This window comes from Pogona vitticeps, chromosome 6, assembly GCF_051106095.1.
Source record: "Pogona vitticeps strain Pit_001003342236 chromosome 6, PviZW2.1, whole genome shotgun sequence".
Taxonomy (NCBI): Eukaryota; Metazoa; Chordata; class Lepidosauria; order Squamata; family Agamidae; genus Pogona; species Pogona vitticeps.
In genome coordinates this window covers 25,395,239-25,539,417 of record NC_135788.1, presented here as the reverse complement: position 1 = coordinate 25,539,417, position 144,179 = coordinate 25,395,239, and the positions used below count along the sequence as shown (strand labels likewise).

At 40.4% G+C, this 144,179-nt stretch overlaps 2 protein-coding genes and 1 long non-coding RNA gene across 5 annotated transcripts; 1 reads left to right on the top strand and 2 right to left on the bottom strand.

The window, feature by feature from the left end:
• Nucleotides 1-69,449: 69,449 nt before the first annotated feature.
• Nucleotides 69,450-81,127, top strand: BET1 (Bet1 golgi vesicular membrane trafficking protein). 2 transcript variants are annotated; one of them, XM_020785199.3, is made up of 4 exons: nucleotides 69,450-69,660; nucleotides 76,935-77,050; nucleotides 78,290-78,346; nucleotides 79,085-81,127. In XM_020785199.3, exons 1-4 carry the CDS (start codon nucleotides 69,642-69,644, stop codon nucleotides 79,238-79,240), a joined length of 348 nt encoding a protein of 115 aa, XP_020640858.1. In that variant the 5' UTR covers nucleotides 69,450-69,641; the 3' UTR covers nucleotides 79,241-81,127. The 2 variants fall into 2 exon arrangements, with proteins under 2 accessions (XP_020640858.1, XP_072859289.2); XM_073003188.2 differs by lacking the exon at nucleotides 69,450-69,660 and adding an exon at nucleotides 70,571-72,798.
• A 15,050-nt stretch (nucleotides 81,128-96,177) lies between these two features.
• Nucleotides 96,178-125,417, bottom strand: LOC140708126 (uncharacterized). The gene is made up of 3 exons (XR_012088280.2): nucleotides 124,559-125,417; nucleotides 97,351-97,460; nucleotides 96,178-97,031 (listed from the first exon to the last, which is right to left on the bottom strand). It is a non-coding gene; the product is annotated as an uncharacterized LOC140708126 (long non-coding RNA).
• A 7,136-nt stretch (nucleotides 125,418-132,553) lies between these two features.
• LOC110074727 (guanine nucleotide-binding protein G(I)/G(S)/G(O) subunit gamma-11) lies at nucleotides 132,554-141,562 on the bottom strand. Of its 2 annotated transcripts, none has more exons than XM_020785200.3 (3): nucleotides 140,410-141,562; nucleotides 139,841-139,938; nucleotides 132,554-133,104 (listed from the first exon to the last, which is right to left on the bottom strand). In XM_020785200.3, the coding sequence occupies exons 1-3, from the start codon at nucleotides 140,705-140,707 to the stop codon at nucleotides 132,979-132,981; spliced, it is 522 nt and encodes a 173-aa protein (XP_020640859.3). In that variant the 5' UTR covers nucleotides 140,708-141,562; the 3' UTR covers nucleotides 132,554-132,978. The 2 variants fall into 2 exon arrangements, with proteins under 2 accessions (XP_020640859.3, XP_020640860.2); XM_020785201.3 differs by having other exon boundaries at nucleotides 140,052-140,418.
• Nucleotides 141,563-144,179: the final 2,617 nt, after the last annotated feature.

The following is a 144,179-nucleotide window of genomic DNA, read 5'->3' as shown; positions in this document are numbered from 1 at the left end:
AAATTGCCGCTGTTTCTCTCTTTCCTCCATTCTTTCTCTCTCTAACCTTTCCTCCATTTCCCTCACCCTCAGTTCATGCTGTTGGGCTAGGAGTATTTTTCTAAGTTCTGGGTTCTGATCTCCTGTGCTGTCACCCTGCACTGAGCCAAATTCATCCTCAGAACCTTGGTCAATCTGGGGGTCTTTCACTTCACTCATGTCTGCCACTTGGCTTCGAGTCAAGGGCATAATCCCCCCTCAGAGCAGGCTGCTTTAAAAAGTCAAGCCTCAGAATAAAACGACCACTTTTTTTTCTTTTTGCCTCAGAACCAGCTCTCCCCAGAGATTGCTGCTGTTCTTCAGCACTAAATTTGCAACAGTATCGAGTCAGAGCCTACCCCCCTCTGCTGGGCCTCTCAGCTGGCAAGCTAGCTCGCTGTTGCTACGCAGTTTTGCCTCAGCGTTTTCCCGCCAAAACTAGGCTGCCTCAGAGCACCTTAATCTAAGTCTCCCCAGTTGGCACGTTCTTCTACTAGCGCACCTCCCCGTGAGGTACACCTAGAAGATTACCTACGCGCCTCAGACTGTCCCTGACTAGACCCCCCTTGCTCTGGGCACACTTGCCAAGGCTTTGCTGGATCGCTGGACAACTGGACCAGTCGTATCCCACACGCTGGACACCAATCAATGTGACAAACCCAGACCTACTGGGATATGTCACACAGTTACACTAAGCTGCCACCAACCATTCCCTTTAAGAAGTCACACAGACCAGGGATGGATTTTTAAACAATAAAAAGAATAAGGTTTATTTTAAATACACACAGGGAAAATAAACAATCAGGTGAATAGGATAAAGTAACGTGGCTTATTCTCACTCATGCAAGCATACAGTTTGGTTCACCCAGAACCCTTAACTTGAAGCACAGACCCTGAACCTATCAGTTCTGGCTAACCAACAGACACCTGAACCTATCAGGTTGGTACTCTGACACACAGAAGTACCCTGTCTGACACTCAGACTCCCACAACAGCTTCTTCTTCCCAGCTGCTGCTTCGTCACAACCCAGTGTCTCACAGTGTCTGTCTCAGCATCTCTCTCTCACCACACAGGCATCACATATTTATACAGTACAGCCCCTCCTCCTGATGTCCCGCCTTCCACTCCCCATAGGATGGAACTTTCCCTCCAAACCCATGACAGACAGGTAACATCAGTGCTGTTATGTAACAGCGTGTTGTTCATCCTGATTTCAAACAACCTGTTGTAGCTGCATCACTGGGAACAAGTGACACTGGAAACTTAAGGAGAGCTTCTTTTTTTTGCACAGAAGCTTTTACACAAGAGGGAAAATAATGGCTTACAGCACTGGAATAATTTATTACATATTGTGATTGAACAGAAGTTCTGTATGACCCAAAGGATAGACCACACACAGAACAATCATGACTTCTAATTTAAACCGATAAATATTTAGGTAAGTATGGTTTTCTATTCTCTCTCCCTGTTTCATGGATGAAGTCATAAGTATCTTTATGGTTGACCCTCTGGGAGAAAGGAGAACTTGCAGGTTTGTGATCAGGAAACACAAATGCCATTTCTGTAATGTACGTATGTCTGCCTCTAACAATTTGCTACAAATTCATTTTCCCTTTTTCCCCCAGCAGGACAAGATGATTCTTGTTCCTATCACATATCTGGTAGGGGGTCTAAATTAAAAAGAATGCAACAGTTCTCCAAAGGAAATTGCACAATACAAAAGCTCAAAATGTCTCATCAGCTAACATAATGTAATGGGAGATAATTGTGTCAGGGGCAATTTGCGTATCTGTTTCCCTTTGGCATAGATCTTCCCATTGTCCACTTTCAACACTGATTCAACGTGTATTTGGGTATGGTCCTCTTTTTCACTGAAGATTTATAGCATAAAGAAGCACGTTTTTTAAAAGGTGGTCTGTTGCCAAAAGATGAAAAAAACAAACCAAATAAAGCAGATGTAAACAAATATTTTCATTGTTTGTGGATTTTCTAACATTTTTCTGCACTGCTTATCAGCTAGTGCAGTGCTCCCCAACCTTAGGTTGCCAGCTGTTCTTGGACCATAACTCCCAGAAATCCTGGCCAACACAGCTAGTCGTGAAGGATTCTAGGGGGTTTTGTCCAAAAACATGTGGGGACCCAAGGTTGGGAACCACTGAAGTGGAATATACACCTGTATATTCACAGAGATAACCATGGTGGGAGGGCTTTCATGACAATCAGAATTTGCTGTCCTTCAGGCCCCACACCCTCCCTCAAGTAGGATGTGCCATTTCTATTAGCCATATTTGTCACAGATGATCCATTTGTGATTTTTTTTTTTGTCTTACTATGAGTGTTAGCTTTGGACACGGTGTGTTTCCCCTAATCTTCCTTTTCACCTGCTGACAAACAAGCCTCATTTATATACCACATCCCTTCAGCTTTTGTGCCTCCACTCATTTATGGCTGTCACATACAGCACTGATGGTACCTGTCTGTCATGGGTTTGGAGGGAAAGTTCCATCCTATGGGGAGTGGAAGGCGGGACATCAGGGGGGAGGAGCTGTACTGTATATATATTTGGGGGAAGTCCATCGTAGGGAGCTGATGTGGAGAAGTGGGGTTGGAGTCTGTGGGTCAGACTGTGGGTCAGACTGGGTACAACTGTTCGTCAGATAGTACATACCTGATAGGTTCAGGTTTCTATCTAGGTAGCTAGAACTGATAGGTTCAGAGTCTGTGCATTACCTTAAAGTGTTCCGTGGGAACCAATCTGTTGTATGTGTATGATTGGGACTATACCAAGTTCCAGTATCCTATTTACCTGGTCCTTTTATTTACCCTGTTTGTTGTTTCAATAAACCTTGTTCTTTTGTTTATTAAAATCCATTCCTGGTCTGGGTGACTTGATAGAGCGAATGGTTGGTGGCAGCATAACTACAGGGTGGGATACTCCAGTAGGTCTGGGGTTGCCACAATGGCATACATGATATATTTAACAACAGAATGCCTGCAAACATTTAAAAGTCCTTTTTGGGAAAGGTGAGCTTCACCCCCTCCCTATAGTGGAATCCAGGGTTGTTATTGGTTTTTTTTTTTTTTGTTTGTTTGTTCATGTATTTTTGATACAGTGATTGGCATGACATAAAACACAAAAGGTGGCGAACCACCGTTCAGCTTGGCTTTTACTCGTGTGTATCTGCAATGCAATTTGCATTTCAACCTGAGATGTTGAATTATTTATCCTCTTATGGTTAGCTAACCGGGTCACCCAGATGAGAATGGCAATGAGAAAATCTTTTATATTTCTGGATTCATTTTCATCTAATTGATGTGCATATTAGAGCTCCATTGTGCTAGAGAGACTGGATAAATTGAACTTTTAATTCTCTGGTTCCTTACTTTCTGTCATTTATGTTTTGTCATTTTAATCTGAACAGGTCTTTTGGCCACAATAAAGTTTCAAAGTCATTGCATTTTACTCAGTATAGCAGCACCCACATAAACTTTACCTGTGAGGGGTTTAAGGAATTAATTGATTAATGTCATCTGCCTTTAAGTCCAACCATATTTATTGTATATCATTTATTTCTTTTAGGAAAAGATACATAAGAAGCTCAGAATGTAAAATTCTTTTTACAGTAATGATACTCGCTGTAGATGAAAATACATATACATAAACCACTGAAGCAAATCTGTCTGGGAATATTTCTTGGCCGTAGGCTGCCTGTGTACAATCCACTGTACCTTTAAGAATGCAGCTGAAATGTCTCAAAATTCTATATCCTGGTTATAAGAAAAGAAACGGGAGGGTGAGTCCTTCACCAAAGCCAGGAAATAACCGGCCACTGCCCATGGTGGATGGGGAAACTCTGAAAAGAGCAGCCCAAAAATGTAACTTTTCTAGGACAGCTACATGTAAATACCTGTCCTTTGTCTCATGTTGTTGGGATGAAACAAGGGTCAGTATGATGTGAATTTTGGATAGCTGCATGGATAAACCACTAGAAGCTACATCACCATTGATACAGAAATGTTAATGGTGTGTTAATTGTTATAATCAAACATTAGTGAAGTTTCCCCAGGGAACTGGCAATGTTTATTTGCTAACTAATGTAAACTGATTGACCAATATGTACTTCTATTAGATAGTAGAAGATGTAATGCTAGTCTATGAAGAGCTTCAATGGGATTCAGCTCTTGGGTGGTTTTGTTTACTCTGCTACGTGCAGAACTATGTGTTTTTGGAAGTGCTGTCTGAAATATCTTTCCTCAGTGTATCAAGATCTCCATTTGGGCAATGAAAATGTCAAGATAACGTTTGGAGAAAGAGTTACAGTTTTCTTATTTCTTCCCAGTAAAGTATCAGGTCTGGTAGCACAAACAAAATTTCTTTCTTTACCATTGTTAAAGATGGACTTTTGTGCTTGCAATACCCTCTGAGTACTGGGCAATTCTGGGACTTAAACGTTTTTAGTTTAGGTGCAGTTAAGATGCTTACAAAAAATTATTTATATACAGTTGTGCCCCGCTTTATGATTGCCCCGTATAACAATGAATCCGCTTCACGACAATGTTTTGAATGGGGTTTTTCTGCTTTGCGATGATTGGTTCCCTGCTTCGGGAACCAATTTTTGCTTTACGACTATCAAAAACAGCTGATCGCCGGGTTTCAAAATAGCCATCGGCTGAATAAAATGCCCCCCTGCTGTGCTTAGGGACGGATTCCTCGCTGCACAGGCAGTGCAAATGGCTGCCCCATGGAGGATCTTCGCTGGACGGTGAGTTTTCAGTCCACTGGAACGCATTGAACGGGTTTCAGTGCATTTCAGTGGGCTTTTTAATTTCACTTTACGACGTTTTCGCTCTACAGCGATTTCGCTGGAACGAATTAATGTCATAAAGTGAGGCACCACTGTACCAAAAACAAAAGAATGTGCTATATTTCATATTAAATTGGGAGTTAAGGTTTGTGCCTTAACTTGCATGCACTATAAGTGTTAAACATGTTCTACAGTGAGTATTCTGCACCGCCTGTTATCTTGCTTGGAAGACAAGACTCACAGTCATAGGAGAAGTGGCATCTGATGACTTCCATTGAAGTCATGAAGCTCAGGCACAAGACCATTTTCAGGAAAAAGTGACAGCTTCTGCTTCTTTTACTAAGATAAGAGCAAACCACTGTGGGTGTTCATGGAGGGGAGGCAACCAAAACAGAACTTTGGCATCTATCTAGGAAGACACCCATATATTAGTTAATTTATAATAGATGCTCCCCCTTTTCCCATTGCTTCCAAGAGATGTGATAGAGTTGACTCTAAGAACAGAGTTGATGAGGATCCTGGTGATTCTAATTTTGTGTATGTTTTTGTTACAGTGCAAGTGGTTAAACTGTAGTACTGCAGCCAAAACTCTGGTCACGACCTGGGTTCAATTCCAAGTAGTTGGCTCAAGGTTCACTTAGCCTCCCGTCCTTCTGAGGTTGATAAACTGAGTGCCCAGCTTACGGCGGTGGGTGAGGGTGTCAATGTGTAGCCCACATAATTAAATTGTAAACCATCCAGAGAGTACTTTAAGCACTATGGGGTGGTATATAAGCAGCACACTGTTGTTGTTTTTTTACAGCAATACTCCGGTCCTCTTTTTTTTTTGTTAGGAAATTGGGTTTTTTAAAAGATGCTTTGAGCATCTAACAACTTGAGGAAGTGGGAAACTTTGTATAAAGACAAGATTAGCAAAAGACATGTCTCAAAGCAATCATTGGTTTACAAATTACATATTTCCTTGCTGGGGGAGGAATTGCTTTCTCCATATGTGATGCTTCAAAGTGACCAGCGGCTAGCAGCTGGTGCATTTCAACTTTAGAAGAGGTTGATAAATCCAGACAGATGCCTTTGAATGTCTAACAGCTGCCCTGTTATGCGATGCCCTTTTAAACTTTGGAACATGTCCTGTTCAATTTATTATTTGCTTGCCTTCACCATCCCCATTGACCAAAACCATCCAGCTATACAAAATGAAACACAGTTGTAGGCGTCTCAGCCTAGCTATTGTGCACTCATCTGGCAAATTGCTTAGGATGCTCCCTGAGGATTTGCCCCTTGAATCCATCAAATGATGTCTGTGCTGTTTGCCAACTTAAGATGACAACATCAAAGCTGCTACTAAAGAAGGCAATTTCTTGTACTGTAGGAGATCTTATTTCCAATGCACTAGGAGGAAACCATTAGCACTATTTCACAAACTAGATATTCATTAAACATCTCATAATAGTGGCAACATATTATTAACCACAGAAAAGAAGTTCTAGTCAAACTATATGTTATACATACTATGTCATCAAAAGCTGGAAGTCTATTAGTTTCTCAGACACCTAACTTGGACAGACTTCATGTCTGAGCAATCATACTTGCAGAGAAAGCCTACATCCAATGACAAATCACAAAACAAAGCAAGCTAATATGCAGATTACTGGAAATGATAAAAGCTCCAGCCATTATACCAGATGTTGATGGTGCTTAAGGAATGACAGGTTAGCCATCTGTAATTGTAATTCTTCAAGTGGACCTCTGTGATTCACATTATGGGTAATCCGAGCATGCACTGAGCCTCGTTGGAATATTCTAGAGCTTCTGCGGAAGCAAAAAGATACATTAGAACAGACCCCTCCCCCTGGTATATGTCCCTTAGCACCAAGGCTCTCCCTTCAGTTAGGTCAACCACCGTATAAAGCAAAGGGTGTGACAGTGGGGAGGCCAGGCTGGGACATGTGAATCACAGAGGTCCACTCAAAGAATTACAATTACAGATGGGTTACCTGTCATTAAGAGAAACGTCAAAGTGCTACAGAGGTAGCCATTGATTTAGATGTGGCATCAACTGTGTGTATAGTAGATAGCATCTGTTGTTTCACCACTGAAAGACCCTCTTGTTGAAAAGTTTGTGCTAAGTTCCTTTTATGTTCAGGGAGAGCATCAATAAAGGTAGACATATTGTCCCAGAGAAAACTTTGATAGGCGCCCATAGCTCCTTGATAGTCAACAACTCTCATGGTGAAGGCAGCAAAAGATTATAGCCATCTGCCCATGGAGTCAATGCGCCTGGGTGGTATTATTATATGTCTGTGTCAAGAGCAAGATTGTGAAACTTCAACAAATATGGAATTGGGAGCTGGTTGTTTCTGTAAAAAGACTGCGCCTGGGTCATGTACTCAAGAAAGGTTGTCTATGCATGTTGGCACCAAATGAGATGATGCTGGTTTGGTCCAAGAATGTCTAGCTGTGCTCAGGAGAGAAGGGAGCATGGAGATATGGACTGATGTGGCAGTATCTTTAGAGATGGGATCATAAAGATGATCTGCTGGTTCAGTAGTGGGTTTATGTATTTGTAGGTCGAGGAATTTGGCTATACAAATCATTAGTTGAGCATAGGTTTGAAAATTCTCTGCTGTTGACAGAGGGTCTCTGTCTGCCAGATCAGAATCTGGCAATGTTAAAAGTACTGATGGTGTTTGAAGTCTGGAACCATGATCAGATGGGTCAGCATCATGCCTTGAGTCAAGCGACTGTTGATCAATATCGACGTCGGGCAGCTTGTCCTCAAGATATTGGTGTTGACACTGAGCTGTCAATGTTGAAGGGGTGCTGATGGACAAAGACTGATATTGAGGGTCTTTGATCGGTATCAGCATCAAAGATGCATCCATGGACAACATTCAGTATCAAGGATCATCAATATTGAAAGGGTCGGTATCGAGGTGGTGTTGAAATGGAGGTTGCTGTTGGTGTCAAGACAGCTGTTGATGTGGTAAAGGTGTCGATAGACCACACTGTATTATGGTGGAATAGACAGACACCAGTGGTGCTGAATGGGATGAGCACTCGTGGTCCTCCGGATGGATAAGAAAATAGTAACTTGCCAATGTTGCAAATGTGCCAGGAGCTGAGGAGTATTGATCGGCTTGTTTGTTTCTCTTAGGTGCCAGCAGATAAGAGGTGCCATGTAGTACTGGGTGATCATGGTAATAAGATCGCTTTGACACCGAAGGCTCCCTAGCAGAGACAACCTACTGTGGCAGCACTGCCAGACCAGGAGGAGCAACTGACCTGGGCACCGATTGGGGCAAACAGCATCCTGGTGATGGTGATGAGCATTATCTCTTTCCACACAAGAAGGCAAGTGGACACTCTTAGTGGCTTGGTGCCTTTGTTGATGTGCCGGAGGCCAAGGTGGTAGGCCTACTGGGGCAATTTCTGGTTCCATTTCAGCACCACGGATGTCTGGCAAGGCAAATTATGAAAACTCATTTGGAGAGCTCAAGGATTGTTGCGGGCTATCAGGGGAAGCTGTGAGTCAATCAACATGCTGCTCCCATTCAGGAGACTGCGATGGTGACGGCTGATGACGTGGAAGTGCCTGAAAGAGAACTGATGCAGATGAGGTCCCCGGACTCCGGTCGTGGTGGAGCTGGGTTAATGGTTTTGGAAGACTTCAATTTTGAAGACTTAGCCTTCTTCAGAGGCGATGGTTCTAGTGCTGAGGAAGTGCCCATGCCCAGTTTTCTCTTAGAAGCTGTTTTCAATGTTGAGGGTTTCAACGTTGAATGTTTGGTTTTGTGCACTTGCGTAACCAGTGATGATTGGAATGAGATGGAGTAGCTGAAGGGTGCCATTTTGTCGCTTTAGAAACAGCTTTTTCCATGGCTTTAGTGTAGAACATGGATTTGCAGGAAGGTTGGGTCATGGGTTTAGCAGGTTGAAGAGATTGCTCCCGGAGCCGAAGCTTGAGTCTAGAGAGGCGACTGTGGAGAACTCAGTGTTTAAAGTTTTTGCAGTGAGGGCATGAGGAAGTTTGACGGGCCTCACCAAGGCAAAAAAGACATTTAGCGTGGCCGTCAGAGAGCGGGATCTTGTTATAGCAGACTATGCAGCGTTTAAACAGGCCTGAAGAGACCATGAACCAAGAACTGGTTTTGAAAAGAGGTTGGGGGGGGACGCTGCGGCCCATGTGGTAAAATCATGCACACATCTGCAGAGTTACTGGAGTGGTTACAGGGCTGCTACATCTTGCTTCTTAGGGTGGAATGAAGCAACTTAATGAAACCCACAATAACAAGGGGTAGAATTTGTTGCCAGGTTAGAGAACACATAATAATGGGCTCAAGTTACAGGAAGCCAGATTTCAGGTGAAGATCAGGAAAACCTTCTTAACTGTTAGAGCAGTAGGACAATGGAACTAATTATCTCAAGAGGTGGTGAGCGCTCCAAACACTGGAGGCATTCAAGACAAAACTGGACAACCATCTGTCAGATCTGTTTTGATTTGAATTCCAGTACAAAACAGGGGGCTGGACTCGATCATTCTATGATTCTATGATTTTAGGTGTATAAAAGAGTTTGCTAATAAAATCATCCATACCTATCCTAACTTGGACTCAACATCAAGAACAGGTCCTAACGATGTACTTCAAATATTTTTTCCAGTGTTGATGGATGTGTTTCAGTTTATTTTGTATGAGGATGTTCCATGGTAAGAAACAATTACTAGCATCTTAGATCTGTGACCATACTGGCTTAGAAGAGCAATAAGAGGAATGCTAGGTGAAGACAACTATAAATTCCCCCTTGAAACCATGCTCTGACCTCTCTACGTACATATGTACTAGTTAGATCTTGGTTGTTTGTTTGTTTGTTTGTTTGTTTGTTTGTTTGTTTGTTTGTTTGTTTGTTTGTTTGTTTGGTTGGTTGGTTGGTTGGTTGGTTGGTTGGTTGGTTGGTTGGTTGGTTGGTTGGTTGGTTGGTTGGTTAAACCTTTCATTAGTTCCACTACCTTTAATAATTATAGGCCATTAACAATTAACAAGCCCATTTTGTAAGAATATGTAACCAGCTTTTTACCTGAAAGGAAACCTTTCCTAACCAGAAAATAATACTCTACCCCCAAACCTAAACTACTCTCTGAACTTAATTTCTCAAAAAACAATAATGTTAATGTCGTATGCTAAAAAATATTTTCACAGGATATGGGCAGGAAGTAATTGCAATCTTAGAATAAAACTGGGGACCAAATTTTCAATGTTTATTTAAGAATCAAAGAGACATTAATTATATTTGTTTTAATAAGCTTTTGATGGAGTGCATGTTCTGAATGGATCCTCGATGAAACATTCAGTCACGTATATGATTTTATCTCTTATTATCGACATAGGAAAAGTAAATGCCAGGCTCTGTACAACTGCTAGTTATGTTGGCCTCTTGGAGATTGTTCATGAAAATCAACAAAAGAGTCTCTGCATGCATTAAGATGCATTTAGAAGTTACAAAGATAGCCTATGTAGAAAGGGAAAGCCTTAACTTAAAAAAGCACCCAGGAGCTACTCCTCTGAGAGCACACACATTAGCTTGCTTACTGATGGGTCTTCAGGGTTTAAGCACAGGATTCCTTTGAAATCTGATTTCACAAACCTGAAAAAAAAACTGCCATATCTCTGTAACAGTAAGATTATTTCAACTCTAATTATTTGCTATCTTCAACATCTGCTTCTGGCCTGCCAGCAGATCTGCACAGGAAGCCAGTATTTATAATCAAATGATCAACTGTGTTCCTGCTTTTAATGTGCTTTTACAATCAGATTTTTTTGCTACTTGAAGGAGCACTACTTCTAGATACAGGATCATCATCTTGCCTGGTTTTGCCCTGAGTTGAAGGGCTAACTGCCAGTTGTTCTGGAGCAAGGGACTGGCAGATTTGTCATGTTTATTTATTTGTTTATTTGTTTATTTGTTTATTTATTTATTTATTTATTTATTTATTTATTTATTTATTTATTTATTTATTTATTTATTTATTTATTTATTTGATTTATACCCCGCCCATCTGGTCTAAAATCTCACGTTCAAATCCATTCTCTGCCAGGTTTATGAACATTGTTTAAAGCAAATGTATACATATTTTGTGTGCGTTTTTCTGCAGATTCAGTAATCAATTCAAAATGACTAAAGAGTATGCACATCTGAGAAATCTACATAAGATATATTTTTTCACATTTAAAAAAAACTGTGCATGTTATGGAAGAAATGGATTTTTTCCTTTTGTGAAACATATTGCCAGTACAGAAATTTTAGACTTTCAACTGGGAACTGTTTCTGTTTCATTGCCCTCTTTAGGAGGTGCACATTAGGTAAATCTGAACAACTAGATGGAATGAATTTCAACTCAAATGTTCCTGAAATTTCTCTTAAAATCTGGCATTACAAATTATTAAGGAGACATGATTTTCTGACAGAAACGTAAGATACAGTTTCATTATCAAAGAGTTGCAACACCAAAGGTGTTGACATGTTAACAGAATGTTATTTTATTGGTTATCCCTTGCATTCAATGAAATTTATATCAGTGAAGTCATATTTTGGCTATAAAGGGGGTTATTAGTCAATTTGGATATGCAGACAATCAAGTATGTGGCTGTTAGAATGTGACTGCTAATATAAATGGGCACTAAATACTATCACCCATACTTAAGAAGGATGGAAACCAATTAACTTTGTGAGATACATCCATAATGCAAAGATAAGAGCTTTGCTTCTATGTCAGACAACAGTGTTTTAGTGCTTCTACTAAGCATTGCTTCTTTGTGACAGTCCAATTGTCCCTGCAGAAAGGCTGACAGAGAAAACCCTTTAGATACAGATGTGAGAAAAGAATTTCTTGATAGCTGCTCCCAGACTATGGAACTTCCTATCACAGGATGCTAGGCTGATTCCCTCATGCAGCCTCATGGATCTGTAGTCAGTGGAGTGGCAAATTCTTCTGGGTTTTCATTCCAATGTTACTAGAGCCATCCAGGGTGATAAACCCTATGCCCAACATGCGTTCAGCACAATGGATAGCTCCTTTAAAGTTTAGAATGATCTCTGGAGCAGATTCACTCAGCTAATGCCATCAGTATCTCCAGCTTTCATTACTAACAGATATTGAGAGTTTCAGGGTTTGATTCCTCATCTTCAGCCAAGTTTTGGGGATAAGGTTAATAGTACAAATGTCAGTCAAATTATTAATGGGACACTATTAGAAATCCTTCGGCAATTTAAAAATTGGTTTCATGATTAAAGGTTTCTTGGGCAATCAAACAAATAAATAATACATAGACTAAGCAGGGTAGACTAAGATATTTTGCTCCTGGAGGCAAATATCAAATTGCCCCTCAATCTGTGTACAGAAGCTACGGGACTAGCAGCTCAGTCTTAACTCAGCACTGGCCAAGAACAAGTTCCATGGCAGAAGGGGACAGCTAGGATGTCCTGGAGTCATAGCTGAGAGGCTGCCACAGTTCTCTTCAGCAACTGCCACCTGTGGTGATTGTCCCACTATGCCTAAGGGTAGGGCTGGCCCTAAAACAGAAGAGTTTTGATTTTTTAAAAAAACTTGAAAATTGTGCACCCAAATGTGCATGAAGCAATTACAGTGTAATTATTACTGTCAGTCCTTTCATACTAAAAATCTAACAGGCTTAAACCTGTTTACCTGGGAATAAATCTCAGGGAATATGACAGGCCTTCTTTTCAAGTAGATAACCATAGGACTGTACTGTAAGAGGCTTTTCCTGCTTTAAAATTTTCAGACACTCAGCTTTAACTGTCATGTTCTGCACAGCCTGCCTCTGCTAGACGGCTTTTTGACATAAGCTTCTATTAACTGAGATGCTAGCAGCTTGGGGCTGTTTTTATGAATGTTCCAGCATAACTAATTCCCCTAGTGGCATCTTATGCAAACAAATGAGGAAGCATCTTCTAATACACATGGAATAATAGGCAGAAAGGAATAAAGGCTTTATCTTATATGCGATAACCAGTTAGCTGACATTTAGGGATAAGCTGCCCATTGTGTCTTTTAAGAATGGCCAAATATCAATCACAGATGTGTAATCAGTATCATATTCAAAATGCTGAAAGAATTGAAACAAATAGTAGAATGAGGTGTGTGTCCAGTCTGGTGTAGTGGAGAGAGCACCAAACTCAGACTCTAGAGCACTGGTTCTTAACCTTGGGTTACTCAGGAGTATTGGACTGCAACTCCCAGAAGCCTTCACCACCAGCTGTCCTGACTGGGGTTTCTGGGAGTTGCAGTTCAAAAGCATCCGAGTAACAAAGGTTAAGAACCACTGCTCTAGAGAACAGGATCCAATTCCCCACTCAACCATGGAAACTCGCTGGGAGAGCAGAATGGGTAAAACAGTTCCTTAAAGACCATACTTATCTTGAAAACCCTGTCAGGGTCACTAGACATTGGTTTTGACTTGGCAGCACATCACAACAACACAGTGAGAATAGGTTTGCCAGGTCAGCAGCTCCCCATTTCCCATGACCTCAGGGCCAAAACAATGAGACCAAGGGTGGGTCCTCGTAATGTCACAAGAGAGGGTCAGGTAAGGGGTAGGAGTAAAGCAAGCACAACATGCATGCAAACACTCCTGAGCAAAGACGTTGTGCTCTGGAGCCAGATGGGAATAAATAAAAAGAATACCCGGGGTTCAATCCCACCGCATAATAAAACTCTACATTGCCATCCTCCTGTTCCATTTACCCAGCAATTTGTGTGCCTTTCTGGAGACCTGGGAAAATATAGCAATTCCTTAAAACTCTGACCTCCGTCCTGAGACTTGGGAAGCCCAGAAAAGAATATTCTGAATGGCTGTATTCAAGCATCTCTCCATATGCTAGGGTTGGAGACAGAGGTATGAAACCACTGAAATCAATGGTGGTAAGTTAGCATAAGCTGATTTCAAGGGGTTGTCTATGAAGTATAACAAAGCCTGGATCCACTGTAGAGCAATGGTTCCTAGCCTTCAGTTGCCAGAAATTCTTCAACTACAACTCCCAGAAATCCTGGTCAGCAGAGCTGGTGGTGAAGGCTTCTGGGAGTTTTAATCCAAGAACATGTGGGGACCCAAGGTTGGCAACTACTGCTCTAGAGTCTTGAACATTCCCTGGTATCCTTATGTAAGCAGCTAGACTCGTAACTTCTTCAATCCAAATCATAGTTTTCTGCTCTGGAATATTGGCAAGCAATGATTTGATTAGACTGTGTACAATGTCATGCCAGCAAGGTAAGTGAGAACAAGAAGAGAGAAGTCCTGGGGCTGCTAATCCTCCAAAGCAATAATTTTGGGAATGGTCGAAATGTAGCCTTTGTCTAAATCATTATGCTAATATGGTCAACAGTACGAGGCAGGTGGAATAATAAGTAGAACACATCAAATCAGAAAACGCAAACATGTGGGCAGGGAAATCATTGCAGCCGTCGTTCCAAGCACTTCTATAAAACACGTCTGCTTTTGGAATGTTAAGTAAATTGGGACAGGCATTGGATTCTAAATTTTGAACACCTCATATAAGTGGCTTGGATCACAGAGGAAGCAGAAAAATAATGATCTTAAATGGCCAAATGTTTTTAGAAGAGGAGAAGGAGAAATTTGTACAAAGACAATTTTTTGTAACATCTTAGTTTATGATTTACACCCTGAGCGGAAACAATGAGCTACCTGCAGAAGTAGACACCTGGTAGATTATTTTTAAACACACTGCAGATAATCAGGGTCTAGCAACTTCATTTAACTCTGGCAATTATTGTAACACATTGACATTCTATACTGTGATCAATCTCTGCAACAATGAAGCAAGGAAATTAAAGTCTAGTGCTATGTCAAGCACAGACTAGATAGCTATCAAGCTTAGGTAAAGTGATTTCACTTGAACTAAGACATCCAAGTACAGTCTCACATTAATTGCAGGGTCTCTTGAAAAGTTGTGTCATGAAGAGGCTTTAAGAAGATCACGTTTTACATAATATGCCTTCAAATGATTGATGTTGCTGTTTAATAAAATGTCCTAACACACACACCATATACGCTTAGGACCAATGAAATCTGTTCTGTGACAATTCTAGTATTCTCCAGAATTTCAGGGCATTTGGTCACGGGACGGAATTTAGTGAATGAGACCATGAAATACCTCAGGCCTGCCAGGTAGTGGATAGCAGTTGTTTAACCCGATCCCTGGAAAAGCCAATGGATTTAAGGCAGAGAAATATGGGCAGGAGGTCTGTGGAACCCTGAGGAACAGAATTGCTTCTGAACCCCACCTGCCACAGGGCAGCAGTAATATAGTGTCCAATCCTGGAAAACTGATCTGTATTACTCTGGTATTTATCATTAAGTTGCTATGAAGTCAAATACTGGTTACCAAAATCAAGAGTTGCCTAGGGCAGCGGTCCCCAACCTTGGGCCTCCAGATGTTCTTGGACTACAACTCCCAGAAGCCTTCACCACCACCTTTGCTGGCCAGGATTTCTGGGAGTTGAAGTCCAAGAACATCTGGAGGCCCAAGGTTGGGGACCACTGGCCTAGGGTATTTATAACTTGAATAGAGTACATGTTATGCTATAAATAAATATACTGTGCACACATTAAATGCCCCCCTTTTGTTTTGGGTGAAGGAAAAATAGGATCCAGTAAGCCACCAGACATATTTATTGCTAATTGTGTCTTGTTTTGCTGACTTTTTTACATATGAACTTTGCTGAAAGAAATAAACCTCTTCATGCAATTAGGAATAGGAAGGAAGGCACTTGAAAAATAATTGGCCAAATAATAAGTTTTACTGAAATCAGCAAAGACATACACAGGAGGTTAGACAATCAAGTCTCACTGATTTCAGTGACACTTAAATAAGCACATTTCTCTATAGGTTATAGCTATTCTTTCCCAGAGCTTGGATATTACTTGTGATATGTTATTGGTTTCTTGGAGTAATGTTTTTTTAAAAAGTTTATATAGCAACCAATATTGTTGTCACCATTTTTCAGTTTAATGCATATTACTCCTAAAATGTTAGTTTTGAGGGTTCATTCTGGGGGATATAGGGTTATTTTTGCATTTTTAAGGGGTATTTAATTTTTTTAAAGCAATAAAGTAACTTCAAAAAATGGTTTACCATCACATTGCTTTTTAAAATTTTGAACAGTAAGTAATGTTAAATTACTTGGAAAAAGTAATTGCCAATAAATAATGTGCTACTTAAAAAAAACCAATTTATTTCAAGCTCTGTTCAGTCCTTCAGGAACATATGCATTTATGCATTTATGTAGGATGGCCCAGTGTTCTGTACAAAAAAAGTCAAATCCAGTTTTAGAACAAAACAATAAGGAAGGAGAACAGCAAGGACCTTCTGGTTTTCTGGACTGAGTGTGCACATAGGCCACCTGATCCACAAGTCTTTTCAGTGTGGCGGTCTTCTCAGTCCTGTCCTACACATAATGTATCTATGCCTGCAGAGGGAAAAGATGACATGCAACTATCTTTTCTGGTTCTGCCTCTGCCATTCTGTTAGCTGAAGGTACAATGACTTGAAGTAATAATTTTACAAACAAGACATGTGCTCCACCACTAAGCTGTTGACCCACTATCTAGATAAAGTGACACACAGGAAATGAATAGGTCAAATGTCATGGATAAAGATGTCTACTGAGAGGTTTTAACACCTGGGAAACCAAGATCAATTAGCATTCATGCGTTTCTTCCCTACAAAGGAGAATGAAAAGTTCCAGCACGTATTGAGATGTTCAATTGCTCCTATAATGAAAAAATAATCAAAGCTGCAACACCTGTTCCAGAACTGTGTGACACTAGTTTATTGGTATCATTTAAGGGATCAGATTTAGATTTAATGAAGAGCACCTCAATGCCCTTTATGACAGAGGGCAATCTTCTCTTTGAAGATCCCCTAAACCAACGGAGCAAGGAAGCCATGACTAAATTACTTTTTATTTCAATGAATCTAATCTACATATGACTAAATCTAGATCCAACTGATTGAACTTAATGTGGTTTCACACTTTTTGCACAATGGGATAAACACAGCTATATATTAATTTTCAGGCCACTACATGCCATATTACAACCACAAGTCAATGGGCAGTTATGGACTGAAGATGTCTTCGCTCCAGGTCTTCCATAGTTATCATCTGGGCATGCCAACACCTTGCTGGAATGGCGACTTTTGCAAATATATATAAGGACTCAACATTAAGGACTCAACATTAAGTCCCAAAGCAAGACAATCAGGATTCAAAACATTAGTTTATTATGTTTTGAATCCTGATTGCCTTGGTTTGGCACTTAATGTTGAGTCCTTAAACCACAATAGCAAAAACCTTGCCTTGCAGCTTGATTTCAGAAGTACAGGTTGGTTTTTTGCTATTTAATTTTATTTGTCTTACAAATGCCATAAAAGCAAGTTCAGTTAGACTTGACTTAAAAGATGGTCTTGTGGTTTTGCCCTGTGGTTTTTGGAAAGCATTTGCTGTATGGGGAGCCAAACAACTACAGTAGTTTCCAAAGAATATTATGGAAAGAACCGTTTGGTATAAACCTGCATTTCCAATAATGGTCTGAGTTGAGAAATCTGGATTTCATAGGGAGAACTGGTCACAACTTCTGCTGAATTTCAGCAGTTTATGCCTTCTGGGAAGTGAATGGCTTATGGCTTATGGCAGGGAAAGTGGAGGTTGATGACAGAAGTGTTAATTTGGCATTAAAAAGATGCTGGCTAGCTCTTGTGTATATACTTATCCCATAATTTAAAAATAGGCACTACTTCTCTTTTTCCAAACATTTGTAAGATCAAATTGTGGTTGAGTTACCAAAAAAAAAAAAAAGGAAACACACATAAAGAAATGTAGTTCTTATGCCTTATATAACTCACTGCTGGCTGAGTCACTGATTAATGAATGTTTGATCCCTAAAGGAAAGGAAATTACGGTAAATTCCTTTCTCCATTTCTAGCTCTGGAAATAGATATAAAAATAGATCCAAACATCTTCAAACCTTTACAAAGTTATTAATTCTAGATCCTTTGTTGTGGGTGATTGGAAAGGACAACTCCTCTAAACTTCCTTACAGCAGTCAATAGTAAGAGAACATCTTGAGCTTGTCCTTTCTCCTTGCTGATTACTTTTAACTTTTGCGACTGGCAGGATTAAATCATCTTATTTTCTTTTGGGAGAAGTGATAAAAAAAAAGAAGTGGAATACTAATAACTATGGCTGAAGGCAGACCTGTCATTCAAATTGCAGCACCACATTGATTATTTAGTAATTGATCACCAGGAACAATAACTCCTAGGGATGTGGTAAAAGTTCAGAGCTTAACTCCCAAACTATATGACAAGTATCAGTGAATAAGAAATGGAAGGGCAATTATGTAGGTGTCCCCTCACACCCATTTTTGTAGGCTCCTTGTTGAATGCCTGGTCTTCCCCTGGTTTTGAGATTGTTTGTACAACCAACCACCTGCTAGAGCAGTGGTGCCCAACCTTGGGCCTCCAGATGTTCTTGGACTACAACTCCCAGAAGCCTTCACCACTACTTCTGCTGGCCAGGATTTCTGGGAGTTGAAGTCCAAGAATATCTGGAAGCCCAAGGTTGGGGACCATTGTGCTAGAGCAATGTTTACTCAACTGCACTCCCAGCCCTATTTTCTGCTTAGGATGTTGGTCTATATGTTTGTGGGACCAGCATCTGGTTTGCTGCAAATCTGGTCTGGTGTGTTAAAATTCTCAGAAGGCTCAACTAACTGCTTGAAGTAACCAAGGAGACATGAAGTAGCAGGTATAAAGAGTAAAGAAGGTATTTTCTCTGATTTACAGGGCAGGAACAGCCACTACACAAATAAAAATAGTATTGATTAATTTGACAGTTCCAGCTTCTGTAAAAGCACACAGTATCCAACATACTTAGAATCAGTTAACTTTTTTAGACATAGAAATACAGTTTAAGAGTGCATACTCACTGCAAATATGAAAGATATTATTCTTACAAAATCAATCTTATTTTGATACATCTGGCCAGAAAGATGACACATCATATGGCACAGGAAAGTTAGTAAATTAATCAATTAGTTTGTTGTATTCCTTTGTCAACACTTAGCTTAAAAAATACCTAATTTCTTTCTCAACAGATGTAATAGTTTCCAATACTCGTAAAACATCAATTTTTGCCAAATCAAGTGTATTGTTAAATATAAACAGATGTGAGCAAATGAGGCTAGGTTAGCCTATTGGTTGAACTGCACAGGACAATATAAGAGTTAATTCCACCAAATTGTAACATTGATACGAAACAACAGGTTGAAAACAATACAAGTCAGGAAAACAATATTGTCTAAAACAAGGGTGGGTAAACTTTGACTCTGTAGAGGGTTTTGGTCCATGACTTACATTAGTCCTCGTGGCCAAAGAGGTGTTATTGGTAGAGATGGGCATGAATCTAGGTTCAGAGGTTCATGCTCTCTCTTTGGCTGGATCCCCGCTCACCAGCCAACATGCGCTCCTCTCCTCCTCCTCTTTGGCTGTTTGACCATTCTCTGGTGGGAGCATGGGCTTCTCTGCCCTGCCTCCTTGACCGATTGCCCATTCAAACAAGGGAGCAGGACAGGCAAACCCATGCTCCTACTGAGGTCTGGTCGAACAGCCAAAGAGGAGAAGGAGAGAAATGCATGTCAGCTGGTGAGTGGGTCATTGACAGGGGAAGCAGAGAAAGGGAATGTGTGGCACTTGTGGTGCCATCCATACAAACTGGCATGAACATCAGAACTGAGGTATATTTCCTAAATGAAAAAGGATATTAATAAAAATCATGTGCCATCAACTCAATTCTGACTTATGGCAACTCTTTTCAGTTACAAATAAAGGACAAAACACTGGGGCACATTAAAGACTATTATATTTCAGTGTGAATTTTCATGGTTTATCTCCAGATGTTATTGGATGTCATCTCTCATCAGCCTCTGCCAGCATGGACAATGGTGAAGGTTAGGTTAGGCATCCTTCAGTCTCGAAAGACTATGGTAACGTGCTCTGTATGGAGGACTTGGAACAGCGTCTAGTGTGGCTGAGGAGGCCAATTCGAGAATGACAATCTCTTCCACACTGAAGACAAATCCAATCTGTCCCCTGTCCAGCTCCCTGGTTTTGCTGCTTTTGTGACTTCCTCTTTGCCTCAGCCTACTGGGCAAGGGTCTCTTCAAATTGGGAGAGGCCATGATGCAATGCCTGCCTCCAGGCTGAACGCTCAGATATCAGGGTTTCCCATCTGTTGAGATCTTTTCCTAAGGCCTTCAGATCTCGCTTGCAGATATCCTTGTATCGCAGCTGTGGTCTCCCTCTGGGGCGATTTCCCTGCACTAATTCTCCATACAGGAGATCCTTTGGAATCCGACCATCAGCCATTCTCACAACGTGCCCAAGCCAACATAGACATCGCTGTTTCAGTAATGTGTTCATGCTGAAAATCCCTGGCAGGACAAAGTTCCAAACAGAGTAGTCGTAGAACGAGCTGGAATGGTGAAGGATGGTAGGCATTACAGCCCATAACATTAGGAAGGCCAAAGTCCTGTGATAATGCAATGTCCAAATTTCTTGAACTGGGTTTTGCATGGGCAGGAATTATTATGTCGTTCATACTCCAGTAGATGGCACTCAATGGAAGGAATCAGCACTCAGGATGCTGAACGCTTGTGTCTCCTTGAAAGGCATATGAATTTTGATGTGCCCAAAGGTCATTCAATTTCTGAAACATTTGGCTTTGTAAACTACTTGTGCCCTCTAGGTGATATAGCATGTGTTTGTCCCAACGGCATCCCATGATTTCATAACTATTTGAAACTAGACAGGGAGACCACAAGATCAGATAAACCACCTTTTAGCATTTCTATTTATAGTCTTCGTTTTGACTGGTGGGCAAAACTAGGCAGATGTCTTAGTTCCTCTTTGCTCAAAAGAGATCTTCTTTGACACACTGAGCATCTCCATCAGAAATATGAACATGCACCCCAAAAAAAAGCAGGATAGAAATAAGAATAGTAAATACATAAATATTTCACATTGATTAGTGGATAGAAAATAGGACCAAATGGGTACTCCGTCCCCTATGCCCATCAAGAGATTATCTGGGAAAGATCAGCACTTTCTGTAGGATCCTGTGTGCTCCACCACAGCTCACATTCATTTCAGTGGGGCTTATATAAAAGTGTTCTTCAAAGTTTTATTTCATAGAAACTTGATTGAATTGAATAAGAACCACAGCAGAATGATGCTTCCTATAATTTTCTGTTTAAACAGGGGTGAGGAACTCAAGGCCCTCTGATGTTGTACTCCAGCTCCCATTGGCCCCAGTGCCATAGGCAACGACCAAAGATAAGAGGGGTTCTGGTACTATACAGAGAGAGACAGGTCACTTATTCTTATTGTTATCTGAAAATAATTTGCAGTAGCCCAAGAGTGATGGGAGTACCATACTCCAGCATTGTACACTGATAGGGTGGCATATTCCCTTCTTCAGAGACCTTATGAATATTCACATCTATTAAAAATATGACTGATCAGTTCTAGAGAAATGATATCTTTTGAATTCCCTATGCCTAGACAACACATTTTTATACATCTCATCAAATGTATTTGCACACTTGACGGTGAACTGAGAATCCAGAAATTAAATCCAGAACCTGAAAGGCATTTAAAGGATTTAACAAGTTCTCTAGCAAGTAACACAACTTTTAAAATGAATAGTCTTAGGTGTATTATGCTCAGTACAATTAGATACCAGACTATGGTTCCATTCCCATAGTGGAAGGATTATAAAGCAAAAGCAAATGGTATAGAAACAAGAACTTCATTCTCTCTCTCTCTCTCTCTCTCTCTCTCTCTCTCTCTCTCTCTCTCTCTGTTTTCTTTGCTGGGGTAGTGGTGGCTGAATATTTTTAATATTTTCAGAATATTTCAGAACCTAACAGGGATCTCTAAGAAATGTTTTATTTCCATATAAAATCCAGACTATTTTATAATAAGGTGTGTATAATTTTTTCATTACATCAATCACAATGTATACTTTTTAAAAATCCAGTAATTGCCACAGGCAAAATCCATGGGAAATTTTAAGTAGTAATTTGCAACATTTATAATTCAAAGAAAAAAAAATTATGCCAAAGGAAATGATTGTCTAGAATTGCTATTTGCCTTACAAATGATATGTAAATTAAAAAAAATAATAGGGCATATTACATGAGGAAAAAAGAGAAAGAAGGAAAGAAAGATGGGGGAAAGAATAATAATTAATTCAAACTTCATGGCAACTGCTGGCAACTGAGAATCAAATGCTGGAGTCATTTCATATTGGGAAATTAGATGCAGAGCATCTGTTGCTCCCACTTGCCTAAGAAAATAACAATGCAGTCCTGTAGATGTCTACTCATATCAAAGTCATGTTACCTTCAATCATGTTTTCTCCTAAGTAAGTGTATACGGCAGGACAAGTTACAAATGTTACTTTTTTGGACTACGGATCCCATAATCCTCCAGACAGGATTGGCAAAAATGTTCCTTGTCCAACTGCTAAACAAGGATGGGGAACGGTTGTTGTGGGTTTTTCGGACTCTTTGGCCATGTTCTGAAGGTTGTTCTTCCTAACGATTCACCAGTCTCTGTGGCCGGCATCTTCAGAGGACAGCACTCTGTGCTCTGGTGTAGTTTGCTTGGGAGTTGGGTATTTATGGCTGTGAGATAGGCTTTTGTCCTTTTCAGGAGATGGGTGATTAGTGTGTCTTGTTGTGGGTGTATTGTTGTGATAAGGAGATTATTATTATGTTGTGATAAGGAGCACAGAGTGTTGTCCTCTAACGATGCCGGCCACGGAGACTGGCGAAACATTAGGAAGAACAACCATCAGAACACGGCCAAAGAGCCCGAAAAACCCACAACTATTCGATCCCGGCCGTGAAAGCCTTCGCAAATACCGTATTTTTCGCTCTATAAGACGCACCTTTCCATAAGACGCACCGATTTTTTAGGAGAAGAAAACAGGAAAATATAATCTGTTTTCTTCACTCCATAAGATGCACAGACTTTCCACCCCCCTGTTTTGTGGGAAAAAAGTGAGTCTTATGGTGCAAAAAATACAGTATATTGTGATATATTGTGATAAGGAGGATGGGGAGCCTCCAGCGAATAGGGCTGAAGTGGACCACCAGGGCTCCTCAAACATCTAGCCACCCTCTCATTATGTCACACTCACTCTTCCTCCATCATTGTGCCTCCCCAGCTTTTCTGCTGTTTCCCATAGATCAACTGAGCAATGCAAGGAGAATTATAAGGAAGAGGTGTTTTCCCTCTCCATACATGAAAATAGAACTCCAGGAGGTTGGGTAGTGGCAGAGGAATGGCAATATTGCATGTCCATGTTTCAAGAAAGTGACTTCCCATTGCTGTGCTGTGCGCTGAGAAGAGGAAGTCAGCTTTCTTAGCACATCCAAGGGATGCACCGTATTATTGGCTTACCATGTAGCAACTAAGAATGCATACAACTTCTGTTTAATCCACTGCTTAATTTAAAAAAAACCTTCAAAATTCAAGAATTTAACAGAGAAATCTCAACTGACAACTGACCAGCTCTCACACATCATAGCCCTAAGAACTGAGAAAAGGAGATACAGAGGGGGAGACAGGAGCTGTCAAAATAGAGAACACACACAAAATGGGGAGACAAGCACAATCAAGATAGAGGTGAAGGGGAATGTCAACTAACCCTTTCTCTCCCACAACAAGACTTCCAAATTAATTCCAGTTACTTTCCAAAGGCCAAAATCAAAACACAGCACCCTAAATGTAGTTTATTTAGGTGAGGTAAAATATGAGCTGACAGATGTCTTTCACCTCTTGGCAGAGGAGCTATGCAAAACATTGGTTGAACCATCATTTACTGTTAGAGGAGATGAAAATTGAGAAAAGGAAAAGATCAGGAGATGTTTGGGACACACACACACACACAGAGGCAAAAGGTAGTAGAGAAAGAAAAGCAGTAAGGAAAAATGGAGATGGAGTTAGAGATAATGAGGGAGACAGCTACAGAATATTTCTTTGTTTTTGCATTGGCCATTCCTACTGTGTGCATGTGGCCCCACAAGATTACCCACAAAGGGATTTGACCCTTGGGGTGAAAAAGTTCTTCACTCTGAGTCCTACCATATAGGGCCTAGAATTCCACCCTGAAATCAGCATTACAGTTGGCTTTCCTCCCTGGGTAATTTAAGAAGATGGTTAGCCATCTTGGTTTTTTAAAAAAACCCACAAAAGATACATTAATCAGTCACTATTTGCTATGTAAATATATCTCTTTGTGCTTGAGTTTGTGGTTAAATGCAAGGACTATTCTATTTTTGATTCCCTCAAATGCTGACACTATTCATGACTATACAGTGTAACTTCAAAAAATATGTTGATCTAATAAACTCTTATTTTTAAGAGCATTGTTTATAATTAACTTTGGAGGTGGGGGGAAGCCTACAGAACATGTAGTATGAGATCACTTAAAATCTGTTTGAATTCCAAGACTAGGTAATGCCTGCCTGAAATGCTTCCTGTCAAGTTATTTTTAAAAAGAGAGAAAGAAAAATTAGGTTGCAAACTATTACCAGTCACTTCACGCAAGAGCTGACCACCTGCCAGTTGCCCATTAAGCAGAAGCGTTTAGCGTCTGTCACTTTTGGTTCATTTTGTCTTACGTCTCGTCCTTTGTGAAATAATGGACATTTAGGAGGCATTTCAGAATTGGAAGAACACTTTAAACTTTTCCACTCTGAAGTGCTAGTAAATGAAAACCTTGGGACAAGAGACAGAAGATAGATTTTCTCTTTACTAAACAACGCAAGTTTCTAGAGCTTATGAAACTTTTTTTTTTTTACTTCAGCTCCCGGAAACCAACACCACCACCTCAGCTAGCATGCCTGGAGAGAGTTCTTTATTTCTTTATTTTATTTCTTTATAATATTTTTATATTCTCAAGATATAGGCAAAAAGGTAACTTTTCTAGGCTCTACACATTTTTATCTTAACAGCCACTATCGTATCATATTTTATTCTGTGTTTGTACAAAAGTTGGAAACGGGTATGATTTAAAACAGCAACCAAAACTGTTGGTCAGATCCATATATCTCAAAGATCTTTCTCTCGCCCTGAAATGGGTTGTTCTGATTCATCAATATTGCGGGGGGGGGGGAGGTAAAACCAATAAGAAAAAGTCTTATAAAAATTTACGTAGCAAGGTTTATCTGAAAGTAGATCCAAAGGCATTCCCTGGCAGTTTTTAAACTGAGAGTTTGAAATGAACAGTACAATCTTATGCATGTTTAATCAGAAGTAAGACCCATTGAGGTCAATGGGACTTATTCCTTAGTAACTATTCTGAAGAATCAGTAAAATAGATTAAGCAAAGTTGGGATGGGGGCCATTTCAAAAAACAATTTATTTTCAAATTACTGAGTCCTCTTCTTCCTTCTTTGTCTGAACTTCTGTTTCTCATCATGTCTGGTGTCTTGCAAGACAAATAGGTTATAAATTATGGCTCATGTCTTCATGTCAAGGTTTCTACATAGATAGACGTTGTGTGTTTTTGAGAAATGGACCCAGGTTCAGCTGTCAGAATCATTCCAATTACGTTTCTGTTTGTTCTTGTGCAGCTTCTGAGTCAAAGCTAGTTGTAAGCAAACTACATGTGAACTTTACAAAGCAAGAAAGATTCATTCAGAGCAACTCTGCGCTGGAAAGGAGGTTGTGCTGGGCTTGGATCCAAGGCACCAGTGGAGTTTTTAAGGAGCCATCAGCAAACAAGACTCAGGACACGATAGCATTCACATGAGCAGAAGGAAAATACATATAAGTAGGCAAAGAATGCAAGCTCAGGAGAGAGTTTGGAAAGGTCGATGATTTCCCTGAGATCATTTATGGGCACTAATAGAGATGTATGCAGGGGATTCTTGAACTAATAGTTTGCACAGTCTGATCTAAGTGAAAGCCCATGTAGAGCAAAGCGTGCTCTATTGAGGGTTGTGTATTGTTATAGCTAAGAAACATCGGATGTAGCACAGAGCTTTGGAAATATAGCTTCTGCATTACAACTGCTGAGTTCTCCAGCCAAAATCATTTATTTTCAAATTAGTATAACTTCCCCAAGCTCTGATCCTGGACCTCAACACATCAGCACCACTAAATATGTCTGCCACTCAGGCTAATAAGCAGCACCTAATGTAGAATCCATCTCATTACATAAGGTATTGGAGGCAGTACACCTCTCAATACTGGGGAATATGAGCTGGATGGCACTTGCCTTGCTTTTAGGCCTCCCATGGATATCTGGTTGGCTGATCTAGGGACAGAACGCTGGGCTAAATAGTGCTATGGATGGATACAGTGTGGTTCCTCTCTAGTCATACATCATTTTTGTATGAGAGGCAAATATGTCTTCTGATCTTTGGGACTGGAGGAATCGGCCTTTCACATTTTTATGACTTGTTGCTGAAGCTCACCTGGATTTTTAAATTTATGCCTTATTGATTATGAATTAGGATGAAAGCCACCCTACTAAAATCGTGTTGCAGGAGATAACAATTCTTTGGTGAAATCATGCAAGTCTTAAAGATATAAAATGACATCCGCTCAAAAACTGAGGGGCGTGTGTGCTTGCCATTATTTTCAGTGGCCTCTAATAGTACTCGCTTTGCACTTTAAAGCCAAGACTTCACCAGAAGAATTTTACACAATTTCTCTGGACTCCAGATAGGTGGCAGGTTTGTTTAAACCATTTAATGCAGACTTTATGTATTCTTTGTTCCATCGGTTTTCTGATAATCTGGTTTAAATATTTCTTTACTTGCAAATGACGGTCCAAAATTCAACCCAGGACTCTGCAGCGCTGCACCTGGTGTTTTGTCTCAAGAGCTTATTTCATCTGAAGAAGAGAGAAGACAATAAACAAGTGGGTAACCAACCTTTCTACAACACCCTGCCCTGATGGCATTTCATTTCTTATTATTCTCCTGCTTTTAATTTCCGGCATATCCATTCTCATAATCCTTGTAGTCATCTTTAAAATCCTAGGAGGAATAGCCAAGAGGCTGTTTGCTATAATTTACAGCGTGATTCTTGTCCTAGTAGTACTGTGTGCACCACAGAGTAAATGCAATTCATTTTTTTTATAAATGGTCCTTGGCTTTTAGAGAAACCCACAAGAATTGTGAATCTGTCAAGCTGATTTCCTGTTTCAGTCACTCGCCTTATTGTTTATCTGACAAGCTTCCATTTATAAATTGGCACAGAGTGGCATTATGCAGCTTTCTTATTCTCAGCTTCTGTGTGGTCAGGAGCGGTTATCTTCTCATACAGAAACCAACCTTCCAAATGACTAGTGCTGTTGAATTTCTTCTTTGTCGGTTGCACTTATGATAAGGAATAATGGAACTTTATTCATTTTATTAATGCATTCAATTTATTCATTTATCTGTTACACTTATATCACACCCCTCTTTCAATAGCCTCAAGGAGTTTCCACTCCTCTGGGCCTCATTTCATCCTCACAACAACCTTATTAGGTAGCTCAGGTTGGGAGAGAATGACAGGCTTGCAGTCATTCTATGAGTTCCACAACTCAGGATTTGAATCTGACTCTCATAAATCCCAGTCTCCTAACCACTGTACAACATTGCACCTCAAGAGGCATCAGCACTTTTTAAAAAGCATTGATTGATTAATTGATTGATTGATTGATTGATTGATTGATTGATTGATTGATTGATTGATTGGACTTATATGCCATCCATCTAGACACAGTCTACTCTGGGCGGCTCACAACAGAGAATATAAAAACAATTAACATATAAAACAGTTATACTACCATTTACAGAGGATTAACAATTATTCAAGATGGAAATCAAAAGATATTATGTGATGCCCGGAGGGAAGGCCTGTCTAAATAACCAGGTCTTCAGTTGACTTTTGAAACTGCCCAGCGAAGGGGCCAAATGGATCTCGGAGGGGAGGTTGTTCCACAGACGGGGAACCACTGCCGAGAAGGCCTGGTTTCTTGTTTTTTCTTTCCGGACCTCCCTCAGCGTTAGGCTCCTCAGTCACCCCTCTTGGCTAGAACGAGTAATACAACTAGATCTAGGTGGGCAGAGGTGTTCCGCCAAGTATCAAGCATAATTTTGACCATTTTTTTTCTACTGTGGTCACCAAATCTGGCCTGGCTCCATCTGTCCAAGGTGGGAATGCGATACTCTTTTTAACTTGAATGTTGAACCAGCCACATTCACTGAAAGCTCTAGGTTGTCATGTGTTTCTGCTCTTGATGTTGGTCCTGACTGATGGTGAAGTGGCCACAGGCCCCTTTAAACAGACTGCTCTGTTGAAAGGGTTGCCAGAGGACAGCCCTATTTTCAAAGGTGTCCTCCATTTAAAAGGCTGTCCAGTTCAATTCTACTTAAAGATAAAGGCCCCTCAGGAAGCAGAGGAAGGGGCATTGAAGTTGCCCCTCACAGTTAGCACATGGGCAATAGACTCAATAGGTGCACATCATCTGGTCACAGTCCTATACACAGAAAAATATGGTAATATCTAATCAACCTGGCAGGATCTTTAGTTTACTGTTATATTCACTCATACAAAAAACCGGGCCTTCTTGGCAGTCACTCCTCGGTTATGGAATAATCTACCTTCAGAGATCCGTATGGCCCATTTGTGGGTATTTTTAAAAGCCAATTAAAAACCTGGCTATTCAGGCAGGCCTTCCCTCCGGGTACTATTTATCTTCTTAATTTTTTCCATCTTGAATGACGTTTTATTCTTGACACTGATGTTATTTTAATTGTTTATTTTGTATGATGTACGCCGCCCAGAGTAGTCGAATGACTAGATAGGTGGGATATAAATATAATAAATAAATAAATATTCATATCTAGTTCAGACTTTGGAAAAGTTGCTTTTTTGGACAAGTGGTCTCATATCTCTGTAGCCAGCATGAGCAGTGGCCATGTTAGCTAACGGACACTGAGCGCTGTCATTCAAACTTTTCCAAGCTCCAGTGATTTGGAATACATGGGACTCAAACTTTTATTGTTTGAGACTAGTTGATTGTTTATGAAGAACTTGTTGAGAGCCATCTGGAATAATTTATTGGCTCCTTTGCACTATCTCTTTAATTGTTTGCAGTTGCCTACTTCTTATAATCAGTGGCTTTTCCATTAACATGTTAATTAATGTAAAGAAATGAAACGTGGTTGAGCATCTCATATTTTAATTCAACTAATTTGCACATATAATACTGAAAGAATAATTCATTGTATGCTTGCTTCTCTTGGGCTTTTACCTCAATCGTTTGGTGTGTGTGAAGAATCTGCAGGCTTCATATCATTACAAGTCCTTCCACTGTTACTAGATTTCAATACATTATATAAATATTATAATTAAAATTTGGTGGTATAAACTATTCTGAACCACTGACAATTATTGCATTGAAAGCAGTCTGTGTAGCAACTCTTCCATTAATTTCAGTATGTTTTTTCTCTCAATCAAATTGCTGGATGTATCAATTTAAGAATTTTGAAAAATTGCACAGAATTGAAATTAGGCTTGTGTACAAAATGTTACTTTTTGGACTTCATCTCCCAGAATCCCACAGCAAGCACAGCTCAGCTCAAATTGAGCAGGAGGATATACTTCTTGAGTTGCATTTTAGCTGGACTCAGGAAAGCAACTAGAGATAGAACTGAGATGGTCTTGCCAAAAGTAGCTTTTTCAGATTTTCCAAGACTCATTAGGAGAGGAAACATACTTGTTTTGAAATTTTGCACATTTGTGAGGCTTACAGAGTGTTTTGGAAAAGTAAAGTGAGCACAAAGCAATGTGCATGTTTTAAAATGCTAATGGAAACATACACAAAACTGAAAGAATTTGCACAATTGTAGTGTGAGAACAAGCAACTACAAAATGTTTTTCCTTTCCTGAAAGAGAGTGAGATATCTTTAGTTGGTCTGGGTAGATTTTTTTGCCTTTCAAGCATGATTTTTCTACAAATCACAGCACTAGAAGCCTGCCATTTATCTCAGTTAGGGGTTAGTTCCAGAATGAAACCAATCACAAATATACATATTAGTACTTACCATTGTTGCAATAATTCAAGACAACATCAGCTTGTCTAATTTCTACAGGTTTCATATATCTACACTGCATTTATGTTCCATATTTACAAATACTTCAGAGTTGTAAAAATGCTAAAGTCTCAGAGCTACAAAGAAAACTGTAGGCACAAACTGTAGCTGGCTAATTGTTTTGCAATGACTTATGTAAACTCTTTTTTCAAGCCACAAGTTTTAAAAGTACTTTCCATTTGAAGCAAATTCTCCTGCACCCCTTTTAATTTTTCTAACTTGCTCAAACACATGAGGTTTTTAACCTTAAGTTACTACGTTATCTTCTTTTGTAGCCTTGTGCTCCTCCTTGCCTGGGCTCTGAAAGCTGATACCTTCATGGACCGCCTCTCCCTGGTACATGTAGGAGATTGTGTTTTGGATATCATTAAGCCAAACCCTCTGTCTGGAAGGGCTAGACTTTGCTTTGGTCACTGATGGCTCCAACTCAGGCCAGTTAACTGAGGGCTGAGGTTGCTCCTTGGATGCGGCCTTTCAAACTGGGGACCTATTATCTTCCAGTTCTTCCTTTGAGGATGACTCCTCTAGGTAGGACAGAACTCTTAGCTTCACAAAGAGAAAAGACACTAGTTCTGTGCAAGTGACAGGAATTCAAAGAAATGACAAAAGTTATACAGATCGAGACTGTGGAAGAATGTGATCTTTCAGTGAACAAAACATATGAAAACTCAAACAGTTGAGTTCCTGTCACAATTGGGCATGTGAAGAAATGCCCCCAGTCTCTCATTTCCGGACAAGAACAGGCTATCTCAATATGATGATATAGCTTGACAGAATTCTGGAAACCACACAAGAATATTTGCCTTCAAAACAAAAAAAGAGCAAGCACCTTTCATCAAATGTATGTTTTTGCATTTTGTTCAGAATATGGTAGGCCCAAACTAATGGCTTTTCCCTGAGTGTACACACACAATGCAAGTACAAGAAAATAGTCTGAGCGATCAAAAGGACTCAGACAACCCATCCTGTGCTACTACATTTGGTTGCCCATGCAAGAAGGCAACAAGTACCACAGTTACTGAGGGTGCAAGTTTTACAGAATTGTACAGGCAGCTTCAGTAGGTCTGTGGGCTGTTTTCAATTTCTCCAACTGGTTGGAAACCTCTTATGGGCCAAACTAGGAAGGGCATGATCTTAGGAGAAGTTGGGGGAGATTAAAGGCCAAATTATCTAATCACGCGGCAGCATAATGTCTCAGGAAGAGTTCCTCAGAAGACAAACACATCTCAAACTCAATTCATAAATGGGTAATCTGTGGTAAGTAAGCTCAGTGGAAGAGACTACATTAATTTGGAAGAGGAGGTGGGGATTAATGGAGAGGTCCAAAAGGATAAATATGAATAAATGGAAATATATGTCTTCTGACCCTACAGAACAGTGAAAGCACTATTGCTTTTCAAGGTCAGATTTCAGCAGAGTTGTAGTTTATGGTTGATTTTTGGCAGCAGGCTGAGCTACTGATTTTCACCAGCTGTCATTTTAAGTTGAATGGGGTGGGGTGCTGTTGACTACACACAGAGAGGGGGGGAGGGAGAGAGAGCGCACATTTTGGGAGCCCAGGTGGCTTGTGGACTGCAGTTGCTCACCCTTCTTTTCACAAATGTGCAAAATAACTCTGAGACACATCCTCAAAAAACCTTATTGTTTTGCTTTTCCTCATTTACCAAGCAATGACGAAGCAGGTCAAGAGGTACATCGCTGGTCGCCAGATGAAATTTTGGAATTTGGGCACAGAGCCTGGAATTGTTACTTTATTTTATCGTAAGTCCAGAATCCTCCAGCCAGCATGGCCGTTTGCTGTAGAATTCTACTGTACAGTATACTGGCCATATTGGAAGACTGATAGCTGCAGAAATTGTAACTGAGGCTTACCCAGCAATGCAGCATATTAGTCTGTGGCAAATTATGTGCCCTGGGGATGTTAACAGAGCCTTTCCACTTTTCCCGTGGAGACACATCATTGGAACATGTATACTCCTTTGCCAATTTCAAATATTGCTTCAGGGCCACCACACAGCTGAACTCAGAGGAATCTGACAGGACAACCCATAATAATATTCCAAGTAGCATTCCTCTTCGCGTATACAGTCCTTCTTTTGAATTACTCTTTCACCGTAATTTCCAAACCCTTTACTAATTCTCTCTTAGGCTTCAGTTCCTCTGTGTAAACCTAAAACTGTCTCAGTTTGCTTCATTAACCTGACAAAGTCAGAGGTTTCTGACAAAGCTTCCTTCCCAGAAAGCTAGTTACTCTTCCAGATGTCACAAAGATCCTTGGCAAACTCTCAAATATATGTCCAAGTATACAGACAAAAAAAACTTCTCAAAGAATGATGAAAGAAGCTTTAAGGACATGCCAAACCATCAGCCTACCTGAAGTTTTTTGAAGTTAGTCTGCTGACAAATAGATAAAAGGTGTGAAGATGTGCCTCCATATCTTCCCCTTCTATTTCCCAGGAGGTGATGGGACCAGTGGCCATTATCTTAGTTTTTTTAAGCTTCAGACCATTTTTTGCACTCTCCTCTTTCACCCTCATTAAGAGGTTTTTAAATTCCTCCTCACTTTCTGCCAACAGAGCAGTATCATCTGCATATCTGATGTTGTTGATATTTCTTCCAGCAATCTTAATTGCGGCTTGGGATTCATCCAGTCCAGCCTTTCACATGATGTATTCTGCATATAAGTTGAATAAGTAGGGAGACAATATACAGTACAGCCTTGTCGTACTCCTTTCCCAATTTTGAACCAATCAGTTGTTCCATATCTAGTTCTGACTGTTGCTTCCTGTCCCACATATAGATTTCTCAGGAGATAGACAAGGTGGTCAGGCACTCCCATTTCTTTAAGGACTTGCCATAGTTCGCGATGGTCCACACAGTCAAAGGCTTTTGCGCAGTCAATGAAGCAGAAGTAGATGTTTTTCTGGAACTCTCTGGCTTTCTCCATAATCCAGTGCATGTTAGCGATTTGGTCTCTAGTTCCTCTAGTTCCTCTACAGAGCAGTGTACAATGTGGATAATAAGTAAGATCAAAACTTAAGACAACATGATAAAATTAACATAATACAGGACAGACAATAACATGGTAAATGGACATTTTCAAGAGCAGCCTGAGAAGCAGTACAAATTTAAATATCTGGGTAATAAAGATAGGTCTTCACTGGATGCTATTAAGAATATAAATTAGATGTCAAGCATTAGTCTCTAGTGACTACATTCCAGAGTTAGGATGGTGCTAAGAAGAAAAGTCTTTTCATATTTAAACAATTTTTTTAGACTCTTTGCAGGCACTGTGAAAAGTAATGGTGCTGCCCTACAAACTACCAGTGGTTTGGGACAAGACTACTTGAAAAACATATACAGCTTGTCGGTGGCGATAATGTTCTTCTGAATGAAGGCATGTTACATGATCTTGGTCCCACTGCTGGTCCTGGTGGCAGAAATTGTCGTGTGTGTGTGTGTGTGTGTGTGTGTGTGTGTGTGTGTGTGTGTGTGTGTGTGTGTGTGTGTAGAGGATTTCAGCCATGTGATGTTATTTCATTATAAACCAAATCAGCCTACAATATTCTAAATTAAATAAAAAACATTTAGGATCAGAGTATTACGTCAAGTCTTTGTACACCTTATACATGCTTCCATATATTTATAGGCCCCTTCCAACTCCATTATTCTGACTATGTTTGATCTACCATATTCTCCTTGTTACGCTGTAGTTCTGTGGCTCTTTCTAGCTTGTGGTGGTGTTACGCTTCTGGCGCAGAGTAAATGAAGACACCTTACCAGTTCTTCTTTGACGGTTATATTTACATATATGTACACTTATATACAGGCAGGTCTCTACAGCACATTTAGAAGTCTTCATACAGTCCGACAGCATGCGTGGCAGAAAATCACATCAGAAGAAGAGAACATATCACAGACACAGTCCATATTTATACATAATCTTGTCTTTGTCCAGTCCAATCGGGTTCCAGGTGACCTCATCTCTGCACCTGGGCTCTTTCTGGTTTCACCTCATTGCATCAGCTTAGGATGATTCAGCTTTTCTCTCATCTGCACATAATGGCAGCTCGTTAATGAAACATATATGGGTTCAGGCCTATAAAATTCTATACCCTGACACCCCTCCTAATTTTTATGCCTGAACACAGCATAATCCCAACACATTTACACATTATTTTTTAACTTTTAATTTTAACACATACTTGTTACCTGTAACCTCTGTGTGTTTTGTATGCACCTTTGCATCTGTGAACACCTTTCATTTCTTCATGTATTCCATTTTCTCATCCATGGTCCCTAACCATTTTCTTTTTTCAAAAGCAGGAAGTTCTAAATCTTCTTTGTAATTTTTTGGTTCTATATAAACATGACACACTCTCACACCACCCATTCCAAACCTCTTCGGTGGTATACCCTTGTTTGTCCTTTGGGACCTTCTGGGACCTTATGTTTCTGTCTATGCCTCTGTCTCACTAACCTCGCTAGCGTGTGTTTCTTTGTGTTCTTCGTGTTCTTCAATAACTTCTCCATCTTCATCTTCTCCATCTTCATCAGTTTCTCCTTCTATGAACATTCATTCCCTTGAGTAAAATTGTACCCCAAAATACATTACACAGATGTTATTGTATTAGACCCTAGTGTTACTTGATGTGAGTTGTGCATTCCAATAGATTATTTGCACATTAGTTACAACATTTCATAAAGAAATGGACCTCAGTTTTATCAAGCATCCCTGAAATTGTTGCTGTTATAATTTCTAGCAGTTATCAGCTATGAACTGTTGCTCTACTGTAATCATGTTTCTACTTGTTACAGTAGAATAGAGAACTCTGTTTTGGCATGTCCAGTGAAAATTGAAATAGCATAATTTCTTTCTTGCTCCACAAAAATGAAATTGCTTTCACAGTACTAGCCTTAATGACACAAGGGAATGTAGACAGATATGGTCACACAGAGAGAATACATTGATGAGAACATCTGTACTGCTAATGGCCTCAGAACATGCCTAGAGGAGGTCAATCAAGATGGTGAAGGGTCTAGAAACCAAGTCCTGAGAGGAATACTTGAGAGAGTTGGGTTTGTTTAACCTGTGAAGAAGAAGAATGAAAGGCAAATTCATTCATTCTTCTTCACCCTCAAATACTTGAAGAAATTCCATGTGGAAGATGAAGTGAGTTTCTTTTCTACATCTCCTGATAAGAGGAACCAAACTAATACACTTAAAATACAAGGGAAACAAAGATTTTGGCTAAATCAGGAAGAACCTCCTGACCGTAAGAGATATTTGACTATGAAAGGCAATGCCTCTAAATGTGATGGACCCTGTTTGACTGGAAGTCTGTAAACAGAGGGGGGACAGCCATTTATCAGAGATGTTTTGACCATGTATTAATTGATGGAGCATTTATCCCTAAGATTGTCCACCTGGGCTACCTAGGCCAGCCATGTTTCAAAGTTGAAAGTGGCCACCCCGAGAGAGGCCTAGGAAACTACCACTAGGAACTGAACCTTCTTGGCAGTGGCTGCAATGCTATGGAATGTATTACCCATGGATAGATATGCCATACTCCCTCCTTTCTGGCCTTCAGGAAATGGGTTAAAACTATGCTGTTTGAAGAGGCCTTCAGAAATATCTTGCCCCTTTGACATCCTTGAGGACCCATAAATTGAACAGTGACTCCTGGCCATCCAGATCCTTCCTTCCTTCCTTCCTTCCTTCCTTCCTTCCTTCCTTCCTTCCGTCCTTCCGTCCTTCCTTCTGGGTATTCTGGTTTTTTCATGCTTTCTGGATCTTATTTTTTATGTCCTTATGGGTGGAGATGGGTAGTTGTGTTGTTAACTGTTGTTGGCTGCCCAGAGTAGTGCTTAGGCTCTAGATGGGTGGAATATAGAGGGAGGGAGGGAACTAAGCTGGACAATCTCAACAAATGAAATCAGTAGCATCCAAATTAATTAATGTATCTATATAATTTTTTTCTTGACATTCCCCCCTCCATGTATCTAATGATGACAACCAAATTAGATCCCACAACAAATTTTATTTTGCAGCAAGGGAAAGTGTAGTGTCTTACTCAGTGATTGTGCCATTTTCTTTCATAAATGTGTTTCTTCCAACAGGATACATGGCTAATGCTATGCCAAGCAGTTTCTAATACCTTGATTATTTAATAACAACAGCACATCCTTGCAATTGATATAAAGTGCATGAACAAAGTATAGCCTAACATGCCTTAACAATTCTCATTTGTCTTGTTTTTCGGTCTAAAGAAATTGCATCATGAAAAGAGCTGTGTAAATAATTTTAAAAGAAAAATAAACAGAGCTAAGGATGGTGAAATGCTTTATGCAAGAAGTATGTTTATTAACTACAGTACAGTATAGCTACTGTATGTCGTAAAGAGGGACTTCAACAAGCCACAGAAGAACATAACATTGTAACCAGACCAAACCAGATAAGAAAGGCTTGCAAGATAAATCATAGTTTGTCAAGATGACAATGGACATATAAATCTTCCATGTGTTTGTATTCTGCATCCCTCTCTTCACACCATTTATATGCAACATGGAGATGGAAAGCAGACAGTGAGGAGAGTGAGATTTAAGTTCAAGCTCAGAGAATTGTGGCTTATTCTAACTATATGCATCTCATCATATTTTAATGATATCTTAGTAACATTTTAATCCCACTACATTTTAATGGTATTGCTCCTCTTATTCACTGAAGCCTACAATTATTATAATTTGCACAATAATTTCAGAGGTCTAATTGCAAAACTGAAATAATTGATGTAATGACACACCAACTGTACAAAATTGAAATAGCAACACATGGAGGGGCTATGTATAGATTATACTGTATACTCTGCCTTGAGTTTTGGGGCTTAATAGATAGGTGGAAGTTCAAAATACTGTACAGATTTAATCTTGAGACATAAACTACATACATAAGCTACATACATTCTACACACATATTTGTAAGTGAAAAGCACATTCAAAATCATTTTACGGATCCTCAATCTGTAAAATGTACATAATTTCAGAGAAATCCTGATCCCATGGCAAGGCCCATTTGGAAAAATTACTGTTACTCCTAGAATTCCCTGTCATGTATGTCCACTAGACTTATATGGACTTGTAATCTATATGTTTACTTCAAACCATAAGCAAACAATATTGTTTTCATACATCATTTGTACTTGCTTCTCTATGAGTTCTGAAAAATTTGGGAAAGAGTATTTTGGAAATTATTCTGAAAAGCTTGAAGTGTATAGCCGATCAATTTGGAAGTGGCCCAGACAAATTTAATTTGTTTTAGGCTTCAGAAAATGATTAGTGTTTCCAAATGACAACACATAACCTTAAAAAAAAAAGATTCTGGTGTTTAAAACGCAAGTAATAATTAGCAATGTGCCAAGGGAAGAAAATAATAAACACCAATTAGTACTAAAGTAGAATTAAATTACATTACAACTGGAACTTAATGCAGGATAGCTTTATTCTTTGTGGGGGGGGGTAGTTGTAACTGTTTATATTTAGAAAGGTTCATATTCTTCAGCTTCTGTGCCTACTGCTGAATGCAAAATATTCACACTTATAAAAACAGTAAATACAAAATAACTGCTTCAATTACTTTTGTGGAACAAGAATGTTACATTCATTTTAAAATATGTTAATTAGAATAACTAACTACTTTGGAGGAAACTAATTGAAAGTACTTATTTTTAAAGTAACTTTCTAATCATGGATTCACAGAAGCCTGATTGGCATACACCCTCAGGGTCAGAGCAACATGTCTGCACGCCTCCGTTAAAATCCCCAGAGTTGTATACTTGCATTTGATATGCCCTCGCAGAGGCAGGACAAACTGTAAGAATAACATGTCAAAGATCCTCTTTCTGACAATGATTGCCAGAATTGATTCATTTAGCACCCTCTGTTGATGGAGACCAACAACTGCTGGTAGGTTGAGGCCCTCCTACAGCCCAGGCATCAGAATCTGGGTTGGTGCTGTTTCTGCTCCCCTGCCCAGCCCTCAGATCCCTCAAGGACATTCCTTGTTGGTTAAGGCAGCCCTGCTCACCTTGCAATTAAGCATGTAGCTTGAGACAACTGCTCCAATAGTTGTAAATCACAATAAGTATCACACACGTTGTTACATGCCATCAAGTTGTCTGTTACTTATGGAGTCCCTATGAATGAGTGATCTCCAAAATGTCCTATTCTCAACAGTCCTGCTCAGCCCATATAAATTCAAGGTGACAGGTTTGACATAAACCTGGAAGAATTGTTAATACAGTTTTGTGCTAAGCAATTGTAAAAGAGCAAAAATACTGCAAGTAATTGTAAGGATCCACACTAAGAATTGTAAGCCAAGTAAGAATTTATGCAGGGGTAATACATGACTTGTATCAGCTGAGAAAGAAAACCTAGGATTGGCTAACCCTGGGATAAAGCAAGCAGACCCAGCACACATACTCTGTGGTGTTGTGGTGAAAAGTTCTGTATTGTTGTAGAGGAATCTTGGAGAAGGAATCTGACTGCTGGACTGAATTATATGGACTGTGATTGCTGGATTTGATTTACAAGGACTCTGATCTGATTTATGCCTGAACTCTATTGGAATTGCTGTGTTAGACCACTGGACTGGAAATAAGGACAAAGCTGTATGTGTATGTATATGTATCCTGTGAATAACTTGATTCAATACAATTATTTCTGCTATCAATACTGTTTCCTTGCCTGGTAACTTCATAAGTCTGGGAAACTCTACTGGTTAGTGTCACCTGGCACACCTAGTATACTGCAACTCTGTCACAAGGCTTTGGCTTCCTTGATGGAGTCTGTTCCTCTTACATTTGGTCTTCTTCTTTTCCTGCTACCTTCAACTTTTCCCAGTCTTTTCCAGAGATTCTTGCCTTCTCATGAAGTGAGAAATAGGGCAGCCTCAATTTCGTCATTTTCGCCTCCAGAGAAAGTTCAAGCTTGATTTGACCCAGAGTCATTTGTCTTTCTGACAGCCCAGGGTATCTGCAAAGCCCTCCTCCAGCACCATCTAAAGTCTGAAACTATTTGGGGGTTCAGGATAGAGTTTAGTAGTTGGATAGCTTCTGTAAAGCACAAGCTAGAACTTAAGAGAGAATTCACCAAACCTGCAAAACGGGAGTCACCAGCCTCCACTGGACCAAACTATATCTTGCAGATAATGTGAAATATAGACATGAGATATGAAATGACATTAGGGCTCCAGAGACATGATTTAAATGAACTTCCAGGTCTCAGAGATCAGGCTTGCAAACAAACCCTGTATTTAGACCAATTACAAAACAATCAAATCTGCAGGTTACATGGGGTTAGTTAAATCTTCTGCTGTAACCATTTTTCAGTACTCAAGGATCCCCTCTTCCACTAACAGATTGTCTGTTGTAATTGAGCCCCCACTCTCCATGTCCTCAACATTGTAGAGCAAGATATCAGCTATTGTTGAAGTTATTATGACTTTCAGGGCCCGTTTCTGGCCAAGATTTTGTTCTTGCTACTTACTTCAGAATTGCACCCTGTTCTCCAACAATTTCCCCCCATTTTCCCCAATATCCCAGCTACTGCTTTCAGCTACTGCTAGCAAGTACTTCTTGCTCCTGTTTAGAGGAATTCTATTTACAGGTATGTAAAGCAGGTAATAGTGGGTTTTCATTGGATTAATTCTGATTAGCACATTTTTGGTTATTCGTGTTTAAGACTCATTTCCCAGATGGAAGTTACTATTCATAAATTATACCCTAAGGGTACAAAATGCTTTCCATTCCCTTTCCTCTTAACCTCTGTGTGGAAAGGGATTTCACTATATTAATTACTGGGTTAATCTAGGGATTCACTTGGGGGAAAGGCTGTTTCATGAGATACAGCTAAGAGAATCCCACTAGCAGAATGTTCTCCAGGCACAAATTTGATCTTCTGAATAACTGAATGCACTCACTTGTTAATTATATGAATTTTAATCTGCAACATGAATTTGACACAACTCCGGGAGGCGGTGGAAGATAGGAGGGCCTGGCGTGCTCTGGTCCATGGGGTCACGAAGAGTCGGACACGACTAAACGACTGAACACAAAAAAAATCTGCTTCCAAAAAAAATTACTCACAGGAAGCACTGCACCTTTGCCTCATCTACCTTGCAGGATTGCTTTGCAGGTAATGGGGGAAGAGGCATATCTATGCCACCATGAACTACTGTAACCAACCATGCAACCAACAAGTATCTCCTAAGGCATATATAGATCAAAGACAAATTTTGCTTACACAATCAAACAAAGGAGGCATATATATTGGAAGTATGATTTATTCATTTCTTAATCAAGCCTCCAGGCAGTTTAGTTTAGGGTTTTTTCCCCTGAGTAGAAATAAAGCAGCAGACATTAATTCGCCCTTCAAAATGAGGCTGAGTGTGATAAATTATCTGAAATGTTTCTTCTTGAATTACAAGCTAAATTTCATTAATACTGGGTAAAATGATATGTTCTCTCCAGCTCCTTACCACAAGCTGATGATCTAACACTCCACATATGTTAGGATGATGACAAGCTACCATCGCTATCAAGTGACTCAGTGGCCCCCCCTAGAATCAAATGTGTACAAAAATCTTGATGAGCGATGTCCATGTGTCAAAGCCGGGCAGCTTCACATGGGAGGAACAGTGCTTTCAGCACAACCACATGAGACATTGACCTCCTTCCTCTTTGAATGTTCTCGACCTTTATCATTTCACAGCTTCTCATATAAAGAATCATTCAAGAATCACAGTGAAACCATTGCTGAAGTAATAGAACTGGCAAACACTTCTATACCCGTACGTGTATTTAACAGCACACAGTGATAAGATTTCACATGGTTGTGGGTTTAATTAATAACAGAGAATACGTGTTGAGTCTGTTGTTGACCAAAACAAGTGCTTATGAAATCAAGTGTGTGTGAAAGCATTTGAAATACTTCCATCCTCTCTTGTACCTGTGTTTGAAGAAGAACCTGTACTTTCTGATACTACACACCAGAATTTATACTCTGTATACCTCTCTATGATAGAGACTGGAACTAATGAGTCAAAATAAAATGATTGCTAATAATATGTTATTTTTGTGTGCGACAAAAAAACATTTCAAGAATAACATCAAACCTAAATCATAATTGTTATGCCCACAAGCGCAATGCAATCAGTATGAATCTTATTGGATTGGCACTAATTAAGACATTTGTACAGGCATTTGCTCTTGTGAATCGCGTGCTAAGTCACCTCTGCTAAGTTCTTACCTTGCTGCAACCTGGCAATGGGTTTTATACTAATGTTGTTACAACTGTGTAAAAAAATACAGGATTTTGGTCAATAGATGGTAGCTGTTTTGGAGCAATAATGCTTCTTTGTTACCTTGAAAAATTATTTTTAAAGACAAATTTAGAGACAATTTGATGTCATATTTTCAAGTTTTACTCTGTTATGTGCTATCAAGTTACATCTGTCTTATGGGGCGCTTTACAGGATTTCCAAAGGTATGTGAGATACTGTGTTTAAGAAGTCGTTTTACCAATGATACCATTACCTCTGTGAGCTTCCATGGCTGAACAGGGATTTGAAACTTGATCTTCTGACTCCCAGTCTCTCATTCTGTCCTCTATTTCACATTGGCCCCTTTATGCTATATTTTTGTGAAAAATTCACTGGGAACAACATACATGTTGGCAGAGGTAGATGAAGAACAGGGACAGTAGATCAGTGTCTGAACATACCGTAACTAAACCAGTTGCTTGATTCCATTGTTTAAGAGAGCATCCTTCGACCTAGGATTGTCCAGATAGGCTAGACTACAAATCTGACCATCTTCAGTGAGTTGTATGAGTGCAGAATTTGTACACTTAAGAAAGTTGGAAAAGGCAATTTAAATTCCTCAAAGAAGTCATTTTAAAGGAGCAAGCAACAAAATATGCCACGTCTGGGCTACGTAATCAACCAAATTATCATATGCAATTTTCATTGTAAATCTTATAGGTCAGTATTGTGTTGGAAAAAACTGTACCAGTAACAATAATCATGCAAACAGTATCCCCTGTTTGGCACAGTATCTATTGCATGAGGAGTGGTGCATAGGTTAAGTGACAGACACCTGCCGAAAGGGAGACGCTGCTTATATGACTGCCATTGCATGTCTCCCCTCCCACCTCCTGCTTACCAGACTCTGGGCATGGAGTCAAACAGCAACTTTCATGATTGACCTAACAACAACTTAACACATGAAAAATGTCTATTAAAGTGATTAGATTTCTGAGCTCCCTAACAGTAAGTTACATGTGTGCTAAGCTTTTTTGTATAGCTGTGATGCTATACTTGTAAGGCACCCATGTGGATCAGAATTCCCACATTATATATAGCCATAAAACTTTACTTGAAAGGTAGGTAGAAACCCCATTCTTCAGAGCACATTATATCACATTGTCATCAGTTGAAAGATTGCCCCAACCTATTAATAGTATTAATAGTAATGGGGTCACGAAGAGTCGAACACGACTAAACAACAACAAAATTAATAGTAAGGTCATATCTGATAGAACTGAACCCACCACTTTCACAAGGTAGAGGGACTGCTGCTGGGTTAGATGGTTTTTAAAGAGAGCTCATGAAGTGCAAGTGTATTATCGTTTCTAATCAGGACACCTAACTGGCACTTCCAGGTTCAAAGTCATTAAGCTAGGAGGGATGGGTATATTGCGAGAGGGCTGCTAACCTCACATCTGATTGTGGGTTTTAAGGAAGCATCTGGATGGCCACAGTGAGAAACAGAATGTTTGTCTAACGCATGCCCCCCTGATGTAACTAAACTGCGACCCCCATCATCCCTCTCCAGCGACTGTTCTGACTAGAGCTAAAGGGGATTGCAGTCCAGTGACATGGCCTGATGGGCCATATGCTTCCTGTTTCTTGACTAGATACATCCTTGCTTTGAAGCAGAAGGGCTGCTATGAAACTCTTCCTCTCCCGAATAACTTCTATAAGAGCAATCATTGTTGCCCCAGATTGCTGTGTAGCCCTATACATAGCAAGCATTCATTACGAACAGTGTTCAGGTACATATTGGTAAGTTGTTAAAGATTTCATCCAATAATTGTCAAGAACAATATATAAGTTTTTTTTTTAATGTGCCAGTGGTGGAAATATTTCTACTTCAGTGGAGAACAGCTTTGGTTTTTCAGCTGCAGAGCACAATGAAGTCCATCTGTCACATTCAATTAAAAGTAACCTTTACCGAAACCCTTTGGAAGAAAACACATCCAAGAGGCAAAGGAGAAATGCTCATTCCAGCCCATCTTCAAAGTGGAATTTATGGACCTTTCTTTCACTGTTAATAACGATTTGTGTGTTCTGCAGTCATGCACCTTCTTCTTTCATATGCTTCAGAATGTGACGATTTCAGGCCCACTGTTCACGTTGTGGCTATAAAACTGAGAGAGAACATCAGGGGATGAAACAAATGGACTGCCGATGCTTATGTGCCAAATTCGATAAAAAGGCCTGTCTTGTCAGATTTGAAAAGCACTCACAAATAATTACTGGGCTCATTGGCAGGACACCCAGTCTTAAAACCAACAATTGATATTTTATACGACACCTTCTATCACCAGCCATGATGTCCAACACATCTCAAGTGTGCCTTAAGAGGAAAGGGTAAACATAGTAGTTGAGCAGACCAGCAAATATGGAGTCCCCAGACTAAGCCCCAACACAAAAATAAGATTATTATGTGATGTTACACAAGCTGCTATCTCCTAGTCTGAGCTTCCCATATGTAACACAGTAACTTTGCTAGACTGAGACAGTGGTCTGATTCAGCAATGACTGGAAACCATGGTTACCTAATGGTATGAAAAAGTTGTTGCTGGTCATGGTTTCACATACCTCCCCTTCCTTTATTTTCATCTTCCATGAATGAGAGGAATTTGGAAGCATCTGCTAACCATAATTTATTTAGACTATCCATAATTTCTTTCATATTCATTTAGGGATTTGTGGCTTATTTAAGCCATTGTTTGCAAATGAACCAGGATTTCAAACCAGAGCATGACCCTTAATGAATGTGGGCAAGTTCTGGGAACCTGGGGGCCATTTTGTTTCCTCTCCTGGACATGCCATGGGCCACAGAATTTGCCTGAAACTGAAATTCTCATTCTTGGCACTGGAGGACTGGTGTATGCACACATATTGTGTTTCCCTCACCTGATTTACCCCTCACATTGGTCTCTGAATGTCTGTGCTTGATCATAATGCAGGAAGCAGCAAACACAAAAGTGGTGAAATCAATGTATTGCAAGCTTCCCAGACTGAAGGAGCTACTTGGATAAGTAGCAAAACATTTCAATCTAACCGCCTAGAGTGGTCGTAACTGACCAGATAGGCGGGATATAAATAAAATAAATAAATAAATAAATAAATAAATAAATAAAATAAAGAAAGAAGTCCAGTTGCCAGGACTCAGCTTCCAAATAATCTCACCTGGATGACTGAGAATCTTCACAGAGATGCTTGCTTCCTCTCTTTCATTGGACAAATGGAATAATGGTGTTAATTTAGTGTGGAGATAATAAAGTGAGTAAGAATTTGCTACAGGTATCTTCAGTTAATCTGCAGATGATGGTAAAATTTGCTCCTCATGGTATGAAGCAGAGATGGAAGTATTCGAATATGAATATGAATATCCCTGCAAAGCTGGAGTTAATGAATGTCCTGCCCCTGGGGCTGTACCATCCACTCACATGTCTTCTGCTGCCACTGGCCCAATTTATCCTTCCAATCACTCCTGATCGCCATTCTCTGCCCAGTCATCTAGCCACTCCTGGAAAAGGGAGTGAGGACAAGTCTCCCTGCAAGGCTGCCGAGTGGCTAGCCGAGCAGTGCTCTGGAGCACTTGAAAGGAAGAGAGGACCAGTGCCACCGGCAGACATGTGAATGGACATTAACTCCACCTGTGTGGGATATTCATATACGAATACCCCCATCTCTAGTATGAAATCATCTGTGAGACAACTGACTAATATGGAAACTTGCTACATGGGTGCAAGCGTTTCATATCGTTCAACCAGGCCACCGTTTATCAACTCAGGCAGCAGAAACAACAACAATCTGCAACAAAATGTTGCAGTTTCTCCCAAGCCAACACTCCTTCTCTACTTTTTCTAGTTATGCCCTGGTCACTATAAGAGGAACAGTTAAGCAAACATATCCCTTGCAAAGTCACAATTGCAATGTAATTTAGTTATTCAATATGCTTATTTTTAAGCACCCCGGTTTGCTACCAAAATGACAGCCATTTGACCACTGGTGTGTAGTGGATATAATAACAAATCACATATCATTTTGTGATTTTGGACACTGCCCCCAAACTACAGTTATGTTTGATAAACCATAGTATATTGTGACATTTGTATTGAACCTGAACACAAGACAGTTCACATTTATTTATTTTCATTTGCTCAGGAAATTAAATGCATTTCAGTTTTACTTTTGAAGAAATGTGCAATTAGTAGATTCTGGAGGATAATCAATACCTTAATATACTTCTCTGAACTCTGTATCTACAAATGTGTGTGTGTGGGATTAGCTCAGAACATATTAAGGTCAAGTAGCCATTGTGTCAAGTGCCGCCTAGGAGGAAAAATGTTCCAAGAGACCATCTGTGACAAAATGCTGACTACTAAATGTGTATTAATGACTCCCATAGGACACTGATAGTAGATGTTAATGGAAGTAGGGGAACCTATTGGTTAAGTGAGCAGCGCTACTTGAAATAAAGTGAATAGAAAATTTCTCTCTCTCTCTCTCTCTCTCTCTCTCTCTCTCTCTCTGTGTGTGTGTGTGTGTGTGAGAGAGAGAGAGAGAGAGAGAGATGGACTAAAACTCTTAGCATGCCTCCTACTGCCTATGTTAGCTGGGGATTCTGAAGATGGTAGTCCAAAAAAAAAAAGAGAGAGAGAGAGAGAGAGAGGAACTTTTTCAATCTTTGAGATGGGGACATAGCTGTAGTTGCCTTGATTTTGCCCACATACCCTTCAGGGCCCAGATGGGATAGAGGCCAAAGGACAGGACTGGCCCCTCTGCAAACAGGAAAAGTCCCTGGACTTCTCCTCCTCCCCTGAACATGTGTAAAATGAAGATGCTGATACTTGTCCCCACTGCTCATTAAGCTCTATTAGAGAGTTCCTCCAAAGAACTACACCTCCCAGGAAGCACTGGGGCAGTTTCCCTTTTGTGCACTAACAACAGTAGCTCCAGCCAGGCTGGAGGCAGTCTAACAGCCTGGAAGACAGGCCAGTGTAGGTGTCTATAGGACCATGTCTATGGCGTGGAAATTCTGACTGGGAAATTCTGGGGGAACCCTGGAAGTAGGAGACAAGAAAGGGGATACACCCCTAAATAATAGTTCAGTCATGGCAGCAGTAACTTTTTTCCACTAGGGATCATCGGAACTAACTTATCATCCCCATTATTTTCAGAATATATAAAGTCAAGTCTTATATTTTTTTTTCTAATCAAATCTGGACTATATACAGTATTCTTGAGGTAAATGATGTTTTTACACAAGGGAGAATCATAAACATTTGCCTAATGGAAAATATAGGATGCAGAAAAAGTCTCATTAGTCCTGGCAAGAGGCACCTTCTGTTGAATTAAAAACTAGCTGCTGCAGAAGCTCACACACTGATGCTGTTATTTTTCTAAGGACTATAGACATTCCATAGCAAAACAACATCTTCATTTAAACAGCATCTAACACTCACCCACCAGTGTGTATTTCCAGGTGCATCAACAATTCTGTGATGTTGCGAACACTTTAGCACTTCCATTACTGGTAGATTGGAACAGGTTTTTTAATTGCCTTCACAGCTTCTGCTTTCTAGCTTCCCACCCCCTCTTCCCTCCTATTTCTGTGCTATTCACCTTATTTGAAAAAATGTAGTCATAAGACATTATTCATACCACTTTCATCTTGGGAAAATTATTGCATAAATGAGCTAATTATTAACATTACAACACATAAAGCTCACTGCAAAAAATTTGCTATGTGTTATAAGAGTATTAGAAAACATTTTGCCAATTTTCGTTTTATATAGTTAAGTGGAAAATAATGATCACATGCAGATGTGTAGAACAGGGAAATGTCAAACTCCCCTGCCAAGGTTCTAATCCATGTTCACCATGAAAAGAAGCAATTATACACATAGCAACCCATTTTCCATATAATAAGCAAGTCCATTTCATAGTGAAGCTTTCTTTTCCCCCTCACTAGCAAGGCAAATATTTATTTGCCATTCTAATGAATCCAACCCCAGGCTTTGACTATCTAATCTCTTGCCCTTGGCTAACCTTCCTACCATGATCTCACCTCTTTCCGGGATTCTAGTGCCCAGATCATTCACTCTATTGTCACTTTGATCATCAGATGCCCCTCCTTAACTGTCCATACTAGCTTCCTATCTTCCACCAGACTAGGCTGTCCCCAACCTTCACATTCTTAGCTCCAATATCCTCCATGGCCTTGCCCTTCCTTTGCTCTCTGCTCTTACATTGGCGAAATCTCTACCTATCTGGTCTTAATTCATAAGCATCATCTTATTCTACTCTGCTTGTACCCCGAGTCTTTCCAAACGCTTTGCCCTTTCTTCTTTGCTAACCTTTACAATCAAGAAGAGCACCTCCATAATTGCCCTGATTGTATTTCCTTCAAATATCCCTGATGAAGCTACTGTGATGCTATTGGCTCAACACTCAGACTCTTTACCATGTGGTAACTAAGCCCAAATAGTTTCTTCGTCTTTCCACGCCTTCCTCTAGGTTGCAGGGATGGTGGACTTTTGGCACTCCAGATGTTTTGGACTACAACTCCCATAATTTCCGGCCTGTACTGCTAGTGATAAAGGACTCTGCTAGTCAGGGCCCTTAACACATTTACTGTCAAAGGATCATGCCACCTTTGCTAGAGTCTTCATTACCACTAGACAAGTGGTGTAAATTCTGAAGAGCAAGTGCTCTCCTTGACACTCTCCATAAGCAGCCTCCCCTTGAAGGGAGAATTTAAAATTCAGGTGGCTGAATAGGCCCAAGAGATAGGAAGGAAACTGGCGGGGCGGGGGGGGGGGGAAGAGACTTCAGAAGTTACTATGGTAACAGCCAAACGTTGGATCAGCATTCAGTGACAAAGCCTATGCGAAAATAAATTGTGCAAAGGATTTCCTGCAGGCATTGAGAAAGTGGGGAGAGAGAGAGACCCCATGGTCAATATAATTATTTAGGTGCTGTTTTGGAAAAAGTTTATTATGGTAAATGTATTTACTCAGACACAGAGGTTGGCCATGTTGGTGGGGGATTCTGGGAAATAACCCATGGACATGAACTCTCTGCTGTTCAGTGATTAACACTTGCCTGGTTCTTTCTCTGCAAATAAAGAAACAAGGACACTTCATTTTATATTTATGAAGCATTTCAGTCCTCTGCTTTTGTCTACTGTGAAAATCTGGTGGGAGGGGCAGTATCTGCAGCCAGTTAAATCTATAAAGAAGAGGGGAAGATACTGCCCTCTTTGTTCCTTTCATTTTTAAATGAACTGAAAGCTACAGTACTGCAGGGATTCACAATAGCTTTTATTGCAAAGCTAATCAGGTTCCAGCTCAGTGATTGTAAATATTGTCAAGAAATTACCTTGTGCTTAAAGACATTCTACTGGATGGAAAGAAAATCATCCTGCACTTTGAAAAGTGTAATTCAATTCTTGGAAAATATATTTGCAGTTTTTAAAAGGAGCACTGCTATTTGCATAATATTTCAGAGTCAGGTTGAAACTTTAAATGGAAGAAGCAAATTCATCAAGGGAAACAAAGAAACTACCAGGCCTGTCCCATGATATTTTATTGTCTGAGGCAAGGCATAAGAGACCCCTCACATTTCATACACATAATCTGTCAGATCTGGTAGTTGAATACTGATGGTGGGATCACATATTCCCTTGCACCTGAGGGCAGTTTAGGAAGTGACACACACATTGCTTATGCCCAGCACCTTGATAAGGCTCAAAATGTTATTTTTGTGAACTACAGATCCCATCACTCCCTTGCCTGCATGGATAGCAGTCATGCTAGCTGGGAATTTCTGAGAGTCATAGTCCACATAAATAAATAAATAAATAAATAAATAAATAAATAAATAAATAAATAAATAAATAAATAAATAAATAAATAAATAAATAAATAAATAAATCTAAGCCCCTCTCAGCAACCACAATAGCTACCATTTGAGGTAATTGCTTAGAATTCCATCTAATGCTTGGGCCCACTTTGCTCAGAACTGCCTTCTAAATAAGACCTCAAGAGTTACTAATCTGAAAAGTATTTAATTAGCTTGCTGGCATCTGGAGGAGAAAGGACTCCATTCTTTCTCGAGCAACTTATTGTGTGTAAAGTGTAAAGGAGGGGAGGGTCTTCCCTCCTGTGGCAGCTTTTTTGACTTTTATGTCACATATATAGGAAGTCTGAAGTGCTTTATCACTTCGCCATCCACCTGCTCACTCAATTGAGCAAAATTTCTAGTCACTTAAAATGTACATCTGTTTCAGACAATCCCAGACCCTCTACTTCTGAGAGACTTGGGTCTGGTCTTAAGCAAAGCAAGTCTTTTCTTGAAGCAATCAGAAGCAAATCAGGTGACTTCTAAACCTTTAAACCCACTTTGGACCTTGGCATTTCTTATGGGAAATGGTGCTTCGACTTACGACCATTTCGAATTACAACCGGAGTTCCGGAACCAATTAAGTTCATAAGTTGAGGCACCACTGTATATGCAAGGTAGAAAAAAGTCTTGGTAATAAAAAAAGCATTAATAGCTATTACAGCCAATATGTGCTGATTCCAAGGGAATCTAAATAGGGTGATGTGACCAACAGAACATAATCTGTTATTGAATATGGATTTGGCTGTGGACAGGTTCTTGACCTGACCTTTAAGATAAGTCACGGGGGGGGGGGAATTCTCCTTGTTGCTGTCTCCTGCCACTTCCAAGAGGAAGTTTCCAATTTTTAATGGTTTTTATAAGTGATGCCATACAGCTGCACTGCCCTAATGCACTGTTAAACAAACAAACAAATTTTCCTGCCTGTCCATAGAGCAGAGGAAATGTTTAAGTTGCCAGTGTTGTAAAATGGCTGTCTTCTTAAACTACTTCATAATATGGGAAATTAAAAGAGGAAGGTTCACTTTGGCTTGTTTCCAGTGATTACACACACTGGAAACAAATCAAATTGATCCTATTGGCACCAAAAAAGAAGTAGAAGCCCCTAAAAAGGACACAGAAAGGTGTGGGTAGGAACACTCTGGGGACAGGACGGTTCACTCCAGTGATTACATTTATGATTTCTGAAAAAAGGAGTTAATCAGCCCATTCCTCCAGTGCAATACACAGTGGACTGTCTGTCAGATTGCACCATGATAAGTTTCCAGAACCAGCACAAACATTTTTTCCTCCTTGAGGTGAAGAACAAGATGGTTCCCTCTACTCAAGTCTACATGTGCAAGCTGATTGGACTGGCCATACTTCACCACTAGCTGACACAGTAGCATCCTCAACTACACTTGGTTGGCTGGCATTACTGACCCCAAACATCTGTCACCTGAAGAAGTTGTCTCCCTTTGCATAACAGTACAGCCAGCTCAAGAAGCTGCTGTACTAAACACAGTAGCTTCTGATGGTCTGAAGGTATATGATGTAGCCAAGTGGCTGAATTTAAGTACGTCTTAGTTTAATAAGTTCCCAGATATGAGATCACTGCAGACACTCCTGTCAAAGGTAGGGTATAAATCTACTGAAACAATGCTTTTTAAAATCTGTCATGCAATTTACACCTTATACAGTTTTCACCATACCCTCTTCTGCATGAAGTTTAGTTCTGGGAAGCTGTTATTATTTCATATATTCATCAGGTTTCTATGAGTAACCAACGACTTTTCTTCATGTTTTAAAAAACACAAAAAAATTGGATACTTGGTTTATTGGGTGCCACTGAATAGATTAGTTATCCAGTTGCCTACAGGGGCTAAAAACATGTTTCTTGACAAAGATGTAGCACTGATGAGATAAGATTACAAGATGGATGCTACTTTTCTGGACAAAGACAAATTTGCAATTTTTTAAAGAAAAAACCTAAAATGAATGCTTTTTAAAAAAGCATTGACTCTTTTACTGTAACACTGCCAGCTAATGAACCAATGAGTATGTTCCCACCAAAATGAGCACAATGTTGCAGCTCACACTTTGTCAAACCCAGGAGTTCATTTTCCTGCACATGAAAGCTGATTAGTTTCCTTCCATCTGCAGATCAATGGCAAATGTGAAAGAGGAAATGTGAGCATTTTCGAAGAGAATGCAAAAGAAAAATGTTACCTGGGAAGACATTACTTTTATTCTCAGAATCATCACCATCTTCCTCCACAACGGGTTCAATCCGAGTTCTGCTTTCCAATAAAACAATGTTCCCCAGACTTGAAGCCCAAATGTTCTTGGGCTACAGCTTGTGGAAGACCTGGACAGAGGCTGTGCTGGTATAACTCCACGTGGTCCCAGGTCTCTTATTGAACAGTGGCATGTGAATGACAAGCAATGGGTGGTTTAGTCAGCTAGGAAAAGCAGTAAAGGTGGCTGAAGCTTGCAAAGGATGTATATACAGAATAACCACATTAAAAATCAGCTAAAACCTGATATATTCAAGCTGGCTATACAAGTCTGCAGCCTGCATCTTGGGACACTGTTTTAAACTCAAATTCTGAAGGCTAGCAACTGGCCAGGATGATTTTTTTTTACTGTTTCTCTCCCTATCATACTCTTTTGATCCATTCTTCTCTATACCATGTGCACTGCTGTAGTGAAAGGGCTGGTGCTTTAAAGGGGGGGAAAGTCTCTGATCCAAGTGATTTTTTTTTAAAAAAAAAACTTAATTCTGAGAGTTTTTTTTTCTGATCTCACAGGAAACATAGTATATTGAAGGGTCAGGGTTACCTTGACATATCCCGAAAGCTGACAGGAAAAAAACTGATTAATTTGAAATATGGTGCTTTGCAAATAACTTGGACTGCCAGAAAGATGAATAGGTGGGTCCTAGAGTAAATCAAGCCTGAATTCTCTCAGGAGGCAAAAATGTTGAAGCTGAGGCTGTCCTTCTTTGGGCATACCATGAGAAGTCAAGAGTCTCTGGAAAAGACAATAATGCTGAGAAAAGTTGAAGATAATGGGAAAAGAGGAAGACTAAATATGAGATGGACTGAATCTCTAAATAAACCGTAGGCTTGACTTTGCAGGAGCTGAGCAGGATTGCTGAGGACAGGACATTTTGGAGATTACTGATTCATATGGTCACCATAAGTCAAAGGCAACTTGACAACACATAACAGAGGCAAGAAGGCGGTTGATTTTTTTAAAAAGAAAACCTTCAGACAAATGTTGACTCAGTTTTAAACTAAATCTGCAGTTCATCTTGCGTCATAAAAATCTATCTTTCAGGAAGCAATACTAGCCACAACTCCCTTTAAATAAATAGTAGTGGACACAGTTCCTATTCAAAACTGACATAGCCTTGCTTATTCAAGACTTAGTCACATCCCAACTGGATTAGTGCAGTATGTTCTGCACCCAAATGCCTGGTCCCAATTTGGTTCAGGGCCCAATTAAGGAAATTTGCATTCAAAGCAGTAAGGCACAACAATCTACTTTAAAACCCCACTCAGGCAGCCTGTCACTGAGGGAAAGCTTGCCTGATGAGAAAGGTGTTCACCTGCTTGTGGAAAGATCGCAAAAATGGAGTCAGCCTGGCCTCCTGTGGGAAGGTGTTCTAAAGTTTGGGAGCAGCAACAGAGAACGCCCTCTCCCGTGTCCCCACCAAACGTACCTGAGGTGGTGATGGAAATGAGAGAAAGGCCTCTCCTGATTATCTTAACACCTGAGAAGGCTCATAAATGGAAATGTGATCCCAACCTGTTTAGGGCTTTATAGATTAGAACTAGCATTTTGAATTGTGCCGAGAAATGGACTTTGCTTTGAGTGCTTTTGCCATCTGAAGTATAGTGAGTTCAGGCGTGTAGTAGAGTCAGTGGTGATGCAGTTGAAGCCTTGGGACTTTCTGAGTGGCAGGGACTATAACAGCCTTTGTCACCTCCTTTACACCCCCCGTTTCCTCGCAGTTTACCTTCAGTTCTCACAGTAGCTGACAAAGAAACACATTTTTCCAGAGAGAGTTGGAGGATGCTCTACATCTGAATTCCTTGTATTGAGGAAAAGTTTGGAGTGAATGGCCCACAGCATCTTCTCCAAATCAAAAATAATGTACAGTTGTGCCCCGCATGACGGCGACCCCGCTAAACAATGAATCTGCTGTACGATGACTTTTTAGCAATTGCAAAATGATGTTTCCTATGGGGGATTTTCGTTTGACAATGATTAGGTCCGTGCTTCACGAACTGTTTGTTCGCAAGACGATGATTTTTCCAGCTGATCGTCGGGTTCCTAAAATGGCTGCCCTGTGTTTTTCAGACCCATGCTTCACAGGGCAGCCATTTTAACAGCTGATTGGCACTTGGAAAATGGCTTCCCTATGGCTGATCTCCGCTGGACGACGAGATAATTTTCCCATTGGAACGCATTAAATGGGTTTCAGTGCATTGCACTGGAGAAACTGTTTTCGCTGGATGATGTTTTCGATTAACAGCAATTTCAGGGGAACAAATTATCGTTGTGGTGCAGGGCACCATTGTAATATGTTTGTGGGGAGGATGGAGAGTTTTGAATGTCGCACTTATTTTTAATTGCCTTCCCTTTTGCACCAGTTTTATACCTATAAAACAGAAAAATACATTTTAAGCCCAAAGGAATTTAGGATGCAATTCCAAATGAACTCTAGTTGCGATCAGGTGCCTGAACTTCAGCCAATGAAATAAACAATACACTCTAGAATTAGCATCTGCTGGCTAGATAGCTCTGTAAGCTAAGTATCTGTCTGCTGAGCCATCTGTTGGGAACACAGTTCCCCACTAACTATCTCAAAAAGAGTCAGTCTATATGGAATTGGGCAAGCTGCAGAGTCTCAGGATGCCCCCAGAAGAAGGGAACAGGAAACTACTTCTGAGTATTTTGTACCTGAAAAACGCTGGAAAGGGTCACTGTAAGTCTGAATTGACTTGGCTGCACATGATTTTTTATTATCACAAACAGCCATGATTGACAGGCTGGCTGGAACATTGAACAGCAGCATTGAATGCTAGATGGTCCCATGCGTGCTCACCTATTAACCTTAAATGGGATGGGGGAAATAGGAAACAGCCTGTTCTTCATTGAGTTGTTTGTTTTCCATGTCCGAACCTATGCATTTAACTGTAGCCTGATGTCCAGAGATTGAACAACTAAAACTTTTTACTATAGTAGTAAGTTGTATGAAAAGTTACAGAAGAAATGCTGATATTTCGTGCTGAAGTCAATGTAAGAGAAGAACAAATAAGAAATTGGAAACCCTATTTCTCAGTGTGATACCTGCTATTTTCTAATTCATATTGTTTGCTCAAAGTAAATGGGTGTGTGAAAGAAAGACAGAGATCACAAAGGTGGTATCACTGAATTCTATCCTACCAACCCTGACCCCAGTATACTCCTAAAGAAAAAATGAACCAGACTGTATGACTTAACCAGCACTAAAGAAACACTGGGATCTGAATGTGCAAAATATGGATTGATTTAATATTACTGTATTGATGTGGGGGCTGTAAATGCAATTTAAGGAGTACTTTCTGTACAGCCTGATATGCATCATAACATTTCCAAACACAAATATATAAACTTTCTTAGAGCAATGTTCCCATAATGAATCACACGTAATGTGATATTGATGGAGATTTGCAAACAGAAAATATGCCAGGAGCACACAGCTGTATTTTAAAATGCTATAATCAGCAGGCTGATGATGGATATCCTGTCACCTGGTAAGCTCAGAGCTTATTAACAGCCATAAGGAGACACTGAAGAGGTTCAGCGTTCTCTCTCCCTATATCTCTGTGCCAGAACCTGATCCTATGATTCAGCCACACTTGGGCATAGGTATAATCTACAGCCTCCTGTTCCATTGAAGCATCTGAACATGTGGCATTATAAATCATGCACATGGCTCAGTGATGTGGTCCTTCAGCTGTTATTGGGACTGCAGGTTCCATGTCCCCTCACAATAGACTCAGCTGAAGGGAGTTTGAAGGAAATTCCAATCCTACAACACTTAGAATGTCATGTGTGCACAAACATCAACACAAGTTTAAACAAGTATTTTAAAAAATTCTGTACTGGTTAAACACTGTTGCATGATCTCAAGGTACCGGGTCTCAGAGAACTGCTAATCTTCTCCAGATCTCCAGGCAATGTGACAGATCTGAGGGCAAGCTATTGCAGAGATTTGAATTTCTGGTAATATTCCTTTTTGCTGATCTACAGAAAAATTAGGCTCAGAGAACAAACAACTGTCACCAACAGACTAAATAGAGGCTGTCTTTGAAATTAAAGGCTGGAAGGAATAATTGATTAGTGCTGGATTAATAGCCATCACCCCAGGCCAGAAAAGTTCCTCCCAGTTGCACAAACTACACACAGCATGCGAGGTTACAAATAAAACTTCAGCACAAGTAGCTATAGAGGAGGGAAATGACTGCTTTTCATGTGAGAGATTATTTCAAAGCCTGGGCACCTATTTCACCCATTGTCACCTGGTGGCAAGACTCATTGACTCAGTATATTTGCTTCCCTCCCAACCTGAAACCCTTGAAATGGGATGGTGGAGACCTATCAACAATTTGGTATGCTGAACTGTTGCAACACATGTAAATGAATAAAGAACAAGGATGGGAGACATTTTCATTAGGGGTTATATGCCTGCATGGTGGACAAAGCTAAAGTTACTGATAGACAGGAACAGAACTGAATACAAATGACTGGACCAGATCTCTTCTCTGTTCATGTCCTCCTTTCTCCCAGCAAAGGAATCTCTCAGTGAAGGATAGCTCACAGTAGCCCAAGGTTTGGTCTGAAGCTTTGTAGCATGATGAAAGTTGTCACTCATGGTTCCATTTCAGAAGAATAGAACACTCTGTGATGGCCCCTAGAAATCCTGAATCTGAAATGGCTTTGTTCCTCCTGCTCCTTTGCCAGCAGATAGGGTGTCATGTACCACCAACTTATGAGCTTAAGAGTAATCCTCATAGTAAATGGAGGGAGGAAATTTCCAGAGACAGGGAAGAATTTGTACTTTTTCCAGTTGTAACTCCCAGAATCCCACAGATAGCACCACTGTGGACATCTGAAAAGGATCACGGGCGAAGGGCTTCATACATTATTATGAATCAGCCAATGCAGATTTAAGCCAAATGGTGGCTTGCCTTAATATTACAGAAGGAAAACTAGACTACAATTAGGCATAAACTACGTAGCAATTGGAACCCAGCTTCTTATAGATGTTTCCATCCAAACTTGAAACCTATTAAGACAGAGAAAAGATTCCTGCCAATTGAGCCCTGGCAAACAAATGGACATAGATGGAAAGCCTACATTTAAGGTTTGCTAATGTAGCAGAACACCATTTGGAAATGCAGATTTTAAGATGCCAGAATGGGCATGATGCAGAATTGGTTGTAATATTACAACAAAATAACAGAAAAATGTCTATGGAAGAAGTTAGGAAGTTAGGAAGGTAATTTATTCCAGACCTTCAGACTGGCAGCTTGTCACATTCTCCTGGAATTTCCATTGACATTAGCAGCATGAAATGTGGCAAGGATCATGGTCTTTTTTGCTCTGAATTGCACATCTTTCTAATTCTGTGGCAAAAAGAAAAAAAGAAAAGAATCTGTGCTAGCTAGTCATTCTGAGTGCCCACCAGGGAAGCTACATAGAGGTGGTTCTCAAAGAGCTGGCTCAAGGGATGTTGCTGCCTGAGGTGGAGGACAGATGTATTTATTTATTTTATTTTAAAACTATTTTCCCCACCTTTCTCCTCAAGGCATCCCCTCCCCATGTCTGTGCTGACTAGACTGGTCACGGAATCTTCAATATCAGTGATGGCATCGTATTTTGTACGTACAGATGCAGCAAGTCAATGCAGTGCTGAGGATAGCTTCTAGTGAGCACCTTGCTCCGTCCGGGGCTGGTGGTACATTGAGATCTCTCACCACATGACTGGCTTGGAATTACCCCCTCCAGGCTCCACATCCTTTCTATCTAAGGATGAAGACTTAGTTGCCAGGATATTTGTGCCATCACTCTGTGAGCAGCTCTGCATCCCCTTTCATGAGGACATCAAGAGTGGTTGCAAAAGCAGGCTCCCTTATTGACCAATGGAACTTTTGAAGGGCCATTAACAATTCTGAGCACCAGTAAGAACTTCACTCCTTCAGCCCTCAAGGCGCTGCCCCTGCATAGTCTTTACTGAGAGGTGCAGAGCCCCACATCATCTACCAGGTTGAGGACCTCTTGTAGGTGGGCCAGGCACGGGGGTTCGCCGTGGGGTGCTGGATGCATGCCATCAGGAGTCCCTGGAGGCAAGCGGCAAAAGCTCACTCCCCCACCACTCCCCCTTGATCTCCATCGGCATCCAACAGCCCATAGGTACAGTAATCCTCATGGGTGGCTTGCCCAAACTCAACACTGACTTGGCTGGCATCTCTCATGTAGAGTTTGGCAAGCTGCAGGTGGGGAATCCAGCTGATGCTCTCTGAGAGGTGGAGAGCCCACTCTTGCAGCCTCGGGGACCCTTGCTGATCTCACAGACTTACATTGTGAATAAACAGTGTTAATAACAGAATGAATGTGGCTTCTACCCTTTTTTTTTATTCCCTCTGATCCCACTATTTACCATTTTATGATTTCCTCAACATTGGTAGATAAGTAGGTAGCCAGATTTGTGACCTCAGAATAATAATATGGATGTCCAATGAAGTAGACCCAAGTCTGTGAAAGGTTAGACTAGAAAGTCCCTATGATGTGTCCCTATGACATTTTTGCTATTTTAATTTACTTCATCAGTATCCCATTAGGGATTTCCACGTAAACAGCTAACATTGCACAAGCGGTTGTGTTTTTTAACGAAATGCCTGTTGTGTGGCTGATTGTGACACCTCACCAAATTGCTCAGCTGCACAGGCGGAAATCCCGAACAGCATACAGGCACTAAATTATTATGAAGAATCCAGACATTATCTGTTTTGTCTGAAGAATCCAGATGTTCGGTAGTATTGTTCTCCTGCTGTCTGGGGATAGTCATTTCATAAATGAAGTGTAAAGAATGAGAAAGTGGTGAGATTTAAGAAGAATCAAAGCACCAAATGTTAGATGCTGGGTAGAAAGAAGTTCAGGAAATTGCTAAAAGGCCAATTTTAATGAGATTGCATTTCAGGAACTTCTTTAAACTGTAAGAATTAAGACAACGTTCAACGACAAATGATAGCAGTCAAATACATGCTTTATAAAGAGTCCTATGCAATCAAACCAGGTTTTCTTCAGAGGAAACATATTGTGTCTCTCTCTCTCTCTCTCTCTCTCTCTGTGTGTGTGTGTGTGTGTGTGTGTGTGTGTGTTTACTTACTTACTTACTTACTTACTTACTTACTTACTTACTTACTTACTTACTTACTTACTTACTTACTTACTTACTGCCCATCTAGAATGTGTCTACTCTGGGTGGTTTACATATAATATAAAAATAACCTAAGTTAAAATTCAGATTGATAACTGAGTCTGAGATGTGAAAGGAAGAAAAGAAGAAAAAGAAGAAAAAAAGAGAAAAAAGAAAAGGGGAGATAGGCTAGTTAATGGCTGTAGGGAAGGCCTGCCTGTATAGCCATGTCTTCAAGTTAGTCTTGAAGGCTCTCAGTGAGGGAGCCAGGTGGATCTCTACAGGTAAGTTGTTCCAGAGGTGAGGGGCCACTGCCGAGAAGGCCCGATTTCTAGTTTTTTTCCCATCTGGCCTATCTTGGCATTAGGCCCCTCAGCCACCTGGCCTGACTGGAGCAGGTGATATGGGTAGAACTGAGTGGAAGAAGACATTCTGCCAGGTATCAAGGGCCTAAACCATTAAGGGCTTTGTGTGTAATGGTTAGCACCTTGAAATCAACGTGGAAGTGGATAGGTAGCCAGTGTGGGCAAAATATGGTGAAACTCCGAGTGTATAGACCAGCGTGGTGAGCACAGGGATGCAGCTGGGCAATCCACCGAAGATGCAAATGGTCAGACCGAACGACGGACGCTACCTGGGTCTCCATGGTAAGCGCCGGGTCAAGATGGACCCCCAGGCTGCGAACTGAATTCTTTGTGGTGAGAGTCACCCCCCTCAAAAGAGAGGGGGTTCCCCAAACCACTGACATCGGGGCCACCTGCTGATTGGATGCTTCACTTATCCAGGCAGCGAAGTAGGCTTTTCTAGCAGCCTCTACCTTAGCAAGGTAGAGGTTAGATGTGACCTTGGCAGTTTTTAAGTTATTTTCCATTGGGTTCCGCCTCCAGACGCTCTGTAGCCTTCTCCTATTCTGCTTCATAGACCACAGCTGCCAGTTAAACCAAGGTGCTGGTCGGGCTGTACGATGGAGGGGGTGTTTAGGAGCGATTGTGTCTACAGCACTGGCAGCAGCAGCATACCAGTGAGAAGGTAAATATGGTGGAGGATCCTAAAAGAAGGTGTGGCTTGCTGACTGGAATGCTGAGATGGAAGGCTGCAGCAATTTGTAACAAGATCCACCTCAACTGCTATTTTCCTGATTAAAAGTTCACAGTGCCTGTCTTCACTGCTTTCAGGGTGCCCCATTTTGGATAGTGCTATCACAACATAACTCCTGCGGTTGAAAACAGGAGGAGCCCTGCATCCATGGAGGATCAGTTCAAAGCCTAATCTCCCTTGGCTGAAAACCTGCAGAATACAACAAGAGGAGGAGATATTTCAGAAGGTTGCTACATAGAAATATGACCATGCTCTCCCACCTACTCTTTTTCTTCCTTCTCTCCCACCTCATCCTTCTTCTTTTACATCAGGTCTACTGAATTTATACCTTCTCCAAGCAAGGGAAATTTCATACAGAAGAAACTTCGAAACTCTTTGAAGCATTTGTGGAACTATCATTTAATAAAACACATACAAACAAGGGGAAAAATCAGCCTAAACTTTACATATATAAAATTACAAAAAAAAAAGAGAGAAGCCCCACCGGTGATTGTGGAAATGCAAGACACCTATGAAATAATGCAATTTAGAGGTTTGTAATCTGTACCTTGAAATATCACTTAGAGTGGTAATTCTAAACAGAAATGACTCCCATAAGCAATCCAAGAGACTAAAAGCATCTGTTTCACATTCAGTGGTTTGTCAGACAGACTGCACACACTTGTTCACCATCTTGCCTGGGTTGTTTCACAATTCTGTGCAGCAGAGGGACCATTAAAAAGCTGCCAGCCAAGGAAACAAGCTACAAGAGACAGGAGTGTAAGCCTCAGTGTAGATGGGGCAAGACACACTCTATCTTAACAGAGCTTGGAAAAGTTACCCAGAGCTGAGGGAGGCTGCATGGCTTAGGGATTCTGGAAATCTCAGTCTAAGAAAGTAACTTTTCAAGTTCTAATCTTTAAAAAGAATGCATGACTGAAAAAAAAGTTGAGAGCTGAGAAATTTGTGATGTGTTATGCTGTGTGATCTATGGAAAGTGGACCATGTTTTTCTCAGAGTTTCCCGTAGGCATTTTGCTGGTTTTAAAGTATCTTCCTATAAAAGATTACAGTGTCAGTATGTATTTAGGAAAGAGAACCCATATAAGGCAGTGGAATGCCTCTAATATAAATGATCCTAGGCTTGTTGCCAATATCAATATGAAGGCTACTGAGTGATACTGATGTCCCCAGAGTCAAGGGACATTTAGTCTTAGTAAAAGGATAGCAGAGCAGGCATTTTAACATTGATCTATTTCTTTGCAATTACCAGATTTTGTTAATACAGCGATAAGGTGTTAAATGAGAAACCAGAAACAACAACAACAAAACTTGCACAATTCTGTCATGCTGACTTCAAAGGGATTTGCTCTTTTATATCGCTGTTGTAGTGGATTGTACTTATAAAAAAACTCACTCAGCCGTTATCTAATTACAGTGATGGATTACCCATTAACTAGCAAACCTTCTTAAGGGGAAGGAGGTGGGGGTGGAGAAAAGCGATTTCTCTCTTAAAAAGCAAAGTGAGTGCAAATGTATATTCAAAGGTATAAAAGCAGAAGATAACAGCTTGATAGTTTACTAATGATGTTGAGCAACACCTGGTAAGATGCAAGGAAGAGACAGAAAGAGGAAAAAATACCATATTTTTCTCAGTATAAGAAAGTTTTTCCTAAAACTATTCATTACACTAAAAATCGAGGGGTGTCTTATACATGGAAGTAAGCCGAGGAGAGAACAAAATGGCCTGCATCTGCCTCTGTAAACAGGCTTCCTTCAATCACAAGGCTTAGCTTCCTCCAGTCAGGAGACTTCGCTTCCTCCAGTCAGAAGCCTTATGGAACTGAGGTCAGTTCAATTGGCTGAACAAACCAATTGAAACACACCTCGTTGGAGGTGGAGCCTGTAGGCTCAGTTGCAACAGGGACTTGTAATATCCGAGTGTTCTGAGCTTGGAGGCTGAATACTCGAAGCTAAGTGTAGCATTCACCCTTGTTATGTTAAGTAGTTATGAATATTCATGTTTCAGGCTAATGTTGCTGAGAGGCGGAGCTGAAAGAAATGTAATAAAGAGGCAGAGTCAGAGAGTGAAAGCAGTCAGTCAGAGTCAGAGAGAGTGAGAGAGTGGAGAAGGAGACAGTGGTATTTGGGAGATCTCAGGTGTGATTAGAGTGAAAAGTGAATAAGAACTGTAATAATAAATAGAAGATTGAGATTGATGATAATAGAAGTCATCTATGATTAATAATAACACCTGTAATCAATAAAGTTTTATTAAAAGACAGTGAAGTTTGGACCTGCATCTTCATCCTTCCATAATTAATGTTGATTTAGTGATCAACTGGTGGCAGCGGGGTAAAAAAGGAGTAGTAGTTTGCCTTCGTGTGCTTTGTGTTTGGAGGGTCAGGCGAGGGGCACGAGGGCGAACGCCACACGAAGTTTTCTTAATTTTTGAGTTAAGTGGTGGTGCGGTGTCTTATAAACGAAGAAAATACGGTAGTAATTAAGAACACTGTACTCAAAAATTTGGAAATGCAGAGAGAACAAGAAAAATACATGCATACATTTATTGTGATGTGCTCAAGAGCTGAGCACAGGTACTATAAGCTGAAGGTAGAAAATCTAGCTTCTTGGCTTGGGACCAAATAAGAACCAATATTAATGACAAGAATTAGCTGCAAGCATGGTTGTAATTTTAAAAGGAGTAGCCACATTGATTCACACAATTTGCCACTTGTCTATTGTCATTCACAGCCTGATAGCCTGTTCCTTTACTAAACAAACCATTTTGTTTATAATCTGTATCCCCATCTGGTCATGGGGTCATGTATAAATATGATGGTCATATAGTCTCTTCCTAATGTCTGAGGAGGTGGACCTGATCCATGAAAGCTCACATTAAAATATAGTAGTTAGTATTTAAAGTGCCATAAAAGTTTTGTTTCTTGTTTTTGTTTTGCTTTTTTTTGTCTAATTTGCATGCATGGGGTTATGCTAGTGGATTGCCCCCCTCAAAATGCAAAGAGTTGCATTAGAGATAGGATGGGTCTTCACACTTCATCCAAAAAAAGAGGATAAATGTCACCAAAGAGGACACCAGCATATGCTAATTTATACATATAAATAAAAAAATTAGAAATGATTTTTATAATCTAAACTGAAATATAATACTTCTCTTCTGACCAGTGAAGAGTGTGACCAAGTGCTAAGAAGGGATGGGCAACTTTGAGATTACTCCTCACCTCCTTATAGTTTCTTTGTCTTTAAATTTGCCTTTGACAAGGACAACCCTTTAAAAAAAGGACACATTCCAAAAGATGGATGTCTGCTGGCAGCCATCTGGACAGATGACTGTCCTCGGTGTAAAAGGACATGTGGGTACTTAAATCAGAGAAGTGATTTCCCCACCCACCAGGACCCTGCCAGCGGAAGAAAGAATTAACACTCTCACCTTATTTCATTCCCCCCTCAAAAAACTGTTCAGGTTTTTCCATTCCTACCACTTACCCTGTAGTAGTTCGTACATCAGAAGTGGTCAGAAAAAGATCAGAGATCTACTGAAAAATTTCCGGTCTTTTACAGGCAACTAAGGATGCAGCTATATTAGCAGCAGGGAACAAGCTGCTATGTGGGCCATTCTGGAATGGCCAGGTTTGATGAAAGCAATCTAATCAAGCCCTCCCATTCACATGGAGGTGGCTCCTGCCAATATCATTAAGTGGCTTAATGAGCAAGGTACTTCAGGACATTGGCAAATTAACCACTTTTTCTACCCTCAGCAGAGTGGTGGAGAAGTAAAATTTGTTCTTCCTGTATATGACCTATTTTTTTTAAAAAAAATTTCTTTTCCTTTCTCTTAAAGGGTTGGTCAAGAAACTGTCTGCAGCTAAAGCAAAACCATGGGTGGTTTCTCAACTGGCCCTTTGAAAGAGGACATAGAAAAGATTTTTTTAAAAAAATATATAACTGATACAGCACATCAGAGATAGTGCATATAAAGTTAAATACCCAACCACTTTCCTTGCCCCTCTGCCAAGGAGCAAAGGAAGTGATTAATTTGTTAATATCATGAAAAGTAGCTCACTTACTAAGCAACTTCATGATACTGGCAAATTCAAATCAGATTTGCTTTGGATCAGTTTCAGTGATGACACATGCTGGAACTGATTCAAACCAGAGTGAGCGCCCCCCCCCATGGAAAAGCCCCTGACAGGGGCTCAGAAAAGTACAGATAGGACCCTATGGGGGGGGAGGCTAGTTTGCCCCAACAAATATGTCATCTGATCACCATCTTTAAGAGAGAACCAGCGAATAGCAGACCAAACAGTGATCACCTTATTTTAAATCATTTTTAATCCTGCTAGACTTGATTCAGCAGTGATTCTTATTGCCAATGTAATTGCGTTCAAAATTTGCTCTGTACACATTGAAGAGGGCCACAGACTGGAAACAACTCTTCACACACCACCTTATAAGGTTTGTTATACGACTTATACAATCCTGATACGGCCTGTATTTCTTTCATACTACGTTTATGGCCGTGGCCAAAAAAAGGTCGAGAATGGTGGATTTAAACCATAGTTCTGGATTTCTGTTAAGTAAGAATGAATTGACATTTGAAGATTAGACCAATTTTCCTCACCTAACAACTGGAGGAAAAACTGTTTCTGACAAGTAAAAATGGGGCATCTAGAAAGATAACATGCCATTTCTTTTATACTACAAAGCCATAAATGGGCATTGTATGTGGGGAATCTGGGTGAAATTTTCCCTCCCAACCAATTAACCTTTAGCAACAAATTAAACCTTCCGCGGAGAACAGTAAAAACTGTTCACAGAAAGTACTGATGTGACCAAGATAATAACTGTTTACTTCACAGATCCACTGTAAACCAACACAGCTTTAGAGGCTTGGTAATTCTGGGAATTTACTGATAATAACATGGACATAACAGATATTAAGAGCTAGAGAGGAGAGGGGAATTGAAATCTAGGGTTGTTGTTCCAACAGTCTCATTTCAGTGGACTGTAGATAACACTGAAAAGAACTGGGGCAGCCCAAAATGTCAGAATGCTCCTTTTCTGAGTTCCAGCCCTCTTCTAACACCTTTAAGGAAAAAGGAAAGGTAAAAATAATTTTGTTGCTGACAGGTCTAGATTGTATCTGTGGTAAACTGATGAGTCAAAGTTTGTAAAAAGAGTCGAAACATCTTAAGGTATTCGCGAAGGCCAGGATCTAATGGTTGTTGTGGGTTTTTCGGGCTCTTTGGCCGTGTTCTGAAGGTTGTTCTTCCTGACGTTTCACCAGTCTCTGTGGCCGGCATCTTCAGAGGACTGGAGTAGGAACTCTGTCCATGCTCTGTTGCTGTTTGTTGGATAGTGGGGTATTTATAGCTGTGGGAACAGCTTTTGTCTTTTTTCAGGAGATAGGGTGATCAGCATGTTTTTGTTGTGATAAAGGGGAGGGAGAGATTATCTGTCACTGTGATTGTTGGGTGTCGTTAGCTGGTCTTTTTTGTGCAATAATCCCTGGCCCTTGTGGCTGGTTAGAGTTCGTTGACCTTTTGCAGGCTGTATTTTTCAGAATTGGAAGCCAGGCCGTGTTTAGTTTTAGGCCTTCTTCCTTTCTGTTGAAGTTCTGTTTATGTTTATGGATTTCAATGATAGCCTCTGAGCACTGGGTTGCTGGGCTGAACAAGGAGAGAGAGAAGGAGCTATTCTGATGGATGGATTTGTTGTACCGGACTTGGAATATGTGCTGTGATAACTGGACTGCTTTTGATCTTGAATGCTTACCGTGTATGACTATTGGAATGGACTAAGACAACTCTATATGTATGAGTCCACTGCTGTTTATTGCTTATAAACAATACAGTTTTGTTTTTCTTTACCCTGACGGGACTCTCATTCCACTACTTAACCTGCATACTAGTTCCTGACTTGGATAAAACTCTGCCAGAGCTAAGGAACAGGTATTGCCTGACCTGAAGTTTTTGACAGTTGTTTAGTAGTTAAGTCGTGTCCGACTCTTCGTGACCCCATGGCCCTCCTGTCTTCCACCGCCTCCCAGAGTTGGGTCAAATTCATGCTGGTAGCTTTGATGACACTGTCCAACCATCTCATCCTCCATCGTCCCCTTTTCCTCTTGCCTTCACACTTTCCCAACATCAGGGTCTTTTCCAGGGAGTCTTCTCTTCTCATGAGACGGCCAAAGTATTGGAGCCTCAGCTTCAGGATCTGTCCTTCCAGTGAGCACTCAGGGTTCATTTCCTTCAGAATGGATATGTTTGATCTCCTTTGAAAAATATTTTAGATAAATATAAATAAAAGTATAGCTGCATTTTCCTGTTCCAGAAATGGATATATACTGACCTCTTTTTGTAAAGAACTTGCTGCACCTTCAGTAGGCCACAGTTTCTGTTGTTTTATGATTTTTGTCAGTAATTCCACCAACACTCACATGCACTTTGACTGAGACAGAAGTCGAAAAAGGCACAATGCAAAACCCCATCACTTAATGAGATTATAAGGCTGTACCATTGCATTTTTTTCTGTAGTGTTGTTCAACACATCTATTGTGTGCTAAAAAGTAACATGTATGAAGCAATCACAATCTGGGGGCTGCAGTGTTTTATCAATCTGCACATGTATGCTAGTATCAAAAAAGCAAAAAATGATACAAACAGGCCACATGCTGCAGCGAACTCTTCTGGAATTAATGTTAATAATTTCCCTAACTAAATTACAGCTTTGGAGTAGTGGTGCCTTGAGTTGCAAACTTAATTCGTTCCAGATGATGGTTGTAACTCAAGTTGGTCGTAACTCAAAGCACCATTTCCAGTAGGAATACAATGAAATGTGATTAATCCATTCTGGGTTTTTTGGTTGTATCTCAAGGCACTGGCTGTATCTCAAAGCATTTGTTCCCATAGGAACTAATGCAAAAGTGGTTAATCAATCCACTAGGGGGAATACTTTTTTTTAACCTAAAATGACCTCTTAAGGTTAAAAAAAAAGGCAGGAAAGGAGAAAGGGAAGGAACAATGGGGAAAAGAGGCCTTTTTTCTGGTTGCATCTCAAAGCACCGGTTGCAAGTCAAAGCAAAATGTTGCTAGTTGTAACTCAAATTGGTTGCAAGTCAAGATGGTTGTAAACTGAGGCATAACAAGGGCAGAGCAAACCTAAGAAAACAACTAAGGAGTATAACTTGATATGTCTGCATCTCCAGTTGCATATAATTCACACATTTATATTTTTATTTCTTAAGCTAAGGTTAATTTTTATAAAATGGTTTGTGTCATTTCCCCCCATTCTTATCCCTACAATACTGTAATCAGAACATGAAAGAGTTATATATAACTTTTTCATGTTCTGATCGTACACACACACTCACACACACACACACACACACACACAATTATATATATATATTACTTTTAACTGTAACTCCCAGAAACCCTGTATTATCTGTGCTGGTTGAAGGAGTTTGGAAGATACAGTAAATATATATTCATCATTCTGTCATATATATATTTACTGTATCTTCCAAAGTCAAACCAGCACAAATAATACAGGGTTTCTGGGAGTTACAGTTAAAAGCCATTTTTCAAAGCCTTGATAGTTCTATCCTTTGTGTGTTCTCAAGATGGGAAGATACAAAACCTGATAATTTTATAACAGCTTTGGGCAAGGAAGGGAGGAAGGAAGGAAATTAGCTGTACCTGGACTATTCCAAATGATGCATTTTAGTTCAGGGTGTAATCAGGAAAATAAATTTATAATCCTGAAAAATACAAGCATGACTCGGAACAGTAATATTAACACATAACAGCTCAAGTATCTTGAAATATTTGAAAAGAGACAAATTGTAAGAAGTGGATCAGATTTCCAAATTAATTTTGGTACAGTTTTGAGCTCAGTAGCAGAGATCTCTCTCATGGTATCATACTGCATTTAGAACAGGTCCATTTGAATCAATGGAACTGACAGAGTTCTCTCACCAAATGCCCACTGATTCAATAACCCTACTCTAGTGCAATTGCCTAGCCTATGCAACAGGACTTTAATAATCACCTTCAATACACTGTATTGGTGGATCTGATAATATTTATTTAAGCAGGTGTTTACAGCATGAAACCAATGAACCTTCTCATCATATAATGTAGCAATGTTCCTTCAAATGTTTAGGACATGGTCTGGAAGGCCATGATTTTTAGAACTAGCTCAAGGCTTAAAGGGTCCTTGGGCTTTACTCCTAGGTAAGTCTCCATATGAAGGCTTCATATGGGTTATCTCAGCAACCATGACACCATCCTTGTAAGACAGACAAGCAAGGACATCAGAGACTATGTCTACTGGTGCTATAGTTAATGGTGAAGGTGCATCATTTTAGACCCTACTTTTAAGGTGGGGGGGCAGCATATGCATCACACATGCTGGCCATTTCATGATGTACCACTAATTTTACATTCCTGATATATTAGAAGAGGAACACACAAGCCACTGTTTTCATCATTCTGTCACTTTTGAGCTTGTACGCGTGTGCATTTCAACCCACTTAAATCATAGCACCCTCATGACTTCATGAATAAAATGGAGTTTGCTCCTTGGAGCGATTCTGATTTTTTTCAGATAGTGACTGGCCAATCCCTGTATGTTAGTAATAGGAATCATGTAGATACTATTATAGTAATGAATACGTCTTTCGTTATAGGTGTCCATGTTTGCCTTTTGAATATAAACTTTTTTTCTTATTTCTCATCTTACCAGCAGACAAAACCAGCAACCAGGTCTGCAAGTTCGAGCCTACAAGTTGTTTATTGGAAAGTAACGAAGTTCCTTTGGGTTAAATGAAATGTTCTTCCACATGAGAGAAAACAGGACTGCAGTCATAAGAACAAAGGAGCGATCGAGAAAACAAAACACAAGCCATAAGCAAACAAGATATTAAACTCATGATAATAAAATCACGACACATTAGGTTAGACCAGAACAAAAAGAAAAACATGATGGAAACTCCGGATTCACAGATAATTTCGTGCCCCCGTATTTATCAGATTTAAGGGGCCACGTCAAACGGGGAGGAACGACGTCTCACCTGCCTTTTGCCAAGGTAGAAAAGGCATTTTCATTGAAGAATAGGCGTGTGTGTGTGTTCACCACAGTTTTAATAACATTGGCATTTAAATACCGCTGTAGATTCTCATAACCATCAATCCTGTGTTTTTTTTTAAAGAACCACAATTTAGACGACCAGCATGGGGAAAAGAACGAAGAAAAATAAAAAGCATTCACGTCTTTAAATAGCCTCGGTTTTAGTTTCGATTTTAAACTGACGGTGCTCCAGCTCTCTGCCATATTTCTGCAAAATTGCCTTAAACTCATCGTTCTAGCAAAACTCCGAAGCCCTGGATCCCAGCGCCAGCAGAGACGTCCCCGAGCGATTTTGGAACTACATTACCCAGAAACCCCCTCGGTCCGATCGCTCCTTACTTCCTTCATCCCTTTCCTTTGGTCGACTACGTTACCCAGAAGGCTCCGCGGAGCTGAAAGCCAAGAACTACATTACCCGGAACAGTTCGCGGCGACCAAGCGCTGTCGTGGCGTTTTGTGGGGTGATCGGAAGAGTTCGCAAAGCTATTCTCCCCCCCCCCTCAACTTTCTTCTCGCCTGTTTGTCCGGCTGGGCGTGTTAACGCCGGCTTCGGGTGCCCCGGGGCAAGGCTTCGTCCCTCTACCCCTCTTCCCCCCCCCTCCGCCCCACGGCGAGCAAGGATGAGGCGGGCCGGGCTGGGTAAGTGGGGGGCGTGTGTGTGCGAGGTAGGATGGGGAAGCTGGGCCTTTGGAGAGGGAGAAGCTGTTGTTATGGCCTCTGTCCGTTGCTAGGCGCCTGCCCTGTTTGTCCCGTCTCGTTGTTGTTGTTGTTTAGTCGTTAAGTTGTGTCCGATTCTTTGAGACCCCATGGACCAGAGCACACCAGGCCCTCCTGTCTTCCACTGCCTCCCAGAGTTGTGTCAATTTCATGTTGGTTGCTTCGATGACATTGACCAGCCATCTCATCCATCGTTCCCTTCTCCTCTTGCCTTCACACTTTCCCAATATCAGGGTCTTTTCCAGGGAGTCTTCTCATGAAATAGCCAAAGTATTGGAGCCTCAGCTTCAGGATCTGCCCTTCCAGTGACCACTCAGGGTTGATTTCCTTCAGAATGGATAAGTTTGATCTCCTTGCAGTCCAGGAGACTCTCAAGAGCCTCCTCCAGCACCACAATTCAAGAACATCAATTCTTCGGCGGTCAGCTTTCTTGATGGTCCAGCTCTCACTTCCATACATCATTACTGGAAAAACCAGAGCTTTGACTATGTGGAACTTTGTTGGCAAGGAGATTTCTCTGCTTTTTAAGATGTTGTATAGGTTTGTCATTGCTTTCCTCCCAAGAAGCAGGTGTCTTTTAATTCCGTGGCTGCTGTCACCATCTGCAGTAATCATGAAGCCCAAGAAAGTAAAATCTGTCACTGCCTCCATATCTTCCCCTTCTGTTTGCCAGGACGTATTGGGACCAGTGGCCATGATCTTAGTTTTTTTGATGTTGAGCTTCAGACCATTTTTGCGCTCTCTTCTTTCACCCTCTTTAATTTCTCCTCACTTTCTGCCATCATAGTGGTATCACCTGCATACCAAGTAGACATGGTCTAGAGGGGTGGGGTCAAAATCAAATAAATAAATAAATAAATATCGGAGGTTGCTGATATTTCTTCAGGCAACCTTAATTGCGGCTTGGGATTCATCCAGTCTGGCCTTTTGCATGATGTATTCTGCATATAAGTTAAATAAGCCAGGAGACAATATACAGCCTTGTCATACTCCTTTCCCAATTTTGAACCAATCAGTTGTTCCGTATCCGGTTCTAATTGTTGCTTCCTGTCCCAGGTATAGGCTTCTCAGGAGATAGATAAGGTGGTGAGGTACTCCCATTTCTTTAAGAACTTGCCGTAGTTTGCTGTGGTCCGCACAGTCAAAGGCTTTTGCATAGTCAATGAAGCAGATGTAGATGTTTTTCTGGAACTCTTTGGCTTTTTCCATGATCCAGCACATGTTAGCAATTTGGTCTCTAGTTTCTCTGCCCCTTCGAAATCCAGCTTGTACTTCTGGGAGTTCTCGGTCCATTTACTGCTGAAGCCTGTCCTGTCTTAGGGCATGACAAAACTGTAAATGAATAGTCATCCTAGAACTGCAGATGTGTGTGGGAACCTTAGGGGTCATCCAGTCCAGCCCCTGTCCAGTAGGCACAATGGTGAATAGAACTCACAACCTCAGATAAACTGAGCTATCAAGCAGTCTGAGCCAAGACCCACAAAGGAAGGCCCTGGGGAGTTGGATGGAACACTCACTCTGAATGCAGACATATTGTTGTCCACTAAAAAAAGAGAGAAACGGGCATTGCAGAGACACCATTATGCCCCCATTCGCCCAGATGCACCTTGTTATATGAACATAGTACAACCTGCTGTAACAACAACAACTCCGGATAGTTTGTTGGGCACATCCTGCCCCAGTTTCCATCTTTGAAGCAAGATCCACTCAGTAGGCATTACTCATAGACAGGTGTGCATGGAATTGCAGCCTTTATTACAAAAATTGTTTCAGAGAGGTAGGTGTATTAGTCTGTTTCATTAACAACAAAAGGCTTTGGGTACCTAGAAATTAATGCATTTGTTTCAGTGTGAGCGTTCATGGGTTTTTCAGATATACAGTACTGCACTTCATGAAATCTCACATGGAAATAAGCATGTTTGTTTCAAAGGGGCTGCAATATTTTTGCATCTGTTTTGTTTTGTATCATTACAAACATGTTGTAGCTTGCTAGCTGTAGTTCTCAAGAGTTAAGCCGTTTGATCAAACAGCTGTGCAAGTATTTCCAGTATAGGTAGAATTGTCTGATGTTCTTGCATACGAACTGGAAGCCTTTGATGAAACTCAATCCAAGGGAGAGACACAAGAGTTAAAATGTAGAAAAATGGATTTTATTCACCAAAAGCACCTAATGCATTTCAGCCAATAAATAGTCCTTGAAAAAAGCTACAGAGTAATTAATTGGCTTAAAATGCACTGGAACCTTTCAGCCAATCAAAAACATTTTAAGATAATGGCTGCTTTAGAATGGGGTTCTTGCTTAAGATGTTTGTTCTTGCTGAACTTGACTCATTGTCTTTAGTGCTGCCTCTCCCCCACACTTGTTGTCTTTGATGTGTTTTTCCTGCTGAAATATCACTTTGATGATAGAATTCCTACCTATTTTCACTATTCAATGAGATTCAAGTACATCAATAGTGAAAGGCTTGCTTTAATCCTGTGAATTGGGGTTAATCTCTTTCATCTGAAGTTTAAGTGGAGATCCAGAGTATCCGGGAAACATAGCTCATTGTTTTTTATATACACAGATTTCTGTTGTTACACTTATTTTGCACTGTATGCATGTATTAACTTTCATGTTAATTCCACCTGGATGTCCTACAGGACACACACTGTCTCTCTTTGTCCTGTTCTTCAGCTAGTTTTCTGCATTTGGTATTTCATGTTGAATAAAGAATTGTGACTGTTCTGTCTCGTGGCAGCCATCGATTTAGATTGCTTTGAAAAGAATTAGACATGTTCAGGGAAGATAAGGCCATCGATGACTGCTAGTTCGTGATGTCAACATGCCGTTCAGTACTAGCTGCTAGAGAATGATGGCGTGGATGGACTGTTGCCCTCCTGTCCTGCTTTTGACTTCCAAAAACTATTTGGTTGGTGCCAAATTCACAGCAATCACGTATAGCATTCAAACCAGTAAATAAAGAAACACACATGAGATAAGACAACAAATGGCAAGGGAGACAGCAGTGGGCAAACGGAGTTGTCACAGGTTGCACACTGCCCCCAAAACAGAACCAGGTATGAGATGCTGTTCTTTGTTTGAAAAGAGTGTCACTAATTCTGGAGGATTCTAGGATGAGAAACTGTCTTTACTTTCTGAGAAAAAGGCCAGGGGGCTCAAGGGCTGTCAAAATTTATGAGCTTCATGATTTCCAGCCCACCAGTATGGATTTGTGATGAAGGCTGATACAGCTCTGTGAAAAATAACTGGGGAATTGGTTATGTTAGACCTGAAGAACAGATGTCTAAGAGATGAATATTTGAAGAACTGTGTAGAGGGTAGAACCTGACCTGGGTGAATTGAAATTGCAAGAAATGAGATTTTGACTAAACATTAAGCAGAACATGCTGGCAGTAAGAGCCATTCAATAGTAGACTGGACTACCTTTGGACTTGATAGACTCCTTCATTGGATGTTTCCAAGCAAAAATTCATTGGCCATCTATTAGATATGTTTGAAGTTTGGATTTCATGCCTGCCAAGGGGTTGCACTTGATTACCTTGGGGTCCTTCCAGCTCTGTAATTCTATGGTCCAATGGTTTGATGTAGAAATAAAGAAGCTATATGGAAATAACCAGAAAACAGTCTTGGAAGGCCATTTAAGGGTGCATGTGCTTGCAACACAGGAGATCTTGCTGCAATAAGTGTTATTGAAACAGCAGTGTCGTCTACAAGTATTCTCCACATGCTGTGTTGTCTTACCAGGTTAACGAAGCCCCACAGGGGTCAGATAAATTATTTTTGAGGTATTTGTGAATATGTTTGTATCTTTAAGCTTCCATTTTCCAATCTGTTATATCTAGCAGTAATCTACATTTTTAGCAGCCATCTACTGAATTATGTTTTGTTTTGTTTGTGGATAAGACAAAAATACCTCTTATAACTACAATGGTAGTATAACTGCTGGATAGCTTAGTGGTTTAAGTCTCTGGCTGCAGAGCCAGAGGTTGGCTGTTTGATTTCCCACAGTGCCTCCTTGAGAAGGACTGGACTTGATGATCCATAGGGTCCCTTCCATCTAAGATGATGATGATTATGTGATGTGTGAAAAACTTGTCTAATGTAGTCAGTGAACTGAGGAAAAGCCAGGGTGTTCTATAAATGCTTGGTCTCTGTAGAATGAAAAAGGGACTCTAAAATATAGCACACATTGTTGTTGTCTTCTCAAAAAGCTACCAGGACATGGCCACCTCCTGCAAAATCCTAGTAGAAAGGGGGGAAACTCTGTTCTCCAGTTAACACGTGCGTTCTCATGAACTGCAGAGAACTCAGGGAGGCAGGAATACCTTACCCATTTTCATGTTTGCCATTATCTGAGAAATCAGGACAGTGCTTCCCTCTGCTATGGTCGTAGAGCAGGTACACTTGTTGCTGATGATAAGGTGAGTGGATTTATGAACATTGACACAATTGCTGGTATTGTCCTGGAAACAACCTTGATAAAGACACAAGTTTGAGTTATTCTCTGAAAGGGACAAATGGTGCTCTTGGGAAAATCTGACCGGCTTGCACGTATTGTACAGTCCCAAAGGTCATAACATCTGGCCCTGTGTAAAACATCTCTCACTGTATGATACAAAACTTCTGAACTTTTGACTTTATAAAGCAGATGCTTGGCACGCAGCTGCTGAAGAAACTGAGTGAGCCAATCTATATAAATTGCATAATGAACATAGCTGACATTTCTGTTTTTCTAACTCCTTAGATGTACAAACATTTCCAGCAAAAATATTCCTGACCCCATATGAGTAGATGTGCTTCCTCCCCAATCCACCTGCCTTATCAGGAAAGTCAAACAGCTTTCCAAACCATTTGTTTTTCACGAAAACAGGTTGTCTTTCCTTGACTTCTCCTGAAAGTTAGCAAAGTGAAAAGCATTTATAATTAATTTTTGCATTCCTAGTTTATAATTTTATACTAGCAGCAACAAAATAAAGATTTGTAACAACTTTTATTTTATTTTCATTTGGTTGTACACATTGAAACACACTAATGTTGCTACAATTAAAAATCTGTAACTGTAGGCTTGACATTTATGAACACTGAAATGGAACTAGATTCTTGGCCCAATTTTAGTTTCATTAGGGTCAGACTGTTATCTCATTGATTTCAAGAGGAATAAGATTGCACTCTTATCTCACTGATCTGAAGTAGTCCTCACTGAACTCCCATTTCTTTGCACACATACACAACACTTCAAATCTGCCATCAAGAAACATATTCTTGTTTCATGAAATGTAGTTTTGTTTTAACTGATGTGGACATCACAGAGGTGCTGAGGAATTTTTTAAGGATTGTGCCTTAATAAAGTGTAAAGAAAAGATGTGGTCTGCATAGCACTTTAAAGAATATTAAGTGTGTGTTGTGCTTGCTGTCTAAGTTCAAAATGTAGCCAAAGCGCCAGGGTAGATTTGATTTGATTCCAATTAATTTAAATACCGATTTAAATCAAAAAGTCAGGTTTTTTAGATAATTTAAATTGAAACATTGATTTTTAAAATTTAAATAGTGATTTAAAACAATTTTTAAAAAAATAATTGATTTTTTTTCACCACCCTGCAGGTAATACTGCACCCATTCCTTGAGACCAACACAAGCCATATTTTTTGGAACTGCATAGGATTTCAGAGGCAGTGGCATGATGAGATCCAATCTTGTTAGCAAACTGAATGAAGTGGTGATAAATTAAGAAAAGCTGTGTACCTTTGTTATACCTCATTGTCTATCAAAGATCTGGGGTACACTGTATTAAATCTAGTCTTACCCTGTTTCCCCGGAAAAAAAGACCTTACCTGAAAATAAGCCCTAGTAGAATTTTTCAGGATGCTCGTAATATAAGCCCTACCCCCAAAATAAGCCCTAGTTAAGTGAAAACCCACCCTCCACCATTATACAGCAACTGGAAGATGACATGGCTGTAAAATAAAACATCTGAAAATAAGCCCTAATGCGTTTTTGGAGCAAAAATTAATATAAGACCCTGTCTTATTTTCGGGGAAACAGAGTAGTAATTCAGTTACTATCTAGAAGAAGTATAGTGGTTATAGACTATTAGACTGGGATCTGGAAAATTAAAATATTAGTGCACAGTGAGCCATGAAATTTACTGGTTTATCTTTGGACAGTCACTCATTTTCAGTGCTGGTGTCTGCCAGGACAAGAGAATCTTTGTTGTTTGCCCTTGGAGCTGAAATAGAAATTAAAGCCTTCATTACAATTAAACTGTAAAATTGATTCAAACCGTCTTTTCTTTTAAATCTGTATATTATTAGTCAACTTGCTGTTTGGTGATGCCATCTTTTACTGTAGTTTTGATGAAAAGGACTTTCCTGGTTGATTTGAGAGCAGTGATATATGTCTTATGTCCACGCATAAACCATTATGCTGTGACTTATTGCTTGAAAGTAGCTAGTTCTTAACTAAGACATCAAGATAAGGTGGAGAACATCTGGTTCTCCAGATATTGTTGAAGTGTGATTCCTGCCAACCTTGGACAATGGCAAAGGATGATGCAGTTCAACAACATTAGAAGGTCATACATTGCCATCTCTGCTTTCAGTACAATCAATGGCCCTGATTTCTGCCATGATGTGATGTGGCATGGTTTCTGCATGTGCTTAAATTTGCGTTGCCAATACATATATAATTGTTTGTAGACTTTGGCTATGTAGTGGTTATAGGGTCTGTCTTTTTAACATTGGGTAGCATTTGAATATCCTTGGAGATTTGGACAAATATGAGCCTCTAGAGATGGGTCGGTATTAAGCAGAGAAAGGATAAATGAGATGATGCATCATCATCCTCATCATCTCACTGCCAAGGTATACCAAAAGAGAAAAATGCAGGATACTAGAAAAGAAAGGAAAAGAAAACTAACACTAGAAGGAACATAATATGTAGAATAAGGTTTTCTACTCCAAGACCAGGATTAAAATTACTTTCAGCCATATTCAGGTATCACTTCCCTTTCTTTGGTTTTTCTTCTGTTTGTTTTAGATTTGCAAGAGATCTCAGTCTTCTTATGGTGTAATGCGATTGCATGCCTAAATCTTTTAAATTGACTGGCGGGGTAATGAAGGTCAACAGCAATTTTCTTCTACTAGTCCTATTTTTAGTCTCTGTTTCTGGTATATTAATTTGATTGCCTTTTCAGGTGAAGGAGCCACTGGCAGCAATTATGGCTACACCAATAGTGGGTACAGTGTATACGAGGAAGAAAATGAAAAGCTAACCGAAAGTTTGCGTTCAAAAGTTACTGCCATAAAATCAGTAAGTATATCATTATAACAAGAGCATTACTGTTAAGTGAAGTAAACTGGAACAGCTTGCTTGATCGATGTATTAGCAGGATAATAATTGTGTGCTGTCAAAGCAGTTCTGACCGTTTTCAGGATTTTCAAGGTAAAAAAATACACAGTAGTGGTTTACCATTCCCTGCTTCTGGGGGTGCCCTGGGACTGTGCTGTTTGCCCAAGACCACACAGACTGGCTGGACTCCTAGGAACCACAGTGGGGAACCAAAATTTCCACCCCTGTCTCCGCAACCAAATAACTAACTCACTGAGCTATCCAGCCAACTAATAGTAATGCACCTACAGCTTAACTGGATTCAGACAAAATATTGCCCATCAGAAGGCATAGTGTACTTATCACAGTCTTTTGCAAAGTGCACTTGAGCTCCAGCTTTCTCTGGGCTTATCAAGATATAAGTTACCAGTCAGGAAGTCAGTAGAAGTCCTCATTATTTGGCTCACCATGATTAACAGCTGTGTTTCCTTGGAAGTTATATGTCAACAGGGACCGCTAACAGACCTGCCATTAAATCATAGAGCTAAACTCTCCTGTGTGAGTGAAATCAAGTTGTTTTTGATTAGTGATCTCTGCCAAAAGCTGCTGAACAATCTTGTCTAGCACTAACCCCCCTCCATCAACCTTAAACCAGACTCCGATCTGTTATCCTTCAGATGTTTGGATGACAGTTTCCATCATGGTTGGTCATTGGCCATGATAGTGGGATTGGTGGGAACTGTGATCAGAACATCTGGCGAGTGCTTGGTTGGGTTGGGATGCCCTACACAGTTTGAAATCCAGTGTGTCTTTAGAGACCATGTGTGTTGCAGAATATTTGCTGAGCCAAATTTGACTTTTATGAATTAAGGATGGGAGACAAATAACTAACTAACTAGGTCATTCTGGTATGGCCAGTGCTTCAGTCAGGAGGATCTTAAGTTGAGAACAACACCAATTCCTCTAGGTTGTCTCCAAATAATTATTATTAGTCACAGCCATGGTCTCTGAGAAATTTTATGTTTCAAAACCAAAGAAGCACAGACTAAAATTGAATATCCCTTTATGGTATATTTTCTGCATTCCTTTCCTCTGTCTTGGATCTTTGAAGTTTTTCTAGAAAGCATCTTGATATTTCCCAAGCACACTTAATTTTTGTGTGGTTCAATCCTGCTGTAGTACTAATAGCAATCCACCTGTCTTCTGTCTCTTTCCTCATAGCTTTCCATTGAAATTGGAGCAGAGGTTAAACAGCAAAATAAAATACTATCTGAAATGGTATGTATTCCAATCATAATAGTCAGTTGTTGTAGATGAGCTTAGAATTTGTTTGGCTATCAGCTTATGAATTCAATTTTGCTTTTTGGTTAAATATGGCATAGTGTTTCGATTTTCAACCAGTAATGTTTTCATTCTAGGAGCAGATATGCTTTTGCTTCTGTACAATTCAAAAAATCTTTAGTAAGCACCGAGTTTTAAGATGTTCACTTAATTAATGTAAAATTTATCTATAGAAGACTCTGCTGCCCAGAATAGACCTTTGGTCTAGATGAGGGGGGTCGAAGTATAATAAATAAATAATGAAATAAATTTCAATGTCAAGAGTTTAAATTATGTGTTATGGCTGGTCACAGCTTTCTTCTTTAAAAGTGAAGGAAAACAAGGACCTTATTCACAATCTCATTTTCATACCTGAACCCCTCAGCTTTATGAGGAGCTGTATTGGCAGTACACCTCGTTTTCTCAGTTCAGAGAGATAATGTATAACTCTTCTAAAAAGGAACACATTCCACTGCTCTGTTGTCTTGGAGGAGAAGCGAGATTTCTACCCATAGATCCTTTTCCTCACAAAACAAATGATTTGGAAACATTTAACTTTTGCGCAGTTTCTGGATGTGCAGACTTGGAAAGAAAACATTTTGCGCAAATTGTATTTTTGTTGAAAGTTGCAATTACAGTATGTGTATCTCAGACACAGTGGCCTCATTCTATTGTTTTGTTTTGTTTTAATTACAGGACAATGACTTTGATTCAACAAGTGGATTTCTTGGTGCAACAATGGGTAGACTGAAAATTCTCTCCAGAGGAAGCCAGACAAAACTCTTATGCTACATGATGTTGTTCTCCCTGTTTGTCTTTTTTGTAATTTACTGGATTATTAAACTGAGGTGATGTACCTGAGGTGATGCAGATACGTACTGTGAGGTTATTAGTGCCATTCTGGACTTGTGACATGGCAAATGATGCTTCTTTTTGTAAATGACATTAATTAATGCATCTGGCTCCTTTTGGGCATTTATCAATGTTTATCTGGCCAGAAACATTTCTATTTTAAAACCCTCATTTTTTAGGGTTCTTAAACAGAATTCTGCTCAAATCTGAGCACTCACCAGAGACAAAACAAAAAAAAAAACCGAAACAATTATTTGGGGATGAAGTACATTGCAGAAGAAATGTTTTCTTCATATCCAGAAGTAAAATATCTACTTTGAAACCACTACTGATTTTTCCTATCAATAAAAAATCCATGTCACTTCATTATGTTAATGGAAGTTACAGTGATTTTTTAAAAAAAGGAAATATGTGTTCCCATCAAAGTACTGTTAAATCTCACTGCTTCTATCACAAAGTTAAATATGTGTCTAATTTTGGATGAATTATATTTGTGGTGGCTTGCAATTAAAAATATATATTAATCTAAACTTAAAATAAATAACTTTCTTAACTCATTAAATTCCTTTGTTGTTGATTCCTCCAGGACTGGAGTTCAGCAGAACAGATAATTGATCCAACTGACATAGAGTGGTCATGGATGTAGTCTTCCGCCATTTTTAAACAAACATGGTTCTTGTGCTCAAGTCACTGTTCTTGGATCCTCTTATTGGACTATGATATGTGCAGTGCAATACTGTCCTTTTGACAGCATGGTCATATGGCTAATTTTATGCACTTCTCTAGATTAAGCAAAATATTTACAAATCAAAATGCCATATGTGTTTAATTTGATTATTTACTGTAGACCATTGTAAGGGTCCATTAGCTTATTGGTTAAATGTAATCATGCTGGCCAATTGTTAAAATGTGGAGATGGGGGTGTTAGAGGTGTGACTGTTAAATAGACCTGATTCTGCTTGCCCTTTATACTCCCCATGAAGCCATCAGAAAAGAAATGCAAAGGTTTAATAAATATGGAGATCTTCTGCTCCCCCCCTAGCCATCTATAGACTGGATAATTCAGGCTGAAGTAAAAGTAAGGTTGCACTTTAGTTTTTTCCATCAGCCAGTTTGGTGGGAACCCTTCAAAGAACAATAGTGAAGCATGGCCAGCTGAAAACACTGCACGCTATTTCTGTACATTTTACAGAATGTAAAGAAAAGCCTAAATTTTGTATCCAAACATTTGCTTGGTCATTAGATATTAGCTACATGTCAGCAAATTCAGTCTGTCATTCCAAATGATTGGGAGCCATGTACTGTGGATTTTTATATTTTACATTTATATTTCACATGAAAGCCAGATTTTGCTACTGAATAAATTTATATTATAGAAGTATTACTGCTTACAGTGGGAGAGCTCATATGAAAAAAAAAACCTGAAACGTATCTGATGTTCATCTTGGATATAATCAGCCTTAGAATGTCCTTAATAGGTGCTAAGGAAGAGGGATCAAGAAACCTGTCAAACTTTGATCAGCGCCAACGAGATGAAAAAAGAGAAACATTCCTGAACTCTTACTCTTGTGCAGTACTGTATAGTCTCTTTGTATAAATATGGAATCATAAGGCTAAATCTAGTTTTAGTCTTATAGCAGATCCAGAAAACAAATGAAACCTGTCTGTCATAAATAAAATACATTCCACTGATTTCAGTAAGTCTACATTAAATGGAACTAAAATCAGATATGATCCATAATGATGTGAACAAGGATATCTCTGTACATTCTCATATATTGATAAGCACTTAGGAAGTTTTTCCACTTAATATTTGTGTTTTTAAAAAAGCAGTATTTCATGTTTTGTAGGTGCTTATAAAAATAAAATAATTGTGAAATGGTTTAATCATTTCTTACATGTAATGTTCAGTTGCTGTAACTTAGAAACCATAAAATGGATATTGTTAGAAGTCATATATTCAATCAGAGAAATACTATAAAACTTCTATTAGTATTAAGCTCAGGCATAGTGCAACAGTACCCTTAAGCTCCATTCAGCATTATGCATAAAATGGAAATTTGATTCATGCAGTGCCATTTTTGCTGAAAATAGCACTCAGGACAACTAACGAAGGATCCTAAAATTAAACCAAAACATATGTATAAAAAGTAACAACAGCACCCAACAAATTAAAGCCCATTTGGCAATAACTACATATATGTCCAAGGCCTATGTGAATAAAAACACCCTTGCCTATTGGTGGGAGAATCGCAGTCATAGAGCCAAGCAGCCGAACCTTGTTCCACAAGGAGATCCAAAGCCTGAGACATGACCACAAAATCGTAACATGTTTGGACTGATGCATCTTCCTGCTAACATGCGCTGGATTATGGAGAAAAACAGAGAGTTCCAGAAAAACATCTGCTTCATTGACTATGCAATTGACTACACTGTATAACAAACTATAAAGTCTCCATTAGCTATTTGAATGTGTACACCTAAAACATCTTTGAATGTGTGCATGTATGTGTGTGCGCATGCATGTGCATGGTCATTTTTCCCTATTGTAGTTTAGGATCCGTTCATCCCAAAGCAGCTAGAAAAGCTACTTTGTGAAGACATAATTTTGAACCACAGGAGCTCTCAACACAGTCAAAACTTTAGAAAACTGACTCTTCATATGCCTCTGAAAAAGGCTATGGGAATATTTGACACCATTTCTCATTTTCCAATCCCTTGCACTTTCTGCATAGCAAATCTGCTGCTAAAAAGAGCTTTCAGTGGAATACATCCTCAGCTTTTTCACTTCACTGACTTCCTTGCTGCTCTATAGCTCACATCAAAATTTAGTATTTCCATCCTATAGAATCTTCTGCTAGATTCTTAAAAAGGTCCTTTCATGGCAGTGAGTTCTTAGAAGGAGAACTGCTACTAGTAAATGGAACCAATTTTACCTCTTTAAATCAGCAGAAAAGTAGCTGAGCTTGGAGCTTCATGCTCCAGCTGACATCTTATTAGGCTGCAGAGATGAACCCAAATGCTAATTTCTCTACTAATAGCAAGAACAGAGCAGTTGTCCCAAAAATAAAATTGCAAAACTGACACTTTCAACAAAAAGGAAATATCCTGCATGAAGATATTGAAGCAGATGGCAATGTAAGACCTGTCATTTTTACCATGTGCTAAAATGTACTTAATAGCAACAGAAATTCTTTATTTTGTTTGGTTCTGAACAAAGCAGAAGGTGTGTTTTAGAAGAGTAAATTGCACACAAACCTCTCATTATGCAAGTCGTTCTCCCTATTATACATAGGTAAGATGCAGGCTGAAATCCACTAGTAAGCTGCAACTAGAGTAGGCCCATTTAATCAATGGAACCTATGGAAGGAATGACTTATCTAACCCACATTGATTCAATGGGCTTACTCTACTTGCAATTTACTGCTTGATTTCAGCCAATGGTTAAAGTGTTCAGTGGCATTTGGGAGATATAGTTTCAAGTCTTCATTAAGTCATTAAACTCACCAAATGATATTGGGATGCTGAGTTTCTGTCAACCTGGCCTCAGAGGGTTTCATGAGGAGAAGGTGGGAAGGAGATGGAACCATATACCCTGTTTCCCTGTAAATAAGACAAGGTCTTATATTAATTTTTGCTCCCAAAATGCATGTTTATTTTTTCATGTACAACAATCTACATTTATTCAAATACAGTGATGTCATCTTCTGGTTGCTGCATAATGATGGAGGGCGGGGTTTCACTTAACTGGGGCTTATTTTGGGGGTAGGGCTTATATTACGAGCATCCTGAAAAATCATGTTGTTGTTTAGTCATTAAGTCGTGTCTGACACTTCGTGACCCCATGGACCAAAGCACGCCAGGCCTTCCTGTCTTCCACTGCCGCCCGGAGTTTCATCAAATTCATGATGGTAGTTTCAATGACACTGTCCAACCATCTCATCCTCTGTCATCCCCTTCTCCTCTTGCCTTCACACTCATGCTCTGGTCCATGGGATCAAGAAGAGTCGCACATGGCTTAATGACTAAACAACAACTAGACTATGCTGTCTTTCCACTTGTAATCTTCCTGTATTTTCCCACTTTTTTGTTTTTCCTTAAAACATGTATACAGAGAATAATGTTTTGGAAGGAAAGACAGAATTCCTACACATTGCTTTTTGACTAGCAGACTTAGGAATCATCCATAGAATCATAGAACTGGGAGGGGCCTATAAAGCCATCAAGTTCACATCCCTGCTCAATACAGATATCCAATTCAGAATGTATCTGACATATAGTTGTCTAATTTTCTCTTGAATGCCTTCAGGGTAAGCCCATTATTACTTGTCCTGTACTCTAGGATGATCAAGACCAGATCCTGCCCCTCCTCTGTATTACTACCTTTTAAGTATTTGAAAAGTACTGTTTTTCCCTCAGTCTTCTCAAGGCTAAACATGTCCAATTCTTTCAGTCTTTCCTCAGAGGACTTGGTTTCCAACCCCCTGAACATCCTTGTTACACTCCTCTGATCTTGCTCCAATCTGTTGGTATCCTTCTTAAAGTGTGGCATCTGGAACTAGACATAATACACAAGATGAAGCCATATGGAAGCATCAAAGGGGGGGGGGGGAGACACCAGTTTTGCCTATACAAGGTCAAAACCCCCCGCAATATCCTGGCCTTTAAAATAGCTTGTGAGACTTGGCTGTATTCTTCCACAAACATAACCTTTGCAAGCTGTTATGTAAGACCCATCTCCTTTGCTGCCAAAAGGTGCGGCTTGTGACTTACCATGCACTCCTGCCCACAGACGCTCCTCTTGGAATTACAACATCTGGCAAGTCAAACCCATTTCTTCCTCCCTAAAGAAATATTTTCCGGAAGCTCAGACATCTTTCAAAACAAATTGTGCCGTGTTGAATGACCTCGTGCTCTCCTTGTCAAGCTTCTTAGCAATGTGAACAGTTAAAAATGAATGTTGGTGGAATAAATTACTCAAAGAATGATTATTCCCAACTTGTGACCATGATATTTTACTAGGAAGAATACTTAGCAGCAATAAGTTTCTTAAATAGGTATGTGAGACACATCTTTAGTACAATAAAATATTAAGAAAATATGCAAGTGTTTAAAATTTGACACATAAGGTTATTCAATTAGTTTCCACATGATATGTAATTTTTAAAAATGTAGTGTCACGGTTAATTAATAAATTAGAATTCTCAAGATCTTAAGAGGTCTTGCTGCTCATGATCTTGAAATATTAACTTGTGCTCCTGAATTTTAAACATAAAATGCTATCAGATTTGCTGAACAATAAAAGTAAGAAATGAAAGTTTAAAAAAAAATATAATCAGTCGGAAACTTTCCCAAGGTCTCAGACTATAGAACAATTTAGTGTGTAAATGTATACAATAACAATATGCACAAAGAATATGATCTTGATAGGAAAGAAGTCACAGTTTAAGCTATTGAATCAGGAAACCACAACCTCAGCCTACTGAGATTATTCACACCATCATTACGGAATTATGCTGAAATCATCCTAGTTTCTAAATCAAAAACAGGATCAGATCTCATTAATTGGGTCAGATGCTTTCCGCTCCTTCATTCACTTTGGAATATTCTTTTGTTTTTAAAAGCATTTGAGGAAAAAGAACAGAGGAAGGAAAATTCCTTTCTTGTTCTCTCTGTTCAGCGGTTAGAATTAGATACATGCGAAGACAGCAAAATACTGTTTTGAACAACGGTCTGTCAATCTAGTGCCCTCCAGATGTGTCAGATGAGTCCAGTGTATAGCCTATTACATTTGAGGAGAACACAGAAGCTTTCTTATATTGAGTCAGACCACTGGTCTGTTGCGCCCAGTATTGCCAATCCTGACTGGCAGCAACTTTTCAGGATTTCAGACAGGATTCTTCCCTAGTCTTATTTGGAGATGCTAGGAATTGGATTTGAGACCTTCTTTATGCATGACATATGCTCTACTATTGGGGTTCAACCTTGTTTCCTGTCAAAATCCAACACATTCAGGCTGATATGAAGGGTATCAAGCTGAGGAAGACTGTTCCAAATTATTCTCAAATTTCTTATCTTTTGAAACAGCAGTTGCCATATTAGGAATAAGTAGGCACCTCAAGTGGACGGTATACTTTATTTTTTTCTTTCTCTTAAAGCAGTTGTATGTAAATAAGCTCAAAAAGCAGAGTGGCTGTTCACACCATGGAAAACAAGAACATGTTTGGGGAAAAAATCCTCCTATTTCCTTACTCATCTAAAGAGTAGCACCAAGAATTTCTGAATGTTGTACGAAGCAAAACCCTTACTTGCTTCTTCAGCAGAAATCATCGCTAGGTAAAAACAGATTCCCTGCTCTTGACTTATACCAATAAACAGCAACAAAGCAAATGAGGTGATGTGCCATGTAAACATACTGTTTTTAATAGCAATGGATGTGCTGTTTGGGAACATTTTCTCCATTCATGACAGAAGACAATATATTCAATGCAGGAAAGATGAGACTGTCACAGTGAATATCAAACAGGCAATAACAGCCCGCTTGCGCCAAGAACTTAGAAAGTTACTTTTTCAGACCACAGCCTCCGGAATTGCCTCAGCAGCATGGCCAACAGTCACAGGATTCTGGTAGTTCTAAAAAAGCAACTTTTCCAAGCCCCAAATTTGAACTGTGGAACCTTGATCAGTGAGCAATTTTATTTGGATTACCTGTCAGGGCAGGCTGGCTGGAAAGCTTGCTGAGATCTGGCAATGGAGCCAACGGTTGGGAATTTGATTCCCTCCTGCTCCTTCCGAACAAGCAGCCAGCCTGCGTAGCCTTGAGCAAGCTGCGCAGTCCCAGAGAGCCCCCCAGAAAAAAGAGAAGGGTAAACCCCTTCTGAGTACTCTCTACCTAGAAAATCCTGTAAAAAGCACCTATAATTTGGAAACCACTTAATGGTACACTATTATTATTATTATTATTATTATTATTATTATTATTATTATTATTATTATTATTATTATTATTATTATTATTATCATCATCATCATCATCATCATCATCATCATCATCATCATCATCATCATCATCATCATCATCATCATCATCATCATCATCATCAGTCAGTGATGTTTGTCTGTTAAGGCTTCATAAATATTTTTTCAAGGGGTTTTCTCTCAGCATTTTTCTGAAGTCGTGGAAATAGAACTGAAGGTCCATAGACTGGATCTGGCTCACTCAGATTTCTCCCAGTCCAAACAAACTCCCACTCCTGTTATGTGACAATTGTGAGCCAATTGCTTTAGGAGAAAATGGGATTGTTGCCTCTCCCTCTTTTTTCCCTGGGGAAAAGCCTTTAGAGGCCAAAGACAACCATCCAATCTAATGTTTCCTCCTGTATTCAGCAAGTCCTAGCATTTCCGCCCGCTCTGTACATATATATCTGGACTCTTTAAACTGACTGCATGATCAAGCATAGTTTGGAACAAACAGGGCAATCATCCTTGTTTTCATTGGGCTTCCAGGCTGCCTAAATAGATTCAAAGTAACACACAACATTTTATGTGGTTTGCAAGATCTTGTGGTGTGAAGTTCAAGCACAAATGAGAAAAACACAGTCTTGGCGACAACAGTGGCCACCATCCAAGACTGAGACATACCAGACTGATAGCACTATTGTTCAGTTTTGTTTGGATAGTCCAGAGGATATTTTTATAAGTGTTTTTTTTAATCTGTGGCTGTTTCTGAAACCTATCTATTCCCACAGTGGCTTAGAAGTGAAGTGCATCCAGGATATTCCTAAATAAGCTAAAGTAATGTATCACCACTGCAAAGATGGAAAAAGGAAAACAAGAAGCTGCCCATACAATATTTAATTTCATTATTTTGTTCCCATTTCTCATCTCTCTCCTCCCACTGCTACTCTCAAACTGTCAATGCAACATTGGCCAGTATATGCTAGCAAACCTCCACCTGCAAGAGTAGTGGGAGCAAGATCATCAGTGGGAGTGGTGTCACTTGGAGCAACAGATTGCCACTGATTAAAGAGTGCTTTTTTCAATTTCAGAGTGCATGCAACTCAGGCACAATGAGATAAAGATGTGCACACCCCCAAATTTAAAAATGAACACTTGAATTAGCCACTGCTGGTGACATCACCCCTGCTTTGCTGGCAGAGCTCCACAAGAGGATACTGGACATTGTTTTTGGCACTCACAGTGGAAAAGAGCATTTCTCATAGCTGACCAGGATTGATTAATGAGAGGTTTGGTTGCTGGGGTGGTGGTGTTTATGTTTATATTATTTGTAGGTCACCTAGAGTAGTTATATGTAAGTCACCTAGAGTATTATATGTAAGTCACCTAGAGTAGTGGCAATGGCACTAGATGGGTTGGATAAAAGTTTAATAACTAACTAACTAAAACTAACTAACTAACGAACGAACGAACGAACGAACGAACGAACGAAAGAAAGAAAGAAAGAAAGAAAGAAAGAAAGAAAGAAAGAAAGAAAGAAAGAAAGAAAGAAAGAAAGAAAGAAAGAAAGAAAGAAAGAAAGAAAGAAAAATAAAATAAAATAAAAAAGAGGGTCCACAAGTTGCTCACTCATCAATTAGAGGCTCAGATCAGAAGCTCCTCCTGCTCTCCAATTTCAGCACTACTATTGCAGTTCTTCCAGCAGGGAGAAGGTTATTGTAGCTGGGTTACCTAGCAGCTTTCTTGGCTGACATAGGGGATATTTATTCTTATGAGGTGGTCCATCACTTGTGTTTGCTAACAGATACATCCAGTCCACTTGACATCCAGATGTAATCCACATTTTTGCCTTCATTTACAGCACAGTCATCTCATTTCCTTACAGCTTCTGTCTTGATAGCTAATTAAAAATACAGAGAAAACAAGCATTCCAGAGTAAGAAATCCAAACATCCTGGTCAGGATCAGCCCACAATATTTTGCCCTCTGAAAATGTTCTACGGCTTCTCCTTCATACACATCAAATCCATGGCAGCCAAAACCAGCCCTGTTATTCTGTAACACAAGTGTAACAGAACCCTCATCAAGTATATCCAGTAAGAACATGGGAAAAGGTGATTGGCTGAAAGAATATAAGACGAGAGCCATTCGGAAAGAATCCGCAGGATATAAAAGAGAGATCAGAAGAAGAGTAAAAGGAAGAATTAAATTGTCTCCCATTGAGGTAGGTTAAGAGAATGTGAGAAAGAGAGAGTTCCGTTGTATCTTGAGGGGGGAGGTCATGTTAAAATTGAGAGAATTACTTTGAATCTGGGATGTCTGAGAGTTAGGATACAATTTAGGGTAACCCTAAGTTGAATTATTTTTAGTTTCACCAGTTGTTATGTTTAAGTAAGGATCATATTTTTATGTTTCAATCTTAAAACCACTTATCTTTTGGGCTTAAGGCAAGCCTAGTGAAAGTAAGGGCAGTTTAAAGGCAATTCACCGGGTAGAGGTGGTCACAACAAGGAAGAAAATTCTTTGTGGATCTTTCTCTATTTCTTAGGAGTAAAACCAGAGTAACAAGAAGCCTGCCTGTACGATGCCAGTCCTATCTTCTACAAAACTTGGAAAATTTATTTTTTTAACTACATCTCCCAGAACCCTCCAACCAGTGTGGACACTGGTGACTCTTCCAGTCTCTGTTCTCTCCTATGAACAGGAATGCTTCTTGGAGAAGATACTCCTGGTTCCTTTCATATAAAATACATGTTCAGACTGCATGGCTCACATCCAGCTGCCTGACAAGCATGGAAGGCAATTCGTTCATTCGGCCTGATACCATGTTCTGCTACTAATTAGGCTCTCGGGAACAGGGTTTCCCCCCCCCTCCCAGGACTTCCCATTTAATTTTTTTAACTGGAGATCCAAGGTAATTGAACCCGGAACGTCCCCACACACAAACCATGTCGTCTTGTCTCTCCATCTTCTGAGGTTAGCCATGTCTTCCTGCACCAAACTTTCTTTAAACTTTTTTTGGATAATCTCATTCAAGGACGGAGAGATGACACAAACATGCTTCATTCTCACATTCGTTCTTGCTGCCTTTGCCCTTCATTGTGTATGGCTAGGAACAGGTGAGCCTGATGTTATAGTTGCACTGCCAGGGCAAAAATTTGAGTACAAACAATGAGGCCGGGCAGAAGCGTGAAAATGTATGAAAGCATGAAACAGAGTTATTCAAGTTCCATATACATTTGCCATTGTCAGACAGTAAGGCTGGTCTCGCCATTACGCATAAATAATCAGCACCAACAAGCCGAAGTTGTTTGTGTTATGTGGGTTGTGTTGGCAATTTCTTGCCTCTTTCCCTGAATACGTACCTTGGCTGTCTGTATTTTATAAACGACATAACTGTTTTATGCCAAATGGTCTCTCAGCTCCAAGCACGAACCTGGCACTTTTGGGGTGGGGAGAGAAATATCACATCACCAGTCCCAGTGAGAAGGAAAGTGCCCTCTTTCCCATCATCTCTGGCAGTATATATCTTAGTGCAGCCCTGCCAGGTTCAAAAATAAATGTGGCTGTGACACATGAAAAAAAGTGAGGGCTGGGGGTGACATTACGAAAAGCTATGCTGTATGAAATAACTTCCTGATATCTGTAAATTCAATAGGAAATGAGACAATATTCTTAAGAATAGAAGTTTTGATCCTTTACTGGAACTAGCAATGTAGGGCAGTTCCTTGTGATGACTTGAGCTGCGTGCCATGAGAGGTACTAACTTTTTATTTTAAAAGAGCACAGTACGTCAAAGCTTTTTATATAGAAGTATGCAATATTTTTTCCAACTTCTCTTAATTACCGGTGTGATCCAATGAAAAACCCTTCTTCACTGCCAGTGAAAAAAGTTCAGCTGTGCCAAATCTCTGGCATTCCTGGGAGTCACGAATTGTTGGACACCACATAGTTGGGCAATTTATTTATAGATTCAGTCTTTCCTGAAGTCAACTCAAGCCGGTATATTTCACTCCCTGACCCGCATTCTCATAACAATCCTATGGGATAAGTGAGGTTGCAAGAAAATGACTACTCCAAGGTCACTCAGCATCTCAGTCAGGACTGTGGGTAGCCCAGCCCATCACTCCCTAGCTGCTCATGTCAAAGCCTGGATTCCACTCAATTGGTCCATCATCATCCATTTTAATGAGGGCTGCATAGACCACCACGTTTTAATTTCATGAATGAAATCACTTGGGAATATATAGAATGGTTACTGAATAATCCTGGGCAAATCTCCATCTTTCAGCCTATCTTCTGGAGTTATTCAGCCTGAGCTCCTTGGAGAGAGGGAGAGGGAAGAAAATGATACTAAAATGCAATAATAAAATGACTAATAAAATATATAATTTCATAGACTCCTTGTGTATGGTCTATTTACTTCACTTTACTCTTTTTTAGCTCATCAGACCCAAAATCTGCATTATATAATACATGTAAATATTTTATGTGCTACATCTTTGAAGGCTTCTTATAATATGTTGTAATATAATATTCCCCCTCTACTTCTTAAGGGAGTTTAGTGTAACTGCTTGTGTCCTTTCAAAACACACATGCAAAAAAGATGCATGCCATATAAACTAATCTATATGTTTATTTCTTCCACTAGGACAGAAGTAAAAAAAAGAAAAAGAAAAAAGGGGGGAAGGAAAAATTATATTAAACATTTGGCTGTTGAGCAAGTAAGCAAGGAGAACAAGTGGTAAGTGTTTTTGTCATGGATTTTGGGCTGTCAGATTCCCTGTCCCTGGCAACCCCCCCCCCCCCAAAAAAAAAGATGTAGAATCCTTGGTGGGTTGTTCTATATTACTGGTGGTCTGCCTTCAGCATGATGACTCACAAGTTAGTAAGGCTTGTTCTAAAGTAGCTATATATTTGGTTGTTTCTCTCAGGCCTAAGGGTTCAACTTCTACCAATAATTATGAAACCCCAAGGGTTTTACAGGTCACTGAAGGAAAAAAAGAACACCCCTATGGCATCTTCAGAGGTTTCCAGGGAAAAATTCTAGAAAACTTTTATTGCTACTTAAACGGAGCCATCTATTTGATTGTCGCAATCACAGTAATTGACTGATGTCCAAATCATTGTCCCCTCCTTCTCCTCAACCACTCATGTATAATCCCATTCACCAGTACTATACTTTGAAAGTTTATGCATGCAGCCTACCAAAATTAAATCTCAAGGAATTCAACGGGGCCTATTTATAAGACACATTACTTGGACTACTTTTCCCAGAATCCTCAGCCATGATACTTAGTGGCCATGATGATTGGGGGATTCTGGGAGTGGTAGTTCAAGAAAAGCAAACTCTAAAATAGAGAAGATCTAGATTCTAGAATGTTTTCCATTTGCTTTGATAGCTACATTGTAAGACAGACTTCTGCAGCTGCAACTCACAAAATAGGAATTGAAGATAACTCTGGGCTGTGCAGAAAGAATATGTGGTCATGGTAACTGAAGGTATTCTGGACTGCGCAGAAGGAAGATGTGCTCAAATACTTTTGTAAAGACCCATGGGAAAAACTCAGTTTTCATGCCAAGAGTCAGAATTCTCATGAAGCCTCAACAGGAAAATATTGCTGGCAGTTACTCAATGACAAGACACATAGCTGCTATAGTAACTATGGAGAGAAGAAATACGTAGCTAGATTCATGCTCATAACAATATTAATTGTGAGCCCGCAAGTCAATTCCAACTTACAGCAACTCTTGCTAAGGTTTTCTAAGAACACAATATTCAGAAGTGGTTTATCATTCCCTTCTTCTGCAGGAGCTATGGGATTATGCAGACTATGTGGCTTTTCTCCCAGGAGGCACAACAGGGAATCAAACTCCCTACCTCTTGCTCTACAGTGAGGTCCTTAACTCACTGATCTATCCATCCAGCTAGATCCATGTTCATGGATGTCCCCAAAACACTAGAGATGAATGCTGAGGTAACATTTCTAAATCAATGAAGCTCAGAAAGTGCTACCAGATTTCTTTCATGGCATCTCAGACAATAGGATGTTTTGGTTCACAATTCCCTTCAGCCCCACCACTGGCTGTTTCTGTGAGGAGGGCCCACTTCAAGCTTTGGTTATATCCCATACTGTTACTAGGCCTACTGAGGTCTGCAGGGGGTAAATCAGCCCATCCATTTGGATACAATTCCTCAACCTGATGAACTACAACTCTGCTGAACCAAGGTAAAGAATTTGGGTATTTTGAAGAGGCGGGGGTGATGCATAATAAGAGCCAAATTTACCGTTATATTTACTACAGTCCCTGTTCCTACATGTAAAGGCCCTCATATCTCAGGAAAACACTTCCTTAATTCCTCTTAATGAGCAATCAATTTGCTTTCTGATAGATGACATCCTTCCAGAAGTGAAAAAAAAATGTGCCTAACGCAAACACTTCATTCTGATTTAATAGGGTCCAACGCTCCATTCAGCTAATACGGTGGGGAGGGGAAATGGATCACACAACTCTTCTTGCGCAGTCACATCACATGGAGTGGGAGGAAGAAGCAGTGCATAGTGTTGTGGAGCCGAATTAATATAAAGTGAGGAAAGTTTCTAATTAGACTGAGACTTTATGACATATCATTAGTCCAAAATTGTAGCTTCAAGTATGAGCAGCAGTGGGTAGATTCTTTGCAGTCCACATTTCATTAAAACACACTATGTTTGCCTCTTTTTAAAACCATATTCTAATCATGTGGATAACTCTTCTGGGGAAAAACAGTGCAGTTCATCTCAAACAACATTTAACTAGGTAACTAGGAGTAGTGAACAGTAGTTACACTGAAAAGAGTCAGTCTTGGAAGTCAAATGTACTCCAGAACAGTGTTTCTCAACCTTGGGTGTCCAGATTTTCCTGGACTGAAACTCACAAAAGCCATCACCACCAGTTGTGCTGGCCAGGATTTTTCTGGAGTTGTAGTCTAAGAACATCTGGGGAGGGGGCACTGCTCTAGAAGATAAGCTCTGTTTTCTGCTATAATAATAGCCATGTACTGTCAATTCTGACCTTTGGTGACCCACTGTCCATGGTTTTCTAGGTAAAAATTACTCAGAAGTGGTTTACAATGGCCGCCTTCTGGGATATCAAGGGACTGTGCTGTATATATTTTAATAAATCCTGGCCCATGTTTATATGACTTCCAGGTTTGGGGAGGGGAGCTACCCTGTTGAAGTTTTCCTCAGCTTGTCATTCTTTCAGATATGGCTTACTCCCCAGTTTCTTTTTGCTGCTGAAAGCTATGTCTCCCTGCACTTAGGCTTCAGGAAACCATAATGCAAAGCAGTCTTCACAGCTTGAAGCTCACCAAACATGTTGGACTACAATTGTTGTTATTGTTATTTAGTTGTTAAATTGTGTCTGACTCTTCGTGACCCATGGACAAAAGCACACCAGGCCCTCCTGTCTTCCACTGCCTCCCGGAGCTGGGTCAAATTCATGCTGGTCGCTTCAATGACATTGTCCAACCATCTCATCCTCTGTTGTCCCCTTCTCCTCTTGCCTTCACACTTTCCCAACATCAGGGTCTTTTTCAGGGAATCTTCTCATGAAATAGCCAAAGTATTAGAGCCTCAGCTTCAGGATCTGTCCTTCAGAGAACACTCAGGTTTGATTTCCTTCAGAATGGATAGGTTTGTTCTCCTTGCAGTCCAGGGGACTCTCAAGAGCCTCCTCCAGCACCACAATTCAAGAACATCAATTCTTCGGCGGTCAGCTTTCTTGATGCTCCAGCTGTCACTTCATACATCGCTACTGGAAAAACCATAGCTTTGACTATGCAGACCTTTGTCGGCAAAGTGATGTCTCTGTTTTTTAAGATGCTGTCTAGGTTTGTCATTGCTTTCCTCCCAAGAAGCAGGCGTCTTTTAATTTCGTGGCTGCTGTTTCCATCTGCAGTGATCATGGAGCCCAAAAAAGTAAAATCTGCCACTGCCTCCGTATCTTCCCCTTCTATTTGCCAGCATGGCATATAATGAAATATATTCCTCACCTGAAAGGCCAGGTTGGCAAGGATGATAAGAGCTCTAGTCTAATTCATAGGACTTCTGGGGCCCAGAAAGGATAATGGTAGAGCCATAAGTAATCATTCTGATGTTCAGCGTGTTGAGGTCCAGACTGAGGGCAGGCGGATTTGCTGACTTCCATTAGTAAGTACCAACATGTAGGGTCATGTCCTTCCAGCAGCAAATTTTTGCACCCTTTACATTTTGGCATGCTGGGTCAAAGTTTCACTTGCCCCATCCTACCTACAGCTCTGGTGGATGGGTACACAATGCAAAGTAAGCCAAGTCCACATCTCTTCCCTGCCTATTCCATTCTCTGCCAAAGTGTGCGTGCACCGTATTCCACCATTTCTGAGAGATGTTTGTGTAGCTTGCAAATGGATTTGTATGCTACAAGTTGACAATTCCACACTGTTCAAAAACACTGCAAACGTGAGTCAACAGACTGCAGGGAATGAAACCACACTTCAGCTATTGATTTGTTTCAAACCACAGGGAAGAATTGAAAAGCAATAAAAGCCTGTTCTGGAGGGACTGCCTTCTGCAGTCTGATCACATAAAGTTGCCATTTTATCCTCTGCAGTACAATAACTGGGCTGCAGTTCTGGAGGAAGCAATTAAATGTGGAACTATGGCACCTGCCTGCCATCAGTAGGTTTTTACCATGGATGTTCGAAGTCGAAAGGAAAATGCTCTTTGTCAAGATTTCCCAGAAAAACCCTTCATATTCAACATTCAAGTATGGTGGGGTGAATTCAGATGGGAACAGAGGTGGGAAAGGAGGTAATATGTCTTACTATATATAGCTCTTGGTATCTTGCATTGTAGATAATGGCTATCAGTTCCCTTGGCAACAATGGCAGTTACTCATGTAAGAATTTTCTGTAGGGTTTGCATCTGCATTTCCCCAATTAGAGCACAACCATTCACGTTTAATGAACAGAAATCTAACTAAGGGCTGGCCCAAGTCATTATGTTGCTGGAGATGAAGCAGCATATGATGCCCTATCCACCCATTAAGGTCAAGATGCACCATACACAAAGTAGGATAAATTATTTCAGTACACAAAGGAAAGAATCCCACAGTTACATCTCCCCATCTCCGCAGTAACACTACAGTAACAACACAGCAATAAACTCGTGATTTGCTGCACTTTTATGGTATCCAAAACCTGCTGCTGAACATGGGTGCATCACTTTATGTAATGGTAGGGCAGGCCCTAGCCTTCAGTATCAGATGGGCTAACCCCTCACATATCACCAAAAAGGTAGATGAAAGAGGATAGCAATTTGCACAACATTGCAGATGTTAATATATATATGCACAGGTTCAAAATTAGAAATGATTTTTTATGACTCAAAGAAAGCACTTCATTCAAGTGGGGAAGGCTATGATGAAGTTACTTGACTCTGCTGTCCAGGAACTGCTGACTGTGGATGGGCAACATTGAAAAATTTCTGAGCACTTGCCTTATTATCATTTATTTATAAAAGAGGCACAGGCTGCACAGTCCTTCAAATGGAGGACTGTTGATAACCCTTTCAATGGCGGACTGATATTCCTAAAAGAGGATATGTGGCCATCCATACAAAAGTTCACAGAACAACATGTGAAAAGGCCCATCCCTCTAAGGCAGACAAACCAGACCATTAGGTTGTGGACAGACAGAGATATAAAATGTTTTTGCAAACCAACAAAACCCGAGAGGAGGTGTCCTATCTACACGAGAAAAGTAGAAGCCCTTCGACAAGGACTAAGAAAGATACCGGTAGAAACACTATCAGGGTGAGCTAGTGTGCTGTAGCAAAGATGCCTTCTCTAAAAGTGCATCAGCTGATCCCTGCAGCTTTCCAAACAGCCTGTAGGGACAGGCTCTAATTTCTGCTGGAAAAGCCAGCAAATAAGCATATAAATGAATACAAGCACTCCTTATAAGAGACTTATTTTTAACAATGGGTATTTTTTACTAGAAATCCGTTTGGTAACATTTTAATGCTTCAGATGTTTTGTCTTTTTCATTTCTAAATTTGTTTACATGCATGTTCATTCATTTTAGACTGATTTGGAGAAAAGAAATTTTGCTTACAAAATATGTCAGATCTGAATACATTTTATCTCCTTGGTGAAGAGTTTGCCCCTTACTCCCTTCTTGCATTGATATTGTTTCCCTTTGGGTTTTCTAGGTATTATTACATTTATATCTCACCTTTATTCCCACACAATATTGAGTCCAGTTGTACCTAAAAGTCCTTAAAAGAAGTCAAATAGTGAAAAGCCTTGTGGCAGTTTAAAGACTAACAGGCTGGATTACAGTCTACTTCATGAGATGCAACAAAAACAGTCCTAATAGGTCTCTGTATCTGAAGTCTGGAAATTGGCCACTGTAACTCTAACTTTTGAAAAGGAACTAGAACTAATCTAGGAAATTCCCAATCACTTTGTGATTGCTAGGCCCTGCTTTTTGTGCCTCCCATAGCATCTGGATGATCAGTATATAAATAGACTGCTAGACCAGGTAAAACATGATACTTTATGTTATTTCCTGTTGTCAGAAATGGCGCTCCATTGCATATAACAAATTATATGAATTGGTGGAGAAGTAGGTACAACAGTCAGGTAGATATGCCAGGTGAACTCTCTCTCTCTTCATGTCACTTTAGATCTGCACATAAATCGGTAGTCTCCCTTCCTCCTTCTCTCCCTGAGATCACTTCCTGCGTCTTCCTTCTCCAACCGACCAAGAGGCAGACTCACATGGCTTGTCAATAATGGCTGAGCAGAACCTGGACACAGAGAAGAAAGTTTTAAGGGCTTCTGTAATCACGTTTAGGGCTTTTCCTTCTGTACTGTTCCTAAATGGATTTCTCAAGCAATAAACATGTTCTGTATTTTTACCCAAATATAAGTTACTGGAGTAGTCACTCTTGTTGAATAGCCATTGTTGCACAAATACCAAATATTGTTAGATTTACTTTCTTCAACAGTTTCTGCACAGAGACATTTCTAAGACAGCTATCAAAAATCTGTTTGAGTTTTTCTCCTATAGTATTTCTCACTTCAGTGCCTGGACATCAAGTACATGATGCCCACATCATGTCTCACCTTTAATTACTTCCATCCATCTTTTGAATTGGTCGGTAATACTACGTGCTGAAAGTTTCCTTTTTTCCTTTTCTGCTTTGAGGCTTGACTCACTGGTTTCCACAACGGCCCTGCAATGAAGAAGGCATGCAGAGTGACATTCTGTTAACTAAACAAGATTACCAGTAGCTTGGATAAACTAAACAAATATGATTATTGTTGCACTTTAATAGGGGGAAGCAGAAACCCAGCGGAGGCATTGCTCACTCGTAAAGTCAACACAGATACTCCTACAGTCAACATGGATCCCCACTAGTTCATGAACCCACATGTGTCCAAGGTAAACTTCTGCCTTGCAGGGTTAGTGCTTTTCTAACCCTCACATAACCATGGTGAAATTAGGTAGCGGAAAGAATTTTATTTCTGTGAAATTAGAATTCTGATATTTAAGGTCCAAAATCATCTGAAGTCCAGAATCTGGGAAGTTACCGTACATTTCCTCTGGTCTATTCCTCTGCCAGCATGGCTACTGATTATGCTGGCTGAAGGATTCAGAAAACTGTGATATTTTTTAAAAAGTACATTCTCCATAATCTGAAGAATCCACAGATACAAAAAAGGTGCACATTACAGGCACTTTTCAACCCCCATCTATGCACCATGCTGTATGGAGTGCGCTGAAATCTAGAAGATATGGTAATGCATGGTTTTGTTTAGTGTTTCTGATTTATTGACTAGGTCTTCTAGGCACCAACATCCTGCCTACTGGTCAGCCTCCCCAAGCTGATCCCCCTAAATGAGCTGGATTACAATTCCTTATCATTCCCAGCCTGGCATGAGGGTTATCGGTCAACAAATCTGGAGGATGCCAGGCAGTTAAAAGCTGTTTCATGTTATCTCAATTAACCCTTATTCTTGAACCCATGTCAGACAGGCCAATAGGATCAGCTCCCCAATGGGAAATTAACAGCAGCTTGCCCAAAGATACCAGCAAAATATCGAACCACAAAACTTGAATTCATGTCAGATCACCTTCACTTGATTGTGCAACAACTACATGGCAACAAAAACATAATAACTGAAAAGTATTGCGGTGTGCAAAATCCAGTTGTGTTCCTACACCGGCACAACCTGACATTGTGTCCATTGCAATAGTGCTGAGCTGGAAATGACATCCATGAAGGCCTTCTGCTGCTTCGTCATGCAACTGGTTGTGCCAGGAACATTCAACCCATTGTGCAATTCTTTTCTGATGGCTGTAATGCCCAACACATTTACATCAGTATCCCTTGACAATACTCTAGCATGAATAGGATTTTGCCCACTGTGTTGTATTGTACTGCATTGCACTGCATTGCATCTATCTTTGTTCACCCAGCTTCCTCCAAGATTGATGTAGTTTCTCCAAGCTATTCAGCTCCTTGGCTGAGACATTCAAGTCAAACTGAGATGAAAATTGATAAGAAATATTTTAGAATGTACCCAGGTCCAACTATCTGAGATTGCTTTAGCCAAAGAAGAAGAAGAAGAAGAAGAAGAAGAAGAAGAATTCAAACATCACATGAAAATTTTCTAAAGCCTAAGGTATCTGAACTCATGAACAAAGGGTATACTGCATAACATTTCTCCCCAACACTTTACACGTTCAAGCCAAGCTGGTACATTGTTCCTGATATTTGTGCACTGGTAAATGTGTAGCCTGTTGCTGAGTTTCATATTTCTGGTAAAATTCCTTTGTACTACACAGCAGAAGTACACAGATTCACAGAGGAGAATAGCTTCAAGTTCCACAAAGTCCATCTCTTTCTCATTAGCTGGTACTAACAGTCTCAATAACCCATGCTGAGGCATTTGTAGGAGAATTTTTTTTAATCATTATTTACAGTTGCGGACAGTTCAAGAGCAAACTAACAAAGATGACTGCTTTCAACAACAGTCCTCAACAGAATTTAGAGTGGGGAAAAGCTGAGCAGAGAGGTGGGGTTCTCTTTGAATTCAGAGGCAGGGAAGGAACAATTGGTTAGTGCTGGATAGAGCAACAGTTAATGTAGCGGATTACAAAAGATGGCATCATTCCTGCATGTCAGTCAGAAAATAGAGCAGGAGGGGCGGAGTCAGAATGACAGTTAAGACAGCTGGAAGAGACAGTTAAAGAGAGTGGGAATAAGACAGGGATAGAGAGAAATAGGGGCAAGAAGTTATTGAGAGAGTGTTAGGGTTTAGGAATAGATTAGAGGGGTTAAGAAAGAGAACTGAACAGTTTACATCATATTGAACAAGCAGGAATGAACGCATAAGCATAATATGAATAACACCAGTGATTGAATACATGATTTAATATAACTGAACACCTGAAACAGTTATATTTGATTCTCCTTATAATTTTTGTTCTTTAATAAAAGAAAGTTTGATCAAAGCCCCTGATTCCTAAGTTCTTTGAGTAGCTCCTAAGTGTGTGGGAATTGTATTGGTATTAAGAGAATACCTGGTGGCAGCGAAAAGGGCGTGTTCCCCTTTGTGGAGCCCAAAGATATAAAGGGCGCAAAGGGGGATCGCCACAGTTACCCCAGCCCGGAAGGTCTGTCCCAGCCAAACAAACTACAAGCAGCATGCAAGATTATAAAAACTCCAACATAGCCCACAAAAAGTGGTTCAATTGCAACACTCATCAGCCCTAGCCAGCACTATCAGCGGTGATGGCAGTATAATAATATTCAGAAGTTTACACATTTCCCATGACACACCACAGGGGCAGGGGGCAGCAGTAGCAGCAACCCAACATCAGTCCATCAAAAGATAAGCTTTTCTCACTTGGGCAGCAACTGCTTCTGTTTGTTACACCTTTGCTGTCTATAGGCAAATGCAAAAAGCACAGAGAGAGAGCAGAGATATTTACAAACCTTCTCCAGCCCTCAGAATTCATGTGTCATTTCTGCTTCTGAATCAGAGAACTGTCAAGTTCCTTTTTTGGACTACAGCTCCAGAGGATGCTATGCTGGCTGTGGAATTCTGAGAGTTGTAGTCAAAGAAACACCTCTATCTCTGTTCTGAAACTTTGTGCCTTGGTTCTTGAGAGAATGACCCCAGCTTGGAAACGGGTGCTATAGGATTTTTCTCAGTTATCCAAGATTGAAAGAGTGGTGTATCAACCGGTCTTGATTTAATGAAAGCTTCTTAGACCTCCTTCTAATTTCTTTTAGCTCCTCTAAATACACAAAAATTGGAAACTGAGTCAAGCAAAAGATTGCTGCTTCTAGAAATAGGCTTTAAAATCAAAGTAAAAAAGACATTTAGAGAACGTCTGTCTTAAAACATCTCTTGAAGCCTCTGCACAGGAATGTGCAACCAGAGGAAAAAGTTCATATGTGTACATATTACCCATTTGACAAGGGTCTGAAGATTTATTTTGCCACTAGGATAGTTACTTGAACAAAATGGTAGCCAAATATCCTCCTGAAGGCATTATTCTGATTTGTAGGGTGGTCAGAAGACAATCCTCTTTCTCTGGTTCTTAATCCTGGGTCTCCAGATAATGCTGAACTTCGAATTTCGAAAGCGCCAGCCAGCATGAGCAATAATCCAGGACACTGGCAGCTACAGCCTGACCGCACTTGGAAATTCAAGGTTGGAGAACAGATTTTCTGTTTGAAAGACCGTCCAGCCCACATCTGGTTTAATTTCAACCAGCAATTCACAGTACATATAACATTCCTATAACATGTGTATCTTGGCATATTAGCAATATATTAAACATCTCTGTTGTAAGCACCACTTTATAAATCTTAATATTAAATTTTGGTGTTGCTGTAGCTAAAACAACAACAACCCTTAAAATGGCAATGGCTGCACTGATAAAAAAAGAAAATTGAATTCTAAAGAATCCTGGCTTATCGTTCATATTGTTTATAAAAATGTATGTAGCTGAAGCATGCCCAATGGTACCCACTACAGTCCTTCCAGCAGCAGGAACGAGGAACCTCCAGCCAGCTTCTGGGAATATATCTATGCCACTGAACTGGATGGCCCCAGGATTCATAGTCTACTGAGGTACACTGAATTTTCTGTCAGAGAGCCTGTTGTCATTCCGGGGAGTCGAGTAGGGTCGCTAGGAGGGAACCTAGGATTCTACAGAAAGAAGAAGCCAAACCAAGCAAACTGGATAAATTCATAGACTCCTGATTTGTTGTTCCTTTAGCAAGCTAAAGTCTGAAGCCATGAGGATTTAAAATCTGTGAGTGACAAGTGAGGAGTGGAGTTCAGATGTTAAACTATGGTTTCCTTTCTTGGTGTGTTTTCTTTCTTGGTATGTTACTGAAACCACAAGCAGGAGTAATCATGCAATGTGCATCAGCACAACTGCTCAGAAAGGATAAGCCATTCCAAAATACCTACCTCTTGCGAACGGAAGCGTTGTCCCCTTTCTTAGAAATATAAAAATATTTCTATCACCGTTTTCATGTACATTCAAAAAAGATGCATCCTAACCCAAAAAAAGAACATCCTAAATTCAATGATGAAGGTTCACTGAATGTGAGAGTTCAATGCACCTAACAGGCTGGAGGAAATGATACCTGACAGGAATTCTTTGTTAATTTATAGGCAGCCATTAGTTTGGTATGTTCCATATTTTTATTCATTATTATTTTTTTCTGCTGCAATCTTCACTACTGTCTGGTTTCCACTCTTTTTGACTCACTAAAACAATATTTTTAAACTGTTAACTACGTATTTTCAGCACATCATATTCTCAGAAAAACAACCATGTATTTTTTAAGTATTAGAATTAGAAAGGCGCTGCACAGTTCATCTTTATCTCTCTTGGCTTGTCCATATTAATCAAAATTCCTGGCAGAGTGGTATCTCTCCTTGAAAAGAACAACATGTGAAAATTAGTTCAGTTTTGTTTGGAGCCAAGTGTGCTGAGTCAAGCAAATCCTTGTGAAATTGCACTCAGAAATGTTAAAAAGAGACAGATGTAAAGTTGGAAGCAAGAGGAAAAACAACAACCCAGATGAATAATGTTAATTACATATTTATTTTATTTTAAAAACAGAAGTTACAAAGCTTTTTGACTGTTAAGCTAAAGGCTTACCTCCAGTTTCTAGCCCTGCCAGAGTAGTGGGTCACTGAATCAGCAGAATTTAGGTAAGTGTTAAGCTACCAGGTTCCACTGATTTGAAAACACAAGTTTTTTTTTAAAAAAAGAAAGTACAAAAAGATAAAAAATTCCACAGAGAACAGCTGGTAATTTAAAGACAGATAAAACAAAACTTACTGCTTCCGAAGGCAATATAAAACCTCGGACAAATAAAAATAAAAAGCAGCTCCATTCCCAAAATGAAAAGGTGTTACACAAATTTCACCTATGCTATAAACAGAACGACAGCCTTTCAGCCAGGGAAGCTAAAGATTAAAACCTAGGACCTCCATGCCTTCAAAAAAGTATTCTTCCAAAGCGTTCTAGCTGACAAGACTCAATTCTGATCAATTATTGTGATAAGGGCAGCAATGAAACTACAGGCTTGGCCCATGATATCAGGCTCACCATCTCTAACTTAAAAAATTGAGTGCAGCTACTCAGTACTAGATGCACTTAACAATACTGCAGTCCTTACAGTATTAAAGCACTGACTAGAACATTAGTGATGTCTGGAAAAGCTCCGAGAGTTACTGAGTCCTTGTAGAGCACAGTTGCTGGGAATATCCAGATCGTGTTGAATTGTGGAGACAATACTAACCTGGTCTTCAAAATGTGTCGCAAATGGTCTTTTAAAAGATTGCCATCACAATGTGCTCCAACTAATTAGAATGTAAGAAAAGAACAAACATGGATGAGATATGCTGCAACCACAGTTTAAAAACCACAGAATCACAGTCAGGAAGGACCCTGGTCTGGTCCAGTCTCTCCCAACACAGTGCCTGCTAGAAAGTTAGGATTACACCTTCCATCATCCCCAATGTCCCCTTCCAATAGCTGCAAGGATGGAAGTGATAGTCCAAAAACCATCAGGAGCACAATAGGTGGAGGAGGCTGATCTAGTTCAACTTGCCACCTGGTGCAGGCTCTCCAATGCAGGATGCAGCTATAGCGTCTCTGGCAGATAGCTGTCCAGCCTGCGTGTAAGACTTCCAGTGAAGATGAAGCTATGTATCATTGCCAAACAGCGGTACAGTACTAAAAGGGTGAGTATTAAATAAATGGCAGGACACAGTTAAACCAACTAACAAATACCCAGATGAAGTATGCTACAATTCAGTACCTATTCTGAGTAGGTAATATCCACGAAATTGCATGGCTTAAGGACCTAGGAGACAAAGAAATAATACCATATAAAATGTGTAAGAGAGATTTTAAAAACATATAGGGAAATCATATAACATATATTATGTTATATGATTTACATCAATTTTAAAGACTCAGCAACAAAGTATCTGGTCTGTAAGTGTCATGCTTTCCTTTGTTCTCATTCAGCCTTTCCTGCTTAAGCAATTTTTGTCTTCATCACGAGGATTGAGGTTGGAAAGTTGGCTGAGTGCATTAAAACGCTTTTCATGACCTGTAGTTTTAATTGGAAGCAACGTTTAAGGAGGGCTTGGAAACGGCAATGGTTGAGCACTTAGGTAGGAATGTGGGAAAGCAAAATTATTTTATATTGGTTGACAAGTTAATAACAATGTAAAATTTAGAAAGAATGATTTTAAAAACACAATAGGGTACCATCAAGGCGCTTTCATATGCAAATACTAGGTCTACTTGAGAAGTGCCAATCATATCTCAAAGTCCACAACAGCAAGAGCAAAAGGCATCCTTCTGAATACCTAATATATTGTAAGGACGTGATGCTCAACATGCTATGCACTGCAACCAAATAGTCAGCGAGGCCAAGAATATTACCAAAAGGGCATTGCTTATCCACCAACCTCAGGCTATCTTACATGGATCTCGATGAGCCGCAGTGGGCTGCAAGTCTGGACATTCCTGAGTTAAATCTAACCTCTATGATAGTCTTACTTGAAACTGCTAAATCAGAACTAGTCAAAACTGTATACAGTACTACTGTGTACCCATGTTCCCCAAAATGTGTGTGTTCCAGGTAGATCTATTGCTCAACTAAAATTCTCATCACGGTAGTTCTAAAGACTAAAGAATTATATTAGGCAAATCCATTAGCACTCTTCTCTCTCCTCTTCTCAAACAGACACATACAATGGTGCCCCGCATGACAATGATACAGTAATCCGTTCCATAGAAATCGCTGTTTAGTGAAATCATCATCATGCAAAATGCAATTCCCCATTGGAATGCATTGGAACCCATTTAATGCGTTCCAATGGGGAAAATAGTCTTTGTCCAGCGAAGATCGCCCATAGGGAAGCCATTTTGCAAGCGTCAATCAGCTGTTAAAATGGCTGTCCTGAGAAGCATGGGTCCCAAAAACACATGGAAGCCATTTTGCGGAGCTGCCAATCAGCTGTAAAAATCCAGAGCACAGGTTGCTGTCCTCTGAAGATGCCGGCCACAGAGACTGGCGAAATGTTAGGAAGAACAACCTTCAGAACACGGCCAAAGAGCCCGAAAAAACCAGAACAACCACCAGCTGTAAAAATCATCGTCTTGCAAACAAACGGTCCGCGAAGCATGGACCAAATCTCCGTCCAGTGAAAATCCCCCATAGGAATGACTGTTTTGCGAATCACTATAGAGATCGCAAAACCTCGTCATGCGGATTTGTCGTTTTACGAGGTAGTCGTCTAGCGAGGTACCACTGTAATCCCATATTGCTTCTAAAATGCCTCATGCTCACCCACCCAAGCTTTTTGTCACATGGAGGATGGAGGAGTGGGCTGTTCATCAAGAAATGAAAGTTACAATAAATCCTCATAATAACAGCTTGTATAGAGCAGGGACTGGTGATTCCAGTTGTCTGGAGGTGCTCAGTCTGTTCTGGGTTGTAGTTTGAAGACTATGGGAGCTATTCAAGGTATTGAAGCCAATCCCAAAATAGGAACTTGATCAGGTCCTTTAAAGTTCAGGATAAAGCTGGGGTGGATTTAGCATATTCATAAAACCAGAGTCACCAACCTTCACTGCCTGGATGTGGGAAATGCCTGTTGTAGAAGGAAGGTACCTCAACATATGTACTGTGTCTTCCTTAACTGTTTCCCTGGGCATTCCAATCTTCTGCACAGGGACTGTGGTGAGAAGAGGCAGGGGAATCTGTTTCAATCAATCCAATTGCACACCCTTAGATCTTCTACTAACCCGGTATAGCAGGGGTCTCAAACATGCGGCCCAGGGGCCATTTGCAGCCCGCTGGATGATAGTTTGCGGCCCCCACCTTGCCTGCCCCCCTTGAAGTGCCCATGCAACCTCTGCTGTCAAGAGTCAAAAAAAGCCTCACCTCGCTGGCCAGCTCTCCCCCCTCTCTTGCACCCTCCATCCAGAACTGCAGGCTGCCAGCGACCCCGCCTGTCTGCCAGCTGTAGTTCCGGATGGAGGGTGCAAGAGGCGCTGTCTTGGGGGAGAGCCGGCGAGCAAAGTGCACTGCTGGCCCTTTTCCCCAAGCGCCTGAGCCGCCGCTGAGCAATGCCTGAGAGCGGAGCTCTCTCCCGGCCCATCCTCGAAGAGCGCCACCACCGCCTCCTCTTCCAGGGAAGTGGCTCTCTGGCTCTCTTTCTCTCTTGGCACCCCTAGCACCAGCCCAGCTAGAGCCTGCTTCAGCGCCCGGCAGTACTTCCTCCTCTTCCTCTTTGTCCTGCTTCAGTCACCTCAGCTCTGGAGGCTGCCTGAGCTCGCCTCGCAAAGTATGCTCCCCTGTCGTGGTGGGGGTACTGCTGCTGCTAAGTGCGCCTTCTTTTTGAGGGGGGGCCTTCAGAGAAAGGTTGCCGAACCTCCATGTGTGTGTGTGTTTGTGTGTGTGTACATGCACCTATGGGGGGGGGCTTGCCCCATTCTGTTTAATTTTGCCGATACCGATGGGGGCTTTTCTCCTTTGGCAAAGCAATTCTGTGAGGGTTTTTTTCTAATTTTATGTCGTGCCCTCCTCCCCCTCCCAGCTAGGCGGTCGCCGGTGCTCCCTCCCTTCTCTGCTTCTTTGTCCTGCTGATGATGATGCTGGTGGTGGTGGTAGTGAAGAAGGAGCTGCAAGGGGTCGTGGCTGGCAACGAGTGCTCGCACGCCCCTCCTACTCCCTGGAGCCCCAGCCAGGCTAAGGAAACTCCTGGGCGGTGTCCTTGGGCTCTTGCTCTGCCTTGCGGAAAATCTGATGCGGCCCAGCCTCACCCAGACTCTGCCTCCAGCGGCCCCCAGGTAAATTGAGTTTGAGACCCCTGCAGTATAGACTTGCAAGCCACAATGTGAAAGTTCAGCTGTTGTTACGTATCATATTTCTAGAAGATGCTTGTACATTTGATTTGAATGTCCCAGGCCTCTGCCATCCCAGTTATGTGGTCCGCAGGTTTATCTCTTCCTCTCCCATCCCTTTTTCTTTCCTCTCCCACTTTTGCCCAATGTTAGCTTGCAAGCTCCTTAAAGGCAAATACCTATTGTTTTCTTACTTTGACAGCGCCATATAAATAACACATGAGTTCAAATTAATTCTACCACTGCACACTGAAAACCTGAGTCCTGCTTCAGCAGTGCAGTCATTTAACTACAGCAGTATCTGTCAGAGCTAATTATAACCCAATTTATCACAGATCACACTGTGAGCTGCAGGATGGATGAACATTTTACTAAGGGGCTCAAAACCAATCATGGAAACACACTTGGAGAAACTTAATATTCTTTCCACCAACCAGGGATGGTCAAGCAAAGAGCACTTTAAAAATAAACACCCTTTTCTTTTTTATATACCAAATACCAAAAGAGAGTGTGCAATGTCTGTTGGCACCCATTTAGGACACTGTCATTGGCTTTAAACCAGGTTGTTTCGTTTTTTAAAAATTGCAGAACAAGTACAAAGGAAAAGGCAGAGGGACAACTTAGGGACCCCCAAAACCCAGTAATGACACGGGCCACAACCAGAGCCTAGAAAAAGTACTTCTGGGAACTTTAGTTCATAGTGGTCAGGCTGAGGAAAACCTGTAGTCCCAAAAAGTAACTTTTAAAACTCTGGAACAGCACCTTTTTTGAATTCTAATTGCAAAGCCAGACTGAATATATACAAAAGATGTCTTTTTAATCATGCCATTCACTTCATGATTACAAAAATACTCCCGAGTCCTGACCTTGAAAGGTCTGTTTTTGCTTCTGTTGTATTTTAATCATGTTTTTTAATATGTTGCAAACCATCCAAAGTGACCTTCAGCCAGACAGGCAGTGCAAAAATCAAATAGACAGACAGACAGACAGACAGACAGACAGACAGACAGACAGACAGACAGACAGACAGACAGACAAGTAAGTAAGTAAGTAAGTAAGTAAGTAAGTAAGTAAGTAAGTAAGTAAGTAAGTAAGTAAGTAAGTAAGTAGACCCCAAAATTATCTTGAGCATATTTAAATGCCACAGCAAGCCAGGGTTCTGCAACAATCTTGGCTTACTGTGGACAAATGACTTGAGCACTGGGCTGAAAACAAAAGAATGACATTCAAGAGGGATAAGCGCAAAGTTCTGCACCTAGAAGAAAGAAACCAAACAAGAAGTTACAAGATGCTCAGTAATGCTATGAGTGAGAAGGATCTTGGAAGCATCACAGACCACAAGCTGGATATGAGCCAACAGTGTGATGTGGCTACAAAAAAGGCAAATGCGATTTTAGGCTGCATTAACAGAGGTGCAAGCTCCAAATCCCATGAGGTACTAGATCCCCTCTGTTCAGCACTGGTTAGGCCTCATCTTGAGTACTGTATCCAGTTCTAGACACCACACTTTAAGAAGGATGCTGACAAATTGGAGCAAGTTCAGAGGAGGGCAACAAGGATGACCAGGGGGCTGGAAACGAACCCCTATGAGAAAAGACTGAAAGAACTGGGCATGTTTAGCCTTGAGAAAAGAAGTCGGAAGGGAGATATAATAGCATTTTTCAAATACTGAAAAAGTTGTCATACAGAAGAGGGGCGGGATCTGTTTTTGATCATCCCTGAATGCAGGGCACACAACAATGGGCTCAAGTTACAGGAAGCCAGATTTTGTTTGAATATCAGGAAAACGTGATATTCAAGTAAGATATCCTAACTGTTAGAGCAGTACAGCAATGAAACCAACTACCTCAAGAGGTGGTGAGTGCTCCAACACTGGAGGCATTCAAAAGAAATTTAGACAACCACCTGGCAGATATTCTTTGATTTATATTCCTCCATTGAGCAGAGGCTTGGACTCCGTGGTCTTACAGGAACCTTCCAACTTCATTATTCTATAATTCTATGTCTCCCAGTGCCCAGTCACTTCCACATTTACTGGGAATGGCTGAATATGACACCGATCGTTTTTTGTTTCCCAGTCTACTTAAAGGAGCTTCCAAATGAAGCAGCAACCAACTCTTGTCTCTTCCCCAACAAGCCAGAGAGAAAGCTACTGCCAGGTCCAGATGTCACGCTAAACAAACCATGAACCAAAAGTCCGAGGTTCTTCAGACCTTTGCAGTTCCCAGTTTCAGCTGGTTGTTGTACTAGTCACTCTAGCCCTACACTAGGACCTCCAGTTTGAGAAATGAGATCCGTGTTTCTGTATGTGACATGCTCTCTCAGAAGTCCTATATAGGCAGAAGAGAAGGAGAAACGGGGAGGGATACAGTGCCACAGTACTATCAGAACAGCAGCCATGTTATTCTGTGGCAGTCAGAACAACCAGAACACTTGTGACACCTTAAAGTCTAAGGGCTGAATCCAATTAGTCATGCATAGGATTAAATCACCAGCTGAAGGAAATGCATATTTCCTGCCCTTGCAGGGAAACAACTACTTTAGATATGTAAGTGAAGTCTGATCTGTATCTCAGTGCTCAGTCACAAAACTGAAGCAAGTTAATTTGCAAAAACTAAAATTAAAAAAGCAGATTGAAACAAGTTCATTAGGATAAGCATATGTCTTTTGTCTCTTAAGGGAGCTCTGCTTCTAATAAAATGCCAGCTCTAGCATCTAATATTACCCTTGGCCTCCAGGAAATTAGTTCTAGTGAATTTATTTTCACTAATATACATCACAAAGTGTATTTGAGAGTATCTATTACCTTTTGAGTGAGCACTCCAAAGACTTTTCTAAAAAAAACTCTACCACAAGTCACCTTTACTCTATCAAGGTGGAATGAAAGAAACAAACAAACAACAAAATAAGAGTTTTTAAGTGGAAGAGAAATATCTGGCCATCTGAGTCTTTTTTAATTAAAATTTGTTTCACTTATTTCATGCTAATGTAAAGTTTAAAATAGAAGGGAAGGAAGGAAGGAACAAAGGAAGGAACGAAGGAAGGAACGAAGGAACGAATGAAGGAACGAACAAACGAACGAACAAACAAACAAACAAACTTCCAGAGGAGATGAGAATATGTCAGAAAATTTTTATTTTATCTAGATGAAATGGACAAAGGGTTTCAAACTGTCTAAGACAGTAGGATTGGGTAGGTAGTGAGATTCTCTGCAGTCTGCTTTGCACACATTCCAATGACAGTGGGGAGGAGACACATAGATGGCAATGTCCCAAAAGAAAAATATCCTTGTTGGTTGAGGAAACTGTTACCGTACATTAGTTTATTTGGCTAGTGATCTTCATGGAACTAGGAGTAAACAATAGGGCTGTTCTGATACATGTCACTGCCTAAGGCAAGGGGCAGGATCCAATCGCCTCCTCATTCATTCAACACACACAAACCAACAGTAGCAGCAGCTGAATTTAATTTCATCCTTGTTGACAAGATAGGCTCTCGTACCTTTTTTTATACCTTTAACTTCCACCCCAAGTAAACAAAATAGATAAAGAATACATGTTTCGAGTAAGGTGTGTGTAGGATTATCTGTAATTTCCTAGCTTTGGCAAATATACTGTACCTTCAGTCTTAACCTTTTGCTTGAGTCAACTTTTTCTCCGTGTGGAGCCTCATATATCTCTTTCTTGGAGCCCCATATATCTCTGATGGTACATTCTGATTAGCTTTGGTTTAGTCAGACTCCCACCCATAGGTCTACCTGGAAAAGGGTGTACCTGTATCTGTAAGGCTGTACCTGGGAAGTCAGCTTATAGTGCCTTACCATTTGATATATTTGACCCATTTGCTTTGAGAAATGCTCTTACAATAAGCCTGCTGTTGCTTGTCCACGATGTTGTGGATGATTAATGGAAAACATGTTACTATAATTACATTTGGACCAAATCATATTAAGAATAACTAATGTTCACATCAGGAAGGCCATCTTCATTAAAAAATGTAAGTGCTAAAAAAGGGCTCTTTTTTGTTTTGTTTCTAGATGCCAACAGAGGAATGGAGAAGATTACTGGCTTCATGCTGATCAATTATCATTAAGGGCACCATTTTCTATTTTAAGGCAATTTCTTTCTCCTCCATTGTTTGCTTTCAATGCACAGACTGCAATTTCCAACATACTGTTTGGTTCTGCCACATTTAAATTGATATTCTTACCACGAGGGGGCTTTTTTCAAGTTTTGTACTGTTTTAATGCTACACTGATTTTCTATCCGATTCTTGTCCCTTCTAGCCTTTTTGGCTGCTTTTGTCATTTTACATAAGAACAATGCAAAGGAGGAGGAAGAGGAAGCAGCATTTAACATTGGATCCAAGGGTTCCCCTTTTCCATAATAGGGAAATTTTTCAGAAAGCTTTTCCATTGGAGGACAGGAAGCTCTGGATCCAATGTGCTAAAGAATGCAAAAATTATACCCTTAAGTGTGCTCCAGTCCATACGGACATGTCTGTATGGGCTCAAGTTCCTATCTCCAGTATGACTACAGTGCCCCTCTTATGGGGGCGAGGGGAATTACAGCCTTCTTTTTCCTCCACAAGGTGCTGGTTGCATTTCAGCACATATACCCAACCATGTGACCAGGGTCATGCTCAGGAATGGATCCATCATCTCATTAATAACCAGCAATTTGCAGCTGCTCTTATGCTCATGTTCTTACGCAAGCATGACTTGGCAATATGTTTCAGGCCTACAAAGCCTGGCAAGGATCTATGAACAGAAGAATCAGAAGATGTGCACACATATGTCCTTGTTTCATGCTCCAAGTGTTCCATCTCCTCTCGAGAGCTATTCTCAGAGAGAAATAAGATACAGGGATTACAAAGATGAGATGGCTACAGAGAACATTCTGCTGAGAACATTTTGGACAAAATGTTATGGGATATCTTGTTGGGCAATTAGATTTTGCTATTGTGCTAAAGAGGACCGAATTGTGGGGTATCAAATGTCCAACTTCTGTCTCCACAACCAGAGACCTAAACCACTGAGCTATCCAGCAGTTCTTAATCTCCCTTTCTCCAAGGGTAGTAATCACCATATTTTTCCGTGTATAAAATGATACTTTTTCCTAGAATAATTAAAGAAAAAATTGAGGGTTGTTTTATACATGGAAGTAAGGACAGGGAGGGATCAAAGCGCTTTGATTCCTGCTTTCCCTCTCCACGTTTTGGAAAGAAAATGGAGGGGGAAAGTGATTCCTGCTTTCCCCATACATTTTCATTGAAAAAAGCAGCTTTCCCCCTTCACATTCTGCAAAGAAAATGGAGGGGGAAAGCATTGTGCAGTAGGTCTCTGCCATGGAAAGACACTCCGAGCTGTTTAGTGTTCTTTGTACAATGTCTCCCTTTGGGTCACCAGCAGGTCATTAAAACTCATCGTACTTAGAATTCAATCCTCAATATCCGTTCTAACCTCTGTTTTAGAAGCTATGTTGCAATGGTCCAGGCAAACGAACCATCCAATTTAAGACTGCTGTGACACAAATAAAGTCCAATTAATAGCTCCAAAAGGTAACTATATCTCTGAGAAAAGGTGAATCCATCCACCCCAATTGAATGCACAGTTCATATAAGAATAATTTCATACAACCCAGATGTATACATTTGTATGAATTGGCATGAAGATGATGCTACGGCCAAAATTCTATTGCTTAGCCTAGGAAATTGCAACAGACCCATTGAATCAATTGGGATTGCATGAGTCAATGTCTCCATAAGACCTATTGATTCAGTCTTAAAAATAGTACTTGGCATCTATGGTATAAGCAAGCATAAAATAATAAAATAACAGTAATAAGATAATAAAATAAGCATTCTAAAAAGTATGAAGATGTGAAATTAACTTGAAGAACTTGTAAGTTCTGACTTTCCATGGTATTGATTCAAATGGGCCTACTCTAAGTACAATTAACTATGGTCAGCAACAGAATTTTGGCCTATATCAGTGGTCCCCAACCTTGGGCCTCCAGATGTTCTTGGACTTCAACTCCCAGAAATCCTGGCCAGCAGAGGTGGTGGTGAAAGCCTCTGGAAGTTGTAGTCTAAGAACATCTGGAGGCCCAAGGTTAGGGACCACTGTCCTATATGATACAGATAATACTTCATTAGAAGCAGAAATCCCATGAGTGAGAAAAGGCCTCTGATTGTCCTAGCACATTCTTTCTTATCTCTTTTGTCTTGCACAATAGCTTGCTATGATTTTTGACTAGTCATTGGGAAGTAAAAATGGGCTTCATTCCCAAGTCTAATTGCTCAGACATGAAGCTGGATGGAATCAGAATCAGCTTCCGATAACAGTCTTATTTGATGCACTACTGACACTCTATGATACTCAGGCTCAAGTATCACCTTGCACAATGCATTTTAAAAGCAATACATTTGTACCCACACCTCTAAAAAGATGCACGTAGTTCTCATACCTGAGCAAGGAGCTTATGGTGGACTATATGCATCTGATCACACTAAACTTTCCGCATTTGGCAAGAAGTTCATGAGTCCAAACTTGGTTCCCCCACTGTTACAGTTCCTTTCTAATAAGCACAGACACCTATGTGCAAAAGTAGCATGCAAATCTGTTATCAGCATTTAAGAATAGTAAAGGTAAAGGTTCCCCTTGACATTTAGTCCAGTTGTATCCGACTCTAGGGCACGGTGCTCATCTCTGTTTCCAAGACGTAGAGCCAGCGTTTGTCTGTAAACAGTTTCCACGGTCACGTGGCCAGCACGGCTATACACGGAACGCTGTTTATCTTCCCACCAAGAAGCTACCTATTTATCTACTTGCATTTTAACATGCTTTCGGATAGGGATGGGCAAATTATTAATTTTGCTTTCTCCTATATCTGTTATTTTTTTTAAAGAAAACGTTCTATGTTATTTTATCATCAATACAAGGTCACCAGTGCATACAGTTGAATTTTTCCAAAACCATTTGAAATGAAATTCTCCTCCATTAGTACTGGCCAAATTCAATAGCCATTCCCAGAATCAATATGCTGCATGGCACCTGTCTGTCATGTCATTTTTAAAGATGAGGAACTTTTCTGGGGGTGGGCAGAGGCCAGTCACCAAAACCCACATAGTTGAATATAATTAATAATAATTACATGTTGTCAAGTCGATTCTGACTCATGACAACCCTTCTCAAGGATTTCTAAGTAGTGAACAATCAGAAGTGGTTTATAACTCCCTTCTTCTGGGAGGCACCTTAGGATACTGTAACCTGCCCAGGCCTACACAGGCTGCTGCTTCTCCTGGGAAGCACAGTAAGGAATTGAATTCCCAGTCTCTGGCTCTCTGGCTCCCCAGCCAGATACCTGAACTATCTAGCTCAGGGGTGTCCAACCTTTCACCTTCCCTGGGCCACATTAGAAGATAAAAATTTGGTTTGGGCTGCACATACATTTGGTTTGGACCGCATGGGGGGGCAGCCCTAGCCATCCTCCGCAGCCCCGCTCCAAGCACGCTTACCGGCAGCTGTGATCTCAGACAGCAGAGGCTGCCAGTTTCGACTCCGGCAGCTTTATGGGGCCGGGAGGGGGTCCACCTATTGACGGGGACGGCGCAATGCAGTCACGCACCCCCCATCCCCTCCCCTCCCCCTCCTTCCTTCCTTCCCTCTCTCCCCCTCTACTGTTGTGACATGCCCCAGCCACATTCCGGCCGCAAGCGCCAGCAGTGTAACTTGAAACTTTGGAATTTCTTTAAAAATAAAAAATTGCACTGGGCCGCATTACGAGCTAATCTGGGCCGCATGCAGCCCTTGGGCCGCGGGTTGGACATGCCTGATCTAGCTGAACTGATTGAATATCCTGTGATTCCAGTTCACACTTTTAAGATTTAAGCATTCAAAGGCCTGGGCCTTCTGCAAGATTCTGTCACTTTCAATATCGACATACATTTACAAATAAATAAATAAATAATCTCAAGGTCTTCTTTACACAGGAAGAATTTTACAAAAGGCTGGTAAATTCTAATTAAAGAGAAAGCTGGAATTAAATCCTCATCTACTTTTGGAACATGAAGACAAGAACAGAAATTGGAACAGCTAAACGATTTCGATCACAGAGGAAAACAGCTTTAAAATGTAAATGTGTTTTCAGTTATAGTTTTGTGTTCTTTCTCAATGGAAGCTTGCTTATCTGCTTGGAAAGAATCTATGGAGAGAGAAAAAACTTCCATATATTTTCCAATATTGTTTAATTAATATAGCTTTGTTGTTTCCAATAATCTAAAGGGAATGAAAAAGAAAAAAGAAAATTGCCTTTATGTTATTCAGAAACTCAATCTCTTTTCAGTAACTGAGGTATTGCTGGAAGTGACACCAAGTGTTCTTTATGTATTTAGGCAAATGCAACAGAACAGAGAATTGCTCTGTACCTCCCAGTGAAAACAAGGGGAAAAGCAGCTGCATAAACTGAATCTGCAGAATTACAAGCCCTTACTAGAATTCAGGAAATGAGCACAGAGGACGACCACAATGTGTGTGTATGGGGGAATCAGATGCCAAAATTAAAATTCCCTCCTTCATAGGCAACATAAGAAACACAGTCATAAAAATTTAACTTTTCACATATGAACAAACCTTTGGCAAGTAGGAAAATTGCATTACTGGTGCAATGAGCCTGACAGCTCATAAAGAGGAAGCAAATTTTCTGTGAAAAACTTCTGTAGTTTTCCACAGAACTTCGTTTCCAATAACCTCTCCCAACTTGGAAAGGATGTCTTGTTTTGTACATAAAACACCTGTTTATCTGCTGTGACCTTTTAAAACACAGAGTTTCTCTGAGAGAGAGATATTAATATAGAGACTATGGCTGAAATTCAGTAGTCAGATTCAACTAGAGTAGGCCCTTTGAATCAATGGAACTTACAGACAAGTTGATTTATCAAATTCCCACTGATTCAATGGGCCTACTCGAACTGCCACTGACTACTGGATTTCAACCTATGTGCTCTTATTTTTCAACGAGTCACCTCTATCGATCTGTTTTACCATGTACAGTTATAGCAAAAACAAAAACTAAAAACACCACAGCTGTCCCGCCTTAAAGATTACCAAATGTATTTCAACATGAGCTTTTGTGAACTACAATCCATTCTCTTTTGTGTGACTGAGAAAGTTAATTGTAATCCATGAACACTCACAGTGAAATATATCTGTCAATCTTTAATGTGCTACTGTTCTTTTCAATTTGTTCTTTATTATGCTGTAGATACTCGTAACAAGCATGTGCCAATAAATCAATACTGACTTATGGTGACCCTTTCCAGGGTTTTCTAGTTAGACAACAAAAGTTGTTTAATAATTCCCTTCTTCTGGGGGTATCTTGGCACTGTGCAGCTTACCCAAGGCCACATAAGCTGGCTTTATTTGCAGAAGTCATTCATAAAAACAACAGGTACTTCCGAAAGTATTGGGCAAAAGATATTGCTACTGTCTAGAAAACCACAAACATGTTTAATTTTCCCAGTGGGAATTTAAGTTGAACTATCCTGCCGTTTAACCACCACCGACATAATTGCGCTAGTCAGAAACTATTATTGTTTTGTGCCATCCTGGCATTAAAAGATTTTAATGACAACAGCCTTTTCTGTCTTGTTGTGTATTCTAGAGGTTGCCTGGACATTATTTATTTTGTGGTGTAACTCATTATGCATTTACTCTTAAAGAATTTGCATCATTCATTGAAAATAATCAGGAGACAATAATAACAAATGTTATATTATGTGCTAGCAAGTGATATCCAACTTACATTGACCTGAACAGGATTCTCAAGGTAAGTGAGATATTTAAGGAATGGCTTCACCGGTGCTACCTCTCTACTTAGTTTCCATGTTTGAGTGGGGATTTGAAGCCAGCTTTCCTGAGTCCTGTATCCGTTATACTACACCAGGAATAGTATACTTACAGGAAGTAAATAGTTTTGTGAATATGAGCCTACATCTGCACATCACCTTGAATGATTTTGTGTGAGCAATTGCCACTTGTGCAGACACAAAAAAAAACTATTCTATTGAATCATGATTATTCATATAATTATTTGCAGGAACCCCTTTCCTCCAACTGCAGAAAAAAACTTAACACTGCCGTACTAAAGGCAGGAAGCTAGGAAACTACAGCAAATGGTTACCAAAGAAGCCAGAATATGAAACATGTAAACAAAACGATGGACCAAGGCATGAAAATATTTTTGATTTTAATTCTAAAGCATATTTTTAACTTTTTTTGGTATTTGCTTTCAGAGAAGCTGGAAAGATATGGAAGAATATGCCCATACTGAGAGAAATGCTCAGCCACAAATGATTTTTACTATATTGTAATTTATATGCTTGCCAAAGTACGTTGTTCAGATTTTTAAAGACTATTCAGTTTAATTGTTCTTCAAATAATTAATTTAGGTTTTAATCTTACATCCACTTATCTGTGAGTAAGTGCTGCTGAACTCAATAAGATTTGCATCTGAGTCTTACAAAGCCCTAATGATTTGGATCCAAGATATCTCAAAGACGGTAGTTCCTATTGCGAACCTGCTCTGGTGATAAGATCATCAGGAAAGGCCTTTCTCTCAGTCCCACCTCCTTCACAGGTGCGTTTGCTGGGTTCATGGGAGAGGGCCATCTCTGTTGTTTCTCCCAGAATTTGGAACTCCCTCTCACAGGAAGCCAGACTGCCCCCATCCTTGTGGTCCTTCTGCTAGCAGGCAAAGACCTTTTTCTTCAGGCAAGCTTTCCCTCAGAGACTGGCTTGCCTAAGTGGGATTTGTAAATCGTTATGCATTACTGCTTTGAACGTGTTTTTAGTATTGCTTTTGTTTGTCATTTCTCAGAGCAGCATTTGTTTGTTCCTTTTTAATATTTGTATGCTTACTGAAGTTAGCTTTTAATGTTGTCTTTTAATGATGTAAGCTTGGGTCCTTTTTAAGGAGAAAGGCAGGATAAAAATATTTTAAATAAATAATAAATAAACATACTAACACATATACATCAGCTACATTTTTAATTGTGTAGCACAAACTAAACTGGCACGTCATTTACCTGGAATTATTTGTTGGTAAACACAGCTATCATTTTTGTGGAAATGAGTCTAAATGGAAAGCTCTTGACTTTTCCAAAAGTATCCTCGTTTTATTTGTGAAATATGTCACTTTTGATACTGCATTTTGGAAACGATAATTGGGTTTTAGAAGAAGTAGCTGTGCTAGTCTGCACTAGCATATATGGCAAAAACAAAAAAAAAATTAAAATACATATTTTGGGTTTTTTGTTTTTGCCTGAATTCTTAATAAGATGCAAGTGCTGTAATTGTGCTGGTTTTTTTGCTCTTCAGGTAATTCCTTTCCAGATAATACTTTAAAACAAATGCTTGTTTTAAAGGCACAATAATAAAAGAGAACCCATTATTCAATGTACAAATGCAGAGCAGAGATTTTAAAAGATTAGTATTTAAAAAATGCTTGCAATATAATTGTTAAGATAATGTCAAAATCATTTCTATCATTAATTCCCAAGATTTGCTATTGATGATTTCTCTTTTCCTGTGCAAAGAATGACGTCTCCTTACTAACTTCCTAAACATATGTCCAAGGTGTAGTATTAAGAAAGGAATTTATATTATATTAACAACTTAATGTGTTACAATTAATCAGCAGAAAAAAGACAAAACCTTCATTACCAAGTCAATTCATTCTAACCCAGAATAGTTATCTAGTCATATTCTATTCCTCTTACGCATTGCATTCCACACAAATGAAAAAATCAAGCAGATGTTTCCTACTTTTGACATAAATCTGCCAGATTTTGGACATTAAAAAAAAACACCAAATGTAGTCTTACGATCACTTGAGATTGCAATGTGCAGCAGGCTGTGGAAAATAAGAATTATCTCCTAGACTTCAGTCCAGTAAACACACTTAATAATAAACATTTCCTAAGAATAGAACACTCAGAAGTTTTCTTCTTCTGGGGACACCCTGGGACTCTGCAACGTGCCCGAGGCTACACAGGCAGGCTCTTCTCCTGGGAGGTACAGCAGGGAAGTGAACTCTTCCGTCTTAGCAATGGTCAGTAACCACTGTGACAGTAGCTTTAAATAGCTGGGTGCAATGGGAATTACTCCCTAGTATACAGTCTAGGGATAATTCTTACTTTCCACAGACTGCTGCACGAATATATTATTGCCACCTGGGCTGACTGTAAGATTACATTTTAAAAAAATAGATATGAGATCTGCCAGTTTTACATCAAAATTAGGAAACAGCTGCTTGATTTTTCCCCCTGTGTGACGAATGCATGTTTAACAGGAGCAGAATATTTTGCATATGCATAACATTAGCTTTAGACAATAGAGTTTAATGGGAATTACTCCTCAATGAAGATATTTATTAGGGAGTACTTCCCATTGAACTCCATTGCCTGATCGCCAGTAAAGGAGAGAATTTGTTTTCTCCTCCCCTGTTCCTGTGACACTCCACATTCCCTGAATACCACGTCCAGCTTCCCCCCCCCCGGGGCCTTGGGAACAAGCTTGTGGGTGCATGGGAGGGGAGGCTTGCAGAATGGACTACCCTCCCCAGCTTCTATTGGCAGAACCAGTTCCAGCATTGGACCCCAGCCCTCCAGCTGGATGCTGTCCTATGAGACTATCTTCTGCATAAACGGGCACAGAATTCGGCTGCATGTTGTTTCAAAATGCTGATGTACCACAGATAACTGAGGGTCTTTTCAAGTGTTTCCCCTTAAATGTGGGGCTCCGCGCTGATCTTAACAATATTTTCCATGACATCCACATGATATTCCTCATATCTTATTTTTTAAGGATTTATTTCATTAATTCTTCCACCTTTTTTTTTTTACCATTTTATAGTGGTGGTGAAGTTTATTGCTACAGTTAGTTTACATAGACCAGAATCCTTTCTATCACACACAAATGCAAAGTCACAGAAGCCATAGCTAACTGAGGAGGCATGTGATTCCTTTCTTCAGACGCCATGCCTGCCAGGTCCCCTTCAACCATGTTGACCTTCATAACAAAGGAACCAGTAGTTTACATAACAACTATTCAAATTGTCAATACAGCTAACATCCCACAATGAGGTTTGAACAAAACAACTCTTTCTTTAGGACTCACTGTCCTGTTTCTCTACTAATGTTTCAATGTCCTTTTTAGAATTCAGGGACAATAGCCCCAACTTTCTTTGGGATGTAATAGGGGTATCACAAAGCTGCGACAGGGGGCGCCACAACAGGGAAGACTTCAATAGCTCCACTGGATATAGATGGCAAGTTCGTTTCTCCTCCCTCTTGGACTATCCTGAGAAAGAAGGGTTTAGTAAACCCTTTCCTGAGTCTTGGGCCAGGATACTGCAGCCACTTCAAACTCTCCTAGGAAAATAAGTTCCTGTGCCCTATGATACTTCTCCTGCCTCTCTCATTCTCCCAAATATGAAGCCAACCACAGGGGTTGGACAGAACACGTCACTGCTTCTACCTCAGGAACACTAAAAGTTACTGGCTCCCCAGTCCAGGGGTCTTCTTGAACTATCTCTTCCCATTCTTCAATGAGGTTAGGTTCCTCTTGCTTCCTTATCTCTACCAGGTTCAGTTCCACTACCTTTTCTGTCACATCCTTCCTCTCCTCTCCATCATCCTCCCCAGTTCTCATTTTTTTTCACATTCCTCTAGCCTTTGCTTATCTTCCTCCAGTGGTTGCTCTTCGTTTCGTTTAGTCGTTTAGTCGTGTCCAACTCTTCCTGTCCCCATGGACCAGAGCACGCCAGGCCCTCCTGTCTTCCACTGCCTCCCGGAGTTGTGTCAAATTCATGTTGGTTGCTTCGCAGACACTATCCAGCCATCTCATCCTCAGTCGTCCCCTTCTCCTCTTGCCATCGCACGTTCCTAACATCAAGGTTTTTTCCAAGGAGTCTTCTCTTCTCATGAGATGGCCAAAGTACTGGAGCCTCAGCTTCAGGATCTGTCCTTCCAGTGAGCACTTCACTTCCTGCATTTTCTCCCTTCCGATCCATCTCCCTTCCCTATTTCTCCATCCTCTGCTGTCTCATCCAATATAATTAATGTCTCCCCCCCCCCAATCAATGTGTGAACCTGAGGTTGGGAATTCTCGTGTCAGTGGGGAGAAGCATGATGTCCTGTCAACAGGGGCCATGTGCCAGGCACCTCATCAGTTAGCTGGAGTGGCTTTTATAATTTCGCTTCCGCACAATAATGAAAAGCAACAGATTTCTTGTTTGGTGACTTAGTTAGCCCTATTTTTTAAGAATGCAGCTTGTAGCTTTTACAGTCTTTCTTGCAAGGCTGAATTAAGGGGAAGTTTAACTTTTCAGTGACTGCAATAGCTACCAGGCTCACTTGCTCCCCATTTGTTTTGTTCATAAACAAAAACAAGCATTAAATGTCATCTTGTCTGGCATGCCAGGGATGCAAAAGCAATTAACAGCAACGGAGGGCAGAAAAAGAATGACAAATGAAAAATGCCTTTGAGCCTCTAGTTATAATATTTACATTTATACATAATAATTTATATTCCATCCCCACATTCTAATAGAACTGACCTTTTTTGGCATAATGCTTGAGCACCTCTAATGTCTGCCATTTGGCTTAAGATTTCAGGAATGTTTTTATGCTTTCTTTACAGACTGAAAAAGAAATAAAAATCTGCTTTTGCCAAAACTACTCTACTTTGTTACATGTTGGAATGTAACCTTTTCACTTGAAGGGAACACTGTAGTGCAAGAAAACACTCCTTTTTTAGAATGCAGAAAAAGTGTCTCCTTTCAGCATGTCTTCCAATTCTGGAAGTATGTTCTGGTACCCCTTCTTTGCTATGGACAACTCACAACTAAAAACTTGTATGTGTTATGTACAACTGCCAAACACACCATTTATTTTTAAAATAGAGATAACTAGTAATAACTGTTTTAATTGCCTATGCAGACCTCCTCTCTTCCATAATCCACATATTTCTATTTACATCCTTGGAGTGAATTCTCTCATCTGTAGAAATTACTACAATTTACATATGGCCGTTGGGCTTGACTGAAATTAATGCATCACCAACTGTCAAAATGGATCTGCCTTCCCGGAAGGAATATTAATATTTACTTCATAACTGTATTAAGTGCAAAAAAAAGGGATGGTACAGCAGGAAGCATATAAAATTATGTCTATCCCTAATTTATATACTCATCACACACACAAACAGAGAAAGTACTTTATTTTAAGTACATTTCATCTCAGTGTCTCTCTATCTGGCAAATGAATTTGCTTGTGTGAGAACTAGAATAATACTGCAGTCCACTGTGGCCAGTTTAGCAACATGAGACATGAAAAGTAAAGTCAACTCATCAACTGAATTGCGATTGCAACACAGCAAAGAGTTTGTCAATCTAGAAAAAGAAATTCTTTGATGCAGTTTCTGGTTTTAAGCGGTTTTTAACCAGTAATCCTATTTGACCTGTCAAGATAAGCTTAGAAGTCCTCTACACACCATCAGCATTTTCATAAAGTGGAAACTTGGAAGTAATTTAATTTGTCAAACACCCCCATTGCAGTGTAACCATTTCTCAAAAGTGCGCCACTGGGAAGGACTGCCAATTCCTCACTGTAAGTCAACCAATGCACCAATCCTGGGGAGAACGGTAGCACTGCCATGCACCACTCTTTTTAGGTATCTATCAGGGAGATGGAGGCAGTCTGGTATAGTGAACAGAGTTCCAGAGTGTGACTCAGGAGACTTAGGTGTGACTAGATAGCCTGGGCTGGACTGAACTTTAAAAAAAAAGTCACTGTGATGTACAGGGTGTCATTTGGGATGACCCTTGCCTCCACACACAAGGATTGGGTATGGTAATGCATACCATAGACACCATGTCTGAAGCAACCCTGTTTAATCCATTCCTTTTTAAATTGGAATTTATTAGAAAGAACGCAAAAGAACTCTTTTCATGTCCTCTCTGTGGGAAAGCTGCCTTTCCCTTGCTTACACACACAGACACACAGAGACACATTTGTAAGTGGCATGTAATTGAATTGTCTGCCCTCAAAACACCCTATTCTGAAGCCATAATGGTCAAAGGTGAAAAAAGTGATGAGAAATAAATGCTTGCAAGAACACCGTGCCCTTAGCTAAGGACAGGACACTCTGATTTTTGGTGGGTTGCTGTCTCCTTAACACGCATCACAGAGTTATAATTTCATAATACTCTTCTTATAAAGCAAGGGTAGAAAGTTGTGTGCCCTTTACGCGCTTTAGATAACGAGCTTACAATCCTGACCATTGGTGTTGGCTTGACTGATAGGAAGGCACGCCAGGTGTTGCTGCTACAGAGAAGTAGAAAAGGGAGGGATCAGAGGGGCTGGCATCTAGAGCATTTAAGAAAAAGAGATTTAAGTGTCATTGCTTGCAAACAAGATAGAAACATGCCGTGCTATAAGGAAAGTTATACTTGGGTGTGATCGGCATAGACCTAGAAACATCTTCAAAGCATTTGCTTTGTACATTTCGTAGGCTTTGTGGACAGTAATATCCCATGCTGCATGCAGTTCGTATGACTCAACATGTAGCTTAATAAACAAATCTCACTTTTGTAAATTTTAAATATGCATCACATTTGGAAGATAACATTTAAATTATGCTAAAACATGAGCAATTCCTCCTTGCAAAAAAAAAAACCCTACACAAAAACAGATTGAGTGAAGGAGAAACATTACTTTACAGCTACCCATTTGATTCGTTCTACTGTGTACATTCTGTTAATGGAAAATGTATTGTTAACCATAAATGCTCAGAGTACTTGGCACAACATCTGTACTGTACAATTAACCCTCTTTGCTTCTCAAGGATGCTGTGCCTCTACAGCTGTAGCCACTGTCAAAAGGATGCTGTCTATAAACTGAGAGACAAACAAGTGCTTCCCTGCCCTTGCTAACAGTAGACAAAATGGGAACGTAGAAAGGCGCTCTGTTGGGGGGCAAAGTGTTCAAGCTTCCCTTTCCCATGCCATGGCTCTGACCTGGTTCTTCCTCCTCAGCTATTTATCAAAGAAAATTCCATCCCAAAAGGAAAAGCTATATGACAAATGTATCCTGTCTAGTATGGCCCATAATTCCTGCCAAGGTCATTAAGACTTCCTATCTAGTAACCATATTTATGAGTGGATTAAGCCTCTATCAGGAACCAGTGGCATTCCACCTTCCCAGAGGAAGGTCAAGTGGAGTCCTCCTTCTCTCTGTAACGACCACTATTTGTCCATATCAGCTGAGATTATAGTTTGAACAGCAGAATTCATAGTAGATCATTTCATGAAATAGGCAAATAATTGGGTTAAGGGGGATCTTGCCATGGCCATCCACAGCAATCCACTTCTGCTTTCTTTAATAAATCAGAATGTCTGTGAAAATCATGCAAAAGTCTTTAATAAATGAGCTCCTCTGTTGAATTGTTGTTGTTTCTAGGTGGAGATATAGGCCTACTTGAAAGCTTCTAACCAGGAAGCTCTTGCAACCTCAACTTTGTTCTGGTAAAAAGCGATACTAAAAATAAACCATGCATTCAAAGGGGCAAAAATTCATTGAAAAAAGCACCCCAGGATTCAAACCCCTGCTCAACCATGGAAACGCACTGGGGGTGCAAAACTAGTAAAATGACTCCTTAAGTATCTCACTGGTGGGGAGCACTGTTTCTGTAATTTTTTGTATTTTATCAAATGTTTAAATGTTAGATATTTTATTTTTCTTATTTGCCCTTGTCTTAGTTTAATAAAATAATTTTTAAAAGTAAAAATCAAATCTCTCACTCACCTTGAAAGCCCAGTTAGGGTCATCATAAGTCCATTCCAACTTGACGGCACATAGCAACAATAAAATAATTCTGCCTCCTAAACTGTGGTTTGAAGTTGGCTTATTTCAACATACTATAGATGAGATAGTTGAGATTAATAACTGCTGTATTCAAGCAACACAGTAAACTATAAAACTGAAAATGGAAGTTAGCAAATATCTTTTTACAGCTGCACCAGAGGAGGAGGAGGAGGGAGTCCATAAATCCAAAGGTCAACTACACTTATTTTTGTAATACAATAAAAATGGTTCAGTACTACACGTGAAATGTCTGAAACACTCTTTAAGAGGTTTTTGAACTCTGTGACAAAGAGCACTTTCATGTGCTTTAGCATGAGTTAATAATGCTTTCAGGTAGTCAGCTGAGTGCAGAATTGTTCTCTCATTTTAAAGAAATAGTTCTGCTTGATATGGACTTCTCTCAAAGGAATACTGTATAAGTGCATAATCCAAAGGAAGATCTTTTAAGATTTACTAACAATAGCTTCTGCAAGAGAAGCGTGAGTGGTTCTCCAAACAGCATCTCCAGCTAAAGTACAGTTTGACTAACACAGATTATAGAATATTGTCTCCCTCACAGAAACTACACATTCAGCATCTAGTAAGCTCTTTCTGACATGCAAACTAGATGCCTCTGGCTTAAATCAGACATGGAATAGGCAGATGTGGAGGTTACAATCCTCAACAAATTAGCAAAAATATATAGCCATATATACACAACCTTCTCTGCTCCTCCATTTCAGTGCCTACAAAATGCGCAAATATGAGGAGCATCTTTCACCCCAACAACTGAATTCAACTTCACAAAATGTCAATGTCACAGTGGGCTACGTTCCATAGATGAGCAGAACTGAAGGGATGGAAACAAACAAAATCAGCACATTTAACACGTTGCTCTCTCCAAGAACGAAGCCTTAAAATAAGCTTTCTCAATTTTTTTATAAAAGCCTGTATAAATGATATAAGATAATGAGAACTAGACATGTGGAAACCCCAGAGGCTGTACTTAGAGCTTAGAGGGAACCATTCAATACCAGGGGTCTAAGACTCACCACTGGTGAGCTCAGGGCTTTCTTAAAAGCAGCAAGGGGGTGTAAGCCAGTGGTCCCCAACCTTTTCCAACCCACAGACTGGTTGGGGCGGGGTGCGCTCATGAGGGGCACACTCACGGGGGCGGGGCACCTGTTCGTGCGTGCGGGGGTGTGCGTGCAGAGTGGTGGAAGATCTGTCTCCGCGGCCCGGTCCTGCCAAGGCCATGGTGTAAGCACCTTGGCCACCTAACATAGTTTTCGCTGTTCCTCAGAGACTTTATTCATTAGAAGCAGCGAGCATAGAGTGTAGACTTGGCTGGCAGAGCTGGTTTTCCAAATCCTGTCTTTCCTAGATGGAGCTAAAGGTGACTCATGTTTACCGGCACCACACTTTTTATCCTCACAGCAAGCCTGTGAGGCAGGCTAATCTGGTAAAAGAGTAACTGATGCCAAAACCAAGAATAGCTTCATGGGCAAATGCGGATATGAAAAAAAGTCTTTTTAATCCTAGCAAAACACTACTCACTACGATTCTATCCAAAGCAGCTTGCTTCAAGGTCTAAATTTCATCCAGGAATCTACTGCAAATCAGTGTTTCTCAGATGTTGTGATCACAGCAACATCACACTTTCCAAAGGCACCCCCACCTAGAGTGTGCTGCTGGGATGTAATAACAAAGGCTTGTGTCAATGTGGCCACATCAGCACCTTTCCAGGAATGGGATCATTCTAATCAAGCCCAACCATTCCAAAGCAGCCCATACTACCTCACTCCCTGTAACTGCACCCTTACAGTAGTTGCCAATAAAAGACCAAGCCACTCGAAATACTTTGGATCAAAACAGGAATAACTTGCAATAATACATAGTTCCCACAAAAATCAGTTTCTCTCCCAGCTGCTATGAAGATTATGGCTAACCTCCATATTTGTAAAGATGGATAACATCACCAGCCTTAAGACCACAGAACTCCAAGAAGAGGACAGTTCCATCAACTAATGCATTTCTCCTGTTTGGAATCTGGAATCTTGAAAAACCTGGTTCATCATTTAGCAGAAAAGGCTTATGGACCTGAAACCATAAAGGAATAATTAAAATAAAGCTGAAATGTACTGTCTGTCACTTTTATCTTACAAGATCAGGGGAAACAGCTCTGTTACCTTCATGTTCAGGGAAGATAACACTAGCGGATAATGGTTTTAACCAATACTTGTAATGAACTTCCTCTGCAATGTATTGCTGTCTACAGGATGGTTCTTGGGTTCCAGCCAAAAAAAGTATTTTTCATGGCAAACTAGAGTTTAAACCAAAAAAAGATGATTAGAAGTTCAGGCATGTGTTCTATGACCCGCCCTTGGCAAAATTAAGAGTTACTAGGTGTTCTCACAGACCTGGAAAACATGCTAGAAAATATGCAGAAAAGGATAAAGGATCAAGGGCTTGGAATACCTTCTCAAATGTTAAAATGTTTGTGAATGTTTACTTTAGCACAAAAAAAGAGTTTCAGGCTTGTGGGGAAGACATAGTAGAGCAGAGGTGAAGAGGCATGTTTAGAGGAAGAATCCTCCTCACCTCTGCCTTCACAGGTCAGATTACATCAGAGGCATAGCTATACCCATGATATCATCATATCCCAAGCCAACAGGTCAGATGGAGCTTCTTCACCCAGCCCACAGAGCAAGAATCCAACTTCCCTTCTCTTTCTCCTTGTCCATGTTGGATCCAGCTTTAACTACCAGTCTAATCCAATGGCATCTAGTGAGTGGTGGGGTTTGCATTTCAGCACATCTGGAAAGTTCCAGCTTGAAAAAGCCAGCCCTGAACAAAGATAAGAACAGCCCTGCTTGATCAGGCCAAGGGCCCATCTAGTTCAGCTTCCTGTATCTCACAGTGGCTCCACAAGATGTCTCTGGGAGCACACGAGATAACTAGATACCTGTCTCTTGATACCCCTCCCCTGCATCTGGCATTTTGAAGTACTTTTGAGGTAAGCCTGGAGGTTATACATCTCCATCATGGCTTGTAACCTGTGATGGACTTTTCCTCCAGAAATCTGTCCAATCCCCTTTTAAAGGCATGTAGGCCAGATGCCATCACCACATCCTGTGGCAAGGAGTTCTAACAACATGCTGGGTAACAACATGCTGGGTAAAGAAATATTTTCTTTTGTCCTTACTCTCCCAACATTCAATTTCAGTGCATGTCCCCTGGTCCTAATATTGTGTGAGAGGGAAAAGAGCTTCCCTCTATCCACTCTATCCATCCCCTCCATCATTTCAAGCATCTCAGTCATGTCCCCCCCTCAGGTGCCTTTTCTCTAGACTAAAGAGCCCCAAACACTGTAGCCTTTCCTTATAAGGGAGGTGCCCCAGCCTAGTAATCATTTTACTTGCTCTGTTCTGCACCTGACAAAGCAGAACTTCAGACAATTGGACCCTGGCTGCTCTGGAGAGCCACAGCCAGCTGTTTCTCTGCTCCAACCATGCCACCACATGAAAACAGCTGGTGTGGGACTGCAGAGCCCACCAATGCCCTACTGTGGAGAGGGACATCCAGGATAACTACCATATTTCCCACCTGCAGCATTTCTAATAGTCAGCCAATGCTCAGTGAACCTTTCCTAAGTAGCGCTGAGGGCTTTCCAGGGAGGTCATGTTGTTCATGGCCCTAACATTCTACCTCACTTTGTGTAAGGGAATGACTGGCCCTGTGGCCTATTAGCTATTCTACACATTTGCTGCCATTTCCAGAAAATCCATCTGTCTCATTTGAACATGTAATCGGAATGCTGACAAGTATGATTTTAGGATAAAGTGGGAGATACACAGATGTAGACAATGGTTGGTTTTTGCTTCATTTTCTTATACTCTGGATAAAATCCTCTAAGATAAGGCCAGCCACACTATTTATAAACGTGTGCTGTGTCTGCAGGCTCAGGATATTTTGCTGCCAAAAACAAAGCAACAAATGACACTCCAGTCCCTCCCCAATGCAAATCAAGGTGCACAGTTCCCAAAGGAACCACTTTTGGGGGGGGGGCATGATATGGAATAGGCCATGATCACCTCTCCCACTCTCCGACAGTTAAAACAAGTTAGAATGGTGAATCCCTAATTTGTTAACCTTTCAAAATACCAACTGTATGCTACTTGGCACAGCTTCTTCTGCCTAAGGGTAGGACTGGTCTTAGCTGTCTTTCTGCATGCTCTTTGGAATTGCTACTCCCACTCAGAATAACTACAGCAGCAGAATTTCTCAGGACAAGGAAAAAATCTAACATCCATAATTCCCACCTCTCAAGAGGTGAGCAACAGAGTGGCCGCTAAATGCTGTTAGACCTCCACTCTAGCAGCAGCTAATGGGGGACATCATCTGAAGGGCAATTCCATGTATCCAGTTTTAAAGCAAAGAGTTCTATTGCTTTACAGTATCTCCTTTATAGTAATAGAAATACAGTAGGGGCATACACCCAATCATACAGGAACACATTGTTCACTAATGTACTATTTACCAAAACTATTGAGAAGGAGTCGGGAAACATAAGGTAATTAATAACTAAATGAAGAATGCTGAATATATTAGTTAATGCCATTTGATTAAATTATTTAATGTTCCTGATGAAATCAATTTCCTAAGGAACAAAGTACATCTTATTTTCAATAATAAGTGTAGCTTACTTTTTCCTTTGACCAAAAATTGGAACGTGTTTGTATTTCAGTGTTTTTTAGAGCTAGAGTCTGACCTTTCTCTTGGTGCAGCCTGGCATTCCATTTTAAAGGAGGGTTTGGTAGGGAGCATGGGCAAAGCCAAGATCCTGTGGACCCAACATCTCCCTCTCTTTTGGAGAGGTGACTCCCTCTGTGAAGAGTGAGGTTCGCAGCTTGGGGGTCCATCTGGATCTGGTGCTCACCATGGAAACCCAGGTGGCGTCAATAGTCCGCTCTGCCTATTTCCATCTGTGGCGGATTGCTCAACTGCGTCCCTATCTTGATGGCGGGGCCCTCAACACTCTGGTCCATGTGCTTGTAATCTCGAGGTTAGACCACTGTAATGCGGGCTACCTTTGAGTTTGATGCGGAAGCTTCAAATGGTGCAGAATGCGGTGGCCAGAGTCCTTAGTGGGATGAGAAAACATCAGCATATTTCTCCCACTCTGGCTGCCTTGCATTGGCTGCCCGTTCATTTCCGCATTGATTTCAAAGTGTTAATGATGACATATAAAGCCCTAAATGGTTTAGGACCTCAATACCTAGTGGAACACCTTTTCCCACCTAGATCTACCCAAATCATTCGCTATAGCCAGGACAGATAGCTGAGGGGCCTAACGCCGAGGGAGGCCCGGAAAGAAAGAACAAGAAACCGGGCCTTCTCAGCAGCGGCACCTCGACCCTGGAACAGTCTTCCTCCAGAGATCTGCCTGGCACCCTCGCTAGGTGTTTTCAAGAGCCAACTTAAGACCTGGCTCTTCAGGCAGGCCTTCCCTCCCGTCAATACTTGATTCTTATTTTCTATCTTAATTTTCTTTCTATATTTCTCCATCTTGAATGATACTAACATTATTGATTTAAGTTGTTGTTTAATTGTGTTATGATATTTTTATTGTAAGCCGCCCAGAGTAGACGTAGTCTAGATGGGCAGGATATAAATAAATAAATAAACAAACAAACAAATAAACAAACAAACAAACAAACAAACAAACAAACAAATCCTTTAATGCCATCTACATGCAGCTACCACAAGGTTGCTTCAAATAATTATGATTAATCTGCCTTTTTCTATGCCTTCCCATTGAGCTATCATGAAGAGAAGGCTCCTCCACAAATCTGAGCCACAGCTGGTCTGCGAAATTTCTCTGCCTGAAACAGAACGGTAAGGTAAAGTTGGCAATAATAAAATTAAACAATTTGCTCTCTTTTCATGATAGACCCCAAATCTGTTGCCTGAAGGCAGCTGCCACACTCTGAGTAGTTACAGGACTGGCCCTGGGTGAAATGGAAAAGTTACTTGGGGACTACAATCCCCAGCTATTTATCATGTTGACTGAGAGATTTGGGGAGTTGTAGTCTTTAAAAAAACCGTTTCAAGCTTAGACGCTAGGCATCTTTCAAAGCAGTCCAAAAAGTAACATTTCTATCATTAAAGCTCTGCAGACTGGATTAGTGTTTCATAACACTAACAAGCTGTACGTCTGCACAAATCTATTTGCCACTCTTTTAATTTACTAGTTGAAATCCTGTTGCTCAGCATAGTAAATTACACTAGCACATATGCACTGAATCAGTGGAGATTCAGTGACTCAACTCGTTTGTAAGTTCTATTGCTTCAAATGGGCTTACTCTTGTTGCAACTTAACTAGGCTCATTTGAATCAATGGAACTTACAGAGGAGTAAGAGGGTCACCAAATCCCTACTGAGGGCATGTCTACACTGTCTCTTTTGCAGGAGGCTGGTGCAAGCTAAATAGGGTTGCTTGGGGTGAGGCGGAGGAGCAATATGCCATGGTGCAATCCTTGTATCGAACTGGCATATCTGAGCTCAAGTGACCCTATTTGATTCGGCTCCCTCTGTTCAGAAGTCACTTAATAAGTAAGCCACTTCAGGATATCTGCAAATTGAACACTTCCCCTGCTCCAAGTGATTTTAAAAAATCTGGTAGACTATTGCTGTGGTGCTTCATCACTTTCAAAAAAAGAAAATAATAATATTTTGCTTTGTCTAAAAGGCCAGTCAAGAAACTGCCCACAACTGAATTCATGGATTCAGTAGTGAGTAGTTTCTTGACCCGTCCTTTAAGACAGGGATCCCCAAACTTTTCAGTATGAGGGCCACATCATATATTTTGCACATATTCAAGGGTCAAAGGAGGGAAGGAGAACCCAATCCCCCACCCCCATTTTCTTTGCAAAGACAGCAGAGGTGGGAGATCACTTAGATCAGGCTTCACTCCTCTTCCTCTCTCCTCTTGTGCATAGGAAGAGGAGGGAAAGGGGACCCAAGTAATCCACCACACCCACTGTAATTGCAAAGACAACAGGTATGGGGGGGTCGCTTGGGTCTCCTTTCCCTCCTCTTCCTATGCTCAGGCCAGATAAAAAGGCAAGGCGGGGCAGAAGTGGCCCAAGGGCCATAGTTTGGAGACCTCTGATTTAAGAGAAACAAAAAAAATTAATTTTTAAGTGATGCAGCAATGGTCTATTAGAATCTTTTTTTAAAAAAAAAAAATTCAGTTCCCCTGTCCCTCTGCTGAGGAGCAGTGGAGGTGTTCAATGTGCTAATATCCTGAAATGGCTCACTTATTAAGCCACTTCATGCTATTAGAAATTCAAAATGTAAGGAGCCTTGATAGCCAACAAGGCTCACTTTTGGTACATTCCCAGAGATCACACATGCAGGAAATGAACCAAACTAGAGTGATCATACCCTCACCAAAAAGGTATAAGCCTGTAAAGAGTACTCAAAAAGGTGTGGTAGGACTGCTCTGGGGATGATTTGGTTCGTTCCAGCAATTATATCATGTGATTGCTGGGGGGGAAAAGGAATCCAAACTGTCCCCACATAGACCAAAAAGCAGGACAAATACCTTTCTGACTCTAGTACAACTTACTACACTGAGCTGTAGTAAGGATTTCAGTCATAGTGATGCACAGAAATAATAATTAGTGGAATATACGAATGTAAGTGTTAAGTGGAATTTGCTTATTCAATAGCAGGACAATTTAGCACAAAATAGGCAATAAAACATATTTACTTTAGTGAATATAAACATAAGAAATTAGTGAATATAAACATAAGACATTAGTTTCAATGATTTCTTAGTTGGGTATGTGTGTTTGGGCTGCACTGTCTTAGTCATTGGTCCCAACTAAGATTAATATGAAGTTATGTTGTCTGAAACCAAACAAGAAATGCTGAAATAATCACACCATGTTTCACCACTTAACAAATTTCAATTTTATATGACAATATAACTTTACAGTGCTCCTGAGATTAAAGTTCTATATTCTGCACACACATAGACAGATAAGGGAGGTATTTTACCACAAATCATGAATTTTCTATACCAAAATAACACTTAATTGCTTCATGAACAGATTTATATCCCTATTATTATTTTTCAAACCAGCAAGCAGCATAGAAAATTAAAAGATTAGACAACCACTTTGAGGAATACATTTAGTGATACATTAAGCAAGAATATGCTTCAGGGAATGAAATTATAAGCCAGCATTTCCATTCTAGTTTTTTAAAAATCAGTCCCTCTGTATTGATTTGATAGCAACTCCTTGAATTTTAACTGGAATGTTATTCTAGGGTGCTTTCTATAGTTTCACAGTTGCCTAATCAATGTAGTTCTAAGCAATAACACATCCTCCTTTCTCTTTAAATGGATTCCTATCTTCCGGAATGCCTTTCACCAGAGGATCTTCTCCAGACCTTTCTTCAATGTAATTTTTTATTTCTTCTGAACATTTGGAAACCTGCAGAGAGAGAGAGAGAGAGAGAGAGAGAGAAAGTCTTAATATATAGTGGCAGCAGTGGAAAATTGGATTTCACTGTGATAAATGGGTAAGTTGGTATCTGAACAGATAGATATAAAAATAATGGCTAGATGCATATTAGTTTTATTTGCTCAGTTTATGAAAACATCAGATGAAGGGAAAAAAGCATTGTCCTCATGCCTTGATGGTTATCATTGACTTTTCCCGCAAATAGCCTTTATATAAGAGCATGCTCAGTGGTCTGTATTGTCATATTCCCATTTGCTGCACAAAACCATCACATCTTTTTTGGGTACAAAAACTTTGGCTGTTTGTTATTATTATTATTAAATTGTTTTATCCCAACTTTTATGAAGAGGCACTTGCTCCTGCTCTTGCTGTGTGCCATCAAGTTAGAACCAACTAACAGGGATTTCAAGATAAGTAAGATATTTAAGAAGTGGTTTTAGCATTTTCACATCACCCTCCACCCCTCGTCAGTTTACATAGTTCAGCAGGGATTCAAACCCAGGTCTCCTGGGTCCTGGTCTATCACTCTATTTGCTACACCACTCTTGGAAACCCTAAGAGGTGAGAAATGACTAGGAAATAATAATAATAAAGTTTAAAAGATTACAAATCCATTAAGAAATGGTCACACAATAGCCAAAAATATGCACAAGATAATATCACAACAGCAATCAACCACAGCCGAAAGACTTGTGAAACAGCCACATCTTCCCAATGCAAGAAAAAGTGAGCAGGGATGGGGCGAAGTAGACTTCCCTGGAGAGATGCCTTCACCTCAAAGACTCTATTTAATGTTGCCACCTACCAGCAGAACAATCCTGGACAAATCTACTTATAAGTAAATTCCACTGAGTTCAATGGAGATTACTCAAAGATATGGAGTTCCATGGAGCTTACTCCCAGTTTCTAGGTACGTATACAAGACAGCACTTACAAGATGAGGCAGTGTTTTAGGCAGAGGTAGACAACTTACTGATATTATTGCTCTCCAAATCCCACAATTCTTCAAAGGTGTAAATAAAACATATAGGCTGCTTTGGACTGATGTGAGTTGCAGACCAACACATTTGGAAAGCCACAAACTGGCTACCCCTTTATTACGGCATTTAGGTACCAATCCATTTAGGGGCTTTAAAGGAAGATGCAAGCACCTTGGAAGCAGACCAGAAAATAAAGAGATAAAGAAAGAAGATGGTACAGTACAAAGGTAACTGGTTTCACACAGGCAACTCTAATTAAAATTCTGAAGCAAATGGCATTGTCAGATACTTCCCAAGGCCAGGATACAGTTGTTATTAAAGGACTGGGATGGGTCTGCCTTTATTTTATGAGCCTAGAGGAAGGTATTTAGTACCTAAGAAGAAGTTTCTTTAGCCAGAGGCTGAAATAGTAACCATCTGCATAACAAGCATGCATCTCATACCACCTATAGTGTGTGCCTGAAATAGTCTTACTAGATGTTGTTACTTACTAAAAAGCCATGGTGTAGCTAGCCATTTCCATTGCTACTGGGTGAAGTTCACAATATTGTTAATCTCTCCTAACTATTCAGAGCAAAGGTTCCCAAACTGGCCTGCAGAAATCCCCCACTCTCCTCTACCCCTCTCTGAAGCTGTTCTCCTTCAGAAGGTAGATTGGAAAGTGGGGAGACTACCATAGCAAAGGACCTGGATCCATTCTGACAACCCCTTCCTAATGTGGGAAGGACAAGCAAGGCACACTCGGCCAGAGCTATGATAGATGAATGTGTCTCGAGGATGGAACTCAACTAGTTCCCACAGCACTTGCTGTGTGGGCCAAGCTTCATTCATTCATCACCTTCCTGGTATGAAAGGGAAAAGGCAGAAGGAGAATGTATTCATCCAGTACTTCAAGAGCTAACTGAGTGGCAATGAAGGGAGAATGAAAGGAGAGCTCTAACTAGTGTTTTAGCCAAAGTATGGGAAATTAATTGGCTTGGACTACAATTCCCAGAGTCCCCCTGTTGGGGATTCCGGGAGTTGTCATGTGAAAACATTTCTCTCTAGGTGGATTGTCAGTCAACTTGGGTGGGGGGTGGGGGATACTGCCCAAATCCCTAACCTCTTTCCCCACTCTTGCTTTGGAGAATATGCATTTACGTAAACTCAAGGGTGAGTAACACCTTCCAGGGATCACTGAAATCTCATAAACAAAGTCTGTAGGACTGTTCATCAAGCTGGGCATTGCAAAGCAAAAGGCACATGCAGAACAAAGCCCAGCCTAATGAACAGTCCCGCAAGACTCAAAATCTTACTTTTGAATGAACTTTTAGATATAATTCGCCACTGATCTTGGATTTTGCACATAAACCGGCTGGACAATTGTGTTGATTTCACTCATCTCCTGTGCAAATTCTGCAAGGAAATGAACATCTGTGTAGATTTCTGAACAGAATTCAATAGTCAAGAGTATCAATCACATGGTTTAGCTCATGACAATATTTTTAGCACACCATTCATAATTCTGAATGATTTCCAATATGTTTTTCGCCACTGTAGTCATCAGACCCATTTACAGTACTTCTTGCACGCTACACTACACCTCGGCTCCTAGCTGTCTTGAGCTTAGGCAACAAAAGAAGTCCCAGATTTAGCCCTCAATTCACTTACCCCACAATTAGCCTGTTCACACTCCTCCCCTCCCCTTCTAATTACAGTCTGCATTTTCATTCTGACTGTGTCATCAGTTCTGTGGCTGATGTCAGTAGTTGCTCCCTGCTGTCAGTAATTCCCCATTTGTGGTTTGGTGGGGAGTGGGGGACAAAAGCAATCCAAGGTATGTTAGAACCTGAGAATGAAAATCCAGATCAGTCCTGCACCCTGCTGGTATCTTCAAAAGCATAATAAGAAATTAAATTTGTAATAAGGCTGTAAGTGGGTGAAGAGACACAACTGAATGAGTGGACAGTGATTTTGCCATGTGCAGAGAGCCTGATCTTCTTCTGTTAAAGACTCAGAATGAAAATAGGTGCTACAGTGAGTATGTTTATTAAGAAAGAAAGAAAGAAAGAAAGAAAGAAAGAAAGAAAGAAAGAAAGAAAGAAAGAAAGAAAGAAAGAAAGAAAGAAAGAAAGAAAGAAAGAAAGAAAGAAAGAAAGAAAGAAAACCCCGTTAGTGTTTTAGTCACACAATTTCCCCTGGGCAGCACATTGTGTCTGAGCAATTAGAACAGTGTTTAATTCCTGATAAGGTAAAGGTAAGGGTTCCCCTTGACAATTTTTGTCCAGTCGTGTTCGACTCTAGGGGGTGGTGCTCATCCCCGTTTCCAAGCCATAGAGCCAGCGTTTTGTCCGAAGACAATCTTCCGTGCTCACATGGCCAGTGCGACTTAGACACGGAACGCTGTTACCTTCCCACCGTGGTGGTCCCTATTTATCTACTTGCATTTGCATGCTTTCGAACCGTTAGGTTGGCGGGAGCTGGGACAAGCGACGGGCGCTCACTCCGTCGCGTGGATTCGATCTTACGACTGCTTGGTGTTCTGACCCTGCAGCACAGGCTTCTGCGGTTTAGCCTGCAGCGCCACCACATCCCTGATAACCAATCACAAAATGAAGCCAGCTGAAGCAGAGAAGCTGGCAGAGTTGCCAAGTTTCAAAGGACTCTCTATATGAAAGCATGAGCCCTTCCAACAACAATCTCTCTGTAGCATCTTCTTTCCCATGGCATGAGTTCGCCACAGAAGCCCAATAGCTTCATTTGCCAGGACTGTCTTTTTCTGAGCTTAAGCTGCTTCACCAGTCTGGAAGCTTTTCCAAGAAAACAAACCAGGCCACAGGAATCCAGTCTCATTATATCCAGACTGGCTTACTATTGTGTACTCTAAACAGAAAATACTCAGGAATGACATGTGTAAAATGCAGCTGCTAGTTAAATGCATTAACTGGGGCTTGCTGCATATAGCACAGGACTCCAGCTTATTCCATGTTTATTGGCTACCATTCTACAGTATTTGCAGTTCCAACTATCGGGTTTTTTAAGCAGTAATGATATGAGCCCAGCTACAGCTTGGAAAAGTTACTTTTTTGACTACAACTCTCAGAATCTTCCACCCAACATGGGCATTGGCCATATAGGATGGGGATTTATGGGAGGTATTTTAAAACCTGCTTCCTCTCCGTGCCTACCCATTTTCAATGGACAAGCCTAGTGTCACACCCCTTATCTCTGATACCAACATCATACCTCCCTTTATCTTATCACTTGACTATTGAGGTAATGAGCTTTTAAAGATCATCACAGAATAAACTTGTTTTTGTCAATAATCTTCACTTATTTCCTCTCTTCTTCTTTTGCTGCCAGCAACCTTTAGCTGCTCCAGTATATGTGTATATTATACCCTTCACTCAGGCCTTTGCAACTCCCTCAAGTACAGTCCTCAAGTAATGAACCCAACACCACTCAGTTTGAATAAATAAAGTTTAATTAAAATAACAGTGTTAAAAAGAATGTTGTTTATTCCTGGCCTGTTGTTTATTCCTGGCCTATTTCTTCAGCATAATCCTTTAATTCCCCCCCTCCCTTTCTCTTCTCTTTTTCTCAGATCTTTCTCTCAAACCTCAGACTCCAGAACCAACCTCTCCCTGATCCCTCTCTGCTAAACGGACCTTCACAAGTTATCAAGACTGAACTGTCTCTCACACATACTCCCCTTCCTTATCTAGTTTCCCTCCCAGCCAATCAGAATCATTCTTACCAAAATTCTATGTTCTTTATTCACCCCTTCCATCACATACTTCGTAGTCGTTTAGTCGTGTCCGACTCCTCGTGACCCCATGGACCAGAGCACGCCAGGCCCTCCTATCTTCCACTGCCTCCCGTAGTTGGGTCAAATTCATGTAGGCTGCTTCGATGACAGTGTCCAACTATCTCATCCTCTGTCGTCCCCTTCTCCTCTTGCCTTCACACTTTCACATCACATACTTACCAAACCATATAGACAAGACATCTAAATATGACTGGATATCACACCTACCTTCTACTCAGTTACCAACTGAGTGAATGCCTGCAAAGCCCCGAAAGAGAGAGGTGCAACAGTTTGCTCTTGTTTGCATTTCCCAGCAACTAATACATGGGACAAGGTTGTTTGAGTTGTGATACTGTATCATCATTGTGGAATGCCCTCCTGGCTAGCAACTGCCTGGCTCTATAATCACCTTTTGGAAGGCACCCAAAGAAGATGCTTGTTGACTGGTGTGCTTTTTGTTCTATTGTTACAGTTTTATACTCTGATTCAATTACTGAATTCAATTATTCAATGAATAATTGAAATATCTGAATTCAGTTATTCAACTATTGGTCTTAATTAGACTGGAACCACTCACTGAATAATGTGCCAACACCTATGTAAATCCCATTGATTCAATGGGTCAACTCTACTTAGGGCCACCACTTGGATCCCAGTCTCTGTCTAATATCCATGTTATTATCATGAGACACTTTAAGGGCTATATTTGGCGGAAAGGCATGATATAGCATTATAAATAAATAATATGCAATTTATTGTTTCTACTGCTAATGCAGACTGTTGCAAGTCTCTCTCCTATCAAATGGAGGTTATACCATGTCATAATCATTTATAACAACAGGTAATCTGCTGTCCGTACAGGGTTGTCTCACTAACTAATGTAAGACCAGCCAACTAGTGGGGTACTTGACTAGGCCGACTTTTTCTTTGGACATATCATGAGAAGACAAGACTCACTGGAAAATACAATACCAAGAATAGTGGGAGGCAACAGGAAAAGAGGAAGACTGAACATGAGATGGATTGACTCAATAAAGGAAGCTACAGCCTTCAGTTTGCATGACTTCCATCACCCCTCAGCCAACACATCTTTCTGAAAGCTGGTCCTTATTTAGTGAGAATGGCACCACCCACAGAGAAGAGATGGTATTAGTAGGTTGGTTTGCAGGAGTGGGGCAAGGTCCCTAAAGGGATGTCAACCAGCTGTGCATGCTTACCAGCCACAGAATGTGACTGTCGGCAGGGAGGAGAGTGGAGACAGAATACAAACTGGGAGACAGAATGTAATAGGGTCTCCTAGAGAGACAAGCTGGCCATCATCTTGAAAAAGAGTACTCAATGCTGCAACTTTTTATTTTTGAACAATAGCAGTATAATTACCAGATAGTGATGATCACAATAATAATTTAAAAGGTATCCAGTTAAAATGAGCAAAAACCCAACAAAGGGCTAGTCTATAAAAACACAAATGACTACATGACTGCATTTTTTCTAAAGCTAGACAAGAAAATCCATCCCAGTGTCCCTCCCTGAGAAGGCTTGTGTTCCTTTTCAAAACAATCAGGCAGCTCCTGCTTTCCAGCTCTGACTTTTGATCTCTACAGTGTACTTGCTCTGCTCCTGTATCCAAAGAGATGGGAGCAAGGTTGGTTGCTATTTATCTGAACCTAGAACATCTGATCCTTGTTTCTAAGCTTTCCCGAGTGTAGCCGTAGACACGAACTTTTTAAAACATCAGAGACAACATGGCTGTTCTTAGTTTCATCAAGGATACAAGTTGGTCTCTTTGCTGAATTACTTTGTTTACCCCCAACTAACCTGTTGCAGGCACGCCTCTTCACAGCCCAACCCCTCCCGCAGAAAACATGACAGGGCTTTGATATGCCACTGACAACACAAAGAAAGCAGTTCTTTCCCCCCCAAATCAAGTAGTACTCACAGGCTGCCTTTCCAACTTGACTTCTTTCCGGAGCTGCTCCACTTCCATTTTTAGTTTATCCTTCTCACTCAGATCCTCTATATTGATTGCTGGCATTGCTGGTTGAAAGAGAGAATGTGTGAGGAAAAAAGGGAGATAAATTAGGTTGGGGGACTCCTCTGGCTGCACAGAAATCCTCCATCTCTTTTCTTCCAAGAAAAAAAAGCCTTACTTTTAACTGTGACTTTGTCCTGTTTTACTTGAAGTAGCAACTCCCCTGCCAAGCTCAAACTCCTAGTATCTACTTTCAGGATTTTAATTCATCAGCAGAAATCCGTCCTAATCTGATTAAACAGCACAGTTTGACCTCCCCCCACCAATGCTACCAGCTCTCTCCTTTTCTTTGCCTCTGAAACCAGAGGTATTACACATTCATGGAAAACCAAATATTCTGTCCTCTGCCTTCACGCTGTGCCCAAACCACCACACAGAGGAAAACCAGCTCCCACTACATAGATTCCTGAATTGACTTAGAAACAAGGATCTGGACTATCCTTCCCCTTGAAGTATTTCTTTGGGGAGTAACACACCTGAACTGTGGGCAAAGACACTGCAACAGAAGATCCCAAGTGTGTGTGAAGAGTGTGTGGAGAGGGAGCTGGAGGGGGGGCAGCTATGCGAGACAGGATGCCTGCTTCTACTTTCTCTACAATGGAAACAGCAGCTAAGCTGAGAGTTCCACAGGAAATTCAGTTTGTAAAGGAAATGTCTGGCCCATTGTGTATGCCAGGCTGGAGAGGGAAAACAATAGGAAGGCTTGGGAAATGAAATGGGGAAAGGAGGGAAAGATGGACAGATAGAGTGGGGGGCGAGAGTAACCCTATACATATAGAAGAACTATCAGTAATACCTCTCCTTCCCCTTCACTCTCTGAGGATGGGAGAAACACTAACTGCTTATTTATACAGATTAAACAGCTTTCTTGTTTATACAATCATCTAGGAGAAATACTGCCCCAAGATATTTTGCTATCTAAGGTAAATAAGATGGTGCCCACTCTCATTGCCTGTTCAGAAAGTGATATGTGCTGAGTTGGGTCCTTTCTATTTGACATGAACAAATGGACATCATCATCTACAGTAGTTCCCAACCTTGGGTCCCCAGATGTTCTTGGACTAAAATTTCCAGAAGCCTACAGCAATCGCTATGCTGGCAAGGATTTCTGGGTGTTGCAACCCAAGAATATCTGGGGACCCAAGGTTGGGAACTACTGCTCTACTGCACCTGAAGGCAGAAGACTGGCTAAAGGAGCACAGGACAAGTGGTGTGTGTGTGTGGCATACAACTTCTTCTTCCAACTAATTGATGTTACTTTCCAACAACTGCTGCCTGAAACAACTGCCTCACTTGACCTACTAGTGAAGTTAGCCTTGACTGGGAGGAAACTGCACTGGATACAGCGGTAGAACGAGTTCTGAATAAATATGCATAGCATTACTGTATTCTGAGTAACTTGTGACCTAACCTGTATTACTGGATTGCAATTTTCATCGGTCTTCAAATGTATAGCCAATGGTAGGGGATGATGGGAGCTTCAGTCTAAGAACATCTGGGTGGCAGAAGTCAGTAAACCCTACATTAAAAGTTAAGAGTTTCTTTAACTAAACAATTTGAAAAAATAAATAAATAAAAAGTCTTCTTTCATATTTTAAAAATCACTCCAGTGACCACTGGCATGGGGTTTCTGCAATAATTTCTTTAAGTGATCTGGAAACCTACTTTGAATATAGGCTCAGAATGATATCTATGTACAGGATTCATCTATGCTAAACCTGCTCACTTGACATGAATATATGAAGCACCTTGTAATAGGAGAGGACCGCTCCATCTAGCTCAGTAGTCATCTGTAATGGGGAATGACTCTCCTTGCTAGTTCTCCTACAACTATTAACCTGTTCTATTACAGGGTAGGGATGTGGTGGCGCTGCAGGTTAAACCACAGAAGCCTCTATGCTGCAAGGTCAGAAGACCAGCAGTCGTAAGATTGAATCCACGTGACAGAGTGAGCTCCCATCGCTTGTCCTAGCTCCTGCCAACCTAGCAGTTCAAAAGCATGCAAATACGACTAAATAAATAGGTACCACCACGGTGGGAAGGTAATGACGTTCAGTGTCTAGTCGCACTGGCCACGTGACCACGGAAACTGTCTATGGACAAAACGCTGGCTCTATATGGCTTGGAGACGGGGATGAGCACCACGCCCTAGAGGCGGACACAACTGGACTAAATGTCAAGGGGAACCTTTACCTTTACGTTTACTATAGGGTGACTCATTCATGAGATAGGAGAGGGGGAAATATCCTGGAGATTAGAGCTGGTACCTTCCTTTTGCATGCAAAGCAGGTGCTGAATTGCTGAGCTATGGCTCATCACATTTTTGCTTTGTAATAAGTGAAGGGCCTTAAATTAATGCTCCTTGGGCCAGTCCAATTATGTAATCACAATGTGGTTTCTATTTGTCGCGTCATTGTTACATTAATTTCTGTGTATTTGTCAGTGTATTTCATATAGTGCACCACACATTCCAAATGTCAGGTATAATTTTATACATGCCCCAGAGATCAGTACTGATTTTTAGTGCACAAGTAGTATAAAAAGTATTTAAAAGATATTTTGGTGTTATTTGGGATCCTCTATATTTCTTTGATTTCTATTCATTTTTATCCTTTGTTTTTAAAACAGATTGGCTTGGATCCTAAATCATCTCATGCAAATGGTGGTTTCCCCAAATTCTACCCATATCCCTAACCGGCTGCTGCAGCCATTCCCAGCAGATGCTATTCCAGGGGGCCCCTTGATCCTCAGAAGTAGTTTTTGTGAGAGTGTATGTGGCTGTAGTGGTGGGGGAGACAGAAGAGCCCCATCCTCTAGCAGAAGCCCCCTCATTTCCGAATCCAACCCATTGTGATATTTACAATGTATATAATGTCTTTTTCAATGTGTAGATGTTCTTGGGAGTTTTCGCCTTGATTAAGTGTATTTGAATTGTTTATGTAGCAGGAGCAGCTAACAAATCGTAACACAATGTTCAACATTGTAGAGTCTACAATCATAATACTGTACGTACACCTATCAAATGGCTCTGCTCTAAAATGTACACAACTACTAGCTACATAAATATGATACTGTGAAAATATTGGGAAAACTATAAGTGGCTTGCAAGAAAACTGGGAATATAAATGCACATATTATTCCTTTTAAAAGCAAACTTTAGCAGAAAGTGTCAACAGAAATGAATCTAAAATAGGGTCACTGAAGGTCAAACTAGACATTAAGGGAAAGGTAAATGTTTTCCCTTTAATTCATTTTCCCTCCTATAAAAGGATTTGTTTTGAAATATGTGCCTTATACCTCAGTGATCAGACTGAAATTAGCTTCCAGTGCCTGAAAGCAAAGTAAAGAATGCTACATGTGAGGTCCATTGTTGAAGAAAAGCATATGCTATTAAACAGACATCATAGCTATCCTTCACCTCTTTTTAAAATGTGCTAAGCTACTTTAACCTTCAAGCATAAGAGGAAGGTATTATCTTGCCTGGGGAACACCAAAGTTTTATAAAGTACAAAAAAATATTTAAAAACATAGGGGAATAGTGCCACACACACACCCAAAACACCTCAAACAATTGAAGATTGTCTATACTAATTTACCACAGATTATTAAGTGTGAGGGTGGGGTGGGGTGGAGAGTGATAAAAACTGAGGGAATGAATGCCTTGCTCTTACAGCTTATAGTATCTTGAAGGCGGGGCATGGCTGTCTGGATTCCTGAACTGAGGACCTCCTATTGGAGGTAAACTACACCAGATTGTTGCTAGTTCAATGTATACGTACATAAATAGAAACATAGGACAAGCCACACTGGAAAACAACATGCCAATTACCCAATATCCTGTTTGGATAATTGCAGAAAGACCACGAGCAGCACATGCATTTCCATAACGATTATCGTTAATAAATTCCAATTGGTATAGTAAAACAACATCTATTCCATTCATAGCTGTGCAGATTCATGGTTAATGGGACTACAACTCCCAGAATTCCCAAGGCAGCACGGGGAAGTTTGGAAATTGTGCAAAAACATAAACCTGCATGGCTCTTAGGAGTACAAATTATTTGGTAAAGTTATTTTAGCTGGCTTTCCCCCCCACCTCTGTGTTGCATACCTGATAGACTTCTTCATCCTACTAAGATCTTCTTCTTCAAAGTGAAGAGACATAAGGTTTTTTTTTCTATCACCATTGTGGTATTTCTTCATGTCAAATAAATTAGAGGCAGATTTTAATCATTGTTTCTAAATG

Excerpts from the sequence above, each read along its gene's own strand:
- BET1 (XM_073003188.2), top strand. The coding sequence starts at position 72,729 with ATGGCAAGGGAGACAGCAGTGGGCAAACGGAGTTGTCACAGGTTGCAC. Across the intron at positions 72,799-76,934 it reads TGCCCCCAAAACAGAACCAG|GTGAAGGAGCCACTGGCAGC; the intron begins GTATGAGATGCT and ends TTGCCTTTTCAG. Across the intron at positions 78,347-79,084 it reads ATAAAATACTATCTGAAATG|GACAATGACTTTGATTCAAC; the intron begins GTATGTATTCCA and ends TTTTAATTACAG.
- LOC110074727 (XM_020785200.3), bottom strand. The coding sequence starts at position 140,707 with ATGTATAGGGTTACTCTCGCCCCCCACTCTATCTGTCCATCTTTCCCT. Across the intron at positions 139,939-140,409 it reads TGTCTTTGCCCACAGTTCAG|CAATGCCAGCAATCAATATA; the intron begins GTGTGTTACTCC and ends TCTTTCAACCAG. Across the intron at positions 133,105-139,840 it reads TCAAGTTGGAAAGGCAGCCT|GTTTCCAAATGTTCAGAAGA; the intron begins GTGAGTACTACT and ends CTCTCTCTGCAG.